The sequence below is a fragment of the Lissotriton vulgaris genome, chromosome 5 (assembly GCF_964263255.1).
Source record: "Lissotriton vulgaris chromosome 5, aLisVul1.2, whole genome shotgun sequence".
NCBI classification, from domain to species: domain Eukaryota; kingdom Metazoa; phylum Chordata; class Amphibia; order Caudata; family Salamandridae; genus Lissotriton; species Lissotriton vulgaris.
The window spans coordinates 1,772,009,194-1,772,151,777 of NC_141693.1; the positions used below are offsets into that span (position 1 = coordinate 1,772,009,194).

Here is a 142,584-nt window from a genome sequence, read left to right on the forward strand (position 1 = left end):
TAAGAACAAAATCCACCTTCGTTCCCCCACCCCACACTATTCCAGTGGAAATAAATGCATTTGAACAGGCAGTGTTCAACGACATAGAATCTACTGTTGCCCCCACCCGATTCCAAAACATCAGCAGAGCTGAGAGAAAGGCCCTATCAGACCTGAAGGAAGATGAAACCATCATCATAAAGCCAGCGGATAAGGGAGGTGGCCTAGTAGTCATGGACCAGACAGACTACCAACATGAATGTAAACGACTACTAGAAGACCGTAATAACTACCTTCCTCTCACCGACGACCCCACAGACGACTTGAGAAGAGAAATAGTGGATCTAGTGGAAGAAGCTGAACACTTAGGAGACATCTCAAAACAAGAAGCGGACTACCTCACCAAAACGGAGGCAAAAACACCTTACTTCTATGTTGTCCCTAAGATGCACAAGAACAGGACACCGCCCCCAGGGCGACCGATAGTATCAGGTATTGGCTCATTACTAGAACCACTGTCCAGATTCTGCGACTATTTTCTGAAACCAATAGTCCAAGGTACCAGCACTTACCTAAAAGACACTAAGAGTCTCCTAACACTCCTGGAAACCATCAAAATGGAAGAGGATATGATCTTGGTCAGCTTCGATATAGAAAGCCTCTATACCAATATTCCCCAGGATGCCACCATCAACGTTCTAAAAGAAACTCTAGAACAAACCAATTGGGAACACAGAACACCCAGAGAATTCCTAATCAAATGTGCAACCTTGGCACTTAAAAGAAATTTCTTTGAGTTCGAAGGGTCCCTGTATCTGCAGATAGGCGGCACGACTATGGGCAGTGTTTTTGCGCCCAGCGTAGCGGGATTGTATGTGTATGACTTCGAGAGAAAATACATCCTCTCACCCACCAACCCATACCTGGAAAACATCAAGTTCTGGCGCAGATATATTGATGATGTGCTAACAATATGGAAGGGCCCACAAGAAATTCTGACACAATTTATCACCTGGCTCAACACCTGTGACCAACACCTTCACTTTACCCACAATGTGAGCAAAAACGAAATGATTTTTCTTGACATTGAGATCAAGAGAGAACAGGAAGGTCTGTCTACCAAAACCCACTTCAAACCAACTGCAAAAAATAACTTGTTGAGATTTGATAGCTTTCATCCCCGTCCACTTAGGGAAAACCTCCCCTATGGCCAATACTTAAGACTACGCAGGAACTGCAGCAAACTTAATGACTATAAAGAACAGGCTGAAGACCTGACGGGGAAACTCTCTCAACGAGGCTACCCAACTAAGATCACCAAGAAGTGCCAGAAACGAGCAAGAAACCAACCGCGCCAAGCTCTGTTGGAAGAAGTCACAAAAGACAACGACAACACACCCCTCACATGTGTTACAACATACAATGCGATCTCCAACATGGTTAGCAAAAGCATTAGGAAACATTGGACAATAGTCAACTCTGGATCCTTCAATTGGGAGAAACCTCTCTTCTCATATAAAAAAGCGCAGAGTCTGAAAAACACTCTGGTTAACACGAGACCCAGACAAAACAAAAACAACAGTAACCCCACCTTGACACAGATATGGGGTCTTCCACCAGTCACTGGTCATTCACGGTGTGGAGACTGCAGTGTCTGTCACCTGACAGAAAACACGAAGACCATAGTTTTGGAACCAGGAAAAATCTGGGAGCAAAGAACGCAGACTAACTGCAACAGCAGTAATGTCATCTATCTTATCACTTGCACTTGTGGTAAACCATACGTGGGCATGACGACACGTAAAATTAAACAACGCATCTGTGAACACAGAAGCACAATCAGATGCAAAAAGAACATGACAAGACTAACTGATCATTTTCTAACTGCCCATCACACTACCAATGATATGAGGTGGACAGTCATAGAACAGCTGACATCAGGGCCCAACATCCAAGCCCGTCTATTCGAGAAAGAACAGAGGTGGATATACAGACTTTCCACTCACAAACGGGGTCTCAATGACAATATACTGTGGAATTCTGTATTCAAACAATAGCCCGACCCTCTGATATCTGCCAGCGTTCATATACCCAGATGAAGCGTTTATATACCCAAATGAAGTATAAGTCTGTTTCTACAACCACTTCACTGACTGTGCCACCCTTTGCTTTTTGGGTCTATATAATCAGCACCAGCATGTGGGCACAGTCACCCTTTCACTGGGTCCGCCTTTCCCCATATCTGTAGCGGTCCCCTAGTCTCCAGTGATCTCCCTACACCTGCAACCCGAGTGTTCGTGTTTAGCCCTCCCCATGCCATTGCTCACTTCCTAATGTGGTTACGTAGCATCGCCCTTGGTTAGTAAAGCGCATATCGAACTTTCCTAGCCGCGAACAGGCGCATGCGCAGCCCTCAAGTCACCACGCATGCGCAGCGTCCCACCATCACCTAGCCAACCAACCCGCCCACGGGCCTCCGTAGTGTCCACGTGACCTACCCCGGAAGCGGGATTCTCAGAGATATCTACTCCGCGCTCGCCCACTCATTCTAACCGAGCGGCGGAAGGTAGATGTAGGCTATCAGCCTTCCCTCTTCACTACGAACTGTAAGTAAACCCCCCCCCCCGGGGCAGATCTCAACTCTTGAACGCCCAAGCCCACAACCACGAAAGCTTCCTCTGTCGATATTAATCTTATTCATACCTCTCTATATAGAATATGTTGACAGGAGTGAAGCGCCTACCCCGTGCTCGATGAAGTCCATCACGAGTACTACTCGAGTAAGCCCTGACTCTGTCGAGTCCTGCTCCGTGTCTCTTTCACTGTTATATGTTTGTGTGAGTCTTGTATGTCTGGATATACATCACGAATCCTCATTTGGATATTTTTGAGCCCATTAATGTATGGCATTACTTAGGCGTAGTACAATTCACGCTGTTAAAAGATATGAGCACAGCTCTATATTCTTCTATGTTATAGCATGCTGACCCAGGCACACACCTAGGATACCTGTTTTTCATCTGTAGATTCTTCCCTAGGTATTCCATGCCGCAGCGCTCACTCTCACAAAATGAGCACGCTTCCACCCCATAAGTAGACACGCCCTCTACTTCAGAAGGCACCTTTTCCATTCACCACCGTGGAACGAAAGAACTGCACGACGTTATTTCACCTAATCACTGCGCTTCGTAACAGGATAGTAATTACTTCCTTTACCTCTTTCCTTCCCTAGGTTTTTTTGCTCATCTCCTAAACCTTAGGAGTGACTTCCCAGAGATACAGTTTTATCTTCTGGAAGACCAAGGATTTAGGACAGGGTGTGTCTTTTAGGGGACACACACCTCCCACTTCCTTGTTTTGGTCCTGAGGAATACCGGGGATTACCCCTTATGGTAGAAACATGTCGACCAACACATAGCAGAGATACACTGGTCGTAACTCCCCTGTTGGTATCTCACCATATGTTTTAATTTTGCCCAGTTACCTTTTTATTAAAGTTAATATTGAAGTACTAACCAGGACAATTTTAACACTCACACTGTTTTTTTGCACCCCACACTTCACTACCTGCTCCACTGTAACCCAGGTGTTGAAGCACACCCAAGTGACGCTAGGCCACTTGGGTGGGCCCCGATGATGAAGCAAGTCACCACTAGGTGGTGAGTGAGGGGTTTACTAACAAAGGAACAGTGTTTCCTTGTCAGGAAAAGAGCCTTCACTTCCCTCATCGGGTGGTACTCCTCCATTTGTTTTATTATGAATCCTTGATCAGGGGATCAGGAGTATTCCCCGTCCAGCTTTATTGGACGAAATTCCTTACTCTCTATTTTGTTCTAGATAATAAAAAAGATTGTCCACCCATCCCCATAATAATGGACACAAGCCAAAACTAAATTGCAATGCAACATTATTAAATTGAGCATTTAAAAAAGAACAATATAAATGATTAAATAAATAACATATTAATCATTTAACAATAATAAATATATATTTTTTAAGTATTACCCACCCAATCCTGTGCAAACCCAATAAGTTGAAAAAAGTTACATTACTTTAGCATATCTTAAAAGAATTGAGAAATCCATTTTACAATCACCTTTGCAATAAAATAAAAATATAATACAATAAATCATCATAATAGAAAACAATGTTAAAATAAATGATGTATTAAACTTTGATATTATAGTAAAATACAAAAAAAGATATACTTATCTATATTTTGGTCCATGTATTTTGAGCCACAATTTTCGTGTTTTCACAATATTTTGACCGCAATAGAATGGCCAGATCAATAGTTTTGAGTCAATATTTAGGTGGAATACCGTCATGTCACACCAGGCCTTTGAAAAACCAAAGGGGATGATGGACGGAGCGTTGACAATACAAACACTCACCCCCAGTCATCTGATCTGGGTTTATTCCATCACCGTTCTTTAGCTCACTCGGCCACCCCAGTTCAGACATGGCCATATGCACATCAGTCTGACCCTGTGCCTCATGGGAACAGTCCAGCCCAAACTGCCAAGCCATGTCTTCCCTGGACCGGAATCAAGCTTCCCAGGACCGGTTTCTGGCATTACAGCCGTCTTCAGCCGGGCTTGCTTGAATCCAGTGGCAAAGTGAGCAAGGGACTCACGTCTGAGCATACCCTGCCAATTTAGGGCGAACAAAGAAAAACCAAAGGGGATGATGGACGGGGCGTTGACAATACAAACACTCACCCCCAGTCATCTGATCTGGGTTTAATCCATCACCGTTCTTTAGCTCACTCGGCCACCCCAGTTCAGACATGGCCATATGCAAATCAGTCTGACCCTGTGCCTCATGGGAACAGTCCAGCCCGAACTGCCAAGCCATGTCTTCCCTGGACCGGAATCAAGCTTCCCAGGACCGTTTTCTGGCATTACAGCTGTCTTCAGCCGGGCTTGCTTGAATCCAGTGGCAAAGTGAGCAAGGGACTCACGTCTGAGCATACCCTGCCAACTTAGGGTGAACAAAGAAAAACAAAAGGGGATGATGAACGGAGCGTTGACAATACAAACACTCACCCCCGCCTTTGCCCTACACCACTCACTACCACCTCCTTCGCCTCCACCCATATCCATATTCCTATCACTGGTTTCCCTGTGAGACACCTTTCCACCCTCACTCTGGCCAAATACTTCTTTTACAGCAAATTACCCACTGATGTACCCTCCAGCTCCTTTAAAAACATAATTTCTTCCCCCTCCTTTTCCTCCTACCCCTATAGCTTCCTTGTTCCCTCTTCTCAGTACAACTATCTCAGTCTTCCATCAGAGGGGTTTGTCTTCATCCCTAATCACCCCTCTTCCTTCAGTCTTACTCTTAATGTCTCATGGACACCTCACAACTTCACTGCTTTGCTACTGCCCACCATTTGTTGGTCCACATCAAACATTGCAGCTGGAGGTATGACTAGTGCACAGGCTGTGAATAACCCCATGCCTCAGCTCAGTCCATAAGTAACCTGCTGCCCTGCTGCCCACCAAGGACTCCCACATTCACAAGTAAGTGTTGGCACATTCCTTCCTGACACAAGTAGTTCAGGGATTAACACAGCCAGCCATAGCCATGCCCACGAACCACTGACCAGTATGGCAATACAGCCCATGTTTGGTTCCTTTCAGACCCTGATTGGTCAGCCACAGGGCAAAGAGGGGCTACTTGGCCCAATCGTCGTTGTTTAAGTCAATTGCCACTGGTATGCTGAAGTACATCTTACTATGGCTCTACAATTTTACTCACCTAGGGGATATCAATTTCCATTTTGAAATAATAGATGGTTTTGAATCAGTATTATGCCTTAGAAACAAATTGTTTGCCAGGGAACCCCTTTGTACTTGCATGTAATAGATCTTTATTAATAAGCTCATTGAAAAATGTAGATCTTCCTCAGATGGTTTCTTCTCCTACCTATAAGGCCAGTCATATACTTGATCCCATCTTTAATAACACTAATAGCAACCTTATTATGGCTTCACCCATTCTTCTTTTGTGGGCGGACCATTTCGCCATTCCTTTTTTCATATTAGTTTTTTTCTCGCTCTTGGCCTTTAGTGTCCTAACAGAACATTTGCACCAGAGAGGCCTGGTCTAGAGTAACCAATGCTTCTTTTCCCAGAGCCCTGTCCAGTCTATTCCCAGCAGTCTCATCTTAGAAAGACGTTTCTGACATAACACTAGTTGCAGAATACTATGATCATTGAGTTTCCTCTGCCTTAGATCACATTGCTCCCATCAGACCCTTCAGCGGAGCAGAAAATCTCCTTAAAATAATGTTATCTAACCAACTTATGGTAGTAAAGAAGGATTGAAAAACTGGAGAGGGTGTGGAGAAAGAACTACTGATCAGAGGATAAAGTAATTTATATGAATTATTTGAAAGACAATCATGAATCTATCTGGCAGTCCTGCACCATATACAACCATCTAAAACCGTACAGGCTAAAAATTCAACTACAGAAATCGTTTTTATTGTTAAGCCTATACCCAGACCAGAATCATGTAATATGTCTGTTAAGAGCTCTTAAGTGCTCTGTAACAACAACTCTTCTGTTGTCCATGACAAAATCAGACCTCTAGAGCTGAACATTGACATTCAACCTTCTCTGGACTCTGTCAACACACATCTTATTTCAAGAAAAGACTCCTGCATAAGGAATTAAATACCGGATGACCCTTGCGACCTGTGAGATGAATACTTTGATTAAAGAGGTGAGCATACCCATAGTGGAAGAAATAATGGTTGATTTCCTTTATTAATGCCTGTGTAATACTATCCTGGGATGGAGATGATTAATTCTCATTCTCCTCCTCACAGATCATAGACTGGTTTTGAAGGTTTCCATACCAGCATTTGAGAACCTTGGGAATAACCTGAGAGCATATTACAATGCAGAATGGCTTCCTTTAGTAACTGAGGTGAGTTCTCTTAACCACCTTCCATTAGTCATGAGAAGGACATGGAAAATGAAATAGTAATGTAACGCCCGTTCTTTTCCTTTAGAACCACCGAATGAAGGGAAATACGTGTACCCCCAGCAACAGCATTGAAAGTGAAACTTCTCGTGCTAGCTCTGGTGAGCCCAACTGGGCCTGTTTAGGTGAGTCTCCACCGTTGTAAGGGCTACAATAACGATTTGGCAGTTCTTGCTTCCCAATCCAAACCTGACCCCTACACTTTGACTTAACAGGCTGTTAACCCACTACCCTAGTCCTGATGAAAACCCGCATTGACCCACCAACTGTGCAGATACAGGGTTGAAATGTCGACACAACATTACTTGGAGCAGCTAGGCCATTCTGTGAAGAGACTCATTCATTCAGTCCACAGAATTTCTTGATAAATTCTGCATTTCTGGACAACTCTTTCTCCCCCTCCACCCATTAACTTTTGTATATATTACACCTTCACAATATCATCGAGCACTAAAAATCACCTTCTTCACATATTATATGTCACCACGTGCCTTTACCTGCCATAAAAACATGGAAACATGGTATATATAAATGATATCATTTATATATAAAGAAGACTTTTGCAAGACCATAGATGGTTTGGATTGGGTTTACTGTTGATTAATCTGCCTGTATTTGAATACGTGTTTGAATATCCCTAATAATTTAAAGAAATATCACGCACATGACAGAACCAATTGTATACTACTTTCATGACTGCCCAGGTTCTGAGGGATACTGGGTTACCCCATTGCAACTTAAGCCAGATTTGCTATGAATCACAGAAAGTAGGTTAACCTTGGAATCTACACCTGACATACCAGCTGCACTACCAAGCAATTATCATTTGATGCAGGCCTCCTGGGAAAAGAGGAGGTGGAGTTGCAGCAGTCATTAAAAAAGATCTCTCAGTACTTCTATCGCCTCCTTTGGAGTGGCTTCAGTGGATAGGCTTACAACAAAATTAATCTTTCCAAAATCCACATTGGTGTGCATACTGATCTATAGACCCCCCTCTGTAATAGGAGAAATCACCACTGAAGTGGCTAACTACTTGACCCCATTAACCATAGACTATACTAAAATTCTGTTAATTGGAAACCTGAATTGTTGGTTCACAGAGGAAGGGGGGAGTCGGGGCTCTAAGGAGCTCACAGACTTATTAAATAACTTGAATTTAGAAGGACATATAACGGAACCCCCACAAATTAAAGGGCATGCATTAGACCAACTATGGTCCTCCAGCCTCTTGGTCCACAACTTAACGCCTAAGCCTTGCGCGTGCTCAGACCACAACCTTATACACTTTGCAATAAGTGGCCTATCCCTAGCTAAATCTATGATTGGCACGAAAATACTGACTAGAAATTGGAACCGTGTTCGATTGTCAGAGTTCCTTAATACCCTAAAATCTACACTTCCGCCTAGAATGAATAACGCTAACAAGCGGGAGAGAGCCATCTCCAACTGGCAATTAAGTGCATGTAAGATTCACGCCCCACTAAAAAGGAAAGAGAGGGGTTCCAGGCGGCATGTACCACAGAATTAAAAATAGTAAAACTTAAAACCCATCAGGCAGAACTGAAATGGCGGAGAAGCTACTCCCCCGCGGAAAGGAAAAGGTATGAAAAGCACTAACTGATTATAAAGTTGCCATCGTGGAGGCTAAAAAAGCCTTCTACACAAACAGGGTTCTTAGCTTCGATAATAAATCCAAAGACATCTTCAAGATAGTCAGAGAACTTTCCTGTCCAGACTGCGTCACATTGGCCATTACTCCCTCCCAAACCTTATGTGATGACCTGAATACTTTCTTTGTTGATAAAATCAAGGTCATTCAGAACTCCATCTCTTCTAGCTCTCAAGATTGGAAATCATATAAGCAATGTACAAACCCCGAAACTATGTCTAGTTTTCAAAACTTTACCTAAGATCAGTTCGCATAACTAAGAAGAAAACAAGTTACTTACCTGTAACTTCAGTTATCCAGTATTGGTATCTTTCATAGATTCACATGCCTGAATCATTCCCCATCGTCGAGGCGGGAGTCCCACGGTAAATAAAAAAGCAGTGCCAAAAGCACTTTGCAGTAGTAGGCCCTAGAAAAAGGCCTGAGGCCTATGTTATAGTAGCCTATCTACCTCATTATGCTAAAAGACCCAAAGTCTTTGCTCCAACCAATCAGCTCACAGCACCCTCTAGAACCTTCCCTGCAGAGCCAGCTCTCCTCAGATTTTCGTAGCACAAGTGGGAACAAGTATCCCAAACTTAGAGAACTGACTCTCCGGGGAGGAGGGTGGGTGCATGTGAATCTATGAAAGATACCAATACTGGATAACTGAAGTTACAGGTAAGTAACTTGTTTTCTTATCCAGTATTGGGGTATCTTTCATAGATTCACATGCCTGAATCAGAATAGCAAGCAGTAAGCCAGGCAAAGTCGGTTGCGGATGGTGGGAGACTTATTGCAGTGCACCCCCATGAATGTATCGTCAACAACCAACAAACGCCTAGAGATTGAATTATTAATAAATCATGTTCAAGTTTAACATTGAAATTATGCATTTTCTTTCTGGACAGAAATCTTAAGCATCATACAAAAATACACAACATATTAGCATGTGTTTGCCTATTTAAAAACAATCTATTAAATTGCATGTACTTTATATGAAATAAGTGAACATGAGTACCTGAACCTACTCCTTATGGAAACAGGTGACGTAAAACAGCTTGGCCCACTGCCGCATCGTCCTGATTTGCTGATTGCAGGCAGTAATGTCTTGTAAACGTGTGGACATTCTTCCATGTCGCAGCACGGCAAATATTCTCAAGCGTCACTCCTGCAAACAAAGCCGCAGACGCTGCTACAGCTCTTGTGGAGTGAGATCGAACAGATCTTGTCAATGGTCGATTAGCCTTGACGTGGCAGAATTGAATCGCGGATGCGATCCATCTTGAAATTGTGGCTTTAGTGACCGCTTTCCCCAATGTATTCTGGCCATAAGCTACAAACAGTTGATCTGATTTTCTCAAAGTCTTGGTTCTCTGAAGATAGAATTTTAAGCATTGTTTAATGTCTAAAGAATGCATAGTCCTTTCAGCCGGGGTTGACGGGTTTGGAAAGAAAACTTTCAGCTTGACAGGTTCATTTAAATGAAACTGGGAAGGCACTTTCGGTATGAACGTTGGATTCGTTCGTAAAGTGACATAGTCCTGGGAGATATGTAAAAAGGGCTCCTTTATAGTGAAAGCTTGAATTTCTCCCACTCTTCTTGCGGAAGTTAGCGCCAATAATAAAGCAATCTTCCATGTCAAGAACTTTAGGTCGGCTCTATGGATAGGCTCGAACGGATGCTTCATCAGTTGTGATAGAATCGTGTTGAGCTCCCATTCCGGTGGTGAGGGTTTGACTGGGGGATAAGCCCGGAACAGACCCCTCATAAATTGCTTGATTAGCGATGAAGAGCAGAGTGACTGAGAGTTGGTCATCTTTCTGTACCTGGATAAGGCCGCTAAGTGGACCTTTATTGATGAAAAAGAAAGGCCAGATTGCGCTAAATGTAACAAATAGGGCAATATCTTTTCTGCCGGTGCCTCTATAGGGTGTAAAGCCCTAGAGATGCACCATGCGCAAAAACGTTTCCACTTGAGACGATAAGTCTTTAATGTACTCTGGGCTCTTGCCTTCTCTAAAATGTCCCGGCATTCCTGAGGAATTTGAAGATGCTCGAATTCTAAGAAGTTAGGAGCCATGCATGCAATTTCAGTGATTGAGGATCTGGGTGAAGTACCTGCCCCTCGTTTCGTGACAGTAGCTTCGGAGTTACCCGCAGCTTGATCGGTGGCTCCTGAGAAAGAAGCATGAGTTCCTGAAACCAATACTGGCGAGGCCACTTGGGAGCAATGAGGAGAAGGCGACAACTCTCCACTTTCATTTTGCGCACCACTCGTGGAATCAGAGAGATCGGAGGAAAAGCGTATGCATAGGTCCCTGACCATCGCATCGAAAGGGCATTCCCCCTTGACCCCTGTTGAGGATATCTGCTGGCGTAGTACCGGCATTTCTTGTTCTGTTGGGTCGCAAATAGGTCCAACCTGGGTTTGCCCCATCTCTGAAACACATAGTTCAACTGGCCGTTGTCCAGTTCCCACTCGTGGCAATCTGACAATGTTCTGCTCAGTTTGTCTGCCAAAGTGTTGTAGAGACCTCCGACGTGCTCCACTTTGAGGGTTATGTTGTGAACTGTTAACCATTTCCATAACTCTTGGGCTTGTTTGGATAACGTTGCCGATCTCGTTCCTCCCTGCTTGTTGATATAAAACATGCTTGTGGTGTTGTCCGTTCTGACTAGAACCGAGGATCCCACTATCCTGGGGAGGAACGCTTGAAGAGACAGACAAATGGCTTTCAACTCTAGGCTGTTGATGTGGCATTTCTTGTGTTGCTGAGACCATTTTCCCTGCACTTGCAGTTCCTGGAGATGACCACCCCAACCCTCCATGGACGCATCCGTTGTCAGAATAAAATCCGGAGGATTCTGCAAGAATGAAAGCCCCTGTTCCAGATTGCTGATCTGAGACCACCATTGGAGTGCGTGCACCATCCTGTTGGTGATTGTGATGGTGTCCTCGAATGATCCTGTCGCTTGATGCCATTGACAGTTTAGCTCCTCTTGTAGTGGTCGCATCTTTAGACGCGCCAATGGAATGAGGTTGATAGCTGAAGAACACATCCCCAGAAGTGATGCAAATAGGCGAACTGAAAGTGACCTTCTTCTTGCCAGTTTTCTGGCCAACGCCTGCAGACGGAGTTGTCTCTCTCGAGATAAGGATGCCTTGCATTCCACCGTGTCCAAGCAAGCTCCTAGGAACAACAGGCTTTATTCTGGATGCATCTGAGATTTGGTTTTGTTGATTGTGAGGCCTAGCGATGCGAAGAGATTGCAGCATGCCGTAATGTCGGCTCTCACTTTGGCTTCTGATGGACCTTTGACTAGCCAGTCGTCCAAATACGGGAAGACCTGCACTTTTGCTGCCCGAAGAGCTGCTGCCACAGGGGCCAGGCACTTCGTGAAAATCCTTGGGGCCGACTTGAGGCCAAATGGGAGAACTTTGAATTGATAATGGGCGCCGGCCACAGTGAAACGGAGGTACTTCCGATGGTTTGGGTGGATTGGGATATGGAAGTATGCGTCTTCCATGTCCAAGGAAGCCATGTAATCTCCCTCGTTGAGGCAACTGAGAATGTCCGAGAGGGTGACCATTCGAAATCCCTGCTTCTTGAGATATTTGTTCAGATTGCGCAGGTCTAGGATCGGTCGCCATTCCCCTGTTTTCTTTTTTATGAGGAAAAAACGGGAATAGAAACCTGTCCCTCTCTGATGGATTGGAACCTTCTCTACTGCGTTCTTGAGTAGCATAGCTTGAACCTCCTTGAACAATAAGTGAAGACGAGGGGGAGGGGGGCCCCTGGGCGGAGTTGGTGGAGGTTTGGTGATGAACTCTAGGGTGTGACCATGTTGGATCAAGTCTAACACCCACCGATCCGATGTTATATTCTGCCATTGCTGGTGAAAAGCAGATATTTTCGCGCCCACGGGAAGGTAAGGGGTTGGAGGTGGCGCCTAATTGCTCTCACTGTTTCTTGTGACTGTCTCGTCCTTGGTTGTTTGCGCGCCTTCTTCCTCCTTGACGAGAGAAACCAGCTGATCCAGATTGTCTGTAAGAAGACTGGTAGTTTTGACGGTATTGTGGTTGGTACTGTCTGCCTTGCTGGTAACAACTTCCTCTGGAAGAATAACCTCGTCCTCTAGCTCCTCTGAACGAACCTCTTTTATATTGCAAGGATCCTAGCGACTTTGCAGTATCCGTGTCAGTTTTAATCGTCTGGAGAGCCTCATCGACATGTTTTCCAAAGAGAGACTCTCCGTCATAAGCCATGTCCAGTATTTTCAACTTAACCTCCGGACGAAACGTAGTGGCTTTTAACCACCCTTGACGTCTCAGGACAGCTGCCCCAGCCAACTGCCTGAAATTCGTATTCGCCATATCTAGAGCGCAGTCGATGGATTCTTCCACTGCCCGCTCTCCTTCCATTAAAACTTTCCTGGCTTCTTGTCTTGAGTCCTCTGGCAATAGCTCTATGAATCTAGCCATCTCCGACCACATTTGGCGATCGTAGCGTCCAATAATCGCCATTGAATTTGCTATCCTGATGGATGCTGCAGCCATAGTGGAAAACTTCTTCCCAATAAGGTCTAATCGTCGCCCCTCTTTATCTGGTGGAGTAGAAATAGGGGTAGCTGGGTTCTTTGACCTTTGCTGCGCCGCCTGAGAGATTACCGAATCCGGGCGTGGATGGCCAATAAGGCACGCCGGACTAGAGAGCGGAGCACGATATTTCTTTTCTATTCTGGGCAACACAGCAGGCACAGATGCAGGGTTTTTCATTATCTTTATGCCTTCCTTCCAAATAAAATCAATCATGGGAATGGCTCTAGATATCTTCCTTGTTTCCTCTTTAAAGTCATGGAGAAAACACTCCGTTTGCTCCACTGTAACCGGGAGCTTAAACCTGGTTGATGCCCTCTGCATCAGGTTGTGAAAACCACCTACATCTTCAGGCGGTGAATCTGAAGGCTGTGGAGTCGGAGGGGACGGCATGGGTATAACATATTCATCCCATGGGTCCGATGAAGGTATGTTAGGCAACTCTCCATCTTCTACCTCCTCTTCTGATGATGAATCCGGAGTTTGTGGAGGCAAGACCGGTTGCGGAGCTTCCACAATTGGAGAAACCGGTGGCTGTTGCCGAGGAGGAGCTACCGTATCAGATTGAGGTACCTGCGGAGGAAAACGCTGTTTGTAATCCGCCAGCATAGCCTGTAAATCCTGTATCAAATTAGGCGGCAACTGAGAGACTTCCGGGACTCTAGGCCTTCTCTGATGATCCAATGAATGAGGCATTATGATATCCTCTTGGTAATAGTGCTCAGCGTATGAATCCTCTTCATCATCATCTTGGCACTTGATGACAAGCTCGGATGGATGACGTGCCACACCAAAAGCACCCTCATCATCATCATCTTCAAAGTCATCTTCTTCATCATCCGCATAAGTTTCCAGAAGATGAGAAGGCATAAGTGGAGATATATATGAACCCTGTTGTCTCTTATAAGACACTAGTTGAAAGTTCTTTGTCGCTATTGGCGTACAAAAGGCTTGATTCCCAGTGGTAGGTCTTAGTAAAGCTGGCCCCATCGACCTTGATGACCCCGGAGACCAAGGCGCATCTACTTGCTGAAAAGATGCCGTCGTCGACGGATTTATCGTCGACGAGATCGACGACGAGGGCATCGTCGACGATAGACTTGCAGTCGACGGGGCTGTCGTCGACGGGCTTGACGTCGACGGGACAGTCGTCGATGGACTCGTCGTCGATGGAGCCACCGTCGACGGGACGGTCGTCGACGGGGTAACCAAGGACGGGCTCGTCGTCGACGGGATAGACGTCGATGCTTTCTTCGTCGACGAGGCAGTCGTCGACGGCGGCGTGGCCGACTTCGTCGACGGGCTCTTCTTAGATGACAAATTTTTTGATGACGACGGCGTCTTCGTCGACGAGTCGTCCACGAGAGTTCTTTTTGTCACGATACTAATTTTAGTAGACACAATCGGAGTAGTGATAGATGTAGTGGATATCATATCCATAGAAGAAGAGGTTGAAGTGGATACAGTGGTCACTGGAGAGGAGACAGTAGAAGTCTTACTCACGGTTTTCTTTGCCGGATCGTTGGTGGCTGAGGCTCCAGAGACAGAATGTTTGGATCTCTGTGAAGAGCCTGAAGTAGAGTGGGAGGTCTTAACATGCTTTCTCCCCTCACTTATCTTATCCTCTTGAGACCTCGCCCTCTTGCTAGAGGTAGAGGCTCTGTCGTCATCATCCTTGGAAGAGGATTTAAGCCACAAAAGGACTCTGGCCTCCCTATCCCTTAAGGTCTTGGCAGGGAAGGTAATGCAGATCTTACAGGTTTTTGCCTCATGCTTGGGATACAGGCAATAAATGCAGTCCTTGTGTAAGTCATCCACATGGACCCTCTTCTTCTTGCATGTTCTGCAGGGTCTGAACAAGGCCTTCTTGTCAGACATCTTGAAGCTCTTGAAGAAAAAACTGAGTCAAGACTCAGGGAGACTCCCTTCCACACGACGTGCGGTGAAAATCTGAGGAGAGCTGGCTCTGCAGGGAAGGTTCTAGAGGGTGCTGTGAGCTGATTGGTTGGAGCAAAGACTTTGGGTCTTTTAGCATAATGAGGTAGATAGGCTACTATAACATAGGCCTCAGGCCTTTTTCTAGGGCCTACTACTGCAAAGTGCTTTTGGCACTGCTTTTTTATTTACCGTGGCACTCCCGCCTCGACGACGGGGAAAGATTCAGGCATGTGAATCTATGAAAGATACCCCAATACTGGATAAATAAGATACGATCCGGTTCCCTTAACAACCCATGTCTCGCTAGGAAACAAAAAGACCTTCTTGCACAATTCTCTCTCTTTTCAACCTTTCTTTAGAGCAAGGGTGGTCCCACGTGCTTTTAAAGAGGCAGTGCTGGTCTCATGTGTAAAGAAAGCTGGGGCAGACCCCAGCCATCTAAGTAATTACAGACAAATATCGCTCCTTCCATATCCCCAAAAAATACTGGAAGCACACGTACCAAACTCCTCTGTGCATTCATCGAAGAAACTCATTTCCTGGACTCCCACCAGGCAGGCTACAGACCATCACACTCCACTGAATCAGTTATCTTAAGTGTAGTGGATGATCTGAAGGAGGGAGAAGTCAGGGGGTGCACACAGGCTTTGGTATTGCTTGACCTGTCCGCTGTGTTCGATACCGTTGATCACACCATATTAGAGGACAAAATGGCAGCGGCAGGCCTGAGAGATACAGCCCTGGATTGGATGATCTCATTCTTAGGGGAATGTATCCAGTCCCTTAGGCTGGTACCCTTCACCTCGGCCAGGGGCAATACCACTTGTGGTGTACCTCAGGGTTGATCCCTCTCCCCTCATCTGTTCAATATCTATATCTGTCCCCTGATCCACTTCCTCCAAAACAGGGAAGTGAAGGTGTATAACTATACAGATGATATACAGCTGATTTTCCCGATTGACTAGACGGAGGAGTCCAAGGATTTTTGCCAACATACCACACTCTTCTTTAAAGAATGGATGAGTCACAACTATCTTAAATTAAACTCTGATAAAACAGAGATAGTTATTTCCAATAACAGACTCGATCAGTGGACACGCCAGCACTTTTGCCAGCTTCATCGGGCACTCCACCTATCCCTAAAAACTTGGTCAAAAGTCTGGGGATCAAAATTAATGCCAATCTATCCATGCATGACCAGATCAACCTGGTTACTTCATCCTGCATCTACCATTTGAGGACCTTCAAGAAAATCAGGAGTTTTTTTTACAAGGAAGGCAAGCATGGTAATCATGCTGGCCTTGATCATGTCCAGTCTGGACTATGCCAACACTATCTATTTAGGGCTCCCTGCCAATCAAACCCATAGGTTGCAGCTGATTCAAAATCAAGCGACTAGGCTAGTCTTTCAGCAACCAAGACATTATCACACCAAGCCACTTTTGACACAGCTTCACTGGCTCCCTGTAACTCAGCGGTCCATGTTTAAGACAGGCTGAATGATTTTTAACACACTCTACAAGACGGGCCCCAAATTCATATCCGCAAAGATCTCACAGTACTTTCCCAAACGGAATTTAGGATCAGCCTCAATGAATATGCTGTCTATTCCCAGATTTAAGCACAAGAGAACAGGCGGCTCTCGCTTTTCAGTACTTGGCTCAATATTTTGAAATTCTCTGCCGATAGACATCAGATTAACATCGGAGTACATCAGCTTTAGGAAAAAACTGGAAACTTGGCTGTTCACCATAGCCTACAGTTAGAGTTCATCAGGAAGGCTCTCCTATCTCCGATAGCTCCAAGAGACCTTTTGGTAAATGAGCGCTTAATAAAACCCCCAAACATAAACATAAACATAAACTAAGTATTAAACGATTCAGTTGGTTAGCGTATACATGGTTGTTCTGGTTTGCCCGTAAGAGCTAAAAGCTGCTTCTCATGTTCTCTCCTTATTTTGGTAACCTTAATATTTATTGTCCCCCTGTTCTCTATGGGCAGAGGCATGAATAGGTGCAGCTGCATATTACACAGGAAACCATCCAATAGTTTTTATATTTAATAATGGTTGTATGTATGAAATTATGCATATGCTATAATGCTGAGTATTTTTATCATTTATGTATAACTATGTATCGATTTTATCAAATAATATGTTTTGTATGAAGAATTAAATTGTATCCCAACGTGTAAAAACAGTAGTTGATTATCATTATTTTTGTGTGCCAAAAGCCATTTCTCATGTGCTAGTAGGTATTAGAAATTTGCCTGGGTACTCTATTCACATACATCCTGGCATAGAAGCATCACGTCTTTGGCAGTTGTTGTGCTACTGAACAAGTGAAGACAGTTCTTTTGGTGTTCCTCCGACCAGGTACATGCTGGCCTTCTCCTCCGGGACAGTCTCTCTCCTTTAGGAGGGCCAGGCACATTCTGTCCCTCTTTCAGGAGGCACGTAGGCTTCAAGGTACGAGGTAGACTCTCCGTTCCTGCAGCAGAATGTTAAGATTTCAGGTATTATCCTTTCAACTCGAGGAGACTGGCCATCAGGCAGACACTAGCCTTGGTCATGTAGCAATCCTTCAGATAACCTGTGGAATGCTCTCTTCCTTTTTCTTGAATAAAGTGGAAGTGGGCAAACACAGGGAGATGATGGACGGAGCACTGATACATTTCAGACACTCACCCCCAGTCACAGATCTGGTTGAATCTATCATCGTTCTTTAGCTCACTGCGCCATCAGTCTTGACCCTGTTCCTCATGGGAACAGTACAGCCCGAATTGCCAAGCCATGTCTTCCCTGTACCAGAAATAAGCATCCTGGGACTGGAATGATGTGGTATGCAACAAAACTATGGATTTAACCGAGATCTGTGACTGGGGGTGAGTGTTTGATTAATTCAGCATTCCGTCCATCATCATTGCATTTATCGCCCTAGTAGGAACGGTATGCCCAGACGTGGGTCCGGGGCTCGCCTGCCACCAGAATCAAACTAGCCTGGCTAAGTAGGGGGGTTACCCCGAAACCGGTCCAAGGGCGCTTGTTTCTGATACAGGGAAGACCAGGCCTGGAAATTTGGGCTGGACTATTCCCATGGGGAATAGGGTCAAGACTAATTTGCATATGGCTGGGTCTAAACTGGAATGGCGGGAGTGCAAAAAAACAATGGATTTAACCCAGATCTATGAATCCGGGTAAATATTTGATTAATTTAGTATTCCATCCTTCATCTGTTCTTTTTGAAAGTGGAAGTGGAGCAAAGTTGGTTGGATTGGATTTTACTTTTATACAAATTTTCCAGACCAGGGCAGTGAAAACGTTATGTTGTGCTTTAGAGCTGGTTTGGGTTGTTATCCTTTCATTTGTCTTTTCCAGGCTGTTCTGTAGACACAACCTTTGGATGAAATCAGATCTTTGACATCAGGTATCCCTGGGGCTGGCTCCAAGCAAAGCAAACCCCAAGCCATGGGCACACTCAAGTGTGAGATTTCTGCACCTGGCTGTCATCTGCTTTCCGATGCATTAATCAAGGACAGCCAAAAGGCCAGAGTGACTTAGAAACTTCCTCACCATGAACAACAGAAACTGCAGTCCCATCCCTCGCCCCTACCATCTACCAAATGACAGTGCTCAGAAAGGACCAATCAGCAGCCTCTTGCTAACAAAGTCATTCTTAAATGTCTACAGGTAGCCTTTTCTCCATCCTCCCTCACTTCGGTGTCTCAATCCCCCTCTCCAGCCACAAGAATGCAGACAATACACTTCGACTAGGGAAGCTATCCCCTCCCTCCATCATGTACCATGCTAAACCATTCAGTGTTCAGATTCTGAACTCAGCCTCACACACACAGCCCTACTACCATACATGAGTCTGTAGCTCACTGTGTAAACATGCACACTTGAAATACACATGGGATGTCAGCGCCAGGTTCTGGATCTCTCATAACATTGAAACTTTACAGGAGAGGGGTCAGTAGACTGCGCTCAATCTGTCATTGACAAACAGGGCTGGTCATGCTGTAAATGATAAAACACGACATGCTGCCATCACAGGCTTTACATGATAAACCCAGGCTAGGGACAGCAGTCCACTGTCTATTATGAAGGCTGGCTTGGTGTGCTCCTGCAGGTCCAAGCACATGTCCTAGACCTCTCTTTGTCATTGATAGGCCTAGGACACTGTGTTTCCCTAGATTATCTTGACAACCGGTCCATAATAAAAGTCGAGATACAAGTTTCACTTGCAGTCAGGCACTCAGGGCAGGGCAAGGTACACACCTGTTTGCCATGCAGGGGCAGTGTAGAAGCACAGGTGCCATGGGTCCTGGCGCAAGAAGGAAAATGTACCCACTATCCCTGGATAAATCTAGTAAAAGCCAGCCACAATTAAGGAGCAGAGGTCCCCTCTCTTTACTGGGCCACAGTGCGATTGCACTGATTATAGAAATACCTCCTGCCAGAAAGCTTATACCTAGATCTGTAATATTGATTTATTACTTGATTAAGTCCAATCAAAAGTAGCATCACCTTCACTCAGATATCTTTCTCTTCAATTTTCATAAACATCAAAGCATCCGGGACCGCTGCACGTAAAAAGCGGTGAGGCGGTGGGGCCGGCTGAGGGGGGATTTCAAGAGACGACCACGAAGGAAATTTAATTAACTAGTCCGTTTCCCTCGTGGTCGTTTCTTGAAATACCCCCCACCCGACCCCGCTGCCCCACCTACCTGCAGCGGCTGCATCAGACTTTTCTAGGTTTAGACTCCATGCTCTTTCCCTCTTGTGTTTCTCTTCTATGACTCTCAACACACCCTGTTTTGGTCCCTAACTAAGCTTTCTGGCAAGAGGTGTAGTTATAATTAGTGCAATCCCCCTGAGCCTCAGTAGTGTGAGAGGTCTCATGCTCCTCAACTGTGGCTGTCTTGCACCAGCTTCAGAGCTTCAGGTTTGTCCTTGGGTCTCACTCTCAAATCAAATCTACATTTTAAAATGTGTGTGTATATGCAACTTACCCTTTTCTTCTTAAAGGAATGCTTCCGCTGAAGGTGAGAGGACATCTTTTCCTATTGTTGGAGAGGCAGTGGGGAAGAGGTTGCAGGCTAATTGTCCACGTGCTCCTGCTCCTTATATCCCAATTTGAGAAATCTCTCAAAGTCCCTCCACACCACATTGAACGGTTTCTGATCTTGAGTTTCACCGGACTCACACACGGGTAAGATCTTGTTGTTGACATCAAAAAGGTTCCATAAAAAGCATCGAGCTGTCCCTGAGTGAAGTTCAGAGCACAGACTATCTACTTTTCAGACAGAAGCGTGCACACACACACACACACACACACAAACACACCCACGCACGCACACACACACACATGCATTATCCCACAAGGTTATCTGGTTAATCCTCTGACCACAGCAGCTGTCCAAACCTTCGGCACTGTCTCCTTGGCATGGACGCCTGATACCTGCATGTGACACGGTGCCTATGGTGTGTGGTGCTCAACTCACCAGGGTTTCACCAGCATTTCACAAGCTCTTTTTGCCACACACAGAGACGTTAATGCTCATGTTGATTTGAAGGGCTTCTTCTGGCTCACTTTATCGGAAGTTAATCTGCTTCTATGTGATTTTTTTTTATTGTATGTATTATGGCATGTTGTACTTTTATGGTTTTATATTTCAAAAGCTGAATAAAATTTATATTGATTGAAGTGCTTCAAAAGTATTGTTGACTTTTAAGAATGTCGTCATTCCACAAGTGCCCTTAATACCCCTAAACCCTTCACAACCCCAATAGCCCATGGTCTCCTCCTCCTTGGACCCCAACCACCTCCACCCATTGCAGCATCTTTTTCAACGGGTGTTAGTTGGAAAAACCCAGGCTCACCTTTTTCCTCAGTCCCGTTGACTAAGACACACTTCTGGACAAGGGATCGGGTGGAAGTAGCAGGACGAGAATGAGAAGGTGGAGATGGGAGCAAGAAAGTAAAGTCAAGATGTGAGGACTGGGAAAAGGGTACAGGAAATAAAGTTTTGTAAGTGCCAATATGTTCCAGCGGGTGACTCGAGAGGTGAGAGTGCAGATTTGAGTGCGATTAGGAGCGGGCAATGAAAGCAAAACATATTTTTCCACCAAGCTAATAAAAGGTGTTTTGAAGCATATACTGGTGACAAAGGTGGGTAGGGTGTTGAAATATTGATTACAAAAACATAGTTGACATAAATATAGTTGTAAAAATATCGTTTACAAAAATATCGACACCCTATACTTAAACAGGAAAGTACATAAATATCTACTCAAAAATATTGTTGTAATAAATTTAGATGTAAAAAATATCGACTTTTTAAATTAATTAAAATTACATTAAATAATAAATAAATATAAGTACTAATAACAAAATACATTACATTACTTTTATTTTTTAACTATTTAAAACAAATTAACTAAACTTTTTCATTATAAACTTAATAAATGTGTACATATACATATATTTAACACATTACTTTATATAACAACAATAATACATACATATAATTAAAATATACAATATATTATTAGTTAAAACATTTGATAGTGTAGGTGTAAAAATTACTATTCCCACTCTTGATGGTGCAACAGTAGGGAAAGCGTTGGATAGCGTAGGGGTAAAAATTACTATTCCCACTCCAGAGGGTGCAACAGTAATGAAAGCGTTGGATAGCGGAGGGGTAAAAATTACTATTCCCACTCCAGAGGGTGCAACAGTAGGGAAAGCGTTGGATAGCGTAGGGGTAAAAATTACTATTCCCACTCCAGAGGGTGCAACAGTAGGGAAAGCGTTGGATAGCGTAGGGGAAAAAAATTACTACTCCCACTCCAGAGGGTGCAACAGTAAGGAAAGCGTTGGATAGCGTAGGGGTAAAAATTACTATTCCCACTCCAGAGGGTGCAACAGTAGGGAAAGCGTTGGATAGCTTAGGAGTAAAAATTACTATTCCCACTCCAGAAGGTGCAACAGTAGGGAAAGCGTTGGATAGAGTAGGGGTAAAAATTACTTTTCCCACTCCAGAGGGTGCAACAGTAGGGAAAGCGTTGGATAGCGTAGGGGTAAAAATTACTATTCCCACTCCAGAGGGTGCAACAGTAGGGAAAGCTTTGGATAGCGTAGGGGTAAAAATTACTATTCCCACTCCAGAGGGTGCAACAGTACGGAAAGCGTTGGATAGCATAGGGGTAAAAATTATTATTCCCACTCCAGAGGGTGCAACAGTAGGGAAAGTGTTGGATAGCGTAGGGGTAAAAATTACTATTCCCACTCCAGAGGGTGCAACAGTAGGGAAAGCATTGGATAGCGTAGGGGTAAAAATTACTATTCCCACTCCAAAAGGTGCAACAGTAGGGAAAGCGTTGGATAGTGTAGGTGTAAAATTACTACATTTATTTACTCATTTATAAAATAACAAATCTTTATTTTTATTTAATTAATAATTAATTAAATAATTATTCAATTAAAATGTAATTAATTGACTACATTTTCACTAAAAAATTCCAGTACACACACCTAAAATTAATTAAACAATTAACATAACTAATTACATAATTAATAATCAATTAACTAATTGAAATGTATTAACTATTATTTATTACACTATTTATAATCATTTAAAACTTTAATTAATCTATTATTTTATTATATTTAAATTACTTCACACCCTACTCCCCTATAAACCCACAACCCGCTACAGAACTATTAACACTAAATTCAACATAAAATACATTATTAACTAATAAAATACTACAAAAAATACTACTTTGACAACAAATACTCATTAAAAACACTACATTACTTATAATTATTTAAAAAACGATATTTTTGTAAACTATGTTTTTGTAAACGATATTTATTACAACTATATTAATGTTATCGATATTACTTACCTGTCTGCCGATATTCTGGTCAAACTATATTTTTGTCATCGATATTTCTTCCTGTAGATATTTTTACGGCGATATTTAGGTTAGTCGATATTTTTACGACGATATTCCCGCTCTGTACCACAAAGGTGTGAGCAATAAACGTTCACAAGGCACACCGAGAACTTACTATCTGCATAGCATGCACTATCTATTATAACATGTTATAAACATGATGTAAAGAACAAGGCGGAGTTTTGAACTATTTCCTTTTTCATTCTCAGTAAACAACAATTATATACATTATTACAAAAAAAACTGTGTGGCAGTTATATAAAGCAGTATATTATAATATTAATGTTAGAACAGATGGAATATGAGGGCTAAGTTGTAAGTTTATTTAACTTCGTATTTTATTTATATAATTTGTAATGAATTTAATTTGTAATTTAATAATAAATTGCAAAACCAAGGATTCGCTTCCAAGAGCTCCCTGTATATGCAGCAGTCCAGAAACACAACCTAAAGAAACAATACGAAAACAAGAAACAAGACAAGTCACTTGGATAAGATATGGTTTATGGAGGATACATATAACTAAATACAGGCTGCATATGTAATAAGAAACAAGCAGTGTAAAAGCAAATGGGTCTTGCAAAGGCAAGAGCTATTAGACTTTGCAATGTGTTTTAGCCGTAATGTACACAAGCATGGCTGCTATTCAGCATGCCTAAAAGTTAAGTGTAGAGGAAAGTGGCATGGAGTGGAGTGGCGTAGAGTGGATTAGAGAAGCGTAGAGTGAAGTAAAGTTGTGTAGAGTGGAGTGGCATAGAGTGTTGTGGACTGCAGTAGAGTGGACTTGAAAGGCATAAAGCAGAGTGGAGTGGCGTAGAGTAAAATAAAGTGTCGTGGAGTGGCGCTGAAGAACTGGGCTTTTAGAACCCAGCGGCGCCAGGGGCACGCCCAAAGTCTTCGGATTCACCTGTCTTTGTTTACAGAGACACGGAATTCTTCTGGGTGGCGTCAAAGACCAAATTTATTAGCTGCAGCCAGTAACAGTGATCCTAAAAATACAGCATGGAGGTATTTCAGGAGACTGCTCAAAATTCGTAGAGCAAGACATCTCCTTTTATACACAATATTCACATTTACAAGCATACACTCCCACTGCGCAAAAATTTAACCAATGAGGTACATTCTCAAACAAAGTATCATATGACGAAAAGCTCAGTTTGCAACATCCCAACCCAAAGTTAATCATTGGGAATGTCCCAAATCCAATTTCCCCAAACAGGACAAACCCATAATTGAAAAGCGCAATTCATATAATAAAGAACATAGAAAAGGAAACAATGTCTGATAGTGAGCAAGATAAGGCATGTGTAAGGAGACTAAAAGTTAAAGATGTCATGAACAATGATTGGTAATCTCAGGCAACGATCAAACCAGGGAAATTGACTCGGCAGGGTAAGTTTCAGGTGAAGGAATCAGATCCTTGCAATTCACCTCGAAGTCAAGAAAGACCCTGTTAATGTATACCAATACGTGAAGGCCAGGCCGCTTCGTTCGTTCGACCATATTCGTCGGCCTGCAAGACAAAATGGAGGCTTAAACAAAATGGAACCCATGTTCAAAACTAAATCTCCAAATACATGGTGAACTTGCTAGCTAACGTGACGAATTCACTCCATATTGGCCGCATTCGCTAAATACGGTTTGACATCAGCAAAATCGTGACGGAACCATGACCTTACGTGACAAAGCCCGTTTTCACAGAACCATAGACCCTCCTTTTGTCATTACGTAGGCAATAACCTAAACTCACGTTAATCTGAATCTAGGTCTATCATCATCAGACCATCTAGGTGTTGTTGGAGCATCATCCTATTACTCTCTACTTCTCTCAAAACAGGTCTCCGCACACACGTAGTAGCACAAAGACCACAAACGGCGGGAGCACACTGGATGCAAAGACAACAAGAGAAGAGAATAGCTAAAGCCATACCAAGGAAAATTAGAACTTTCCATCCCCATTTGGACAACAGTCCCCCAAACCATCCAATCAACGACCAGTTTCCTTCGTCTACATGAATAGACTCAAAAACCTTATGCAATCTGGAAATGGCTTGGTACACTGTCTGGGCATTATCTGGTATGTAAATACAGCAACAAGATTGGATAAATTTGCATACCCCTCCTCTATCTGCAAGTATGACATCTAACGCAATACGATTCTGCAATGTCATAACACGATCAGCATGTAGCTCCACTGTAATATTGCTGAGAGCACCTGCAGTTTCATTTATAGTGGCCTCAACCACTCTCGTAAGCTGTCGTATGTTCCTACTATTGGCCATAGGACCCCAAAAGGGAGGAAACCCTTAAAAAAAATCTCCTACTTCCTGTGCTGCTGTATCTTCCTGATCGAAGACACCTCTAACATATCTTGTTCTGTGATAATCCATAGCAGCCGTGTATGTAGGGGGAAGCAAAAACGCCACATAACATGTGCCTGAAAAATCAGGTGGCAACTATGTGTAGGCTCTGTCATGATATACAAAATATGTACCTTTAGCTGGCACAAACGGAGGAGAAGTCTGGGATGCAAAAACGTAGGTTTGAGCACACACACTCTCACCTAACTGAGCTCTCGGATTTCGACCATTACCACGTAAACAAAAGTGGCCTCGATGGGGTACGATCCAAATCGGGGGAGACCTCTTTTGTCTCTCCTTCTCTGTATAACTAGTGTTATACCCAGTGACATTCCAACCAATATATGCTTGTGCCTCATCTTTAGGGATAGCATTGTATGCATTGATATCTCGGATCATATCTACTATTCCGTTTATCAAGTCACTATTGCTCGGGTTGTCTCTCATGGAACGCATAGGGTGTACCTCATTCGCATAGATGAATATAGTCTGCAAAGCCCATATAGACCCATTGGAAGAAAAAGGCAAAACCAGATATGGTATACCTCTGTCTGTCGTATGAGGCATAAGACCACATACCCAGCAATTTGTAGTATTGACTACCAACTGATGCTGATGCAACAGCTGCATAAATGAGTTGTTTACAAATTCCGATCTTCTTGTCTGTTCATGTTCAGGCAACGTATAGAATTGGTGCAAAGAAACAGTAGTAGAAGAAAACATAGGTTGGGTAGTGGGTGCAGAAATTAATGGTGTAGCATATACAATCCAACCCACACAAGCCAATGTGATACTTAAAAACACAAAAGAACACAATATAATAAAACATTTGTTACGGACCAATGTACACAATCTCATCTTAAAATTAATTTTCTCAACAACTCTATCCATTACAAAAGACTCCATCCTCTACCGTGCTGCTCACGGCAATTTTCCCTCTTCACTTAAGTGTGCGTCCAGGCGTCCTAGACATTCCCAGAACCGCAGACCTTGTGTCAATACGCAGGTCACCACTTAAGATCTTATACCGTGACCCTGCAGCCGAACCCGGATGGTGGTTCGAAAAAAAGAAAAAGACAAAAAAAAAGAAAGTCTCTTGTCTGACAGAGTATAATGCACCAAAAACACCAAAAACTCGCAATCTTTATTTGTCCTTTTTACTTCACAAATTATAGTGTTCTTTACTAGAGACAGTCTGATCCTGAAAAAGGATCTCTGGATTGGTAGTCTCAAGTCTCAAACGGGACGGCACATCTTCTTGTAAAACTTCATCATCCTCACGTTCCGACTAAGTCCATTTCAAATGCGCATCACTAAAGGGGACAAACTCCCCAACTCTCTCGCTTTCTGAATCAGCAACACCATCAGCAATGCATTGGTCATACGGCAAAGGAAGTGGATGCTTTTTGGCGTGGGTGGCATGCACCCAAATTTTTCTTACCGGAAACATTGACGGCCGTTCGAGTCACCAAAAGGACTTGGAATGGGCCGATCCACCTGGGCTCGAGATTCTTTGTCCTCTGAAAATTCCGGACCAGGACCCAATTCCCAGGTTGAATCGTGTGACCTGCATCCACAGAAGCTGAAGGCAAGGTATTGTGCACCTGTTGGTGAAGAACACACAATTTAGCAGTCAAATCATGTAAATAGTCAACCAACATAGGGTACTCGATGTCACTACACTTAATTGGCCTCGGCACACCCCAAACATTCGCCGGGCGACCAAAAACAATCTCGTATGGGCTAAGTCCCACACGAGAATGCACTGTCGTCCTCGTTGACAAAAGTGGCAACGGGAACGCAACGGGCCATGCTAGGCCAGAGCTCGCTTGTATCTTAGCCAACTTCAGCTTAAGGGTGCCATTTTAGCATTCAACTAAACCAGCTGACTGGGGGTGATTCGAACCATGAAATTTCTGCCTTATTCCCAAACCTGCACATACTTTCTTCATAATCTGACCCACAAATTCACTTCCGTTGTCACTCCATACCATTCTCGGCAAACCAAATCTAGGGAAAAACTCCTTCAATAAAACCTTAGCAGTATTATCCTTAAGAGGATAAGCCTCTATCCATCTTGAAAAGGCGCAAACAACCACTAGGACATATTTCAGGTTGTTGCATCTCCCCATATGAATAAAGTCCAACTGTAGAACCTCAAACAGATACGTCGGAGGAGCAAAATGACCTGCTGGAGTTGGAGTTCCCTTACCAGGATTATGCATCAAGCAAACCATGCAATTTTTCACCAGATTCTTGGCACATTTAGGAATTCCAGCATTCTGCCATACTGGAGCCAACAACTTACATATCCCTTTCGAACTGATGTGTGCCAAACCATGTGCCATCGTATCCACTGGAAGCACATACGCATCAGGCAACAACCATCGCTGGTGTTCTGACAACTCAATCCAACAACCAGTCAAATCCAACATTCCTGTAGTCTCTCTCCACACACTCAATTCTTTCTCAGTAGCTTCAGCCTGAATCAATCTCACACTCTCCATTGTATCCTCACGCATTGTTCCTTCCGGAACCCATCTAGCAGGACCTGCAACATACATTCGACTCGTCACATCCTTTGCCGTTTCTCTCGCTACTTCATCCGCAAGCGCATAACCACGACCAACATCATCCGTAACCTTCTTATGTGCACTACATTTCACAATCGCAACTTGTGTCGGCAAAGTAAGCGACTCAAGAAGTTCATTCACCAACTGTCCATGCTGAATCTTCGTGCCATGGGAAGTAAGAAATCCTCTCTCTCTCTACAAACGTCCAAAGCTATGAGCAACACCAAACGCATATTGGCTATCAGTATACACAATCACTCTCTTTCCTTTCGACAACACACACGCTCTCATCAGTGCAATCAACTCTGCTGCTTGAGCTGAATTCTGTAGAATATGTGCAGCTTCAACAATCGTATGCAAAGTCGTAACCGGTAACCGCATACGCTGCAGTCGTATCGCCATTCGGAAGCTTAAAGCATGAACCGTCTACCCATAAGGTACCATCAGAATTCGAAAGAGGAGTATCTTTCAGATCAATTCTACCCTTCGTTTCTTCCTCTGTCCGAAGAAAACAATCATGCTGTTCCTGAACATCTGTTTCTCCACAAATCGGCAACAACGTAGCTGGATTCAACGTGTTGCATCGTTTTATATGCACATGACTCGCCAAAAGCGTCAACTCATAACCTGACAAACGTGCACTAGTAAGGTGCTGAGTCGTCGTTTTATTCAATAAGGTATCAACTGCATGTGGGACCATCACAATCAACGTATTATCTAACACCAGACCAGCAGACTGTCGGATAGAAACAGCCGCTGCCGCTGTAGCTCTCAGACAACTCGGCAACGCCTTAGCTACCGGATCTAAAGTAGCCGAGAAATACGCGCATGGGCGTTGCTTGTCTCCAAACTGTTGTGTCAACATTGACAACGCACATCCTTCTCACTCGTGCACGTAAAGCGTAAAAGGCTTACTATAGTCGGGGGTACCCAACACCGGAGCCGAACACAACGCATCAGGCAATTCAGAAAAACTTTTCTGACATTCGTCAGAGCAAGGAAAAGGATTCGGGGTATCCTTAAGAGTAAGTGCCAACAGAGGTTTCGCCAGCAAGGAAAAATTCGGAATCCACTGTCTACAATACAAAGTAATACCCAAGAAAGCACGCACTTCTTTCTGTGTGGATGGTACAGTCATTTGTGCAATCGCTTGTATACGCTCTGGAGTCAATCGTCTTCCCTCCTTCGACAAGAGATGACCTAAGTAGGTGACAATATTGCAACTTCGAAAGCGACACTTTATGATGGAGGTCAGACAAATGCCGTAACAAAGAAAGCGTAGCTTCTTTACAAATCTCTTCATCATCTTCAGCGGATAACAGATCATCCACGTACTGGATAAGAGTCGCACCAGAAGGTAAAACAAAAGTATCAAGCTGAGTCTTCAAAGCTTGACTATAGATGGATGGACTCTCACAATAACCTTGAGGAGCACGCTTAAACCGGAAGCTTCGGCCTCCTAAAGAGAAGCCAAAAATATCTCTACTCTCTTCAGCGATAGGAATACTAAAGAAAGCATTCTTCAGGTCAATCACAGAGAACCAGGCAGCCGAAGCAGGGATCATAGTCAGTAAAGCAGTAATGTCCAGGACTGCAGAACAACAATCTTATTGACTTCTCGAAGGTCGATCACAAACCGATACACAGGTGGCTGGGAAGAGTCAGTATGCTTAAGAACAGGCAAAACTGGACTGTTACACACATTACCTCTCGTTTCTTCAATCACATCTTTCTCAACCAAATCATAGATAATCGCTAAAAGAGCTCTCTCGCCATCACTAGAGATTCGGTATTGCGGAATGCGAGGTAACTTAGCATTCGACTTGAGGGTAACAACGTATGGTGGAATCTGCAAAAGGCCAACATCATTTAGACTCGTAGCCCAAAGAGTATCTGGGAGAGAACACAATTCCAGTGGAAGCCGATCTTTAGACAAATACATCGGAGAAATCACTTTCTCACCCAATGTAAGATGTACTCCCGAAGGAGAACAATACAATGTTGCATGCAATCTTTTCAACAAATCCAAACACAACAGATTCTCACCACAACCTGTTGTAACAATTAGCGGTGCTTCCAATTCACAAGGCCCAACAGAAAGAGACAAAGGACAAGAAACCGGGTTACGAACTGGGGCGCCAGAAAATCCTACCGAAACATTCGTCAAGCCAGACAAAAGGCGCGCCAGGGAGTTTAGAGTGCATGTTAGAACACTTTGCCGCATCAGTATCCAAAAGAAAAGGTTCTGACACACCTGATGTAATCACTTCAACATAAGGTCCACTCTGGTGTACTGGAACTGACACTACTCCCTCTCTTTGTCTATGGCTGTCCTAACTATCATTAAAATCAACATTCTCACTTTCAACATAATAATCATCAGCATAATATTGAACCGACTGACCAGACACAACATTCTGTTGATCAAAACAATCCATAGAATTCTGTGGGGGAAAGGAACGTCCACTCTGGGGGAACACACCACGTCCTCTACCCCATGGCACTTGCTGAACACCACGACCTCTCACACCAGACATTCCATTCACACGTTGTAGCAGAATCGGACAACTATGCTTGAAGTGACCTTCCTCTCTACAATAAGCGCACTGATTAGGGCCTGCTGGAAGTCACTGAGGGAAAGACTCGGGCTTCTGCAACACTCTCTGAAACTGTGGAGGTGGCTGAAACTCACGCTGATTAAGGCGAGGCGGACACGCCTGCTGCAAAAGAAACTTCGTCTTTAATACTTTAGTCTTTTTCTCTTCTTTATCTTTCTCATCTTTATCTCTATTCTCGTAATATTGTGCAGAAGCCAATATCTGGGCCGAAGAAGAAACAGACCATGAACTCTCAGAGTCCTTCAACTTCTTACACAGCTCGAGGAGCAAATGATAGACAAACTTATCCACAAACAACCTTTGGCCACCTTCCGTACTCATATCTTGACCACTATGATCGATGAATGTCTCTTCAAACCTAGTGAAGAAATCAGACACACTTTCATCTTTCTTCTGCTTGCATGCTGCTAACTTACCCAATTCACTCGCATAGGAGGCATCAAAGTCTTCATTAAATTAATAATCCTACCTGGTAGATCCTCAACTAAAGGCTCAGGTTTAGCCCCTCCTACCTGTCGACCATCTGCAGCAACAATATTAACCCACGTATCTCCTAACTCTACTGCATGATCCTCATGACAGATCTTCGCCCACAAAGGTTGAGGGACTACATTCCCCAGCAACATATCTACATCAGCTAAATTCATCACACACGCATCAACTGTCTGGGACAACTCTTTATAATATCCTACAGGGTTTTTACGGGGTTCAGGTAGAGTCTGCTTAAGAGCCAAGACTTCAGCTCTCTTCCAAGGAACATGTACCCAAACACGCTGCAAATGAGCCGGTACTCCCTGAATACCCTGATTAACATTAGCCACAACTTCCTCTCTCCATACAGGAGGAACCTCTCTCATCGGATATTGCTTCACTTTTCTCCTAACAGAAGGACCAGGTTCAAACAACGACTGAGAAGGAAGTCTACACCTAAACGCAAGAAGCGTCTCTACCGCTTCCTCAACATCGGGACCCACTATCGTCCCTTTAGCAAAGTCGGACTGAACATTAAGTAACTCCGATGGAATCGGACCCAACTCAGCATTGTCCCATTCCTCACCGAGGAAAGTACACATAACATCAAAAACAAACCTTTGTTTTGGCGCATCCCACTGTAGGAAAACATCCATAACCGCTTGCAGATCATACCTGGAGGCATTCAAAACCCATCTACGAGCAAGGAGATCTAACACTGTCCGCTCCTCGGAACTAGGGAGCTGACTACGCGTTTGTTTCCGTACAGAAACTGGGGTCATATTTAGTGACCCAAAAAGAGGAGACAAAAGGCTAGTTACAGTCTCAGTCATTTGTTGTCAAACAGAAGGAGAAGAAGTCGACATAAGGACAGGAGATAAAGTGTTTTGAGGCGACAGAGACATAGGGTCAGTAGAAAAAGAAGTTAAAGGCAAAGGAGTAGAAGGCAAAGGAGTTTGAGGCAAAGCTGTAGAAGGCAAAGCTGGCGGCCCTAGAGAAGGCTGCGGGTGGGAGACCAACTGTGGAAGAACTGGTGGCTGAACAACAGCAGGAGGTTGAACAACTGGGGGTTGCAGAGGTGCCATAGCACTCTGCACATAAGGGGGTGGTGATCTCAACAAATGCGACATCAAAGGATCCTTTTCAGGGTCCTTAGTCACACTCGGGACAAGAGGTGGCAAAGCCGGATAACATTTATCAATGGCCATGCAATGTTGTCTATCTGACACCTCAATCGCACGATCTTCTTCATCTTCTTTAAACTGCCTAGCAGCTTGCATTATCGACATATTCTTATCTTTCCTATCTCGTTTAGCTTGCTTAATTTCTCGCTGTTTGGCTTCCTTACGCCAGAGGCGGAAAGAGTCAAACATCGCCGGCCGGGTTTTCTTCCTAAATAGCACAACTTCCAAATTATCTAAAACATCTCATTCGAAACTACCATGTTGTGGCCATCTTAAGACACAATCTTTTTGTGTATAGCGGACCCATATACGTAATGGGACCCACACCATGCTTTGAATAGAGCTCATAAGTCAGAGTTTCAACCGGAGGTATCGGACACGAGTCCTCCAATCAGGAATCCCTGTTGCAACTACAACAAAACAAATTCCTAAGACTGCTAACACCAGGCATCTTCGCTCACTAATCTATCTTCAAACTTCAAGGGGTTATCTAACACGATATACTCGTAAACGTAAATGTACGAGCCCCTCGTTTTTGGTATTTGCAAAAACCAAATCAAAGAACCCAAGAAACAAAACCAAGTCGTGGGAGCGACCCACTTATACTTAACCAAAATGTCTGTCACGCCACCAGAAGACCGTCTATTGTCTCGCTTTACAAAGGATCACAAAAGGGTCCAAGACAGGGCGACAGTCAGGGCAGCAGTCCTTCGTAGCTGTCGGAAAGGGGAAGCCTCGCAGCAAAAACCTTCAGTCCAAATTCGACATGGGTCGATGAAGTGGGGGCCCTCTTCCAGAATTTCCTCACAAAGCTCCTCACGATCTTTGGGCTTGGACCGGTACCACTGAAGTCGCCCCACGTTGGGCGTCAACTGAAGAACTGGGCTTTTAGAACCCAGCGGCTCCAGGGGCACACCCAAAGTCTTCGGATTCACCTGTCTTGGTTTACAGAGACACGGAATACTTCTGGGTGGCGTCAAAGACCACATTTATTAGCTGCAGCCAGTAACAGTGATCCTAAAAATACAGCTTGGAGGTATTTCAGGAGACTGCTCAAATTCGTAGAGCAAGACATCTCCTTTTATACGCAATATTCACATTTACAAGCATACACTCCCACTGCTCAAAAATTTAACCAATGAGGTACATTCTCAAACAAAGTATCACATGACGAAAAGCTCAATTTGCAACATCCCAACCCAAAGTTAATCATTGGGAATGCCCCAATCCAATTTCCACAATCAGGACAAACCCATAATTGAAAAGCACAATGCAAATAATAAAGAACATAGAAAAGGAAACAATGTCTGATAGTAAGCAAGATAAGGCATGTGTAAGGAGACTAAAAGTTAATGATGTCCTGAACAATGATTGGCAATCTCAGACAACGATCAAACCAGGGAAATTGACTTGGCAGGGTAAGTTTCAGGTGAAGGAATCAGATCCTTGCAATTTACCTCGAGGTCAAGAAAGACCCTGTTAATGTATACCAATACGTGAAGGCCAGGCCGCTTCGTTCGTTCATATTCGTGGGCCTGCGTGATGGCAAGACAAAATGGAGGCTTAAACAAAATGGAACCCATGTTCGAAACGAAATCTCCAAATACATCGTGAACTCGCTTGTTAACGTGACGAATTCACTCCATATTAGCCGCATTCGCTAAATACGGCCTGACATCACCAAAATAGTGACGGAACCATGACCTTACGTGACAAGGCCCGTTTTCACAGAACCACAGCGCAGAGTGTCGTGGAGTGTCGTAGAGTATCATAGAGTGTCGTGGAGTAGAATTAAGTAGAGTGGAGTGCAATGATATAGATTGGAGGGGCAGGATGGTGTATAGTGGAGGGGCATAGAATGAGAGGGCATAGAGTGGTGGGAGATAGAGTGGAGTAGAGTGTTGTGACATAGAGTGGCGTAGAGTGTTGATAATTGGTGGGCATGAAAAGGAGTAGACTGTCATAGAGTGGAGTGGTGTACAGTAGAGTGTTGCAGAGTAAAGTGTCGTACAGTGGCGTGTCGTAGAGTGGGCGTTTGTAGAATGGAGTGTTGTGGAGTGGCGTAGCACAGAGTAAAGTGTCGTAGAGTAAAGTGTTGTGGAGTGAGGTTTCATGGAGGGTTGTAGAGTGGAGTGTCATAGACTGGGGGGTCGTGAAGTGGCGTAGAGTGGATTAGAGTGGCATCGAGTGGAAGAGCATAGAGTGGAGGGGCTCAGAGTGGAGTGGCATAGAGTGTTCTCGATTGGAGAGGAGTAGTGTCAAGTGTCACAGAGTGGAGTTAAATTGAATGGCATAGAATGGAATAGAGTGTTGTAGATTGGGGTGCCACAGGGTGGAGTAGAGGCTCACAGAGAGAAGGGCCAAAGAGTGACATAGCGTAGGGTGGAGTAAAGTATCATCAAGTGGAGTAAAGGGTCATAGAGTGGAGTAAAGTGGAGTGTTTTAGTGTGGAGTAAAGTGACTTATAGTGCAGTGGAGTAGAGTGGAGTAAAGTGGCATAGAATGTTGTGGATTTGCTTAGAGTGGCATAGAGTGTTGTAGAGTGGAGTATTGTAGAGTGGAGTGGTGTAGACTATCATGGGGTGTTGTAGACTGCAGTGCCATAGGATAGAGTGGAATAGAGTGGCCTAGAATGGACTGAAGTAGAGTTTCATAGAGTGGAGGGTTGTAGAGCAGTGTGTTGTAGAGTGGAGTGGCAAAGAGTGGCGTGGTGTAGAGTGGAAAAGAGTGGCCTAGAGTGAAGGGGCATAGAGTGGAGTGAAATGAAGTAGAATGGAGTGGAGTAGAGTTCAGTGGAGCAGAGTATCGTAGAGTGAAGTACAGTGGAGTGGCACACAGTGGAGTGACATAGAGTGGGGTGGAGTAAAGTAGCATACAGTGGAGTATGTTAGAGTGTAGTAGAGTGGCATAGAATTGGAGTAAATTAGAGTGGTGTACAGTGTTGTGGAGTGGCATGGAGTGGCAGTGCTTAGCGTAGAGTGGCATAGAGTGGAGTGGCATAGAGGGGAGTAGAGTGGAGTGGCACAGAGTGGAGTAGAGTGTTGTCGAGTGGAGTAGAGTGTTGTAGAGTAGAATGTCATAGAGTGGAGTAAATTGGTGTGGTGTAGAGTGGCATAGAGTACAGTGTTGAGTAAACTGTCATGGGTGGAGTGGAAGGTCGTAGAGTGGAGGGCCATAGAGTGGAGCACAGTGGAGTACAGTGTCTAAAGTGGAGTTGCCTAGAGAGGCCTAGAGTGGCGTGATGTAAAGTGGAGTGGTGTGGAGTGTTGTAGAGTTGAGTGGTATAGAGTGGAGTGGTGTAGAGTGAAATAGAGTGATAGGACTAACGCCAGTTCAGAGGTTTCTGGCAGAGGCAGCAAAGTTCGGGAAGTCAGGAGTTGATTGGATAAGGTAATATTAAGACCTCCGTCTTGACTAGAGATATGGTAATGCCAGGGAATTGGTGAACAGCCTGGTCTGGTGGCTCAGAGCTCTAATGCATCCACTGCAGGGATCTGTGTTTGACCTCATAGTCACTGATGCAAAGTTATTTGGCTATCTGGGCAGAGAAACAAACTGCAGGCTAGAAGCTTGCGAAATTAGAATTTTGCCTGAAAATTTTTCGAACTTCACATTGCAGCTGGAAAGGTTCCCCCAAAAATATTTTTGCCGCAGGAATTTTCTGTGCTAAGAGCTTTTTCCATTACATGGAGATTTAGCTCAAATCAGTTGTTTTCCAAAACTTCCATACCTTTCGAAAACTTCACGAGGATTATAAAGTTTTAAAGAATACTTTATCAGGTTTTCAGTGGAAACTCATCCTAACTTTGGTCACCTGTGCACAGACTTCCTTTCCTCGGCACCATGTGATCGATAACATGCACTGGGAGACCAAGGCCTGTGTATGGCAGGTGCTTTTACAGGTTATTTCTGAATCAATAAAAATGCCTTTCAGGTGAAACCCGAGAGACAAGGGGTTACTGCGCCACCGGTGCAGTGAGTGGCGAGCAGGGTGTTTTTTTCACACAAGGTCGTCTTCGTACGTGTGCGCCACCTACGTCGATGTTCCAGCCTTTGGCTGTTTTCTTCATTCTGTTGAAAGTGTTTTTGGGTCCAAAGATCATTGGCCGTGACATCACTGAATGGCAAACAAGAGGTCTGTATGGTATAAAGGGAGCAGCAGAGCAGAGCAGGAGCAGTGCAGGGTCAGCAGAGGCGACAGAGAGATATTGAGAGAGCCCCCACCAGCCCGAAAGGTCTATTTATAGCGCTAACATGGAGACCAGCATGGACCTCCTCCACGACTCCGGCGCCCAGATGGTGCAGTACCTCCAGGTGAACTACAAGAGTTCCCAGGACTGGTTCATGTTCGTCTCCTTCGCCGCCGACCTCCGCAACACCTTCTTCGTCTTCTTCCCCATCTGGTTCCACCTGTGCGAGGCGGTGGGCATCAAGCTCATCTGGGTGGCCGTCATCGGCGACTGGCTCAACCTTGTCTTCAAATGGTGAGTACTGGGTCCGCGGGATCATGGCGCTGTTAACTCATCCCAGTTCAGGGCTGGTAGAAGATGTTGGCTTCGTAGACTGTTTGACATTCCCCCCCTTCTTGCCTCATTGCCAGGATTGCCTGGCACCCCCAGATGAGTGATTTCCTTCATTTCTAGGTGTGGTTGGCCCATCACAACTCTAATTAGGGACAGAACCCACTGAAAATATTTCATTCATAAAAGGGTTCAAAATGTATTATATTATGGAGCTTATAGATATCTCAATCAGATACAGAGAATATTTGTGGTTTTATATTTTGAAATATCAACTACAGAAACATCATACTACTAAAATATTGTGGCCAAAATAAAGAAGATAAAAATATAGCGTATAGATATAGATTTATTATTCTTAACTCCACATCTATGGACCTTGATGCATATATCTTCATGGTACACAGATGTGGAGTTAAGTAAAATAAACCTAAAACTACTAAATATGCATGTCTTTTGGTCCTTGTCATTTTGACCATAATATTCAAGCATCATGATATCTTGAAATTAACATTATGGTGGCATTCCATTTTGTGTCATTTTCCGTTGTTTCATACCACGTCACCATTAACAAAAGGCTGTCTACCTACTACTGATTCTGACCCGACATCTACCTGAAATACGTTAACAGAGACCCAGTGATAGGGAAAATTGGTAGAATCAATACCAACCTGAAAGACTGAACATTTTGAGAATAATATGCATTGTGGATAATATTCCACCACAGTCTCAGGACTCGGCTTCATGCTATGAATTTGGAAATGTAAGCTCTGCGAAAAACATGTATGCCCAGTCGCGGGCAGCCATGACCAATCCTTAAGTCCAGATCTAGGAGTGTTTTGTGGGTTCATTTGTGATTGCTTTTATCAATATTTTTTGCTTACAGTAGTCATTGCTCAAAGATTGTGCATTGTGATTGGGAAAGCAAAAGATTATCCTAGATTCCATGTTAATCGCGAGATTTGTGTCTTGAGTTTAGCCTCTACTTCCAGAGAAGAGACATTTTCACTTTTCTTCAACAAAGGCAAGGTTTCAAGAACTAAATTAACCTACAATGGGAGAAGCTTGCATCAGGCCCCAAGTCCATGCTTTTCTAATTCAACGCAAGAAAGTATCGCAGTCGGACTTCAGGGAGTACTAGAGGTACCAGCATACATTGTCACAGAAGGATAACTGACTGGAGTGAGGGACTCACATCCTGTAGCCAGGATAATGGGGAGGAATCCTGAATATGGCACCCGAATTTCCCACAACTCATAATGCACCACAAGTTACTTAAATGCAAAAACAGCAATGGGTTAAAATGTAAAACATATTTGTAGGTATTTACTTGCATGATAGAGAATTACTTTTGTACTCACCTAAGATATCATTTCACACCCACTGTGAACGATAGGAAGTAAATTACTCCCATTTTAAACCCCTGAGACTCCGGAGGTATTATACGTTTTCACTAGACTTTTACAGCAGTTTAAAAATGACATTATTGGGGCTTTAGAGTTTTTAGTGGCTCCATGTGCATTGTTGAATATTGTACAGCTGTGTTTGTGTAATGTAAATGGATGTGAATCATTGGCAACTGCAAGTAATCTAATGATCTTATTACACGATAAAGCAACAACTAACTGGTGCAATTGACCAGACTTTGATACTAGGTGATGGGACCATCATTCTTTAAGAGATTGCCATCTGATTGGATGTTAAATGCTGGTTTTTAAGTAGAAATGTTTCTATAAATCCATCTTCAAAGAAGCAATTGTCCCATGAGGACATTAGAATATTTCTATTCTGAGGCATTTAAAGATCTGTACCGGAGTCCAAATTCAGCCCTTGGTTTAGAATTTTGCAAGATAAGCTTGCTTGCTCCATCAAAAAACAGGTTATTGCTTTCTACATTTTTGAAAGATTGAAATCAATGAAATCGTTACCCGAAAGTCCTTTGAAGTAAAACAGAAAATAGACCACTTTTGAAATATCATATTGTTATTTTTCAAAATGTAAGGGACTTTAGTCATCTCTCTGTCTAGAATAAAAGTTGATCAAGACAATGCAACATACACCTAGGTTCACAGGGAAGAAATGATACAGAGAAAGCAGTACCTTGTTCACTGCTTTATTTAAACCTTAGGGGTACTGCAAACAACATATTGTGAAGGTTTTTCATTGCATCCAGGTTGGAGCTGACTTGCATTTTATGCTCTCGCAACAAGCCTTAAGCTGTTGGTCATTGAAAGTGAAAAATTGGAAAAATATGAAAATAGCCCAAAGTGTCTCTTGACCATGTGCACGGATCATCGATGAAAACAAAAAATGTGCATCCATCCTGCACAAATGTAACTTGTGGTGGGTATTTTTAGCATCTCGAATTACTACACTACTATAAAGTAGTTTTCAAAGTGTAGTTGTGACCCATCCCTTTATGGATTAGAGTAGGCTGCAAAATGACCAGTTTATATGGGTCCAGAATCCCTTGAATCAGCCCAGTGGCACAAGTCACTGTAAAGGTTTAATTGACCTCACAGCTTGATCAGAACGTCGACTTACATCTGGTTCACCTCATTGTTTCTGTAAATAGAAGTGTCCCTGTGAATAAATCAAGCCTCTCTCCAGTGCATTATGACAGCAGGATTGGCGGCTCCGCGCTTCTTCCCTTTGTGTCTTTGTTGGTGTACTTCTGACTTCTGTGAAAAGGTTCTTTCCTTTTAGTGCTTCAATCTCAGCCTTTTACACTGAGCCCTGCTCATATGCAAGATAGAAATCTCTGCTTGCTTGGACCAGGATTCCCATGTGTCATGGGCGCTGTAGGACAGAGCTATTACTGTCTCACTGTATCACTGTCCGTCTCCTGCAAACAGCTTCTGTTTAATGGGAGCTTCTGGAAGTCAGTGGGTGCTCAAAGGTGGAGCAAGAAAAACAAGCATTAGAAATGCAATCGGGCTCGGATTTATTTGAGTTTGAGCTAATGGCATTGTAAATGCCAATGTATTGTTGCTATGTGTTATGGAGTGTGTTCATGTGGTGTGTACTGCCAGTGATCTCCTTGTGAGTGTGAGAATATTGCAACACTTGCCTGTGATGTCCTTCTTGTGAGTGTGAGAAACTTGCACCTCTGCTGCCTGTGGTCTCCTTGTGAGTGTAAGAAGCTTGCACAGCTGCTGCCTGTGATGTCCTACTCACTACTCTACTCTACTCACTACTCTACTCACTACTCTGCACTCACTACTCACTACTCTACTCACTACTCTACTCACTACTCTGCACTCACTACTCACTACTCTACTCACTACTCACTACTCTACTCACTACTCTACTCACTGCTCTACTCACTACTCACTACTCTACTTTCTACTCACTACTCTACTCACTACTCACTACTCTACTCACTACTCTACTCACTACTCTGCACTTACTACTCTACTCATTACTCACTACTCTACTTTCTACTCACTACTCTACTCACTACGCTACTCACTACTCACTACTCTACTCACTACTCACTACTCTCCACTCCCTACTCTACTCACTACTCACTACTCTACTTTCTACTCACTACTCTACTCACTACTCACTACTCTACTCACTACGCACTACTCTACTCACTACTCACTTCTCTACTCACTACTTTACTCACTACTCTACTCATCTCACTACTCTATTCACTACTCACTACACTACTCTACTCACTACTCACTTCTCTACTCACTACTCTGCACTCACTACTTTACTCACTACTCTACTCTACTCACCTCACTACTCTACTCACTACTCTACTCACTTGAAGAAGGAATTAAAATATTTAATAAATTCACTGTCATTTCACAGAAAAAAATTGTCAAAGGGGGTTGCTGAAATCTTTAAGAAAACTGGTTCTAAAGTGCTTTCCATTGAAATCTGTAAAGCGACTTTTTAGTTGTAAAATTACTCATTTCCCTTTTTAAAGAGCGGTCAGTAGATGAAAAATTGTGTCAAATGTATTATAACTTGTTTGTTTTATTTGTTATCAAGTTTCACCAATCACTTTGGATTTTTCTGGTGGCCCTAAGCATCGTTCTGTCGCACTGTTTGAAGTGTTAGCCCATCCTCCAATGGTTGGTAAATTTACACCTCCAAACATGCTCCGTTTTCTTTTTGTTTCCAGTTTTATCCAGTGCAAAATCAACCCTAGGTTATTGGAGTGCTTTACATTAGCATATACATTACACAAGGACACATTCATTTTTGGTAGGCACAGGGAGATTAAGTGATTTGCCCAAGATTAAAGGATGTTGAGTCGACGCCGAGATTCAAGCCAGGTTCCCAATCTCCAAAATTCGTCAGATGTGGGCGCTGCGCCACATCCTCCATCCAAAAAGTCACTTAGAAATGCATATCCTATAATCGTGTGCCCTGACCCCTCGACCCCACGCACACACTGTGGCACTCACGACTATCTGCAGACAACACACAGCATACGGTCACAAGCTCCCAAATAAATGTAATCCTACAAAACAGAGGGTTTGATCCCGTGCGCAGCATGGGGACGCTAAGGCCAGGCGGCTGCTGAGGAAAGACAGTTGACAAGGATAATGTCCAGACGGCGCCCTCAGCAGCCGGCGGGCCTGTAACTCAAACCCAAGGCCTGCCTAGGGTGAGCTCATCTTCCAGATTTAGCCGGGGGGGGGGGGCACGTGGCCTCACAGGCTTCCTTCAAAAGGAAAAATGGGAGGGCAGACTGCCAGGGAAACTGCGGGCACGCATCTGTAACGTGTGTCTTGCCTTTTGCAGTTAGTATTTCTTGCAGCTGGGCTATGCACTGGCAGCGGAACAGGACAGCCATTCGACACAGTCTACGATTTTACAAAGACCCCTCGCGCCTGGAAAAAAATGCCCCGTACAGCGCCTGCACAGACGGTGTCCCTACTGTACCAGTTTCCCGTATGTAGAAGAACGTGGGAAGAAGCCTACACTGCATAGTCGTTACTGTACCAGTTCTTTATGCGTGAACACAGCTGTCACCATCGCTGTCCATACAGACCATGCGATATCTGTGAGCGTGAGGGCAGCTAGCACAGTAGCGCCTGTGCCTCGTGTTGTGTGTGTGCCTAGCAAAGCTCACCTGCCGCAGGACTGTGCTGATTCTGCAAGCGTCATAGCGATACTGAAATAAAAGACCTCATGTTATCTCCTACAACGCACTTCTGCCATTTTTTTTCACATACTGCCTAAAATCTCTGTCCAGCCAGGAATAGTGATCACAGATATACCGTCGGTCGGCCAGGGGTCCCAGGCTGGGAGACAGCAGCCCATTAAACTTGCTGGAATGCCAAGAGATTTCATCAAACTCAGCTGGGGCAGGAAGCAGCGCCTGGGGCTGCAAACAGGGAATACGGCGTCTGCCTCTACAGCACTGGGGGATCCCTTAGAACTCAGAGCACAAAAGTGCTCAACATGTGTCCTTAAAGTGCCGGACTGGCCCTCCGTGCTGCCTACGACCATGTGCTGATGTCACGCATTGCTTGACGCGCGCCCGACAAACGCACTGCTAGATGGTGAACGCGCGCACAACATCTGGATTGCATTACACGGGCACTCTGACAGCTCCTAATTAAGATTAATCACTCTCCATGCTCGTTCGCGCACAGAATATGCCAAATCGGGCATGCATACATTACATAGAGCCTATCACGTCAACGCTACTAAATACACAGCACAGCGAAGACGAATCACTAGGCAGATGCCATAAAAAACTAAGGAATGTGCCAGCCGGAGCCCTTTCTGAATTTTTTTTTCTAAATACTAAAGAGCTCGCAAGCTCCGCCCCCACTTCGTGGTGGGCGAGGCCCGAGCCCTAAAAATCACTGTATGGGAATCTCAACCGATTTAGTTATCTTATTAGCTAATACCTGTGTGCATGACAGCTGAAACTCTTGTGGTTTGACTTTAGTGTCTGTCTCCCATTAATCCCTCAATTTAAATCTGCAGGATCCTGTCTGGGCAGAGACCGTACTGGTGGGTCCACGACACCGATTATTACAACAACACGTCAGCACCGGTCATCGAGCAGTACCCGGTCACCTGCGAGACCGGTCCAGGTGAGCACCTGAGTTCCTATGAAATAAAGTATGATTTGTATGTAGTCTCTAATCTTTTAGATAACCACTGATCTACAGAGAAAAGGAACCAGGCTTTTGGAAAATATTAATTTGAAAAATTGTTAGGGCTGGACTAGACTACTTTATGTAACAAGAGACCCCCACTTGCTTATAAATTTTGATTTTTTTTCACACAGATAGCAGTGTTCACATGTATTATTTAGTTATCATCCATTATAATTGAATACATATGTTGCAACTACTTTGTTAAATGTCAACTAAACGTCCTGAAACACTTGCACGAAATGACAGTATGGTTTGATAAATAGGGCAGGTTTGTTGAGGCACTGAACAGTAAAATTCAGAAAAAATGTTATGTTAGCCGTAGGAAAAACTGTGGTACATTTACATATAATAATTTTCAGGGATGATTATTGGCAGATCTGCTGGTCACTTTAAAGACTGCATTAGATTTTACTAATCCTTGTCTGGGTAAGCCCAGTCCCATTTATAAATCAAGATAGAAACTGGAGCACCTAGTACGGGTAGCAAAGGAAAAGAAGTATGCATACTCAAAGCAGGAGCATCAGCCAAGAGAGATCTGGCTTTAAGCTTGACCAGCTGATGGTGGGGTTCCAGCCTCTCATCGTTTCCCGTAAATTAATGAAGGAACTTGAGTGTAGCTCCTGTGTGACATATGTCAGAGTTTAGTGGTCCTGTGATGATCCTGGTTCACAATGATCACATCACCACCCAATGGACATGGTATTTATAGCACATCCTGTTTCATTTCCACAGGAAGTCCCTCTGGCCACGCCATGGGAGCCGCTGGAGTTTACTACGTGATGGTGACCTCGCTTCTGTCCATCATGCTGAAGAAGAACCCACCCACGTTCAAGAACTGGTGAGTGATGAAAAGCGAGGTGGCAAGTTGAGCATCTTAAGGGGGTACTTTGTGGCTGCAGAGTACAATAGGGTGACAAAGAGCAGCTAAAGAGATACCACACTGACCATGTCCAAGTCTTGTCTTTATCTTCAGTTTAGATGCCTCCTACAGAGCAAACAATTTTAGGACTAAAATTCTCTTTATGCGTTCTCAAATTCAGGCCCCAATCACTCGCTTTGGGGCCATTTTAATCTAGAGCCATTCATCACCACCAGTAACATAAGTCAATCATTGATTTTCTTTCTCATTACCTGCGTTTTCCCATCCTGTGTAGGCAGAATATCTCTTATTTAGCTTATTGGTCGGTGGAATATCTGTTCTCTTGATTGAACAAGAGAAGACCTACTGTTTTCAGAGGTGTCCTGCCCATTACAAGTGGAGACATTGTCTTGTAGACCAGTAGATGACAACAAGAGTGGACAACTTCTTGAACAGAGAGGCAGAGAGAAAGGGAGACCATCATTTGGCTGACTGAGCGAGCCATGCGGTCTGATGTTAGCAAAGACCCTTTGATGTTATTCACATTTTCTTTCTTCCCACTACAGCATATAGCGTGGGACAGTAGTTAAGCACACTTCAGGCAACGGCTATGAGTGACCACATTCTTCCCTTTTACAAGAAGTAGTAACGCACCAAAAGTAGTTTCTTTCAATATCAGGTATACTATAACACGGTGTATGTTTTAAACTCCCCCCCCCCCAAAAATACAAAACAAGCAATTACTAATTCAAAGGAAAGCAGCCAGCACCTGAGCTAATGACTTTGCCAGTGTGTATTCTTTATTACCTCCCCCTAAAGTACAAGTTACTTGTACTTAGGCAAAGATAAGTCCTTTTCTTAAAAGTAAACAGTTCATATGCTTGTGTGTACAGGACATTAGAGTAAAGCCTGGATTTCTGCAGAGATTGCTCACTCTGAGGATAAAAACACAGAGTCACATAGAATGTTGCTACAGGGATTGTCCTACCCTGTGGTATATGTTTTCCTGGGCGTATTCCCTGTTGATACCCCAAATACACTTGTAATGAGGTTCTCAACAGCTGCTGGCAAACATGGACATGAGAGGCTTCTCCTGCTGCCTTTGCAAACCTTAATGCACGTGTTGAACCTTCCTTACCCCAACTACCCATGTGCTAGTTTATATTCTGCTTGTAACATTCTGATTACTGCATTGCCTAGTTCCCTTTAACTTAATGTTTCGCCCTTCTTGTGTTCCAGGTGTCTCCGCAGTGCGGTCTGGACAGGATTCTGGGTGGTTCAGATCTGTGTTTGTTTGTCCAGGATATTCCTTGCGGCTCACTTTCCTCACCAAGTGATCACCGGAGTCATTTCAGGTTAGTTTTATGAATGTTCCTCTTCTGCCTTACCTTTGTATACTGGGGTACCAGTAATCAGCGTAAGCAGGAGCAAGCGAACAGTGAACAGTTTCGCTTGGAATAGCAAACACTATTCCGAAATGCCTTTAGAGACCATAATAATAATCAGGCTGAAATGTGTTGGCAAGATGGGACAGTTGTGGCCAGGCACAAAGCAAGAGATCTATGATATCCAAGTGCAAACTCTTTGGTGTAACTTATTGTGTTGCTCAATAGTCTTATACAGTCTGATTTTTATGATTCTTGGGGTTCATTCTGGTCTTTGTGCTAATGCTATTTTTGCTTATGTTGAGCAAGTGTCCTTCTCTGAGTCTTGGCATTTTCCTAGATATTGTTAAAAATATTCATACCATTTGTCCTTTTCTTTTGCGTTGACAGGGATGGCCGTTGCCGAAGCTTTCCACCACATCCCTTCCATCTACAAGACAAGCTTGAAGAAATACCTCTCCACCACCCTCTTCCTCTTCGTCTTCGCCCTGGGATTCTACCTCATTCTAAAAGCCCTGGGAGTAGACCTTCTATGGACACTGGAGAAAGCCAAGCGCTGGTGTTCCAAGCCCGAGTGGATCCACATCGACACCACCCCCTTCGCTGGACTGCTCCGGAACCTGGGGATCTTCTGCGGCCTGGGGCTGGCTCTCAACTCACGCATGTACCAGGAGAGCTGCCAAGGGAAGCAAGGGGCACAGGTCACTTTCCGTCTCTACTGCGTCGTCTCCTCCCTCATCGTCCTCCACCTCTTCGACTCCTTCAAACCACCAACGAAGGTGGAGCTGCTGTTCTACATGTTGTCGTTCTGTAAGAGTGCAGCTGTGCCACTTGTTGTCGTTGGGATCATTCATTACTGTGTGTCACAGGCTCTGAGCCACCAGGACAAAAAAGCTTTTTAGGAGGACGTATGAAATGTCCATTGTGTTGGACAAGGTGTATCACTCCAGCTTAGGTTCAACACTCTGGTACTCACCAGTACAGGGAAGAAATCCTCTCCTTAGTGCCTGGGTCCAGTGTGTGCTGCAGGTCGTAGAGATTGTTGCGTGCTGTCCGGCCCTGGGGCCTTTCTCAGACAGTGCCAGAAAGAGCTGGAAGCACAGAATGTCTACACTTCACATCATGAGGATGAAATTTCAAAAGCTGCTGAAGTTTGAAAAAGTGCCAAAGATACAGACAAAGGTTTGGCAAGATTGAAGAATTCAGCCTGAGGACATGCAATATAAACAAATTAATCTTCTCCATAAAGCTGTCACCATTCATACAATATACAGACTAATGAGGTGGTGAAAATCCAGCAGCCCCTAGTGAGGAGAGATAGAAACATTATAACATTGAACTTATGAGGAAATGCTACCCAATGAAGCATGGCCCCCACTTCCTGCTTCATGGAGGCGTATAGATCATATTCAGCTGAGCGCAGAATCCCAGAATGACATCTGATTGGAAGGAAAGATTGGCAAAAGAAGACTGTCCAATGAGCAAACGAACAAATCTGTCAAGCAGGCCTAAACCACGAGTTAAATCCTAGCTCCAGAGGTTGTTGGGGAGGTGGTCCAAACATTCCCTTACATGGGCACCTGCTTGACTGAGTGGGATGTTGTTCAAGTCAGAGATACTACAATTACCCCCCACTGGTGGAACTCGGCAACTGTTTGGTGATTTGAGGAGGGAATTTGCTTTATTGTAGGCACATTTCTGAATAGACTTACGGACTAGATACATTTTAGACTGTATTTTTTCAAATATTTATTTTGCCTTATAAAGGATATGGACTGTGAACATTGTGAATCTGTGAAACCACAATGGATTTTGTACAGAAGGTGCTGTATTTACAGCATTTGAATTACATTATCAAGGCATGATATTTTTTTAATAAAAACATGAAAATCATAGCGTCTCTCTTATTAAAATGATCGACGTGAAATATAAAATGTGTTATCCCTCCGTTCCTTAACTACTCAAGTCTCAACATGGAAGTTAGTTCTGACTGGCCAACAGGCACATTTACATGAATCTGATTCGTTGTAATAGCCGTGATGTGATTGGTTGAGAGGTAAAAAGTGTTGTGAACATTTTTCATCATGAGTCAGCCTAAGTCACCCTCTTTAAATACACATCCTTTGTTTTTTCTCAAATTGTATTTTGTGGTTTGCAGCTGATGTGTCCGATTCCCTTCATTTCTTGCTTGAGCACAGCGTTCATTAGTTTATGTCTTTCAATTCCTTATAAATAAATAAAATATAACAGATCCAAATGAAGAAGTTCAAGAGTATAGCTAGAGAAAATTAGCAGAAAGTTGTAGAAGGAGGAGGAGAGAGCTGGACAAAGATTCCCAGGACAGGTGTACAGGCTAAGCGGCAAAACAATGTTGTGTAATGAAACCAGACATAAGAACAGGAGGGAGTCATTTATGGTCATTAGTGGCAGCATTTCTGACTTTTATAGTCTTCCAGGTATTCCTATGCCTGCCTCCTATGCCACTGAGACTGACAGATTTCTGATGCAGGAGGAGAGAGTGTGAACATTGGCCAGGGTTCATGCTGTGCATGAATGTCACAGTGCAGTGTCCCGACAAGGCACTCAGGAGTGCAGCGGTGATGTGCATGGGTTAGGTCTGTTGTGAGTGGCTATATTTACTGATCTCTACCTGGTTCATTGCTTGCGGAGAAGTAACAGTGTATGGACTAGAAGATGATGTTCCAGGAAGTGACATGCTCTGCTTTGGCCCTCTAACTTTACTCCCCTTCCTGTAGAGATTGAGTAATTCATATATGAGGGTTCTTGCAGGTTGGGATGGGTCTTCATGGTCAATGGGACAGGACGTGTCTATGAAGCCCCCGGCGAGGCAGCACTTGAACAAACAAAATTACCAATGAGCAGATTCCCTAGGATTCCTGGGTCTCCTATTGTTGAGGAAGCATTGGATGAATGCTGGGGATAAGATGGGGTCCTGCGGGACCTGGATAGAGAGACTCAGTGTGTGATGTATGGCAAATCACCACCATAGTGCTACTAACCCAGGAGCGTGGGAAAAGGCACAGGTGTGACCTCGCTTCATGGTGAATGGTGACGTGAATCCTGCTCACAGACAGGTACCAAAAAGCAGTCTCCTGTCCAGGAATACAAGGTACGCCTGACAATTACTATGGCAACAGGAGGGTTAGACCCTCACATGATTCCATCACTGTTTCACCGTTTTACGAGTCATCCCCTGGTGAAGTAAGAACTCCCCTAAGTGCCACGAAGGTTGAGGTGCTCGAGGCCCAAAGTGACAAAACTATCAGGATGGTGGCGCCCGTCAAACCAGGGCTGACGCATACCTAACGGTTACAGAGATGCAAATTGAGAATGTATCCTGTCCTGAATGAGTGAGATGGCCATACTGACCCTCTGAATAACTACGTTGGGTGAGTGGTTTTACTGATGCAACTCTTGATAGCTCCCTCTGTATCAAGGACTATTGTAATGAAAACATGAGTGTGGCCACTGTATGGAAGATGTCTAAGTGAATAGCGGTTTCCTCATAAGTTACCTGGGTCAGGCAAAAGAGGCGGAGGAACCAATGACTTCAACAGTTTTAACAGTGACTTATAATATTGGTGTGGGATGAAGAAACACAAACCACCATCACCTAGAGATGGCATAAATTACAACAGACGCCTCAGTGGAGTTGAAAGGCTATTTTAAGAAGACAGGCATGCACTAGTAAAAGCAGTTTCTTGTATTGCATTAAAGGATAAAACACAGCCATATTACAAATATATTACAAATACCCAACAGGCAACCCACCCTTCGCCATCCCATTCGTAATCTCCAATATCCTTCAGCTTCTATGCCTCCTTTGTCATCGCCCCTTTATTCTTTAAGTGCCCCAATTCCATTTCCCCCTTTCCAGTTTCCCTCATATCTCTTACCAGAGCCTCACAGCTCCACAGCACCCAAATGTACCTCACCTCACACTGGCATGTCTGATCAATAGTGAAGCCAGTCCTCATTTGACCGCTCTAAAAGACTCCAACATGCATCCAGGTAAAACCCTCCCTCAATGAGTTTACCTTGCTCACACTAGGATACAGCTCCCCAGTACTCTGTGGTACAAGCCATTTCACCTGGTAGTACCATCCCTCTCTCCTAACACCAGACCACCACATCCCACAGCTCCATAAGATAACATGCTATATCCAAGGACAAAATATGGCTTCTGTAGTCACCATATCCCTCAAATTGATTTTCTTTCCTCTTAATTCTTTGAGAAACCCCTGCTGGGCAGAACCTTCCCATCTCTATATGCAGCTTTCTGTGTGCCCTGTCAATCACTGATGCGTTTATCACTTCACTCCAAATTTTCCTGTGAAGTAGTTGGGTCAAAACAACACCTCTTCCCATAACCCCTCAAGTGCCCTCAAATCTGCCTTCCTTTTTTCAAAGATTTCAAAGCCATCATATGCAACTGATTATTTTTCTCTATAAGAATCACTAACGTGTCTGGGATGCATTGACACTCGGGTAATTCTGTTGCTACCTAAGCCTCATTGTCAACATTGAAACAAACCTTCTTATTTGCAAATGCATTCCTTCTGAACTCCACCGCCACCACCAGAAGGAAAGAGTAAAACAATCAATGATTTTGCAATCCTCCAATTGCCGTCCCGGTGTTGAGAGCACCACTTGAACTACTAAAATAGACCAAAGGCATCTGCCTCCCAAGATGTAAAACATTTGTCTGGTCCACTCCATTTTGTCTCCCAAAGACCACGTGGTCACTTGTTTTCTCAAGGACTCTGGCAGCCTTCCTTCCCCGCTGCTTTGTGCCTCCCCACTGCAAATCCTAGCCACTTACGTGATGTCTGGCCTGTCCGCACCACTCGACATGTAAAGCTTAAGTGCCTCCATTTTCCTCAGGTCTTGTTTGAATTCTCTGTAGCCTCTTCAACAAATTGAAGCATAATGTCTTTATATTAAGGCAATTTTGCTTCCATCTTCTCCGAATCCATTTCCACACCTAAAAAGATCAGCTGTATCCATAGTCTTCTGACTTTTCCAACCTGTTATACTAACAGCAAAGTATCTCTGCCCCTTGCCCACAAGGTCTCACACATCTAATTGCATCACTCACATTAGAATGTTGCAGTGAGAAGGTCTCCTCTGTATGGAATGTCACAGAGTGATCCTCCTATAAAGACCAGAGATGGATCAGCTGACACTTCTTCAGTACTGTTCTGAATGGCGATATAATAAAGTTATCAAGTAGTTACTAATCAAAAGGACCTACAACCTTCCGTTTCCCATACTTTCTTCTCTAATTTGCTCCTCCCCACCTGTAGCATCGCCTAAGCCTATTTCACACTCTCCAATTATCCCAAGTAAACTCACCTAAACACTTCACTGAACCCCATTACGAACACACGTTGTGGATCTATGTGGATAAAATTAAAACCAGGGCCTCCATATATCTAAATTAAATTACATATGCGCCCCATTTCAAAATAGCCGTGTATTCCTTCCTTCTAGCTAAATGGCCCTCATTACTTCCTCCAACTTACCAAAAGCATTGAGTAACTGGGTATTTGGTCCAACTATTTGCACACTTTGAATTTAGAAAATCATCTTATGAAGGACCAAAAAGCTTCCCCGTCTTAAATTGCCCCTGGCTACTGTCTCACCCCAGAGGGGTTGGAACATCCAAAAAAGAACCAGTTATGAACAGGTACCAATTGGCATTTTATAAGTCACAGTCATAGGTCTAATCAGCACAATCCATGTCAACCATAAATGTATGACCTACTATTCCCATTTTACATCGGTATCCTTCTCCGTGTTTGCCTTTAATTTTTCACCATATCTAACCCTGACAGACTGCCAAAATTAACCAAATGACATAAATGTACTTGAAGAGTGTGGTGCACAGTTCTTGGTTGCGTTCACAATAAACACTTGCATATATTAGAAAAGCCATGGTCTATTCTTCTAGTGTAAATAGCACTGTCGGCTCATTGCCACCTCCTATTCTTATTTTGTCCCTGTTCCTTGCACTTCGCGTCTTATGTTATAATTTAAACATGGCCTTATTAAAAATTCCCACAATTTGTTTGGTAATTCCAATGCTTGGCAATTTCTTCAGTTTACTCACTTCAGACCCAGGCCAGTCTTCTACCTCTTCCACTTAGCATTTTGTTCCATTCAGTTTACTCCACTTACTTATCAGCCCTTGAGTTTCCTCCTTCAACCTTACCTTCTTGTGATAATTTGTGCCTATTCACTTATCCGCCCAACCTTTAGCCTGTTATTTATTTCATTTTACCTCTTGTACTTTCTCTTTTTTACTTATCCTCTACACACTTTGCTCACCTCCCTTCCTTTACCAGTGCCATGAAACCTTTCCAAATAATGTTACAGTTCTCTTTTAGCTAAATGTTAAAGACAGCACTTTCCAATGGTGACTCTGGCTTTCTCTTGGCGACTCAGCCTTTTCTTTTATCCTGTTCTTCAATAGAATTTGCATGCTTTTGTTCCACTCCTGGGTCTACAAAACACTAGACTAGCCCCCCAGTTAAGCTATTAATTTATATCAGATAATAAAGTACAATATAAATATTTATAATAATTAATATTCTTTATCACAACTTAAAATAAATTGATGTGAAAGAATATATACACATATATTTTTACATTTTAAAATGTATTCATGTATAATACATTTCCAATTAAGCATGAATAGTTAATACATTAATCAAATAATATATAAACAATCTATAAACAATGCATCACAAAATTAAAACTTAAAAAGTAGTTATAAAAAAGCAAACATTAGACAAATGAATAACAATTAACAAAATATTTAACATATTCTTCAATTAACTGACAACAATTAATGTATAATAAAAAAGAATACCCACCCAATCCCATAATAATGGCCACAAGCCAAAACTTAATTGTAATGCAAAATTATGAAATTGAGCATTTAAAAAATATAACAGTATACATGTATTAAATAATTAACATATTAATCAATTAACATTGAGATAAAATAAAAATATAATACAATAAATCATCATAATATAAAACAATGCTAAAAGAAACTGTGTATTAAAATTTGATATTAGAGTAAAATACAAAAGAGATATGAGTGTATCAAGCCTTCATTTAATTTTCTTAAACTACTGCTAAAGCATTGTTTTCAGGCACTCTGCCACTTAATGTTTATCTTGCACTGCTTTTTACTTACTTGAATTGCTTTTGTGTGTCGGTGTCTCTGACCTGCGGTGCACATAAGTAAGAGCGGGTCCGCTATTAGGAGATCGGCGAGCTAGCTGTTTCCCACATAGGGAGGCATAAAACTCCATGCTAACGCGACCTTGCAGCGTGTATCGAGCAGTCATTTAATTTACTTAAGCTACTGCTGAAGCATTGTTTTTAGACACTCTGCCACTTAGTGTTTTAACTTGCACTGCTTTTTACTTATTTGAAACGCATTTGTGCATCCGTGTCTCTGACCTGCAGGGCTCGTAAGTGAGAGCTGGTTCGCCATTAGGAGGTCAGCGTGCAAGTTGTTTTGCACACAGGGAGACATAAAATCCATGCCACTGGCATGTCAAAGGCAAGCCCGTCTGCGCCCGTGTGTGCCCCTCTGTGCCTGTCAGCGCCTGGCATGTGCCATGGGCCAGGACCCCTGGGCCTGGTCGTTTCCCCCCGCTGCTACTTGAGGGAACAGCTACTTGCGCTAAACAATGGTAAGTGCTGGAACTCCCCCTTATGGGACGGTGAGGACAACACTCCTTACTGCTGTAAACTATGCAATTTTTCCCCTCGGGTAACCCCATAATGGCTAACTCATCAAGAACTATACCAGGAGATAACAACTGCCCCAAAGCTACCAATAACTCGCTAACTTGTACCCTTGATCAAGCACAAATACGAATTTTATTGCTTGATTCAGACTTCTAACCGGATCTAGCCTTTTTAACTGAAACTTGGGCCAACAAAACACCTGAGCCCGACTGGATTGCAGCGTTAGCGACAGGATACGAATTGGCAAGGGTAGACACAGAAGGAAAAAGGGGAGGAGGTATAGCGATTATTTATCGCTCCAGCTTTAAGGCCATGTTTGACCCTAAGCAGGATCTAGGAGTAGAGGCACTGACATTCAACTTCAAATTCAGTGATACCCTGTCCTTCCCCGGACTACTACTGTATCAGGCGCCGGGGCCCAGGGCCCCCTTTACACAATCTCTTCAAACTTCATGGAATTATGCATAGACTTTCACAATACTTGGTGATTTTAATTTCCATCTCAAATTCAAAAATAATGTGGAGACCTCCCTTCTGGTAGATAGTGTGGCAGGTTATAGACTGACCTATTCAGTACAGAGCCCACACATAAGGCCTGACACACATTAGATGAGTTTTTCACTAATATTTCCAACATTATTTTGGAAAAAACACTACCACTAACCTGGCCCGGTCACAGGGCCATCTTTTTCAAACTTCTTCTGGAGAATATAGTGCCTTATCACAACACATTGCCTATTACTAAGACCTGACAGTGGCACAAAATTTAAAAAACTGATTTAGAAGATGCCTTGGATAGACACCTTCCCTTACTAGACCTAGACAGCAATAAGGCAGCTGATTAGGATGACTGCTGGGTTAGCCACTAAGAAGGGGTCCCCTGAAGACAAATGATAGGCAGGTTGGACAGGGAAAAACAACCAAAATAGTACTAAATAGATCAACCTGCCTATATATAGGATAAACTGTGCCCACTAGGGTCACTAAATAATCAACAACGCTGGGCTAACATATAGAGATTTCGCAAGATAAGAATCCAAAGAATAAATTTTACAATTTTTTTTCATTATTGACATTCATATAAATTATCAAAATTAGCAGAACAAGGATAGAGGCATATATATAATAATACACACCAGACATGTATACCATGCAACTTTAGATCAGAAGGGCTGCTGTGCCTACCTAGACAGACTGAAGCTGCCCAAGATATCTACAGAGGAGACGCATTCACTAGGACAAGAAATTAAAGCTAAGGAGAGCCCTTTGGCTGTCAATTCACTGAAAGACAACAAAGCTCCAGGGCCAGATGGCTACACAGCATCCTTCTATAAAGCGTTCCAAAATAACCTAATCCCAATTATGAAGAAAGTTTTCAACCATTGCGAGAAGGAGGGGGAGGTAACGGACTCCATGACAAAAGCAAACCTATAGTCTTCCCCAAGGAGGGCAAAAACACGCAGCGCCCCCAAAACTACTGACCCATCTCACTCATCAACATAGATATACACCAAAATCCTAGCCACCACAAGGCTAAACAACCTGCTCCCAAAGCTGATTAAGAATACACAAGTAGGCTATCTGAAAACACGTATGTCCCACGACAACACTAGGCTCCTCTGCCATGTAATCGAACACTCAAACAAATCAGATAGACCAGCGGTAGCAATAACACTAGCCGCAGAGAAACCCTTTGACAGTGTGTCCTGGAAATTTCTGGAACAATGCATGCTAACATACAACCTGGGTGAAAGTTTTATGAGGAAGGTAATGGCACTATATAAATCCCCCAAAACACAGATAGCAATAAATGGATCAACATCACAACCGCTCAACCTACAGCGAGGTACAAGACAAGGCTGCCCATTATCCCCAACGCTGTTCCTATTAGCTCTCGAACCCTTAATCACTGTCATCATGGCTAACAATAAAATGAAGGGAGTATCCATCAACAACACCACATCCAAACTAGCGGCCTACGCGGATGACATATTAATAATTACTGAAGACCCGGAAACGTCCATCACAGCACTCATGGACACCATAAGTGCATACTCTACCAACTCGGGATACAAGCTAAACAGTGACAAATCGGAGTGTATGCCACTCAACATGCACACAACCAAAGAGGTTATAGCTGCCTCCGGGCTAGCATGGCAACCCGGGTTTATCAAATACCTAGGGCTCCATTTCGGGAAAAACCTGCAATCCAGTCTAGAGCATAACGAGAAACTAACCTTATGGAAGATTAAAATGCTCCTGGAATCCTGGTCACCCAAATTCATAACGTGGTGGGGGAGAATAGACACTATAAAGATGATGATAACTCCACTAGTGAACTACCTGGCAGGGATGCTCCCTCTCACACTCGCAGACGATTTCCATTGCAAGGTAGACCAAATGATAAACAAATTCACATGGCACGAAAAAAAAACTGAATAGGTCTCCCGAAACTAAGGCTATCGAAGAGGCTAGGTTAGCTGAACTTAGCAGACTTTAGAACATTTCAGACAGCCTTCATAGCAAGACAAGGAAAGTACTATACTACCAGACCCGAAATGCATACCGACGTGGCTCTCCATTGAGAAGGCCATTCTAAACAACACCAGCCCTACGACTCTCCTCACCGCTAACAAGCAGGCACTGTAGAACAACTCCATACTTAAAAACACAAAAAAGACAGGCGTTTCTTAAGGTAGACAGGAAACTTGAGCACAGCATAAAAAACTCACTCTGGGAATCCCTAGGGGTGAACCCCAAGATCAAATACAGAGGGAAAACCCTAGACAAAGAATTGTGGAAAAGGCTAGGGTTCTCCTTCCCGGCACACCTAGAAGATGATGATGGTAAACCACACTCCTACAACAACCTAAAAACACAACATAACCTCAAGTACATAGAACTCTATAACTTCCAGATAATCAAAACTGCTGTATCGAAAGCTAAACTAACAAAACACAAGCCCACGATCATTCAGTATATGGAGAACCTAAACCAGGTGTCCCACTTATACAAACTCCTCCGCCCCAGCACCTCAAAACTCAACAGCAAGAACACCAAATATTGGGAAGACCAACTGGACACCAAACTCACAGAGCAAGAGCTACACACCCTCTGGGCGTCCCCAGCGAAAAACATGATCTCCCCAGTGCTAGCGCAAATAAAATTCTGGCTATTGCACCGAACATACTGGACCCCAGCGCGCCTAGCGACGCTGGGACTCAGAGAAACTGACTGCTGCTGGAACTGTGGCTCAGAAAAGGGAGCGCTGGTGCACCTCATATTCCACTGTCCGAAGGTTAGAAAGTTCTGGAAGGAAGTCTTCACATTCGCAAACAGGGCTCTAGGATGCACACTAAAAGAAGAATTTGCCCCAATCACTACCGCACTCTTAGATGTGGACACAATAACACAACAGGACAGAAGCCTCCTTGACTTTCTCCTAACATCGGCAGCCAAAACTGTGCTCGCCAATTGGAAGGACACAACCAAGGCCACATTCAAGGGGTGGATGAACTGGGTGACATTCCTCAGAGGTGCAGACAACACGGCACTAAGATACGCCCCATGGAAGAATCCCAACAGAGTGATGTGGACTACCCTAGACAGGTTTTTCAACCCTTACGAACCCCCATGAGTGAAGGAAGGGCAAAACGAAGTAAAGTCAGAACCAATAGAGAATATAGGAGCACTAGGACGGTCAACCACTGCACCCACACCAGCACCTGCATGTTCTATGTTCTGTGTAGAAACGACTAGGAGAACTACCGCAATTACCCCGATGTTTTATGTTAAATGTTTACGAAGCTGTGGGGCAACCATTCATCGATAAGTAATGCAGTAGAAACCCCCTTCGTAAATATCCGCAAACTGTCCTTTCATGTTATCTGTGTTATATACTGTACTGTAAAATACCAATAAAAATATTTTTCAAAAATAAATAAAATACATGCACCCTCAAGCAAACAGATCCATGAGATTACAAGACAATGGGGGATCCTATTCAGCGCTGAATAACCTTGTGCGTCCGGATCTGGCTACAACTTTCAGCAAAGAGAATGCCCGAGAGCCTCTCATATTATCACCAATTGGCTATATAGTATCCCCCATTGTCTTGGGGCGCTCAACATTCTGTGTTTCTGGGCAAATCACTTAATATCCCCATGCCTAACAGATATGAATATGTCCATCTGTAAAGTAACTGGTGCTCATGTAACGCGCTTTGATACCTTCCGGTCTATATAAAACTTCACCAAAAAAAACATGCCTCAGCTCAGGCACTATGTAACCCACTGACCACCAATGACTCCCACACTCATAAGTAAGTGTTGGCACATTCCTTCCTTACACAAGTAGTTCAGGGATCACCACTGCCAGCCATAGCCTGGTCACCCAAGTCCGTGGACCACTGTCCGGTAAGTCATTACAGCCCATGTTTGGTCCCTTTCAGACCCTGATTGGTAGGCCAAAGGGCAAAGAGGGGCTACTTGGCCCCAATGTCGTTTTTGAATTCAAATGCCACTGGTATCCTGAAGTACATCTTACTATGGCTCTGCAGTGTCACTCACCTAGGGGACCATAATTCTCATTTTGAAATAATGGATGGTTGTGATTCGATATTATGCCTTAGGAACTAATTGTTTGAAGGGGAACCCCTTTGTACTTGCTTGAGATTCATTGTGACTAATAGGCTTATTGAAAATGTTAGATCTTTCCCAGATGGTTTCTTCTCCTACCTATAAGGCCGGTCATATATTTGATCCCACCTTTGATAACACTAACAGCAGCCTTATTATGGCTTCGCCCTTTTTTCTCTTGTGGTCGGACCATTTCGCCATTCCTTTTTTCCTATTAGTTTTTTCCTCACTCTTGTCCTTCAGTGTCCTTACAGACCATTTACATCAGGGGGCCTGGTCTAGGGTAACTCATGCTCCTTTTTCCAGAGCCCTGTCCAGCCTATGCCCAGCAGTCTCATCTTATAAAGACTTTTCAGACATAACACTAGTTGCAGAATACTATGATCATTGAATTTCCTCTGCCTTAGATCAAATTGCTCCCATTAGAACCTTTAGCAGAGCAGGAAATCCTCTTCCAAAACCTAGTTCTCTAACGAACTTATGATAGTAAAGAAACAATTGTAAAACTGGAGAGGGTGTGCAGAAAGAACTACAGCCTAGAAGATAAAGTCATTTGTAAGAAGCATAAATCTATCTTGCAGTCCTGCACCTTATACAACCATCTACAAGTGAACAGGCTAAAAATTCAACGACAGAAATTGTTTTTAGGTCTCACGCCTAGCGATGCACTGCGCAGCAGTGCACGCGTAGCGAGAGTCCTTTTGTCCGAGGTTCCGAAATGGACCCTGGAATTATACACGGCTGTGCATGTGTTTTTAGTTAGCTCTTTTGTGATAGGGCTTTCAGTGTGTGTATTTTTTAAACAGAGCACGCAATAGGCCAAAGGGGGCGCATTGCTCCGCCCACGGCCTATTGGTGTCTGTTACGTGCACCAAAGCCCATATGTTTTCAATTATCGTACCCGGACACTGGCGCTATAACGGAAAACATATGCCTCGCAGTGGCCCGCACACCACTCGCGGGCGTTTTTTTTTTTTACTATAGTGATCGCTTTTGCAATCACTTTCAGTGCAGATTGTTTAGACTAGGGACTCGCGCAGTTTATATTTGATCTGCAGCGGATCTCCCGCGTGGTAAATTCCGGGCCCGGTACAATACAGCCTCTGATCCGCAGCGCTGCCGGCTCACCCTTGGCCCTGCAACCGCAGCCTACAGCAAGATTACGTCTCTGTCCGCCGTGAGCCATGCTCACCTACCGGGCTGCAAGCACACTGATGCTTCCAGTCATTCCCACAGGCCAGTCGAACATCCCTCGGTGCCGCCCTCCAGCTGCAGAGCACAGCCTCACAGGCTCTGACCGGCTTCACAGAGTGCCCGCCTGCACAGGAGCAGCTCACAGCCAGCGGTCTCCCACATTGTATGCGCGGCGGTCCTTGCAGCCTCCATCTAGGCCGCGCGACCACGCCTGCTTCACATGTACGGTGGCAAGCTGATTTTGTGTGCTCAACCCCTACGGAGCACAGGTCGGCTTCTCTAAATTCTCATATTGCTGTTCATTAGGTAGCAGCCGAAGGAGCTTGCCTAGAGCGCAGCCTTCTTCGCGCAAGGCTAGCTCCATCTCTCTGCGTCTGCATATTTACAATAAAATACAAAATAGCCCTTCCCTGCCTTCAGTGTTGCTTCAGCCCTTCTCTGCCCTCCGTGTTCCTTCCACCCTTTCCTGCCCTCCGTGCTGCTCCTGCCCTTCCCTACCCTCCATCTTGCTTCCACCCTTCCCAGCCCTCCGTGCTGCTTTTGCCATTCCCTGCCCTCTGTGCTGCTTCAGGCCTTCTTGGCCCTCTGTGTTCCTTCCGGCCTTCCCTGCCCTCCATGCTGCTGCAGCGCTTCCCTGCCCTGCCCTCCATTCTGCTTCAGCCCTTCCCTGCCCCGTGTTGCTTCTGCCCTTCCCTGCCCTCCGTGTTGCTTCTGCCCTTCCCTGCCCTCTGTGTTGCTTCTGCCCTTCCCTGCCCTCCGTGTTGTTTCCGCCTCTCCCTGCCCTCCGTGTTGCTTCTGCCCTTCCCTGCCCTCCGTGTTGCTTCCGCCCTTCCCTGCCCTCTATGTTGAACCACCCTTGTTGAGGGCAACTTTAAATTTTTTGCGTGATGGGCACAGTGGGGTCCACTTTATCCATGCTGCAGAGCCTCGCTAAACACCATTGGTAATCCAATAAGTCCCAAGGGTGAGACGAGTCTGCTTTGCCAATACTTGTTGCTACTCGATGTGTGTTCTCCATCACACCCTGCATACAGTGGCTCCCATACCCAGACTTTCTCCTGTTGGAGACAGGAGAACCTACCTACTATGACAATATCATGGCAGATAACACTGTGAACTTAGGGTAATGCATACAAGACCTCAAGATAAGATCCAGGGTGCATGTGGTAAAAGGTGAACATTTATATTCAGCGAACAAGCATTCCACTAATGAGTCATTGAAGCAAAACAAACATTTCTGTGCTAAAGTCACATCCCCATTACCAACGGAATATCCAAAATATATAACGCCCCTCTTGGTCATCCTCAAATTTACATGGACATGCATTGCTTGACTCTCCAAAGTCCTTGACCGCTCCAGGTCCCTGTGGTGTGGCCAGGGTGCCATGGGCTCTGCACGCAAGGAAAGCCGCTCTACCTTTAGTCCATTATGAGAGTAAGAAACAAGACGTGATCTGGCAGCAGTTGACACTGCCAAATCACTGCAGGTGATCAGACATTCAAGCATCCTGCAGCAGCCAATTGACCCACTAGGCAAGGAACTGAGCAAGTAACTGAAAACAAGCATTCACAATGCAATGGTCTCGGCAATATTATAGGTAGAGCTATTGGCATTACTCATCATTTTTGTATTTTTTTTATCCCTAAATTAATGGCATTGTGATTTCTATTGGCAATAGCTGAATTGTTTGCAAATGTGAGACCTATTGCATTAGCAGAAAGAGAGTGAGGTAGTGAAATAGAGAGAGAGAGTTAGGTATTGAAATTGAGAGAGAGTGAGGTAGTGAGAGAGAGAGTGAGGTAGATAGAGAGTGAGGTAGTGAGATAGAGAGAGTGAGGTAGTGAAAGAGTGAGGAAGTGAGGGAGAGGGATGTTGTGAGGTATTGAGATATAAACAGAGAGTGATGTTGTGAGGTAGTATGATAGAGATAGAGTGAGGTAGTGAAAGAGAGAGTGAAAGGGAGTTAGTGAGATAGAAAGAGAGCGAGTGAGTGAGGTGAGGTAGTGAGATAGAGAGTGAGTGAGGTAGTGGGTTAGAGAGAGAGAGTGAAGTTGTAATGTAGTGACTTGCAATATCCTTATAAAATATGGCAGGGGTCTTTTATCACATATATATATTACAAAAATCTAAAATATGTTAGTGGGAAAGAGAAAAACATGTCTGCCATATTCGGACGACAGGTGGAAGTCTACCAGCAATCTCAAAGAGATTGATGAAGTGAATGGGGGCTACCAACCAACTCTTAAAAGCCATTGAAGTCGATGTATGCCTGTCGGCTGTCCTCACAGACCAATTGAAAGGCTGGCCAGAGGACCCAAAGTGTTTGTGAAGAAGATTGAATCAGAACTGCTAAATCAGAATATTTGGTCAGGTCAATGTAGTTCGCCAACCAGACGCAATGAGTTGCCAGGTCGGTAGAAGCCACTCAATCACCTCCAGGGGGATGGCAACAAGTATGCATGTCATCCAGCAATAGGTCTTCAAGTAATCAGTGAAATTAGGGTAAGGGAAATACCAACAGAGAAAGACAAAGGATTATGGTATGTACAAACGATACTACTGTTCCAATTGGTACAGGTAAGTTGGAAGAAATTAATTACAATAACCATTTAATTTTCAAACCAGCAGAAAAAGTGTAGGTTGTATTACCACCCATCTCCACTGGTAATGAGATAAATGGAAGACTACCAGTCTCCAGGAGACTAGTCAAGTTGATGAAGCACTACAAGCAGTGTCAAAAGGATTCTGGAATATAATAAGGCCGGCTAGAAAGAAGTGGTTCATTTGCCAGAAATCTCTAATTGGGTTTTCTAAGTGTGGTAACCTAAAAGAGTTGAAGTGATTAAAACAAGTCACAATCTGCAAGACCTGTAGATTAGAAAAGGCACTAAGAGCCTACTGTACTTGGTGGAGGAAATGGAGGTGTAATAACTATACCGCAGTGTTTTGGATATGGATGAAAACATACCTGCTCTAACCTAACAATTCCACAATCAAGCTCTTGACAAAGTAGATGGAGGACCAAGGCTGTATGCAGTGGATTGGTGAGGTAGGTGGCAGCTCTCCCGCAATTTGCAAGGGTCTGAGGGGGGTGGCAGTCGGAAAACCACCCCAAAGAGTTACGTCAACTCATGAAAATAATAAATCCTATCTTTCAGAAGTTGGCACATGATCGGCGTCCTCCTATTAACAGGGTTGGAATACATCTTTTGGAGTATTGCCAACGGGGTGGTGCTATGAAAGAAGGCCTAGCACTCAGAAGTTAGACCCCATTGTTGGTCATGAAGATGGGTGATCATCAGCCACTTCTTATGGAGTTTACCAAACCCCTCTGTAATTGTTGAAAGGCGGAGAGCTGTATAACAACTGTGTTCATGTGTTTGGCAGATCTGCGGAGGCCTAGAACAGTGCTGGACAGCAATATAACACTACTGCTTCAAAAAATGAAGCTTCTACTACAAATGTGAATGAATATTTGCTTGTATACACCAAAAGCAATCGAGCAACGAAATGAATCATTAACTTCTCAATCCCGGAGTAGTCTCCTTGGGGTCCTGAACTACATCCCACTGCCTAAAGTAATTACGTTGCTACTGGACAGCCAAGCATACCTCCACCATCCCAGGCCTAGTGCCTATTTCGCACTAAAAACAAAGCTGATCAGAACGTATTAGTGGGGACAGCATTTGTCAGTACATTAAGCATAACATTTCACCACGCTGATAAGCAGTACAATGAAGGTGGCTCAGTACAACACACAATTTCGAACGAGTTATAAACTATTAAAAATATACATATGACCCAATACAATAGTGAAGTGTTTTAAGAGGCAGTTCCGAGTAACCGGTTTCCTCTCTTCAGTAATACTGATTTTTGCTCAACTCGCGCACCATGGCAATGCGTCCTCAAAGAGGAACGAACGAGAATTGAGCACGACATATTGCACTAAAAGAATCTAGAGGATAAAACATCACCATACCTGGTGCAAAAGGGTCAGGTTATCTCCATGTCAGCACACCAAGTATTTAAATAAAATCGAAGAAAACAAACATACATAGTTCGTGTGTCAGAATATATACACAGGACGCCAAACGCTGCAAATACTGGCACACCTCCAGAATAGTCCAGAAACACTTTCTTTTACTGCCAATGGGAGAGAGAAGCTTACACAACGCTGCAGCAATCGAGCAACGAAATGAATCATTAACTTCTCAATCCCGGAGTAGTCTCCTTGGGGTCCTGAACTACATCCCACTGCCTAAAGTAATTACGTTGCTACTGGACAGCCAAGTATACCTCCACCATCCCAGGCCTAGTGCCTATTTCGCACTAAAAACAACGCTGATAAGAACGTATTAGTGGGGACAGCATTTGTCAGTAAATTAAGCATAACACGACAGAGGCTGATGGAGCGTGGGCATTTTCGTCGTTTTTGTTGTTGCCACAATAACACTGTGTGACTTGCGTCGCACAGGATGAGTTCCACGTGTCAGCCACCTTTACACAGCGTGTTTGGTGCGTGCTGCAGGGATCAGCTGGCTCCTGTGCATTAGAAGCAGTGGGTGCCGCAGGTCAGGGCGAGGCAGCGACCGCAGCATTTCAGGACTAAGATGCATTGTCAGAGCTGAGGGCGAGTCCCGTTACTGGGGGTGCAGGGTGCAGCGGATCAGTGTTGGAGCTGGGAAGAAGGGGCAGAGGGAGTATTAGCCAGGACTGAGGTGCATTGGTGTAATGTGGCAGGGTACTGGGCCTGCCTGGTGGACTGGTCGCTTGCGCAGGGGTGGCAGCGCGCAGCAAGGAGCCAGTCACGTACACTTGGTGACAGTCGGAAGTGACGTGCCCGAGCGCACGCCTTCCCTTTATTCAGCCCCGCAGGCCATGCCTGGCCTGCGGATGTATGAGTGCGTGTAAACGTGTATCAACTAGAGTGCTAACAGTACAATGAAGGTGGCTCAGTACAACACACAATTTCGAACGAGTTATAAACTATTAAAAATATACATATGACCCAATACAATAGTGAAGTGTTTTAAGAGGCAGTTCCGAGTCTCCGGTTTTCTCTCTTCAGTAATACTGATTTTTGCTCAACTCGCGCACCATGGCAATGCGGATGTATGAGTGCGTGTAAACGTGCATCAACTAGAGTGCTAACAGCACTACATCTCTATCCAACTTCATAAACTTTTGAGAACGTCCAGATCATAAATGTTCATCACAGTATAACAGTTTTTAATGAAATGCTCTGTACTTGCGTGTCCCTTGGATGACGGTTTCAGGGTCTCAGCTGACAGGCATAGTCCTTTAATCTCTGACTTGGGTGAGGATTGGGCCTCAGATTGTATCGTGGGATGTGGTCCGGCCCTTGCTCTCGGCTGCGGGATGAATTCCTGATGGGTGTGGATGCAAGTGGGGGTCTCCCTTCAGACTCCGGAACTGTTCCTCGGGGGTCGACTGGTGAGTTGTCTCCACCTTCTTGTGGCGCGGTTCTAGGTGGTTAATTGACTCTATCCGCGTCTTCTGTGCTCGCTCTCGGCCCAGGGGGGACCGCTTTGAACCATGATGTATTCCTTGACACTTTCTCCCCCTCTCTCCTGGCGGTTACCATGGTCCCTTTCGTGGCAGTGACAGTCCACGGTCCTGGTTCGTAGAATGTCTGGAACTTCCCTCCAGGGCGTCTGTTCCTGATAACTACCCGATCTCCTCGGCATAGTCGTCGTGGTGTTGCTCTACGCCGCTGGCTCGCTCGCTGATTATTCTGGCGTCGACGTCTTTGAGTCTCACTCATGTTATCCGTGACCGGCGCTGACTTCGGAGCTGTAGGGAGGAGGTCTCGACGTCGTCCCTGGAACATGAGGGACCACGGGCTCTTCTGGGTTGTGCAGTGGGGGGTTCCTCGATATTCCCTTAGAAATTCATGTAGCCTTTGTTCAGGGTCGGCCTCTTCTACCACCGCTATCCTAAACATCTTGTTTAAAGTTCGCATAAATCTTTCTGCCTCCCCGTTGGCTTGCGGCCATTGGGGTGTGATGCGCAGGTGGATAATCCCTCTGCTTTTCAAGAATGTGGCGAACTCCGCTCCCTGGAACGGTGGGCCATTGTCGCTTTTTATCTCCTCAGGGTAGCCAAACATGGAAAACAGTCTTTCTAGTGCCGGCCCCACGTGGGTGAATGCCGTGGATTGCACCCTCTCGACCAGGGGGTATTTGGAATACGAGTCAATGGCTACCAATGTGTGTCCATCCCCCGGGAAACTCCCGAAATCTAGACTGATTTTGGTCCATGGGGTCGTGCATACCTCCTCAGTGATTATCAGGGCCGGTCTTTCAGAGTCGCTCGTCAGTTGACACGACATACAGTTTCTCACGTAGTCCTCCACCATCGTTTCCAACTCCGGGAACCACACCTTTTCACGCATGCGTGCCTTCATTTTCGTGGCGCCCTGGTGGCCGCCATGAGCCAGTTGTGTGGCCCGGTGTCTGAGGCGTTTTGGTATCACCAGGCGTGTCCCTCTCAACAGCACCCCTTCTTCCGTGGCGCTGAGTTCGTGTCGGACGTGCCAGAACTTCGCGGGGGCTTCCTTGTCTGATGCTGTCCACGCGTCAGGCAGGTGTAGATAGTTAGTCCAGGATCCTTCCTGCACAGCTTGTAGCGTTCTCATGTATGAGTTGTCGTCCACTGGCAGGACGTGAGGGCTATCCACTGGGCATATTCCTCGCAGTCATCATCAGTAGGTACTGGTTCTTGAGGTAGTGGGTGGCGCGACAAATAGTCAGCCGGGTTTTTGGCTCCCGGTCTGTACACTACTTCCATGCCGTACGTCTGGAGCTGAATCACCCACCTCTCAATGCGTGGTGGCGATTGGGGGGCGGTGCCCTTGAAGAGAGGTACCAAGGGCTGATGGTCGGTTACCATCACAAACGGATGTCCCTGGAGGTAGAGGTGAAAGTGGCTACAGGCCCACTTGATTGCCAGGGCCTCTCGCTCGATTTGAGCATATCTGGTTTCGGTCGCGGTCAACGCCTTACTAGCAAAAGCCAGGGCTGTCCATTGTCCAGGCTCGTGTTCTTGGGTTAGAACTGCCCCTAGGCCCACCGGGCTGGCGTCCACAATTACTTCGGTTCGTTTGGCAGGGTCGAAGTATGACAACGTTGCGTTTTCAAGGAGGGCATCCTTTATCCCCTGGAAGGCTTCATTTTCTTTCTTGCCCCATTGCCATTTGGCGTCTGTTTTCGTTAGTGCACGGAGGGGTTCGCTATGGGTTGCCAGACCTGGTATGAACCGGCCACAGTACGTGGCCATCCCGAGGAAGCTTCTCACCTCCGTTGGGGATTTTGGAGCTGGGGCATCTTTTATGGACTTGGATTTTCTGGGGTCAATTTGAACTCCTTCTTGGTTAAAAACGTAACCAAAAAACTCAATTGAGGATTGGAAAAATTGGCATTTGTCCCTGTGAAGTGTTGCTCCGTGTGTGCTCAGTCTTTTTAAGACGTCTCGCAGATGTTTGTAATGTTCAGATGCGGTGGCCGAATGAATTAAAATGTCGTCGCTGACATTAATTACCCCCGGCAAACCTGACAATAGCTCCCTGATGGTATTCTGGAATACCTCCGCTGCCGATGATATTCCGAAGTTAAGGCGCTTATATCACCGTAGGCCAAGGTGAGTACTGAATGTCGTGATGAAACGGCTTTCCTCGGCGAGGGGCAGTTGATGGTAGCCTGCATTGAGGTCGATTTTAGAGAACCATCTCGAGCCGTTCACGTCGGCCACTATGTCGTCCATAGTGGGCGTCAAGTGTCTTTCCCTTCTGATAGCGGTGTTTGGCAGCCGCATATCGATGCATAGGCGGATCTCACCTGGTTGCTTGGGCTTCTCGACTATGACCATGGGAGAGATCCATGGGGTGGGTCCTGTTACTTTTTCGATAACTCCCAGATTGTCAAGTTTCTCAAGTTCTTTTTCCACTAACGGCCGAAGGTGGAATGGTATCCTCCTGTGGCGCAAGGCAGTGGGAGAGACGGACTTGTCGATATGGAGTTTAATGGGGTCGTACTTGATACAGCCTAGTCCTTTAAACAATTCAGGGAAACGCTCCAGCAGCTCGTCCACTTGGTGGGCTCTGATGCGGTTAGCAAATGCAATCAACTTCAGGTCCTCAGCAGTGTGGCTGCTTAGTAGGGTGAAAATTACAAAAAACAATTTGATGGACAGAATGTAGATCAATGTCTTACATTCACCCCAGTACAAGGATCTGGGCCTAAATCCATCGTTTTTTGCACTCCACACCACCCTGGGTCAGATAATGGCTTTATGCAAATCAGCTCTGACCCTGTGCCCCATGGGAACAGTCCAGTCCGAACTACAACAGCCATATCTTTCCCAGACCGGAATCAAGCATCCGAGGACCGGACCGGTTTCGAGGTAACACCTCTCATCAGCCCGGCTAGCTTGACTCCAGTGGTGTGGAGGCTCTGGGACCCACGTCTGAGCTACCCCAGTACACTCACAGAGAAAATTTGAAAAAACTATTTGATGGACAGAATGTAGATCAATGTCTTACATTCACCCCAGTACAAGGATCCGGGCCTAAATCCATCGTTTTTTGCACTCCACACCACCCTGGGTCAGATAATGGCTTTATGCAAATCAGCTCTGACCCTGTGCCCCATGGGAACAGTCCAGTCTGAACTACAACAGCCATATCTTTCCCAGACCGGAATCAAGCATCCGAGGACCGGACCGGTTTCGAGGTAACACCTCTCATCAGCCCGGCTAGCTTGACTCCAGTGGTGTGGAGGCTCTGGGACCCACGTCTGAGCTACCCCAGTACACTCAGGGAGAAAATTACAAAAAACAATTTGATGGACAGAATGTAGATCAATGTCTTACATTCACCCCAGTACAAGGATATGGGCCTAAATCCATCGTTTTTTGCACTCCACACCACCCTGGGTCAGATAATGGCTTTATGCAAATCAGCTCTGACCCTGTGCCCCATGGGAACAGTCCAGTCCGAACTAGTGAAGTAGTGTGGCTCACTGGTTAGAGGCGGCAGACCCGAGAGCAGAGGACGTCCCGGGACCAGGGTTCGATTCCCGGCGCGGCAGGTTTCTGGACCAGGGTCAGCGGACTCGATAATTCTTTCGCCTCGGTGCCCACTCTGATCAGCGATCACACTTGGCAACTCTGGGCATTAGCTTGCCTCATCTTCACTAACGGCCCCACCAGACCGCCGGGGATGCCTGGTCTCACCCTGGAGATACCCATTAAGAGACCATCTCTCAGGGAAGCCAGGAAGGGTTTCGCAGCGGTCGAAGCGCCTTGGGACCCTACGGGTAAGTAGTGCGCTATATAAATGCCAATACATTTACATATCTTTCCCAGACCGGAATCAAGCATCCGAGGACCGGACCGGTTTCGAGGTAACACCTCTCATCAGCCCGGCTAGCTTGACTCCAGTGGTGTGGAGGCTCTGGGACCCACGTCTGAGCTACCCCAGTACACTCAGGGAGAAAATTACAAAAAACAATTTGATGGACAGAATGTAGATCAATGTCTTACATTCACCCCAGTACAAGGATCTGGGCCTAAATCCATTGTTTTTTGCACTCCACACCACCCTGGGTCAGATAATGGCTTTATGCAAATCAGCTCTGACCCGGTGCCCCATGGGAACAGTCCAGTCCAAACTACAACAGCCATATCTTTCCCAGACCGGAATCAAGCATCCGAGGACTGGACCGGTTTCGAGGTAACACCTCTCATCAGCCCGGCTAGCTTGACTCCAGTGGTGTGGAGGCTCTGGGACCCACGTCTGAGCTACCCCAGTACACTCAGGGAGAAAATTACAAAAAACAATTTGATGGACAGAATGTAGATCAATGTCTTACATTCACCCCAGTACAAGGATCTGGGCATAAATCCATCGTTTTTTGCACTCCACACCACCACCCTGGGTCAGATAATGGCTTTATGCAAATCAGCTCTGACCCTGTGCCCCATGGGAACAGTCCAGTCCGAACTACAACAGCCATATCTTTCCCAGACAGGAATCAAGCATCCGAGGACCGGACCGGTTCAGCCCGGCTAGCTTGACTCCAGTGGTGTGGAGGCTCTGGGACCCACGTCTGAGCTACCCCAGTACACTCAGGGAGAAAATTACAAAAAACAATTTGATGGACAGAATGTAGATCAATGTCTTACATTCACCCCAGTAAAAGGATCTGGGCCTAAATCCATCGTTTTTTGCACTCCACACCACCCTGGGTCAGATAATGGCTTTATGCAAATCAGCTCTGACCCTGTGCCCCATGGGAACAGTCCAGTCCGAACTACAACAGCCATATCTTTCCCAGACCGGAATCAAGCATCCGAGGACCGGACCGGTTTCGAGGTAACACCTCTCATCAGCCCGGCTAGCTTGACTCCAGTGGTGTGGAGGCTCTGGAACCCACGTCTGAGCTACCCCAGTACACTCAGGGAGAAAATTACAAAAAACAATTTGATGGACAGAATGTAGATCAATGTCTTACATTCACCCCAGTACAAGGATCTGGGCCTAAATCCATTGTTTTTTGCACTCCACACCACCCTGGGTCAGATAATGGCTTTATGCAAATCAGCTCTGACCCTGTTCCCCATGGGAACAGTCCAGTCCGAACTACAACAGCCATATCTTTCCCAGACCGGAATCAAGCATCCGAGGACCGGACCGGTTTCGAGGTAACACCTCTCATCAGCCCGGCTAGCTTGACTCCAGTGGTGTGGAGGCTCTGGGACCCACGTCTGAGCTACCCCAGTACACTCAGGGAGAAAATTACAAAAAACAATTTGATGGACAGAATGTAGATCAATGTCTTACATTCACCCCAGTACAAGGATCTGGGCCTAAATCCATCGTTTTTTGCACTCCACACCACCCTGGGTCAGATAATGGCTTTATGCAAATCAGCTCTGACCCTGTGCCCCATGGGAACAGTCCAGTCCGAACTACAACAGCCATATCTTTCCCAGACCGGAATCAAGCATCCGAGAACCGGACCGGTTTCGAGGTAACACCTCTCATCAGCCCGGCTAGCTTGACTCCAGTGGTGTGGAGGCTCTGGGACCCACGTCTGAGCTACGCCAGTACACTCAGGGAGAAAATTACAAAAAACTATTTGATGGACAGAATGTAGATCAATGTCTTACATTCACCCCAGTACAAGGATCTGGGCCTAAATCCATCGTTTTTTGCACTCCACACCACCCTGGGTCAGATAATGGCTTTAAGCAAATCAGCTCTGACCCTGTGCCCCATGGGAACAGTCCAGTCCGAACTACAACAGCCATATCTTTCCCAGACCGGAATCAAGCATCCGAGGACCGGACCGGTTTTGAGGTAACAGCTTCCCGCTCGATTATGTGTACTGTCGCTGTTACCTCTGTTTCATCTGCCCGGATGGGTATCACGATCTTTCCTTTTAGCGGCAGTGGGGAGTCCGCTCCGTAGGCGAAAATCCTCGTCTTTGAGGGTAGGACCTCGGGCCGTGGACGTAGCTTGTTAAATTGTTGCAGCCCCATGACGTTGACAGTGGCACCTGTGTCGATGATGGCTTTTATTTCATTCTCCCCATGCGTACCACGCATGTCGATTGTGGCCGTCGTCTCTGCTTCAGCTCCCGGGCAAACGAGATCACATATGCTTCCTCATCTTCCGAATCCGAATCATCGTAGATGGTGGGCAGGTGTTTGTCAGCCCTCTCTGTGGGTGGATCCGTTAGTGATAGCTGGCGGACGGCTTTTGTGGGCGTCCAATGCTTCTTGGGACTCCTGGGTTGGTTCTTCCTGCGGCATACTGACGCAAAGTGATTTGGGATTCCGCAGTTTCCACAGGTTTGTCCTTGAGCTGGGCAGTCTTTGGCCGCATGGGGTTCATGCCCACAGTATCCGCAGCGGGCTTGAGGTGTGTCCCTCCGGTATCCCTTCTGTGTCTGGCCACGTGTCCGTGGTCGTACCGCATCAGCCCGTTCTACTTTGATGGTCTCGGTTTTGGCGGGAGTTTTGTGTAAGGCCTGTTCCATGGCCGTCGCTCTGGCATCCGACAGTTCGTGGGCTCTGGCTAGGATGAGGATATCTTCCAGGGAAATCCCCGGTTTGCGCAGGATGTGGCCCCTTAGCGTTTTATCTCGGCACCCCTGGATTAGTTGGCGTTGTATGGCCCTTGGCTGGTCCTCATCCGTGGAGCTGGCCAGCTCCCTCACTCGTGTGCGGAATTGGTCCATGGATTCCCCATCCCGCTGGCGGGCTTGGCCTAACTTGAAGACTTCAAAGTCTAAGTTCAATTGGGGGTCGAAATGGTTGTTGAGGGCGGTGACTGCGGTGGCGTAGGTGGTTAACGCACCAGGGTTAGGGAGGTGTTTGAAGAGTCTGAAGACCTCTGCACCTGCATAGTGAAGGAGTAGGGATCTTTTCCCTGCGTCATCCGTTTCCCTTGTAACCACAAAATAGTTCTCCAACCTTTCCAGCCAAATTTTCCATCGGGGCGAGGCCGTGGACGGGTCACTCGCCTCACTGAAGAGTGGCAGCACCCCAGCAGCAGAGTGCTGGAATGGGATGTTAATGACGGGCGCCACAGCATCACCATCCCCCATGGCAGCGACTCCCACGAACGGCCAGGGCAAAAGTACCTGTGTAGGGCTGAGGCAGTGTGCGTTCCTTAGAAGGCCGCCATTCCGTCTGTCCTCCTGCGGCAGTGCTTGCCGCCAAAGGTTGCGTGCCACGTGGTTGGCAGGTGAGCGTCCAACTCTGGGCCTCCGGCGTCCGCTGCGTCCACTCCGGGCAACACCAGGCTGTCTCAGGCCTCAGCAGGCCAGAAGAAGAGAGTGTGCAGGGCTAGTGGCAGTCCAGGCGCCTGCACGTGCACCTCACCCCAGATGTGTGAGGAATAGCAGGGTTCGGCGGGTCCGCGTTGCACGCGAGATGCGTGAGAGACGGCACTCGGCCGCAGCGGGAACCACGATGGTGTAGCGGCAGGCAGCGGTGGTATGTGCCCTCAGCCTAGGGCAGCAGGATGGACAGCAGGCACCTTCCAGCAGACGGGAGCACGACGGAGAGGAGCGCGCCGGCTCCTGGGGCGTCGTCGTGGCCGCCGGGTCACACGCGGTAAGCACCGCGGGAGCGAGCAGAGAGCTCCGATCGGGCAGAGGTGTACGGGCAAGGGTTGGGCCCCCTCCGCTCCTCGCCAATGTAATGTGGCAGGGTACTGGGCCTGCCTGGTGGACTGGTCGCTTGCGCAGGGGTGGCAGCGCGCAGCAAGGAGCCAGTCACGTACACTTGGTGCCAGTCGGAAGTGACGTGCCCGAGCGCACGCCTTCCCTTTATTCAGCCCCGCAGGCCACGCCTGGCCTGCGGATGTATGAGTGCGTGTAAACGTGCATCAACTAGAGTGCTAACAGCACTACATCTGGCAGAGCTGAGGGCGAGTCCCGTTACTGGGGGTGCAGGGTGCAGCGGATCAGTGTTGGAGCTAGGAAGGAGGGGCAGAGGGAGTATTAGCCAGGACTGAGGTGCATTGGCAGAGCTGAGGGCGAGTCCCATTACTGGGGGTGCAGGGTGCAGCGGATCGGTGTTGGAGCTGGGAAGGAGGGGCAGAGGGAGTATTAGCCAGGACTAAGGTGCATTGGCACAGCTGAGGGCGAGTCCCATTACTGGGGGTGCAGGGTGCAGCGGATCAGTGTTGGAGCTGGGAAGGAGGGGCAGAGGGAGTATTAGCCAGGACTAAGGTGCATTGGCAGAGCTGAGGTCGAGTCCCATTACTGGGGGTGCAGGGTGCAGCGGATCAGTGTTGGAGCTGGGAAGGAGGGGCAGAGGGAGTAATAGCCAGGACTGAGGGGCATTGGCAGAGCTGAGGGTGATTCGGAGTCTCATTACTGGGGTGCAGCGGATCAGGGTTGGAGCTGTGAAGGAGGGGCAGAGGGAGTATTAGCCAGAACTGAGGGGAATTGTCAGAGCTGAGGGCGAGTCCCATTACTGGAGGAGCTGGGAAGGAGGGGCAGAGGGAGTATTAGCCAGAACTGAGGTGCATTGGCAGAGCTGAGGGCGAGTCCCATTACTGGAGGCGCAGGGTGCAGCGGATCAGGGTTGAGCTGGGGAGGAGGGGCATAGGGAGTATTAGCCAGGACTGAGGGGCATTGGCAGAGCTGAGGGCGGGTCCCATTACTGGAGGCGCAGGGTGCAGCAGATCAGGATTGGCGCTGGGGGGGGAGGAGGGGCAGAGGGAGTATTAGAATAGCAGGGGATGCTGCCAGGACTGAGGGGCATTGGGAGAGCTGTTGTGAATCGTCGGGTGGACGTGCACTGGCCTGCGATCCTAATTAACACCAAAAAACTGGGGTCTGAGGGGGTGGGGGTGTGAGGGGGCATGTCTTACCTCGCAGAGCATCGGAGAAGCATCCAGGTGCTAGCCAGTCGCTGACCTCAAGCTGCTCGGGGTGGAGGGTCCTCTCGGGCCTGCCAGATGCAGACCCTCTGATGCTCGGAGTGGGCGAGCTCTCAGATGCCAGCTAGGGGCAGCCTTCCTCTGCTAGGACAGAAGCAGATAACATCAGGGCCGCTGTGGGTTGTATTTGATGCCCCGTGGGTGTGTGGGGGGTAGGTGGGCTGTCAGGCCCCCGTCGGTGTCACCCCTCTAGTCCCCTGCTGCACTCTCGGCACGGGGTGATGCGGGATGCTGAGGCCATCGCAGAAATGTTTAGGAAAAGTGAAGGAGCGGGGAAAAGCGTTCCCTGTGTGTGTATGTACTTCGAAATGCCGAGTCGGGCGGAGCTGGGCACTACGCAGGGCAGTTTGCATGAGCCTGGGAGCCGAACATGTCATCAGGATCTACAGCTAGTGCCATTAGACAATACCAGACATGACAGAGGCAGATGGAGCGGACTGCAACAAGAACAAGGCACAGAGACAAGACGGGGTGATGGACGAGCACGGAGCATTCAGGAGGGGGCGGGGAGGAGAAAGCTAAAGATGCAGTACGTAGAGGGGAGGGGAACAAGCAGAGAGGGGGCTGATACTGTGGGGGCAGCATAAGAGATAGAGAGCATCAAACAGGGGTGCAGGAGCACTAAAAAAACGGCATAAACTGGGGCAGAGGCAGTGCTCGATGCTCACCTTCACTGCGGTGAAAAAAATGGCGGCCGCAAGCTTCTGAATTTTTCGGAATCGGGGGCGTGGTTTTGTGGTTCTGAGTGACAGACAACGTCACTGTCTAAAGAACAGCAAAACTTACGCCAACAAATCCGAAAAAGACGGGGCTAAATTGGAGTGACGCATCTCTCCTCCAATGGCTGGCCTCCGTTTAGGAAGCCAGCCAATGGAGGAGAGACGAAAAGAGAGGCGGGATAAAGCAGCCATTCTAAGAAACAATAATTCTCCGGACTTCCGGCTTGGCCTATGGCCAAGCCTACGGTCCCTCAACCTAAACAAGGCCCATTGAAAAATCAGCACTGGCCCCCAATTCGGAAACAGGTACTATTTAGAGCTCAGTATATTGTGTCTCATGCTCTAAATAAGACTGATCCTCTCTATCTGAGATGTACATTTTCCTTTTACCAACCAAAAAGCACTCTTAGATCTGTAGTGGCCAACCTGGGGGCTCTGTTGCGGTTCACGAGATCCTTCATCTACCTGACCACGATATTGTGGAACTTCCTTCCGTCGGATTTAAAATCTCCTAAGTTCCTATTTACCAATCAGAATAGGGTTAAAACTTGGCTTTTTCAACTTCTCTATTTCCAGGCTTATTAGTATTCTGACCCTGTGCAGCTCTGAGACACCTTTTATTGGGTAGCAGAGCGCTTTAAGCTAAATACATAACTGGTACAAGGACTCTCAGGGTAACATGAGCAATCAGTCTCACACTTCTCATGGATGGAATGTGGTGGGGAAGCAAGAGCTGAGAACTCAACAATAAATCAAAAGACACAACACCGCAGAACCAAGTACTACACAATTCAGCTGATTAGCGAATACGTGGTTGTGTTTCTGGTTCTCCAGTAAAAGCTACAAGTCGCTTCTCTTGTTCTCTCCCTACCTTGGTGACCTTAATATTTATAGTCATCTGGTTCTCTATTGCCGGAGGCATGAATAGGTGCAGATGCATATTACTTCCCTTTGACGCCCACATGTTTGTTTGTGCAACTCAGTCCAGCTGTTCTGGATGCAGGCTCAGCCCCGGGCTGCATTGCCTGTTCAATGGTGTTTTGTAGCTTGTGTGCTGTGACTTTTGCGGTGGTGGCTTCAAAACAGGAATCGCTTTCAGCATGGCACATCCTGGCATAGAAGCATAAAGTCTTTGGCAGTTGTTGTGCTACTGAACAAGTGAAGACAGTCCTGTTTGTGTTCCTCAGACCAGGTACACATTGGGCTTCTCCTTCTGGACAGTCACTTTCCTCCTGCATGGCCAGGCATATTTTATCCCTCTTTCAGGAGGCACACAGGCTTCTAGGTGCTAGGTAGATTCTCAGTTCCTGCAGCAGAGAGTTCAGATTTTAGGTGATATCCACTCACCTCGAGGAGACTGGTTATCAGGCAGACACTAGCCCCGGTCACGTAGCACTCCGCTAGATACCCTGCGGAACGCTCTCTTCCTTTGTCTTGAAGAAAGTGGAAGTGGAAGTGGGGCAAAGCGGGTTGGATTGGATTCTGCTTTTATGCAAATGTTCCTGACATGGGGCAGTGAATACTCTGTATTATGCTTTAGAACTGGTTTGGGTTTTTTCCCTTTCAATTGTCTTTTCCAGGCTGTTCTGTAGACACAACCTTTGTATAAAATCAGGCCTTTCACATCAAATATCACTGGGACTGGCTCCAAGCAAGGCACACCCAAGCCATAGGCACACTCAAGTATGAGATTTCTGCACCTGGCTGTCATTGGCCTTCCGATTCATTAATGAATGACAGAAAGCCAGGCTGGCTAAGAAGCTTCCTCACCTTGAACAACAGAAACTGTAGACCCATCCCTTACCCTACCATATATCACAAGCCAGTGCTTAGAAAGAACTGATCAGCAGGCTCTTGCTAGCAAAGACATTATGGAATTGTTAAAGGTAACCTTGTCTCCATCCCCCTCACTTCAGTGTCTCAAGCCCCCTCTCCAGCCACATGAAAGCATACAATACACTTCCACTCTCCAGGGAACCTATCCCCACCCTCCATTATGTGCCATGCTAAACTATTCAGTACTCTGATTCAGTGCTCAGCCTCACACGCACAGTCCTACTACCATACATGAGACAGTAGCTCGCTGTGTAAAGAAGCACACTTGAAATGCACATGGGATGTGAGATTCTGGATCTCTCGTACCATTGAAACTTTACATGAGAGGGGTCAGTAGACTGCGCTCCATCTGTCATAGAGAAACAGGCCTGGTAATGCTGCAAATGATAAAACAAGGCCCTCTGCCATCACAGGCTTTACATGATAAACCCAGGATAGAGACAGTAATCCACTGTTTATTATGAAGGCTCACTTGGTGTGCTCCTGCAGGTCACAGCACATGTCCTAGACCTCTCTTTGTCATTGATAGGCCTAGGATACTGTGTTTACCCTAGATTATCTTGACAATAGGTCCATATATCATTTGAGGCACAAGTTTCACGTGCAGTGAGGCACTCAGGTCAGGGTACACACCTGTTTGCCATGCAGGGGCCGTGGCGTAGCACAAGTGCCATGGGCCCGGGTGCAAGCAAGGAAAATGCGCCAAAGTACCCCTGGATTAATTTACTAAAAGACAGCCACAGTTAAGGAGCAGCGGGCCCCTCACATTAATGGGCCACAGTGCAATTGCACTAATTATAGAAATACCCCATGCCTGAAAACTAACACCTATATCTGTAATATTGATTGATTACTTGCTTAAGTCCAATAAAATGTATCATCACCTTCACACAGATATTCTTCTGTTAATTTTTCTTAAACACCAGGCTCTTCCAGCTTGAGACTCCATGCACTTTCTCTCTCGCGCTTCTCTTCCATGACTCTCGAGACACCAAGCTGTGGTCCCTAACTAAGATTTCTGGCAAGAGGTGTAGCTATGATTAGTGAAATCGCACTGTGCCCCAGTAGTGAGAGGGGCCCCAAGCTCCTGAACTGTGGTTGTCTTGTACCAGCTTTAGAGCTACGCTCTCAGGTTTGGCCTTGGGTCTCACTCTCAAATCAAATCAAATCTATGAGGCATATTAGCAAGAACCTCGTTAAAATGATTGCCATTGCCGCTAAAACGGCGATAATGGGCTTGCTAATATGCGTTATAGAATTCCAATAGACACCCAGCTTAGATGTGCAGGACATCTAAGCTGGGCTTCTATTGAAATTCTATAACTTATTAGCAAGCCCATTATCGCCTCTTTAGAGGCAGTTTCCTGCCGCTAAAACGGCGATAATTTTAACGAGGTTCTTGCTAATATGCCCCTATATTTCAAAATGTGTATGGTATGTACATACAATTTACCTTTTACTTTTAAAAGAAACCCAACTGCTGAAGGTAAGAGGGCACCTTTTCCTGTTGTTGGAGAGACAGTGGGACGAGGCCGCAGGCTAATTGTCCACGTGCTCCTGCTTCCTATATCCAAGTCTGAGAAATGTCTCAAAAGCCCATCCACACCACATTCAACTGTCTCTAATCTTGAGTTTACCGAACTCACATAAGTGTAAGATGTTGTTGCCGACATCAAAAAGGCTCCCCCTAAATCGCCCGCTGTTCCTGAGTTAGGTTCAGAGCACAGCCATTCTATTTTTCAGAGCAGAAGCGAGCGCGCACACACTCACACACACACTCGCACGCACGCACACACACACACACACATGCATTATGAACCCAGAAGGTTATCTGGTTGGCTTCAGATTCCTCTGACCACTGCAGCTGTCCCAACCTTCTGCGCTGTCTCCTTGGCATGGATGCCTAACACCCGCAGGTGACACGGTGCCCATGGCGTGTGCTCAACTCCCCGGGGTTTCACCAGCATTTCTCACGCTCTTTTGTGCAACACACAAAGATGTTAATGCGCAGGTGGATTTGAAGGGCTTCTTCTGGCTCTTTTTATTGGTATTAATCTGCTTTCATGTGATTTTTAAATTACTGTGTATATTATGGCTTGTTGAACTTTTATGTTTTTTATCTCAAAAGCTGAATAAAGTTTATATTGATGATCGATTAAAGGGTTTCAAAACTATTGTTTATTTCTCAGAATATTGTCCTTCCTCAAGTACCAATAATCCCCCTAAGCCCTCCACACCACCTGTACCCCATGGTCTCCACCTCCTTGGACCGAAACCAACTCCACCCATTGCAGCATCTTTTTCAATGGGGTGTTGGTTGGAAGATCTCACGCTCACCCTGTTCCCCAGTCTCCTTGACTAAGACACACTCCTGGACAAGGGATGGGGTGGAAGTCAGAACTGGACGAGAATGAGAAGGTGGCGATGGAAGGAAGAAACTGAACTAAAGATGTGGGTAACGGGAGTAGGGCACGGGAAATAACGTTTTGTAAGTGCCAATATGTTGCATTGGGGACTCGAGAGGTGAGAGTGCACCAAGATGTGCGGGGTAGGGGCGGTCAATGAAAGCAAAACATATTTTCTACGAAGCCAATAAAAGGTGTTTTGAAGCATGTGCTGGTGACAAAGGTGTGAGCAATAAACATTAACCAGGCACACCAAGGACTTACTATATGCATAGCATGCACTATCTATGACAACACGTTATAAATATGACATAAAGAACAAGGCTGGGGTTTTAACTATTTCCTTTTTCATGCTCAACATTGTATTATAATATAAATATTAGAACAGATTGAATATGAGGGCTAAATTGTGAGTTTAATCAATTTCATCTTTTATTTATATAATTTGTAATGAAGTTAATTTGTAATTTAAAAATAAATTACCAAACCAAGCATTCGCTTTCAAGAGCTCCTTTTATATGCAGCAGTCCGGAAACACAACCTAAATAAACAATACCAAAACAGGAAACAATATAAGTCACCTGGATAACATATGTTTTATAGAGGATACATATAACTAAATACAGGCTGTATATGTAATAAGAAACAAGCAGTGTAAAAGCCAATAGGTCTTGCTAATGCAAGAGCTATTGGCTTTGCAATGTGTTTTAGCCGTAACGTACACGAGCATGGCTGCTATTCAGCATGCCTAAAAGTTAAGTGTAGAGGAAAGTGGCATGGAGTGGAGTGGTGTAGAGTGTATGAGTGGTGTAGAGTGTATTAGAAAGGCGTAGACTGAAGTAAAGAGGCCTAGAGTGGAATGGAGTGGAGTAGAGTGGACTTTAGTGACGTACAGTGGAGTGGAGTGGCGTAGAGTGGATTAGAGAGGCGTAGACTGAAGTAAAGTGGCGTAGAGTGGAATGGAGTGGAGTAGAGTGGACTTGTGTGGCGGACAGAGGAGTGGAGTGGCATAGAGTGGAATAAAGTGTTGTGAAGTGGCGCAGAGTGTCGTGAAGTGTCGTAGAGTATCATAGAGTGTCGTGGAGTAGAATTAAGTAAAGTGGAGTAGAATTGAATGATGTAGATTGGAGGGGCAAAATTGCATAGAGTAGAGGGGCATAGAGTGGGGAGGTGTAGAGCGGAGGGAGATAGAGTGGAGTAGTGTGTTCTGGCATAGAGTGGAGTAGTGTATTGTAGACTAGGTGGCATGAAGTGGAGTAGAGTAGAGTGGAGTAGAGTAGGGTAGAGTGTCATAGAGTGTTGTCTTGTAGAGTGGAGTGTCATAGAGTGCCATAGAGTAGTTTGGCGTACAGCAAAGTGTTGCAGAGTAAAGTGTCATAGAGTGGAGTGGAGTGTGATAGAGTGGGGAGTCGTACAGTGGAGTGCCGTGGCGTGGAGTGGAGTGGCGTGGCGCAGAGTAACGTGTTGTAATCTAAAGTGTCATGGAGTGGAGTTTCATGGAGTGTCGTAGAGTGGAGTGTCATAGAGCAGACGGTCGTGAAGTGGCATAGAGTGTGTGGTAGCGTGGCGTCTAGTGGGAGGGCATAGATTGGAGAGACGTAGAGAGGAGAGGGATAGTGTTGTGGAGTAAAGTGGCGGGGAATAGTGAGAAGATGCAGAGAGTTCTGTGGAATGGAATGGATTGGAGTGTGGTGTCATAGAGTGGGGTGGCATAGAATGGCATACAATGGAATAGTGTTGTAGAGTGGGGTGAGATAGAGTGGAGTAAATGGTCACAGGGGCATAGAGTGACGTAGCATAGGGTGGAGTAAAGTATTGTAGAGTGGAGTAAAGGGCCATAGACTGGAGTAAAGTGGAGTGTTGTAGAGTGGAGTAAAGTCACATAAAATGTTATGGAGTGGCATAGAGTGGCATAGATTGGTGTAGAGTGGAGTATTGTAGAGTTGAGTGGTGTAGAGTGTCATGGAGTGTCTTAGACTGCAGTGTCATAGGATGGATTGGCATAGAGTGGAATAGAGTGGCCTAGAGTGAAGTGGCATAGAGTAGCCTAGAGTTGTATACAGTGTCATAGAGTGGAGTTGAGTAGAGTGTTGTAGAGTGGAGTGGCAAAGAGTGGAGTGAACTGAAGTAGAATGGTGTGAAGTATTGCTTATTTGGATAGAGTGTCGTATAGTAGAGGACAGTGGAGTGGCACAGAGTGGAGTGGCATAGAGTGGAGTGGAGAGAAGTAGAATGGAGTGGAGTAGTGCTTAGTAGGATAGAGTGTCGTATAGTACAGTGGAGTGGCATAGAGTGGAGTGGAGTAAATTGGCATACAGTGAAGTAGCTTAGAGTGTAGTAGAGTGGCGTACAAGTGGAGTAAAGTAGGGTGGCGTAGAGTGGAGCAGAGGGGAGTAGAGTGCTGTGGAATGGCATGGAATGGAATACAGTGATAGGACTAACGCCAGCTCAGAGGTTTCTGGCAGAGGTGGTAAAGGACAGGACGTCAGGTGTTGATTGGATAAGGTAATATTAAGACCTCTGTCTTGAATAGATATATGGTAATGCCAGAGAATTGGTTAACAGCCTGGTTGGGTGGCTAACAGCTCTGATGCATCCATTGCAGTGATCTGTGTTTAACCCTATAGTTTCAGGTACAAATCCCAGAAGGTCTACTTAGACTTTCATCTTTCCAATGCCGATAAAATGAGTACCATTGAGTTGGCTAATGGAAACACAAGTAAACAGAAGATGCTTTCTGGGTGAATGTGCGCTTTACAAATGCACATGCTAGGTTATGTTAGCTGTGAGACAATCCTACATCCCTGACTAGAAGGCTGAGAAAGCTGAAAAAGAGAAAAAAGTTTTCATCCACTCAAAATTGTAGAAAAGTCCAAAAGATGAGCATTCAAGAGAAGTAATTTACATAGCGTACATTCAACCATGACCACCCTTGCAACATGTAGCAGATAGGTAAGAGAGCAGAGGATTCAACATTCACATGAGCTGATGTAATGACTTTGTTTACATTTCTGAGTCCCATTTCTGTACAGCGAAGGGCATGAAAGGCTGATTGGAGGTGATCTAGCACGTTACAGAACGAGAAATACAAATTAATGAGTTTCAAAAAGGGCATACTAGTTTTTTAAAGATGCGTCCTGCGTGACTGTTTGCATAGGAGTGATGAATGATATGGATATAGGGTCACCTTTCGTGAAAATTACATGTAAATCAGGGACTGACTACAACTGGTAGGGTAACAATAGGCCCTGTAGAAAACTGGCGGCCCAGGACCTGGACCTAGACCAGACCTTGGTTACCCAAGGTCCGGTTGAAACGTGTCGAATGAAGAATGGGAACCATTGACAATTCCTACATTCAACACACGGGTTGTAACCTGGCTGAAGGAGACCCCCATTAACATTATATAGGGTAGCTGTAAGGCAATTTTAACAGATAACATACCCTGCACAACAAAAAAGACGTCTGAAAGTGCTTCTGAATTTATATAGACGCCCTTTCAAAGTAGCATGCATGGAGTTTGAACCAGGAGCAGTCTGATGATGAAGGAGCCTCCTAGGTTAGGGGGTGATGGCTTGCGTCCTCTTTTAGGGGACACTTTGTTGCTTGTCACTATGCTGCATAGGATTCAGCGAAGGATGCCATATTACCCACAGCTGTCTGGGATCATGGGATGGACTAAAGTGCCAGCCAGGAGTCCACCCCTAATGCCAAGACTGGCGGGTCTTCAAAGAAAAAATATTTTGCAACAGATTTGGGACTAACTATGGCCTTGATGCGATGCAGAAAGACACCGGCTCGATGAAGAAATCAGTGTTATTGTGAGAAACCAATTGCTGCTGATGCAAAGTTCTTAGGATATTCGGGCAGGAAAAGAAACTGCAGGCTCGAAGTGTGCGGAATTATCATTTTGCCTGAAAATTCTGATTAGGGGACAAACTGCACAACTTTATGAAGTTCACATTGCAGCTGGAAAACGTCTCCAAAAAATGTGTTTGCCGCCGGAATTTTCTGTGCTAAGAGTTTCTTTTCCATTACATAGGGGACTTTCCTCAAGTCAATTGTTTTTCAAAACTTCCATACATTTTGAAGACCTTCACGAGTACTACAAGGTTTTGACGAATACTTCACAAAGTTTTCAGTGGAAACTCATCCTAACTTTGGTCACCTGTGCACAGACTCCCTTTCCTCGGCACCCTGTGATCGATAACATGCACTGGGAGACAAAAGCCTGTTTATGGCAGGTGCTTTTACAGGTTATTTCAGAATCAATAAAAATGCCCTTCACGTGAAACCCGAGAGACAAGGGGTTACTGCGCCACAGGTGCAGTGAGTGGTGAGCAGGTGTTTTTTTCACACAAGGTCGTCTTCGTACGTGTGCGCCACCTACGTCGATGTTCCAGCCTTTGGCTGTTTTCTTCATTCTGTTGAAAGTGTTTTTGGGTCCAAAGATCATTGGCCGTGACATCACTGAACGGCAAACAAGAGGTCTGGATGGTATAAAGGGAGCAGCAGAGCAGGAGCAGGAGCAGTGCTGGGTCAGCGGAGGCGACAGAGAGACATCGACAGAGCCCACATCAGCCCGAAAGGTCTAACTATAGCGCTAACATGGAGACCAGCATGGACCTCCTCCACGACTCCGGCGCCCAGATGGTGCAGTACCTCCAGGTGAACTACAAGAGCTCCCAGGACTGGTTCATGTTCGTCTCCTTCGCCGCCGACCTCCGCAACACCTTCTTCGTCTTTTTCCCCATCTGGTTCCACCTGTGCGAGGCGGTGGGCATCAAGCTCATCTGGGTGGCCGTCATCGGCGACTGGCTCAACCTCGTCTTCAAATGGTGAGTACTCTGTCCGCGGGATCATGGCGCTGTTAACTCATCCCAGTTCAGGGCTGGTAGAAGATGTTGGCTTCATAGATGGTTTGACATTCCCCCCTTCTTCCCTCATTGCCAGGATTGCCTGGCACCCCCAGATGAGTGGTTTCCTTCATTCATAGGTGTGGTTGGCCCTGCCCAACTCTAATTAGGGACAGAACCCACTGAAAATATTTCATTCATAAAGGGCTCAAAATGTATTATATTATGGAGTTTATAGATATCTCAATCAGAAACAGAGAATATTTTTGGTTTTATATTTTGAAATATCAACTACAGAAACATCATACTATCAAAATATCGTGGCCAAAATAAAGAAGATAAAAATATAGCGTATAGCTATAGATTTATTATTCTTAACTCCACATCTACGTACCTTGATGCATAATATCGCCAAGGTGCACAGATGTGGAGTTAAGTAAAGTAAACCTAAAACTACTATATATGCCTGTCTTGTTGATTTTTTGGTCCTCGCCATTTTGGCCATAATATTCAAGCATCATGATATCTTGAAATTAACATTATGGTGGCCTCCCATTTTGTGTCATTTTCCGTTGTTTCATACCACGTCACCATGAACAAAAGGCAGTCTACCTGCTACCGATCCTGACCCGACATCTACCTGAAATACGTTAACCGAGCCCCGGCGACGGGAAAATTTGGTAGAATCAATACCAATCTAAAAGACTAGGGTCCAGGGGCCCGATGTAGGTACCAAATACCGGTCGGAAACGGCCGATTTCGGCCGTTTCCGACCGGTATTTGGCCTACTGATATGTAGGGGACCTTTTTTTGTCCGATTCGGTATTTTACCGATTCGGTAAAATTACCGAATCGCAAAAATACCGAATCGGTAATTTTACCGATTTTTTAAATCTGGGATGTAGGTGGGACTACTTTCAGTCCCACAGGCCCTTCAGATTCGGTATATTAACACCCAATCCAATTGGGTGTTAAAATACCGAATCCAGGTGTGCATGCACATCTGTGCATGCACACCTATGCCATGTGACAGACAGACATGCCCTTAGGGCATGTCTGTGTGCCACATGGCTCACATGCCTTTTTTTGGGGTGCTGGAAGGTGTCAAAGTGACACCCCCTGCACCCTTGCACAAATCGGTAATTACCGAATCGGTAATTACCGATTCGGTAATGCCCATTGATTCCTATGGGCTTCAAGGCCCATAGGAAGCAATGGGGGATAACGAATCGGTATTTACAGAATCGGTATATACCGAATCTTACAGATTCGGTATTTACCGAATCTGAAATACCTACATCTCCCCCCCTCTAATTTACCACTTCATAAATACCGATTCGGTATGATTCGGTATTTATGAAGTGGTAAATGTAGATTTACCTACATCGGGCCCCTAATCTGTATTTCCCATTGATTACTATGGGCCTTGAAGCCCATAGGAATCAATGGGAAATACAGATTCGGTATTTACAGAATCGGTAAATACCGAATCCTGCAAGGGTGCAGGGGGTGTCACTTTGACACCCTCTAGCACCCCAATTCCGGACTTGTGTGCCATGTGGCACACAGACATGCCCTAAGGGCATGTCTGTGTGTCACATTGCACAGGTGTGCATGCACAGATGTGCATGCACACCTGAATTCGGTATTTTACCACCCAATAGGATTGGGTGGTAAAATACCAATTTTTAAGGGCCTGTGGCACTCTTAGGAGTGCCACCTACATGTGGTTTTTCCGAATCGGTAAATATACCGATTCGGTATTTTACCGATTCTGTAAATTTACCGATTCGGTAACTTTACAGAATCAGTAAAATATAGGCCCCCTTCATCTGTAAACCCTAATACCGGTCGGTAACCGCCGAATTCGGCCGTTACCGACCGGTATTAGGCCCATAGTATTTTGAGAATGAGATGCATTGTGGAGAATAATTCACTACAGTCTCGGGACTGCCTATTATACCCTCTGGGCTTCATGCTAGGAATTTAGAAACGTAAGCTCCGTGAAATACATGCATGCGCACTCGCTGGGCAGCCATGACCAATCCTTAAATCTGGATCTATGTTTGTTTTGTGGGTTCATGTGATTTGCTGTATCATTATTTTTTGCTTACAGTAGTCATTGCTCAAAGATTGTGCATTTTGTTTCATGGTTCACGCACCATGGTGCGTGAAAGCAAAAGATTATCCCAGGCTGCATGGTATTGCGAGATTTGGGTCTTGACCCTCGCCCTTTTTACTTCCAGAGAAGAGATTTTTTCACTTTTCTTCTACAAATGCAATGTCCCAAGAGTACAACTGGCCTACAATGCTTGCATCAGTCCTGTAGTCCATGTTTTTTTAATTCAACGCAAGAAAGTATTGCAGTTGGACTTCAGGGAGTACTAGAGGTACCAGCATTCACAGGCACAGAAGGGTAACTGACTGGAGTGAGACTGTCCCATCCTGTAGCCAGGATGATGGGGAGAAGTGAGTGGGGCCTTAAACCACTGAATGTACATCCTAAGTACGGCTTATTTTAAGTTTAAGAGACTTTGTAGAAACATGTCGAACTGCAGTGTACATTTGTTGAGTAAGGATACAAGGGTTTCTGGTTCTGGGCCCTTTTGAGAAGGCTATGGCCTTGGGCAAAGAGTTTTTCCTGTGTATCATCTGTAATCAGTAAGTGTATCTGTATCGGACACCATACTGACATGAGTATATGCAGCTGGTATGTGCTTTGTGCTACCAGTGCTTTGGAATCAAGCCCTGGGCCATTGCACTAAAGGAGTCTCCTGACCAGATCTAATTTCTTTGTGGTCCGTTCTTTTTCTTAAGTTTCTTGTACTGGGGGTATTATAGACATTTGACGCTAGGTGTGAGGGCCATGCTCCTGTTCTGGAGGTAAGACTTCCTGAAGGCCACGCTGCCTCTTTTATTTATTGTTGTAAGACTTCCTGAAGGCCACGCTGCCTCTTTTATTTATTGTTGTGAGGCTTCCTGAAGGCCACGCTGCCTCTTTTATTTATTGTTGTGAGGCTTCCTGAAGGCCACGCTGCCTCTTTTATTTATTGTTGTGAGGATTCCTGAAGGCCACGCTGCCTCTTTTATTTATTGTTGTGAGGCTTCCTAAAGGCCACGCTGCCTCTTTTATTTATTGTTGTGAGGCTTCCTGAAGGCCACACTGCCTCTTATTTATTGTTGTAAGGCTTCCTGAAGGCCACGCTGCCTCTTTTATTTATTGTTGTAAGGCTTCCTGAAGGCCACGCTGCCTCTTTTATTTATTGTTGTAAGGCTTCCTGAAGGCCACGCTGCCTCTTATTTATTGTTGTAAGGCTTCCTGAAGGCCACTCTGCCTCTTTTATTTATTGTTGTGAGGCTTCCTGAAGGCCACGCTGCCTCTTTTATTTATTGTTGTGAGGCTTCCTGAAGGCCACGCTGCCTCTTTTATTTATTGTTGTAAGGCTTCCTGAAGGCCACTCTGCCTCTTTTATTTATTGTTGTGAGGCTTCCTGAAAGCCACGCTGCCTCTTTTATTTATTGTTGTGAGGCTTCCTGAAAGCCACGCTGCCTCTTATTTATTGTTGTAAGGCTTCCTGAAGGCCACTCTGCCTCTTTTATTTATTGTTGTGAGGCTTCTTGAAAGCCACGCTGCCTCTTATTTATTGTTGTAAGGCTTCCTAAAGGCCACGCTGCCTCTTTTATTTATTGTTGTGAGGCTTCCTGAAGGCCAGGCTGCCTCTTTTATTTATTGTTGTGAGGCTTCCTGAAGGCCACTCTGCCTCTTTTATTTATTGTTGTGAGGCTTCCTGAAGGCCACGCTGCCTCTTTTATTTATTGTTGTAAGGCTTCCTAAAGGCCACGCTGCCTCTTTTATTTATTGTTGTGAGGCTTCCTGAAGGCCACGCTGCCTCTTATTTATTGTTGTAAGGCTTCCTGAAGGCCACGCTGCCTCTTTTATTTATTGTTGTAAGGCTTCCTGAAGGCCACGCTGCCTCTTATTTATTGTTGTAAGGCGTCCTGAAGGCCACGCTGCCTCTTATTTATTGTTGTAAGGCTTCCTGAAGGCCACTCTGCCTCTTTTATTTATTGTTGTGAGGCTTCCTGAAGGCCACGCTGCCTCTTTTATTTATTGTTGTAAGGCTTCCTAAAGGCCATGCTGCCTCTTTTATTTATTGTTGTGAGGCTTCCTGAAGGCCAGGCTGCCTCTTTTATTTATTGTTGTGAGGCTTCCTGAAGGCCACGCTGCCTCTTTTATTTATTGTTGTAAGGCTTCCTAAAGGCCACGCTGCCTCTTTTATTTATTGTTGTGAGGCTTCCTGAAGGCCACGCTGCCTCTTATTTATTGTTGTAAGGCTTCCTGAAGGCCACGCTGCCTCTTTTATTTATTGTTGTAAGGCTTCCTGAAGGCCACGCTGCCTCTTATTTATTGTTGTAAGGCGTCCTGAAGGCCACGCTGCCTCTTATTTATTGTTGTAAGGCTTCCTGAAGGCCACTCTGCCTCTTTTATTTATTGTTGTGAGGCTTCCTGAAGGCCACGTTGCCTCTTATTTATTGTTGTAAGGCTTCCTGAAGGCCACGCTGCCTCTTTTATTTATTGTTGTAAGGCTTCCTAAAGGCCACGCTGCCTCTTTTATTTATTGTTGTAAGGCTTCCTAAAGGCCACGCTGCCTCTTTTATTTATTGTTGTACGGCTTCCTGAAGGCCACGCTGCCTCTTATTTATTGTTGTAAGGCTTCCTGAAGGCCACTCTGCCTCTTTTATTTATTGTTGTGAGGCTTCCTGAAAGCCACTCTGCCTCTTTTATTTATTGTTGTGAGGCTTCCTAAAGGCCACGCTGCCTCTTTTATTTATTGTTGTGAGGCTTCCTGAAGGCCACGCTGCCTCTTTTATTTATTGTTGTAAGGCTTCCTAAAGGCCACGCTGCCTCTTTTATTTATTGTTGTAAGGCTTCCTGAAGGCCACGCTGCCTCTTATTTATTGTTGTAAGGCTTCCTGAAGGCCACGCTGCCTCTTATTTATTGTTGTAGGGCTTCCTGAAGGCCACGCTGCCTCTTATTTATTGTTGTAAGGCTTCCTGAAGGCCACTCTGCCTCTTTTATTTATTTTTGTGAGGCTTCCTGAAGGCCACGCTGCCTCTTTTATTTATTGTTGTAAGACTTCCTGAAGGCCACGCTGCCTCTTTTATTTATTGTTGTGAGGCTTCCCGAAGACCACTCTGCCTCTTTTATTTATTGTTGTAAGGCTTCCTGAAGGCCACTCTGCCTCTTTTATTTGTTGTTGTTGGTGCTTCAGTCATGGTAATTTGCCTGAAACAAATGCCCAAATCTCCCAACAAAATCAAGTGTGGGTATTCTGGCCAAAGTTTCTTGTCAATTTTGTTTGCACGGCAGTGTCTATGTAGGGGTGTTACCTGCCCACCAGTTAGGAGGTGTACTGGTCTGTTTTACTCCTTATGGGGCAGGTATTCGGAACAGACAAAACAGGAAGAAACAGATACACAGAACACTGCCGCCTCCACCGACACCGCTCTAGTGATAAGACCAGCTGAGTGACATACGCGGCCACAAAAGGGTGCTCTACCTTTGTTGCTGCTGATCTGAAAAGGGGTGTTAAGGTGCAAAATACACCTTTTATTGCACCCGAATTTCCCACAACTAATAATGCACAAAAAGTTCCTTAAGTGCAAAAACAGCAATGGGTTAAAATGTAAAACATATTTGTAGGTTTTTACTTGCAGGATAGAGAGTTGCTTTTGTCATTTCACACCCAATGTGAAAGAGAAGAAGTAAATTACTCCAATTTTAAACCCTTGTGTGACTCCAGAGGTATTATATATTTTCAGTAGAGTTTTTCAGCTGTTTAAAAATGACATTATTGGGGAATTGTAGTTTTTAGTGGCTCCTTGTGCATTGTCGAATATTGTACTGGCGTGTTAACGTAATGTAAATGGATGTGAAACATTGGCAACTGCAAGTAATCTAATGATGTTACTGTGCGGCAAAGTAACAACTAACTGGTGCAATTGACCAGACTTTGATACTAGGTGATGGGACCATCATATTTCAACTGACTGCCATTTGATTGGATGATACAGCTGGCGTGTAATTAGCACATTTTCAATAAGTCCATCTTAGAAGAAGCAATTGTCCTGAAAGGATATTAGTATCTTTCCATTCTGGGGCTGTTACAGATCTGTGCTGACGTCCAAGTTCAGCCCTTGGTTTAGAATTGTGCGGGATCAGCTTGTTTGCTCCATCAAGAAACAGGTTATTGCTTCCTAAATTTTTGAAAAAGGGAAATCAATAAACTCGACACCCGAAAGCCTTTGAAGTAAAACAGAAAAAAGATCGCATGTGAAATATAACAATTGAAAGTCATATTTCTATTTTTCCTAAATGCAGGGGAATTATGTCACCTCTATGTCGTCTTTATCAAAAGTTGTTCAAGACAATGCAGCATACAACTAGGTTCACGGGGAGAAATAGTACAGCACAAGAAGTACTTCGCTCACCGCTTCATTTAAATAGTTGTTGTAACACCAGTTAAATTGTAGTGTAAACAACATATTATGGTGAAGTTTTTTTGCACTGCGTCCAACTTGGAGCTGACTTGCGTTTTATGCTCTCGCAACAAGCCTCAAGCTGTTGGTCAGTGAAAGAGAAAAAATGGAAAAATATGAAAATAACCCATTGGATCGTTGTTGAAACCAAAAAAAATAGCATCCATCCGGCACATATGTCATTTGTGGCGGGTATTTGTAGCATCTCGAATTACTACACTACGATCAAGTAGTATCCAAAGTGTAGTTGTTGATTTAGAATAGGCTGCAAATTGGCCAGTTTATATGGGTCCAGGAGCCCTTGAATGGGCCCAGCTGACACAAGTCACTCAATAGGTTTTATTGACCTCACAGTTTCACTGGAATGTTGTCTTATAACTGGTTCACCTCATTGTTTCTGTAAACAGGACATGAGGACTGCCCCTGTGAATACATCAAACCTCTCTCCCGAGCGTTATGAGAGCAGGCTTGGTGGCTCAGGGCTTTTCCCGTTGAGTCTTTGTTGGTGTACCTGCCATGGCCAGGCTGACGTCTGTGAAAAGGTTCTTTCCTTTCAGTGCTGCAATCCCAGCCTTTTATTCACAGCCCTGCACATATGCAAGGACATTTGAGTGCAGAAATCTCTGCTTGCTTGGACCAGGGATCCCATGTGGCATGGCCGTTGTAGGACAGAGCTATTCCTGTCTCACTGTATCACTGTCCGTCTCCTGCAAACAGCTTCTGTTCAATGGGAGCTGCAGGAAGTCAGTGGGTGTTCTAAGGTGGAGCAAGAAAAAAAAATCACTGTATGGGAATCTCAACCTATGGAGTTATCTCATTAGCTAATAACTGTGTGCATGACAGCTGAAACTGTTCTTGATTTACTTTAGTCTCTGTCTGCCATTAATCCCTCAATTTAAATTTCAGGATCCTGTTTGGGCAGAGACCGTACTGGTGGGTCCACGACACCGATTATTACAACAACACGTCAGCACCGGTCATCGAGCAGTACCCGGTCACCTGCGAGACCGGTCCAGGTGAGCACCTGAGTTCTTATTACAAAAAATATGGTTTGTACGTGGTCTCTAATCTCCTTTTAGGTTTCCACAGATCTACAGAGAAAAGGAGCCAGGCTTTTGGAAAATATTTATTTGAAAAATTGTTTTAGTCCCATATATTATTTAGTTATCATGCATTATAATTGAATACATATGCTGCAACTACTTCGTCAAATGTCTCCTCATGAAAAGTCAACAAAACATCCTCAAACACTTGCACAATTGCTTATTCACTTGAGTCAAAGATTAAGTATTCGTTACCCGAAACACAGCCTGAGGTGTGGGACTTCAATAAATAAATTCGGCCACACAAGAAAATGATGATAGTGACGTAGCCTAGGGATCCTCTATTTCCAAAAATGTACTGTCCAACTCCAAAGTGCAACTATAATCCTTAACCACCACTTGTGGACCAATATCCCTGGGATTGAATCTCAGAAATATCTACTCCTCCAGCCCCTTCCAGACCGCTAAGTCACTCATTAACGCGGTGGTCATGACTATGCATGACTACTATAAATTCCTGCTAGCCAGCTTCTCACAGTAGTCAAAGTCTCCTAACAATCAACTTTCCTGTCCTCAAACTGGGTAAATACACACACACACACCACTCCCTAACTGGCTGGTTGACTGCGTATAAAAACTCCCTACTTCGGTTATCCACAAGACTGTCCCTCAGTAACTCGCTTAACACCTTACCATCTCTACTCCCCAGAGCACCATTTTCCACCATTTTCCAGCCGAACCATGGCCATCTTGTGCTTCTTACTGATTTGTATCCATCAGTCCAGACTGGGCCTTCCTCTGGCATGCATTCTCTGGTAATGAGCGTGTAGTCTTCACCTTCCTGAGTTCTAGAGTGCCCGCAAAGCTCACCTGCTCTCTCTTAAGTGGCTTAAATATGGCTGACAACCAGCTGTCCAAAAACACAACCCATGCCTGGTACCTTCGATCCCTAAAAGCCATGCTTTTCAATATAAATGTGGGTTATATGTAATATTTATCTGTTGGCCAATTAGATGTTGTTGTTGTTGCGGTCTCCAAATCCACCTATCATGGCTCTAAAATACACTAAAATGCACCCACCTAAGCTGCTGATGTCTTTAGTCACAACATAAGTTGTTCTGTGCAACGTTTGGGTTAGAAACGGGAAAACCCTTAATAAATACTCAAATTCTGTAGAATGAGTGGGAGCCTTGTTTCACAGCGTTATTACGTCAGTCGGAGATTAGGGCAAAAAAACATTTAATTTTACCACTATGCCCTGATTAATTGTGTCCCTGAAGAGATTGCGCGGCGTGTGGGCACCCTCATAAAGAATGCACAGGAGACCCAATTTAAGCACAATGAGCATATTTCTGTCAGAATCTACCTGCAATTATTGGGTGATGGGTACAATTAAAGTATGGTTTGATAGATAGGGCAGGTTTGTTGAGACACTGAACAGTCAAATTCAGTACAATTTTTATGATAGCCGTAGGACAAACGGTCTGAATTGTGGTACATTTACATATAATGATTTTCAGGGATGATTATTGGCAGATCTGCTGGTCACTCTAAAGATTGCACTGGATTTTACTAATCCAGGTCTGGGTAAGCCACTCATTGTGCCCCCCGTAAACTAATGAAGGAATTTCAGTGTAGCTCCTGTGTGACCTATGTCAGAGTTTAGTGGTCCTGTGATGATCCTGGTTCACAATGATCACATCACCACCCAATGGACATAGTATTTATAGCATCTCCTGTTTCATTTCCACAGGAAGTCCCTCTGGCCACGCCATGGGAGCTGCTGGAGTTTACTACGTGATGGTGACATCGCTTCTGTCCATCTTGCTGAAGAAGAACCCACCCACGTTCAAGAACTGGTGAGTGATGAAGAGCAAGCGAGGTGGCACGTGGAGCATCTAAAGGGGGTACTTTGTGACTGCAGAGTTCATTGGGGCGACAAAGAGCAGAGAAAGAGATATCACACTGACCATGCCCAAGTCTTGTCTTTATCTTTAGTCTAGACGCCTTCTACAGAGCAAACAATTTTAGGACTAAAATTCTCTAAATGCTTTCTCAAATTCAGGCCCCAATCACTTGCTTTGGGGCCATTTTAATCTAGAGCCATTCATCACCACGAGTAACATAAGTCAATCATTGATTTTCTTTCTCATTACCTGCGTTCTTCCCATCCTGTGTAGGCAGAATATCTCTTATTTAGCTTATTGGTCGGTGGAATATCTGTTCTCTTGATTGAACAAGAGAAGACCTACTGTTTTCAGAGGTGTCCTTCCCATTACAAGTGGAGATATTGTCTTGTAGACCAGTAGATGACAACAAGAGTGGACAACTTCTTGAACAGAGAGGCAGAGAGAAAGGGAGACCACCATTTGGCTGACTGAGCGAGCCATGCGGTCTGATGTTAGCAAAGACCCTTTGATGTTATTAAAATTATATACATATATATAATATACTAACTCTTGGGAACTTTTCATCAGCCTTCTTAATGGAGTGGTCTGTTTCTAAGTCATTCACATTTTTCTTCCTCCCACTACAACATACAGCATGGGGCAGTGGTTAAGCCCACTTCAGGCAATGGCTATGAGTGACGACAATCCGCCCTTTTACAAGAATTAGTAACGCACCATAAGTAGTTCCTTTCAATGTCAGGGCTACTATGACACATTGTATGTTTTAAAACCCCCTTCCCCCCAAAAAACAAGCTATTACTAAGTCAAAAGAAAGCAGCCAGCACCTGAGCTAATGGCTTTGCCAGTGTTTATTATTTATTACCTCCCCCTAAAGTACTGACAATCGAGTTGCTTGTGCTTAGGCAAAGATAAGTCCTTTTCTTAAATGTAAACAATTCATATGCTTGTGTGTACATGACTTTAGAGCAAAGCCCGGATTCCTGCAGAGATTGCTCACTCTGTAGGTGGAAACCCAGATTCCCATGGAATTTCGCTACAGTTATTGTCCTACACTGTGGTATATCTTTTTCCTGGGGCTATTCTTTGTTGGTATTCCAAATACACCTAAAATGAGGTTCTCAACAGCTGCTGGCAAACATGGACATGAGGGGCTTCTCCTGCTGCCTTTGCAAACCTTAATGCACGTGTTGAACCTTCCTTGCCCCAACTACCCCTGTGCTAGTTGATATTCTGTTTGTAAAATTCTGATTACTACATTGCCTAGTTCCCATTAACTTAATGTTACGCCCTCTCTCGTGTTCCAGGTGTCTCCGCAGCGCGGTCTGGACAGGATTCTGGGTGGTTCAGATCTGTGTTTGCTTGTCCAGGATATTCCTCGCGGCTCACTTTCCTCACCAAGTGATCACTGGAGTCATTTCAGGTTAGTATTATGAATGTTCCTATTCCGCCTTACCTTTGTACTGGGGTACCAATATTCAGCGTAAGCAGGAGCAAGCAGTGGTGTGAATAGTTTCTTTTGGAAAAGCAAACACTATTCCGAAATGCCTTTAGAGATCATAATAATAATTAGGCTGAGATGTGTTTGTAAGATGGGACAGTTGTGGCCAGGCACAAAGCAGAAAAGATCCATGATATTCTAGTGCAAACTCTTTGGTGTAACTTATTGGGTTACTCAATAGTCTTATGAAGTCTGATTTTTATGATCCTTGGGATTCATTCTGGTCTAATGTTATTTTTGCTTTTGGTTATGTTGCACATGTGTCCTTCTCTGAGTCTTGGCATTTTACAAATTATTGTTGAAAATATTTATGCCATTTGTTCTTTTCTTTTGTGTTTACAGGGATGGCCGTTGCCGAAGCTTTTCACCACATCCCTTACATCTACAAGACAAGCTTGAAGAAATACCTCTCCACCACCCTCTTCCTCTTCATCTTTGCCCTGGGATTCTACCTCATTCTGAAAGCCCTGGGAGTAGACCTTCTCTGGACACTGGACAAAGCCAAGCGCTGGTGCTCCAAGCCCGAGTGGATCCACATCGACACCACCCCCTTCGCTGGCCTGCTCAGGAACCTGGGGATCTTCTGTGGCCTGGGGCTGGCTCTCAACTCACGTATGTACCAGGAGAGCTGTCAAGGGAAGCAAGGGGCACAGGTCACTTTCCGTCTGTACTGCATCGTCTCCTCCCTTATCGTCCTCCACCTCTTCGACTCCTTCAAGCCACCAACGAAGGTGGAGTTGCTGTTCTACGTGTTGTCGTTCTGTAAGAGTGCAGCTGTGCCACTTGCTGTCGTTGGGATCATCCCTTACTGTGTGTCACAGGCTCTGAGCCACCAGGACAAGAAAGCTTTATAGGAGGATGTCTGAAATGTCTACTGTGTAAAGACAATGCGTATCACTGCAGCTGAGGTCCAACACTCTGGGACTCACCGGTACAGGGAAGAAATCCTCTCCTTTGTGCCCGAATGCAGCGTGTACTGCAGGTAGTTGAGAATGTTTGGTGTTGTGTGCTGTCCAGCACTGGGGCCTTTCCCAGGCAGTGGCAATAAGAGCTGGGATCAGGGACTCTGTACACTTCACAACATGAGGATGACATTTCAAAAGCTGCTGAAGTTTGAAAAAGTGTCGAAACTACAGACGCAAAGATTGGGAAGATTGAAGAATTCAGCAAATTAATTTTCTCCATAAAGCTGACACCATTCATACAATATACAGACTGATGAGGTGGTGAAAATCCAGCAGCCCCTAGTGAGGAGAGAGAGAAACATTATAACATTGAGTTTATGAGGAAGTGCTACCCAATGAAGCATGGCCCCCACTTCCTGCTTCATGGAGGCGCATTGATCATATTCAGCTGAGCGCAGAATCTCAGAATGACATCTGATTGGAAGGAAAGATTGGCAAAAGAGGACTATCCAATGAGCAAACGAACAAATCTGTCAACCAGGTCATAACCACTAGTTAAATACTAGCTCCATCGATTGTTGGTGACGTGGTCCAAATGTTACCACTTACATGGGCACCTGCTGGGCTGAGTGGGATGTTGTTCAAATCAGAGATAGTACAAATACCCCCCACTGGTGGAACTCGGCAACTGTTTGGTGATTTGAGGGGGGAATTTGCTTCCTTGAAGGCAAATTTCTGAATAGGATTATGGATTAGGTTAAATTTAGGTTGTATTTTTTCAAATATTTATTTTGCCTTATAAAGGATGTGGACTGTGAACATTGTGAATCTGTGAAGCCACAATGGATATTGTACAGAAGGTGCTGTATTTACAGCATTTCAATTAATTTATCTAGGCATATTATTTTTTCTAATAAAAACATGAAAATCATAACGTCTCTCTTATTAAAATGACCGACGTGAAATATAAAATGTGTTATACCTCCATTCCTTAATTACTCAAGTCTCATCATGGAAGTTAGTTAAGACTGGCCAACAGTCACATTTACAAGAATCTGATTTGTTGTAATAGCCGTGATATGATTGGTTGAGAGGTAAAAAGTGTTGTGAACATATTTCATCATCAGTCTCCCTAAGTCCCCCTCTTTAAATACACATCTTTTGTTTTTTCTCAAAATATATTTTGTGGTTTGCAGCTGATGTGTCCGACTCCCTTCATTTCTTGCTTGGGCCCAGGGTTCATTAGTTAATGTGTTGCAATTCCTTATAAATAAATAAAATACAATAGATCTATATATGGAGAAGTTCAAGAGTATAGCTAGAGAAAATTAGCAGAAGGTTGTAGAAGGAGGAGGAGAGAGCTGGATAAAAATTCCCAGGACAGCAGCCCAAGCTAAGCGGCAAACATTTTTTTGTGTAATGAAATCAGACAAATAGACAGGAGGTAGTCATTTATGGTCATTAGTCATTAGTGGCAGTATGTATGACTTTTATTGTCTTCCCAGTTAGTCCTAGTCCTATGCCTGCCACCTATGCCACTGACAATGACAGATTTCTGATGCAGGCTCTTTGTGAAAGGACGTCTTCCACAGAGGAGAGAGTGTGAAAATGGACCAGGGTTCATGTTGTGCACGATTGTCACAATGCAGTGTCCCCGCAAGGCACTCAGGAGTGCAGTGGGTGATGATCATGTGTTAGGTCTGTTGTGAGTGGCTGTATTTACCGATTTCTACCTGGTTCATTGCTTGCGGAGAAGTGACAGTGTAGGGATCAGGAGAGAATGTTCCAGGAAGTGACATGCTCTGCTTTGGCCCTCTACCTTTACTCCTCTTCCTGTAGAGATGGAGTAATTCATATATGAGGGTTCTTGCAGCTTGGGATGGGTCTTCATGATCAATGGGACAGAACTCGTCTATGAAGCCCCCGGCGAGGCACCACTTGAACAAACAAAATTACCAATGAGCAGATTCCCTAGGATTCCTGGGTCTCCTATTATTGAGGGAGCATTTGGTGGATGCTGGGGATAAGATGGGGTACTGTGGGACCCGGATAGAGAGACTCAGGGCATTAAGTGTGTGATGTACGGCAAATCACCACCATAGTGCTACTAATCCAGGAGTGATGGAAAGGGCAGAGATGTGACCTCGCTTCATTGTTAATGGTGGCCTGAATCCTGCTCACAGACAGGTACCAAAATGAAGTCTCCTGTCCAGGAATACAAGGTATTCCTGACAATTGCTACGGCCACAGGAGGGTTAGACCCTCAGACTGGCTCACATGATTCCATCACTGCTTCACCGTTTTATGAGTCATCCCCTGGAAAAATAAGAACTCCCCTAAATGTCAAGTAAGAAGGTCGAGGTGCTCGAAGCCCAAAATGACAGAACCATCAGGAAGGTGGTGCCCCTCAAGCCAGGGCTGACGCATACTTAATGGTTATAAAGGATGCAAATCGAGAATGTATCCTGTCCTGTGAGATGGCCATACTGACCCTCTGAATAACTAAGTTGGGTGAGTGGTTTTACTGATGCAACTCTTGATAGCTCCCTCTGCATATAGGACTATTGTAATGAAAACACGAGTGTGGCCACTGCATTTTTTTTTCTGAATTTTTATTGACAGCACAAGCAAACGTACATTTAAAAAATAAAGCATTTTTCAACAAGAGAGAAAAAAAAATTATAGTACATACCATTCCTTGAAAACTTAATCAAATAGAAAATAGGCAAAAAAGATTTACAGTATATTAAAGAAAAATACATCAGTTTCATCTGCATCAAGTAGGCTCTAACTATGAAGGAAATAGAAACTATTCACAAATCTAGTACTGCAAAGATAAAGTAGTTCATTCGAGAATAGGGAACAAATTACCCCAAATTTTATCAACTTTCTTCAAAGAACGAATCCCTCGAATTTTGGCAGATGAAAATTCCATATCGTGTATTTCGTTTACCAGAAGCCACCATTCGGTTACCGTTGGTGGTTTGTCTGAGATCCAAGCCCTAGAGATTATCAGTCTTGCACAAGAAGTTAAAATAAACATTAGGTCCTTGTAAGAAGCAGTATTTGGTTGTATTCCCAAAAGTATCATCTCGGCAGAAAGTTTACCAAAGAACATTTTATTCAATTTCAGCATTTTTTCTATTTCATCCCAAAACGTTTGCAGAGCCGGGCATGAAAAAATTATATGTACTATATCTGCTGCTAGTAGGTAGCATTTTGGGCATTTTGTACGTTCGGATAAGGCATTGTTCCCTGACCACTTAAAGAAGTGAAGCGACGTGTAGTATAGCTGGCATACAGTCTTGTAAGATTGAAGTTTTAAGCTAGAAGAGTTAGTTAAAGAGTTACTGTTATGAAGAAAAGTAGAAATGTTATTTGGAGAGATGGGCATTCCTAAAGTAGTAGTCCATTTCTGTGCGATTTTAATGCAATCATCAGGTTTAGATTGACAAAGACATTTGTACCCCAGGCTAATTATATCACTATTTGTTTCCCCGTAAATGCAGATCCATATTTCTGAGTCTAAGATTTCCCTCAGTTTCATTTTATTCAGGAAGAAATCACGTATCTGTGTGTACTTGAATAGCGCATTTACCGGTAGTTTATATATATTCTTAAGGTATCAAATGTTAAAAAGCCTGATGATCCGTATAAGTCAGAAAGTTGGTTTATACCGAGATTAGCCCATGTTCTACCTATTGGATCGCTAAAAAACTTGGGTAAACCCGGATTATTCCACATGCTTAGCTTTGGGTGAAAGAACATAGTTTTATTGATAGCCATGATGGTATACCATATATGGACCGCGTCTTTAGCGGTCTTAAACTTTACTCGTTTGAAGTAGTTCGGGTCATTGCTCCAGGCATAAGTTGGTGATAAAAATAAGGGTAGTTAGAAGAAAAAAGGCTGCGTATCCGACCCAGAAAAGAAGCGTAAAAGTAAAATTTTAAGTCGAGGCCACCCTTATTAACTGTTAGTTTGAGAAGAGAAAGAGCTCTACGATTTTTTTTGTAGCCCCAGATATAGCTCCGTGGAATACCATCCAGTTTTAAAAAAAACTAAGTTGTTAACAAAGAGCGGGATGGACCTAAACAAATACAAAAATTTTGGCAGGATGTTCATTTTTATAAGGGTGATTCGTCCAATTAAATTTAAGGGAACCTTATGCCATTTTTTAAGGGTCCCTGTTGTCTCCTTCAATAAAGTATCGTAGTTTAGAGCCATAATTTCTTTTAAGTTAGATGTTATTTTGATACCCAAATAATTCGCAGTGTGACAAACCCCCAAAATGGGGCCGGAAGCTTATAGTTAACAACGATTTGCGTTTTGTTTAGATTTAGATTGTATCCCGAAACCGAGCCGAATTCATCAGCTTCCTTAATGATCCCAGCTATAGCTTTCGGTACATCGGTTGTATAAATTGCCAGATCGTCTGCATAAGCAGTAATTTTGAGGGAGTTATTACCATGCATAAATGGGATAATACATTCTTGGGTCAGTATTGAATTGATAAAAGGCTCCATTGCGAGAGAAAACAAAAGGGGTGACAGGGGGCACCCTTGACGTGTGCCTCTTAAAACCGGGAAACTATTAGAAATTAAATTAGCATATCCTATTTTTGCATTGGGTGAATCATACAGTGCTTGAATCCTGGTTAGAAACTGTTTCCCAAAGCCCATCCTCCTTAATAAAGCCCAAAGATAATCCCACCCCAGTTGGTCGAAAGCTTTTTCTGCATCTAATAACACCATACAGAGTGGGGAGGAATTAGTATTGGCAACGTCAAATGCAGTAATAGCAGTGTTAACATGTGCTGTCGTGTCTCTGCCCATCACAAAACCGTGCTGGTGTTGACTAACTAATTTAGGCATTAGCGGGGATAATCTCATGGCTAGTAACTTTGAATAAACCTTAGCATCAGTATTTATCAAGGATATGGGCCGATAGGACCCACACTCCACAGGTGATTTATCCTTCTTTAAAAATAAGATTATTTTAGCAGTTTTCCAGGAGTTAGGGGTTTTGCCTGTGTTTCCAATTTGATTGATCACTGAGCAAAGTGTAGGTAGCAGTTCCTCGCTACAGCATTTATAAATTTCCATTGGAAGTGTATCATCACCAGCGGATTTCCTCTGTGGGAGAGAAGAAATAGCCATTTGTATTTCGGATAGTGAAAAATGTCTTTCAAGTGGTTCCATTAAGTCAGGTTCCCTATCTAATGACCAATTCTTGGTTAAGTATCTTTGCATATTCTCTTCAGTAGGGGTAGTTTCAGGTGTGTAGAGGTTACTATAGTATGTTACAAATTGTTGAAGTATCTGTTCTGGTTGGTTGTAGCTAATCCCGTCCGCCCCTTTAATGTTTTTTATCATAGAATTGGCCCTGTCTTCGGCAACCTTATAAGCAAGAATTTTGCCGACTCTGTCACCACTTTCATATTGAGACTGTTTGTATTTATGCAGTTTCGAGCTAGCTTTTTCTCTTAAAAAAGTTTTAGTTTTAGACCGAAGGGTAGTCAGTTTTTAGTTCCAGTAAAGGTTTATTTTTCGAAATTCGTCCCCCTAAGTTCTCTTGTATGATAGCCTCAGCCAGATGTTCTTCCAGTGCCCGTATTCTAGAAGTCATTTCCAAGATCTCATCTTTTCGTTCTTTGTTTTGTCTCATAATAAATTGCTGTGCAAACCCTCTGATGCTCCCTTTACATGCATACCATCCATACATAAATGAGGTGTGTTGAGTCCAAGTTAAGTTCTAGGAATTCTTTAATATGTTTCTTTAATTGAGAAACAAAAAAAATATCTATTAACAAGTACCTTGGAAAAGAAAATAACCTAGCAGCAGGTTTAGGAGATAATATATTGAACCGTAGTATGATGGGATTATGGTCCGAAGTTACTTTTGGACAGATCTCCATTTTACTGCCCTCTAAAACCCGATCTGTCGTCCAGGCCATATCAATGCGGGAGCACATTTGGTGGGGGACAGAGTAGTATGTATAACCTGCAAGTGTTGTGTATAGGTTCCTCCAAGCGTCTTTTAAATTATGAATGCGCGATAGCTCTAAAATTGCTGCCCTGGTTTTACGCATACGCTGTGATGGGTTCGTCTTGGTCGTGTCCCTTGTGTAGTTCATAACGCAATTGAAGTCCCCCATCATTATTAAGTCTCCTTCCCAGTCCAAAAATTCAATATTGAGATGATCAAAAACCCCCGCATCATCAATGTTTGATCTGTACAAGGAACATAGTACATATTTTGAATTCATTAAGTTAAATTGTGCTAATGCCCATCTACCAGCTTTGTCTGCAGCAGTTTTAAGTACCTCTATCTTGAAAGTTTTCTTCTTAAGTATAGCGACACCCCTAATTGGTACATTCAAAGAGGTGCAAGTAATCAGTTCATATCCCCCTTGCTCCATGATCTTACGATCCTGAAATCTAATATGAGTCTCATTCAAAAGGGCAAAGTGAGGGTTATACATTTTCAGTTCTTCGAATACTAACGGTCTTTTAATTCTATTGTTGAGACCAGAGACGTTCCATGCTAGACAATTTATTTGATACATTCGTTCAATTTTAGCCTCTGTAAGCAGTGCTTATTGCATTTATTCTTTAATTCATTAATCAGGTCTGTACATGTGCTTATGCTTGTGCTGTCGCTTTCCCCCATGTTACCCCTACCCCTTCCCCCCTCTTCCCTCTCCCCTTGAGCTTTTCCCCCTGCTCTAGAGGCCCCACCCCAAGTACCTACCCGGAAGCCTCTCACTTTCTTCGGCTGCCGTTGAAAGGGCAGCTGACCAGAGAGGTCTCCCCACAGTCTCCCCCTCCATATTAAACTCGTATACAAGATCCCAACCCATCCCGACCCAAAAGAAAAGTGTTTTTTTTTCCCCTCCCCCCTTTTTTTTTTTAGTTAGTGAAAATAAAGAACAAAGTGGTTGTTCGCAACTTTCAGATTCTAGGTTTCTGTAGGGCTAACTACCTAGATTTAAGTGTCCATTTTTGCCAAAAGTTGCTCTGCATCTTTAACATCGTTAAAAAAATAAGTGTGCCCTGCATTTATAACTTTAAGACGCGCAGGTTCTTGGAGATATGCTGTAGCCCACCTAGACTTGAAAGAGTCTATCAGTTTCCGCAGCCCCATCTTTTGTCCATAGTAGCCTTACTGAGGTCTGATTTAGCAAAGAAAGTTATATTATCACAAGTCACCGGTGTATTCGGTCGAGCTTTCATTGAAATTGCCTGTCTTAGCAGATAGTTGCCGAAGTAAGCCAGAATTGGTCGAGGGTATTTGCTCTCTTTATTCTTGGAAATGATCGGTAGTCTATGTACCCGTTGGAGTTGGCAATCCCAGTGTCAATCACCCAGGTCTGGGAATGCATTTTGAAATAGTCGGATCAGGTAGGCACTTGCGTCGGAGCCTTCAGTCCCTTCGGGGATTCCAAAAATTCTTAGATTCTGGCGCCTCTGTCGGTTTTCAAGATCCTCGACTTTGTTCTTCAAGGTCTCTATGTCTTCCTTATGTTCTACTGTAGAGGCAGTAGTAGTGGCCAGTGTTTCCTCGACTTCAACTACTCTCTGCTGTAGTTCTTCAATATCTTTAGTGAGTCCACTTAACCTCTTCGCCGCTAATGACAAGGGTAACTCGTCATGGAGTTTCCATTGATTTCAATGGAAATTACATTGATATGCAGGCACCACCCTTAGCATCCAAGTGGTTAACTTGTTAGTGACTTCCTGTAGACAGTTATGTATCTTACAATTGGCCACTGTATTGAAGTCTAAAGTGGCTGAGGAACCAATGACTTTAACAGTTTTAACAGTGACTTATAATATTATTGTGGGATGAAGAAACACAAATCACTATCACCAAGAGATGGCATAAATTACAATAGTTGCCACAGTGGAGTTGCAAGGCTATTTTAAGAAGACAGGCATGGACTAGCAAAAGCAATTTCTTGCAGTGCCTTAAAGGCTAAACACAGCCATATTACAAATATAGTACAAATACCTAACAGGCATCCCACCCTTTGCCATCCCATTCGTAATCTCCAATATTTTTAAGTTTCTGTGCCTTCTTTGTCTCTGCCCCTTTATTCTTTAAGTGCCCCAATTCCATTTCCCCCAGCCCCTTTCCAGTTTCCCTCACGTCTCTTTCCAGAGCCTCACAGCTCAACTGCACCCAAATGTCTCCCACCTCCTACTGACTTGTCTGATCAATATTGAAGCCAGAACTCATTTGCCCCTCTAAAAAGTCTCCAACATGCAGCCAGGTAAAACCCTCCCACAATGAGTTTACCTTGCTTACACTAGGTTACAGCTCCCCCGTACTCAGTGGTACAATCCATTTCACCTGGTAGTACCATTCCTCTCTCCTAACACCATACCACCACATCCTACAGCGCCACAAGTTAAAATGCTATATCGAAGGACAAAATATGCCTTCCATAGTCAACCATATCCCTCAAATTGATTTTCTTTCCTCTTAATTCTTTGATAACCCTCTGCAGGGCAGAACACTCCCATCTCTATCTTTCTCTGTGCCCTGTCAAACACTGATGCGTTTATCACTTCACTCCATACTTTCCTGTGAAGTAGTTAGGTCAATACAACCCTTCTTTCCATAACCCCTCAAGTGCCCTCAAATCTGTCTTTGTTTCTTTCAAAGGTATCAAAGCAATCATATGCAACTGATTATTTTTCTCTGTAAGATTCACTAACATGTCTGGGAGCCTCAAAACTCTAGTAATTGTGTTGCTGCCAAAGCCTCATTGTCAACATTGAAACAAACCTTCTTATTTGCAAATGCATTCCTTCCCAGCTCCACCACCACCACCAGGAGGAAAGAATAAAAAGATCAATACTTCTGCACTGCTCCACTGCTGTACCAGTCAGTGTTGAGAGCACCACTTGTCCGCCTAGAACAGACCAAAGGCATCTGCCTCCCAACATGTAAAACATTTGTCTGGTTCACTCTATTTTGTTCCTCGAAGACCATGTGGTCACTTGTTTTCCCAAGGACTCTGGCCATCCGTCCTTCGCCTCTGCTGGGCACCTCCCAACTGCAAATCCAAACCATTTACAGAATGTTTGGCCTGTCCGCACCACTCAACATGTAAAGCTTAAGTGCCTCCATTTTCCTCAGGTCTTGTTTGAATTCGCTGTAGCCTCTTCAACAAATTGAAGCATTACGTCTTTATATTAAGGCAATTTTGCTTCCATCTTCTCAGAATCCATTCCCACCCCTAAAAAGATCACTTGTATCCATAGTCTTCTGATTTTTCTAACCTGTTATCCTAACAGCAAAGTATCTCTGCCCCCTGCCCACAAAGCCTCACACATCTACTTACATTACTCACATTAGAAGAATATCGCAGTGAGAAGGTCTCCTCTGTATGAAATCTGTCATAGATTGATCCTCCTATAAAGACCAGAGATGTATCAGCTGACACTTCTTCAGTACTAATATTAAAAACAATAGGGCGACCTGGTGTCCCTTAGAACCTGGGTATTAGTATTAAACAAAAACAGTTGGTTCTGTCGGGATGTTTACAATTGCTTAGAATACTGTTTTTAAATGCAGATAGCAATTACTTATTTACAACGCATAGAACAATAATTCATGATAGAAAAAGGAAAACACACACCAAAATAAGATTCAGTAGTATATTCAAAATGAGTCACAATTACAAATTCAATTGCAGCAAGGAACAATAAGTGACTGTGGTGAAAATAGTGACATGTAGTGATTTAGTGATATAGACAGTACACTATATACAAGACGAATATATGTGGGATAAAAGAGGTGGGGGGACATGTTTCTATTTCTAATACGTTTTTTGTCTTGTTTATTTTTGTACATGTGCTGGAAGATTTAATGATGAGTTAAATCGTGATCATGAGGGCTGTGCGGACATATATGGCATGTCGACGTTTCGACCATGAGAGTAGCGCATATGTAAAGTGCATCAGAGCGGGTCTTCTTCAGGACTTTGGAAGGATGGGTGAATAGCCTATGAAATTAATTACAAAGGATGATTAGGTGCTTGCGTAAACAGATGTTAAATATAACTGTTTTGTAGCCAGGGAGAAGCTTACCAATGTGCAGAAGCCCCTGTAGATGAAATCTGCAAATACCAAGAGCCCCTATTAGGATACCAGAATGCGGTGATTAGACTGCACCGATCAGCGACCGCGCCTCCGACGTGCCTAACGCAAGTCCGTCTGCGCCTGTCTGTGCCCGTAAGTGCCCGGAATGCGCCATGGGCTTGGACCATGACCCCGGGCCTGGTCGTTTCCCCCCTCTTCTATTTGAGAGAACAGCTACTTGCACTAAACAATGGTAAGTGCTTTATGGGATTGTGAGACGGACAAAACTCTTTCCAGCTGCAAACTATGCGCTTTTTTCCCTCGGTTAACCGCATAACAGCTAACTTGTCAAGAATTATACCAGGGATTAATAACTCCCCCAATGCTACAAATAACTTGCTAACTTGTACCCTTGATCAAGCACAAATACAAATTTGATTGCTTGATGGAGACTTCTAACTCGGATCTGGTCTTTTTAACTGAATCTTTAACCAGCAAAACATCTGAGCCTGACTGGATTGCAGTATTACCAGCAGAATACAAATTGGCAAGGGTAGACAGGGAAGGGAAAACCAGAGGAGGTATAGCGATTATTTGTCACTCCAGCTTTAAGGCCACGTTTGACCCTATGCAGGACCTAAGAGTAGAGGCGCTGACGTTCAACTTCAAATTCAGTAATACCCTGTCCTTCCCTGGACTACCGCTGTCCCAGGCGCTGGAGCCCAGGGCCCCGTTCACACAATCTCTGCAAACTTTCCTGGAATCGTGCCTAGACTTCGCCCCTTTCACGATACTTGGTGATTTTAATTTCCATCTTGAGTGCAAAACTAATGCGGAGACCTCTCTTCTGGTAGATAGTATGGCAGGTTATGGCGGGCCCATATTATTACAGAGCTCACACATGAGGCCTGTCACCCATTAGACAGGATTTTCACTAATAATTCCCAAATTGTTTTGGGAAAAAAACTACCACCATCCTGGACCGATCACAGGGCCATCTTTTTCAAACTCCTTCTTCTGGAGAAAAGAATGCCCTACCACAATAAATTGCGTATTACTAAGGTCCCGACAGTGGTACAAAATTAATAAAACTGACTTAAAATAGGCCCTGGATAGACACCTTCCCTCGCTAGACCTTTCAATCATAGCATTTATAGAGCGCACTACATACCTGTGAGGGTCTCAAGGTGCTAGGGGGGTGAGCTGCTACTGTTCGAAGAGCCAGGACTTGAAAAGTTTCCTGAAGGTTAGGAGGTCCTCGGTCTGCCGCAGGCGGATGGGATGGGTGTTCCATGTCTTGGTGGCGAGGTGAGAGAATGATCTGCCGCCGGCGGTCACTCTTCAGATGCGGGGGACAGTGGCGAGGACTCGGTCTGTGGAGCGGAGCTGGCGGGTGGTGGTGTAGAGGCTGAGTCGGCTGTTGAGGTATGCTGGTCCAGTGTTGTGGAGTGCCTTGTGTGTGTGGGTGAGGAATTTGAAGGTTACCTCTTGTTGATTGGGAGCCAGTGCAGGTCTCTCAAGTGGGTTGTGGCTGCGGCGAGGGATGTCGAGGATCAGGCGTGCGGAGGTGTTCTGGATGCGTTGGATCCGTTTCAGGAGTTTGGCCAGTATTCCTGCGTAGAGTGTGTTTCCATAGTCCAGTCTACAGCTGACGAGGGCCTGGGTGACCGTCCTTCTTGTCTCGGTAGGGATCCACTTGAAGATCCTGCGGATCATGCGGAGGGTGTTGAAGCAGGAGGAGGAGACCACGTTGACCTGCTTCGTCATGGACAGGGTGGAGTCGAGGATGACCCCAAGATTGCGTGCGTGGTCGGTGGGTGTAGGGGGTGCTCCTAGTGCAGTCGGCCACCAGGAGTAGTCCCAGGCTGAGGGGGTGAATCTGAGGATGAAGACCTCCGTCTTGTCCGAGTTCAGCTTGAGTCGGCTCTTTCTCATCCAGTTGGAGACGGCCTTCATTCCTTCGTGGAGGTTGGTTTTGGCGGTGTGGGGGTCTTTGGTGAGGGAGAGGATCAGCTAGGTGTCGTTGGCATAGGAGATGATGTTGAGGTCGTGCCGACGTGCGACGTGGGCAAGCGGTGCCATGTAGATGTTGAACAACATTGGGCTGAGGGATGAGCCTTGAGATACGCCACAGATGATCTCAGTGGCTTTGGAGCGGAAGGGGGGGAGGCAGACGCTCTGTGTTCTGCCGGAGAGGAAGGAGGTGGTCCAGTCCAGGGCCTTCTCTTGGATTCCGGCGTCGTGGAAGCGTGTTCAAAGTGTGCATTGGCAGACCGTGTGGAAGGCGGCTGACAGGTCCAGCAGGATGATGGCCGCGGTTTTTCCGTTGTCAAGCAGGGTCCTGATGTCGTCGGTGGCGGCGATGAGGGCAGTTTCGGTGCTGTGGTTGTGGCGGAACCCGGACTGGGATAGGTCCAGGATGCTGTTCTTCTTGAGGAAGCTGGTCAGTTGTTTGTTGACGGCCTTTTCGATGACCTTCGCCGGGAATGGGAGCAGGGAGATGGGTTGGAAGTTCTTGAGGTCTTTGGGGTCCGTCTTGGGTTTCTTGAGTAAGGCATTGATCTCTGCGTGCTTCCAGCACTCTGGAAAGGTCGCTGTCTTGAAGGAGATGCTGATGGTTTTCCGGAGATGGAGTGCGATGGTGCTGCTGGCTTTTTTGAAGATGTGGTGTGGGCAAGGGTCTTCCGGGGATCTGGAGTGGATGGTGTTTATGATCTTGATGGTGTCGTCGTAGTTAATGTTGTTCCAGGTGAGCAGGCGGTTAGTGCGGTGGTGGTCGGGCAGCGGGGGTCTCATTGGTTGCTGGGGTGGTGACGGCGATGAGGCTGACGTGGATGTCTGCGATCTTGCGCTGGAAGAAGGTGGCCCGCAAGTCTTGTGACGGTGGGATATCGTTGGTATTGGAGCTGGGGTTGGAGAGTTCCTGCACGATGTTGAAGAGCTCTTTGCTGTTGTGTGCGTTGTTGTCTAGTCGGTCTTTGAAGGAGGTCCTTTCAGCGGTTCTGTTGAGGTGGAGGTGTCTCCATGTAGTGTTCTTGTGGGCTGTGTAGCTGCCAGTGTTCGTTCCTGGATCCAGTTTTTTTTCGAGTTTTTGGCAGGTTCCCTTGGAGGCCTGGAGGTCTTCTTTGAACCAGCTGGCTCTCTTGCTGGTGTGGGTGTTGGAGGGCTTCTTGAGCGGGACAAGGGTGTTGTCGCAGCCGTTGATCCATTGTCTGAGGCTACGGGCTGCGGCGTAGGGTTCGGTCGGGTCTGCTGGTGGGCTCTGAGCCAGGGCGGTGGTTAGCTGGTCCTTGGTGACTTTGCTCCAGCGGCGGTGAGGCGGTGTGTCGTGGGTTTCTGGAAGGTGACGCGGATGCAGTGGTGGTTGGTCCAGTGGAGTTCGGGGGTGTGGTTGAAGAAGATGTGGGAGCTTGCTGAGAAGATGGGGTCGAGCATGTGGCCGGCGGAGTGGGTGGGTGTTGTGACAAGTTGTCTCAGTCCAAGTTTGGCGAGGCTGTCGATCAGGGTGGATGAGTTGGAGTCGTTGTTGTTCTCGACGTGGAAGTTCAGGTCCCCAACGAGGATGTAGTCCTAGGAGGCGAGGGTGTGTGTGCTGATGAGATCGGGATGGGGTCGCTGAACTGTGGTGGTGGTCCGGGGGGGTCTGCAGATGACGTTACCTCTGAGGGTGGTGTTGAGGTCAGTGTGGATCTGGAAATGCAGGTGTTTAGGGGTGCTGAGGGTGTCGTCGGTGTCTGTTGAGATTTTGAGAGTGTTTCTGTGGACGTTGGCAATTCCTCCTCCTACTCCATTGGTGCGGTTCTTGTGGCTGATCTTGTAGCCTTTCGGGATGGCTATGGCGATGTTTGGTGCCGAAGAGGGGTTAAGCCAGACCTCTGTCAGGAAGGCGATGTCTGGGGTGTTGGTGTTGAGTAGATCCCAGAGTTTGACGGCGTGTTTGCGGGCGGGCGGAGCGGGTGTTGAGCAGGATGTAAATGTAGAAGTTGGGTTCTTTGGTTGGTGGGTTGGTGGGCCGGATGCTGGTGAAGCTGCATTTTCGGCATGAGAAGGGTCCTTGGGTGTGCCTCGGGGCGGCCAGGCAAAAACCACAGGTGATGGATAAAATGCAGAACAATGTTATACATTCACCCCAATACAGAGATCTGGGCCTAAATCCATCATTTTCTTGCACTCCACACCACCCCAGTTCAGACATGGCCATATGCAAATCAGTCTGACCCTGTGCCTCATGGGAACAGTCCAGCCCGAACTGCCAAGCCATGCCTTCCCTGGACCGGAAACAAGCTTCTGAGGACCGGTTTCTGGCATTCCAGCCGTCTTCAGCCCGGCTTGCTTGAATCTAGTGGTGTGGAGTGCATGGGACTCACGTCTGAGCATACCCATCCCACTTGGGGTGACAAATGCAAAAACCACAGGTGATGGACAGAATGCAGAACAATGTCATACATTCCCCCCAGTACAGAGATCTGGGCCTAATTCCATCGTTTTTTTGTAGTCCACACCACCCCAGTTCAGACATGGCTATATGCAAATCAGTCTGACCCTGTGCCTTATGGGAACAGTCCAACCCGAACTGCCAAGTCATGCCTTCACTGGACCGGAAACAAGCTTCCGAGGACCGGTTTCTGGCATTCCAGCCGTCTTCAGCCCAGCTTGCTTGAATCCAGTGGTGTGGAGTGCATGGGACTCACGTCTGAGCATACCTATCCCACTTGGGGTGACAAATGCAACAAGCACTAGCGTTGCCAATAGGTCTCGCAGTAGGAAAGTTGGAGCTATTACAATTGCAAACAGCAATGCCTTTTATTTTTGTTTTCATTTTAAAAACATAAAAGGCTTTGTCATTTACAAAACCAATAGCTCCAACTTTCCTACTGCGAGACCTATTGTGCACTGCACAGTGTGGGTTAAAGTGGCACTGCGTGGGTGCGAGTGCCTTTGGGTGAGTGGCGTTGCATGTGTGATTGTTGTTGCGTGGGTGAGTGGCGTTGCGTGGGTGAGTGGCGTTGCGTGGGTGAGTGGCGTTGCGTGGGTGAGTGGCGTTGCGTGGGTGAGTGAGGTTGCGTGGGTGAGTGGCGTTGCGTGTGTGAGTGGCGTTGCGTTGCTGAGTGGCGTTGCGTGGATGAGTGGGGTTGCGTGGATGAGTGGGGTTGCGTGGATGAGTTGCGTTGCTCGTGTGAGTGGGGTTGCGTGGGTGAGTTGCGTTGTGTGTGTGAGTGGCGTTGCATGTGTGAGTGGCGTTGCATGTGTGAGTGGCGTTGCATGTGTGAGTGGCGTTGCTAGTAAGCTTGTTGACCTTTCCTTTTTTCTCATTTTTGACTGATGAGTCTGACCTCGGAGTTTAATGTCCCAGGATAAGAAGAAAAGATTGTTGCCTTCTCTCAAGAATCCCTTGATCAAAGCCGACCAGCAGAAGGATTGCCAAACGGGCTGTACAAACGCTTTCAAATGTGTTTTCCTAGGCTCTGCAAGTAAAAATAAATGCACGCACGGAGACAAAGTGAAAAAAAAATGAGTTCGAGTATTGGAAAAAGGCTCTGCAAGTAAAAATAAATGCACGCACGGAGACAAAGTGAAAATAAAGAATGGCAGCCGAAGCAAATACAAACAAGCAGCAATTGGCCACGGCCGCTTTCAAATGTGTTTTCCTACTGTTCCTCAGTGCTGTCGGCTTGTAAGCCAGCTGTGTTTACTGGCAACGAACACCTCCAAAATGATCACACGAGTTCAAGTATTGGAAAAAGGCTCTGCAAGTAAAAATAAATGCACGCACAGAGACAAAGTGAAAAAAAAATGAGTTCGAGTATTGGAAAAAGGCTCTGCAAGTAAAAATAAATGCACGCACGGAGACAAAGTGAAAATAAAGAATGGCAGCCGAAGTAAATACAAACAAGCAGCAATTGGCCACGGCCGCTTTCAAATGTGTTTTCCTACTCTTCCTCGGTGCTCTCGGCTTGTAAGCCAGCTGTGTTTACTGGCAACGAACACCTCCAAAATGATCACACGAGTTCAAGTATTAGAAAAAGGCTCTGCAAGTAAAAATAAATGCACGCACGGAGACAAAGTGAAAAAAAAATGAGTTCGAGTATTGGAAAAAGGCTCTGCAAGTAAAAATAAATGCGCGCACGGAGACAAAGTGAAAATAAAGAATGGCAGCCGAAGCAAATACAAACAAGCAGCAATTGGCCACGGCCGCTTTCAAATGTGTTTTCCTACTGTTCCTCGGTGCTCTCGGCTTGTAAGCCAGCTGTGTTTACTGGCAACGAACACAAGGAAAACAAGTAGCAGTACTCGAGGAACTGCTGAGACCCACATCCCGTCGCCACAAACAATGTGTGATCCTCCCACCTCCAAAATGATCACACGAGTTCAAGTATTGGAAAAAGGTTCTGCAAGTAAAAATAAATGCACGCACGGAGACAAAGTGAAAAAAAAATGAGTTTGAGTATTGGAAAAAGGCTCTGCAAGTAAAAATAAATGCACGCACGGAGACAAAGTGAAAACAAGTAAAAATAAATGCACGCACGGAGATAAAGTGAAAATAAAGAATGGCAGCCGAAGCAAATACAAACAAGCAGCAATTGGCCACGGCCTGCCTGCGAGGCTCAAAGTGTTAGAAGGCAGGTCTTGGGCAGAGGCAGAGTACTGACTTAGGAATGACTGTGAGGTGCATTGGTGTGAAGCACATCAAAGGGCTTCTCCTCCCCTAATTAGGTGAGGAGAAGCCCTTTGATGTGCTGGGCTGGCCCTGAATGCGCGTGCATGTTTAATTACGTGGTTCACGTGAACTACATGAAAACCGCTGGACTGAAAGTCCTTTGGTTTGAAGATGTTTTCGCCACTTGAATTCTCGCTCCGCTCGATGCGCTTGCGCACATCGATAGGTCGCGAGACCTAAAACCACAGGTGATAGACAGAATGCAGAACATTGTCATACATTCACCCCAGTACAGAGATCTGTTCCTAAATCCATCGTTCAGGCAGCAGGTGCGTGATCTCCCGGGATTGAGTGTGAGGAGGGTGCTGGAGGGTGCAGAGGCGGGCGTTGAGGTGCTCGCGGGGGCCAGGGGTCCTGGCGATGGGCGCGGTCCAGGCATGGACGGGCGCAGACGGGCACAGACAGGCTTGCCTTAGGAGCGCCTTCAACACGCCAGCGACGTTGCCTCCATATAAGGGTAGGTGGGAGGGAAGAGCAGCTGGGAGGTGGGAGCTGGTTGGAGAATGGGAGAGTGGGGGCGGGGCCGCAGGGATGCAGCGGCGGGAAACGGGCGAGGGGCACAAAAAAGGCAAAAGTACAATTAACAGCAAGATGGCACAGAGTAGAAAGATGGGTGCAGCAGGCAGTCAGAGGGAGGCACAGAAGAGTACAAGTACAAGTACCAAATACCAAAATTACAATACCAGCAGAGATGGCACAGAGGAGGAAGATGGGCACAACAAGCAGTCACAGGGAGGCACAAGGCAGAACAATGCGGGCAGCAAGGTGGAGAACCGGGCCTTATGGGCCTGGCGGTGCAGGGCACGCCTTAAATCCCCGGGTTCACCTGCCTTGTCGGATAGAGACACGAGACACTCTGTTGGGTGTAGAAAACCAGGTTTATTAGCTGCAGCTCAGCACAGTTGTCCCAGAAGTACAGTGTATGTTCTCAGGAGACTGCCACTTCATTCCATGGCGTACAATCTTTTATAGCACACATATTTACAACGTATACTCCCAATACATACAAAGTAAGCCAATAAGAAAAGTTGGAAAACAAACTATCAAGTGTCCCAAATACGCCCCACTTGAAACCCTGTGTGTTACCCCTCCCCACAAATTAATCAGTGCTAGTGCCAACAATCCAATTTGCAGGTGGCAGGACGTATTTGTGTGCCTCAAAGGATAGTTGTGTAACAAGAGAGTACAAGGAGAGAATAGCGAAGGCCAGTCGGATAAGATAATGTAAGGAAAGAATGGGAGAAGCCAAATAGTCAGTCGAGACAGGGATCAATCAACCCAGACATGGATTAGTGAACTCGGCCAGACCCTGACATTGGTTTCATAAACATGGGCAGGGGGTTACTTTTTAACAAAAGAGACACGTAGCAGCTGAGAAAAGCAAAAACACTCCGTTCGCCGTGCTTGCTGAGCGAGGGCAACACAAAATGGCGACGAGACACAAAATGGCAGCTAAATACGGAAACCGAAGAACCTCAGAGGCGAGGCAGGCACAGGTGGAGCCATGCAGCGGCATGGGGAGCGACCTGCCTGGGAGCAGGGTCAGAGACAACAATAAGGCTGCTGATAAGGTTGACTGCTGGATTAGATCAGCAATTGATCTCCTGGCCCCAGGGAAATTGATTAAATACCGCAGGAACCAACCTTCAGCCCCGTGGTACAATGCAGAACCTAAAAATATAAAATCTAAGTGTAGACGTTTAGAACGTACCTGGAGGCTAGACTACAATGAGCAGGGAAAACTAAACTACATACTAGCTCTAGTAGAAAATGGAGAAGCAATCATAACAGCTAAAATCATGCCTTTTGCAATAAAGTGGCCATCGTTTTCCAGACTAAAGTACAAAGAGACCTACCAGGAGCTCTCAGGGCATGCTCCAAACACTGCCAACAATGTGCTGATAGAGGACATTGCCTCTGGAATCCCAACTACATGTCAACTGCTAAGCTACTCCTCTCTAATCCCCAAAAGAGTAAATGATTTATTATCATCCATCAAGTATGGCGCATCGTCGGATCCATGTCCTCCCTCAACACTTCATATGACTTTGGATAGGATTAGTACACATTTGGCCCCGCTCCTGAAAAACATTCTTGTGTCAGGAATTTTCCCGGTCTTGTGGAAGAAAGCTTGCATATGGCCTATTCTAAAAAAACCCTCACTAGATCCCTCCGAAGTCAAAAATTACTGGCCCATATTATGCCTACCTCTCCCGTCCAAAAACCTGGAAATCATGAGCTGGCATGCTACCTTGAAGCACTATTCAAAAAAAGGGGGGAGGTAGAGGAAAACAATAGCTAGGTTCGCCCTCCACAGCACTTAGTTTACAGAAAAGATCTGAGACATTCAGATCCAGAGAACCTAGCTAGCTATTGGGACATTACACCATTGGGTCTGTCTTAGAAAAACAAAAAACACATTAAGACAGGGAAAGAAAAGTTTTTGTTTATAGTCCCTTCACTCACCGGAGTTTCCTCACGGTGACATGCTTCATCATAGGGGCTTCCCAACCCGCTGCGGGTTGAGGCGTGCTACAACTATCGCGATTGCATAGGAGCACTTTTTGTGAGAACTATGTGTGGTGTGATGTGAAAAAGGGATAAGTGAAGTGGAGTGATAAAGGTTAAAAATATCCTACTAGTGGGCTAAACTAACTTTATTCAGGCTCCTAGCGGATACATTAAAAGTGGGGTGGTTACCGGGTACGCTGGTTCTATTATGAAACACAGTGCCCTAGTAAAAAGTCAACTAGTTTCGAGCTGTACCCCTCAGCTCTTCTTCAGGACTGCACAGGGTCCCGCCCTGTGAGTACCACTCCAAAAACAAAAAGAATTGTAAAAGTATGCCTACATTAATTGTTGGATATACATACTTATTTTCTGCAAATCGTTGGCATATCTGTGAAGAGAAAGCATATTACCAAAGTTACGTGTTCAACAAATAAAATAATTGCTGGATTCTCAATGATTTTTCTTAATGTGGCAAGGTAGTGTCTAAATATTTACAGAAAAATTACTTAACCCTTCACCCGATTTTGTACACACACTCCAAAGACGAGTGATCCCAAAGTGAAGGAACACCCTCTGTGATTTATCTATGACACGATATGTACATTGACTTTAGAAAACATAAATGCGGCGCTGTACTAGGTTCAACACAGGACATCACGGACATACAACTGAACGGAGAGAAAAGAAAAAAGAAAAACATACTTTTTCAGAGGCTTAACTGAGCCTCAAGGTCAATCGCGGGAAGATTATGTCCCCGTAAACATCTAAATGGTAAAATAATCAGAGTTTGGTACAGATCGTAAATACCTTGGTATCGATACAATACGTACTTCGTAAACGAGTGGACCTTACCACTGTCAAAACAGATCTTACTTGTTACGGGGTTCTTTTGTTGCGGAAAACCTAATCGGCTTCCCTTGAGACCGGCGGACCTTGTCTCACTCTCGCTGGATGAATAATAAACTATCCTAATCCTGGTCTTGCTTCCGGGTGGGTAGCTAGACCGCGTATGTTATGAAAAAATGGCCACTCGTGTTGGGACTAAACGGGAGCCATCTTTGAATTCTCGGGAAAATTCTTTGGAGTGTGTGTACAAAATCGGGTGAAGGGTTAAGTCATTTTTCTGTAAATATTTAGACACTACATTGCCACATTAAGAACAATCATTGAGAATCCAGCAATTATTTTATTTGTTGAACACGTAACTTTGGTAATATGCTTTCTCTTCACAGATATGCCAACGATTTGCAGAAAATAAGTATGTATATCCAACAATTAATGTAGGCATACTTTTACAATTCTTTTTGTTTTTGGAGTGGTACTCACAGGGCGGGACCCTGTGCAGTCCTGAAGAAGAGCTGAGGGGTACAGCTCGAAACTAGTTGACTTTTTACTAGGGCACTGTGTTTCATAATAGAACCAGCGTACCCAGTAACCACCCCACTTTTAATGTATCCGCTAGGAGCCTGAATAAAGTTAGTTTAGCCCACTAGTAGGATATTTTTAACCTTTATCACTCCACTTCACTCCCCCCCTTTTTCACATCACACCACACATAGTTCTCACAAAAAGTGCTCCTACGCAATCGCGATAGTTGTAGCACGCCTCAACCCGCAGCGGGTTGGGAAGCCCCTATGATGAAGCATGTCACCGTGAGGAAACTCCGGTGAGTGAGGGGACTATAAAGAAAAACTTTTCTTTCCCTGTCTTAATGTGTTTTTTGTTTTTCTAAGACAGACCCAATGGTGTAATGTCCCAATAGCTAGCTAGGTTCTCTGGATCTGAATGTCTCAATGCTACCTTGAAGCCAAGATCTCCTGGACCCTACCCACATGGCTTCAGACCTAACCACTCAACAGAATCATCCTTACTCATGGCCACCGTGGAATTACGTAAACAGCTTGACAGTGGCGGAAAGGCGGTCCTCATCCTGCTTGACCTCGTAGCAGCATTTGATACTATTAACCATATGGCATTAACGCAAAAGCTGGAGGCAAACTGAATCAAAGAGACGGCCCTAACCCTTTCTTTACATCGAGAGAACAGAAATTGTACTGGGATAATCTGATGCCTTTTCACTTCTCTGCAGAGTTCCTCAAGGCTCAGCACTGTCACCTACACTGTTCAAAATCTATGTCACCCCTCTCGCTAAGCTTGTTAAAGCACACAGGTTCTTGTTGGTTTCCTACGCTAACGACACGCAGATAGTCATATCCATATCATCTGGTGCAGAAATAGTGGCTGGGAGGTTCCACAACTGTTTGAAGCACATCATTGGGTGGATGCATCAGAATTATCTTAACACAGATGAAATGGAGGTGGTTGAGTTCGGAAAGGGACCATCACTCTGGAATCATATGTGGTGCCAGCAGAGGCAGGACGTTGGCCTGATCCCATTGATAAGATCAGAAACTTAGGAGTTTTGTTCGATGATCAGCTTAATTTTTCAAGCCAGATCATTCTCCTAACCTCCTCATGCTTCTTTCTTCTAAAAACCCTGCGCAAAATGTTTCCTTTCATTTCACAAGTACTGGGAAAAAACGTAATAGTCGCCTTCATTCTTTCCATAATTGACTATTGCAATGCTCTCTTCTTTGGCATTGACAAACGGCAACTATCAAAACTCCAGTCCTTACAGAATGCTGCACACGGGTGATGCTAAATATCCCTACATTTCATCCCATTTCCAATAGTATTAGGGACCTCCACTGGCTACCGGTCCAGCAAAGAATTCAATTTAAGGCTCTTTGCCTGGTGCATAAAGCACTTTATGGTGGAGGGCCTCGGACCTACTGAAACATTTTTCCTGGCATGTCCAGCGGCGGGACCTGACATCAGACAGCAGAGGGATGGTTAAGATCCCTAGAATTTGAAGGGCAAGATGGGGGGGAAGAAGTCTCTCCCATCGGACAGCTAAGCTTTGGAATACGCTGCCGGTTGTTACAATCAATTAGACTCTTGTTCAGGAAGATGCTTAGGACTTGGTTATTCTCATCCAAGTAATTAGTAACTACTCCCTTCTTAGGTGAAGCACACGTCTTCTGAAAACCCTGGGCAAAATGTTCCCTTTCATTCCACAAGTACTGGGAAAAACCGTAATAGTCGCTTTCATTCTTTCCATAATTGACTATTGCAATGCTCTCTTCCTTGGCATTGACAAACGCCAACTATCAAAACTCCAGTCCCTACAGAATGCTGCACATGGGTGCTGCTAAATATCTCTGAATTTCATCCCATTTCCAATAGTATTAGGGACCTCCACTAGTTACCGGTCCAGCAAAGAATTCAATTTAGGGCTCTTTGCCTGGTGCATAAAGTACTATACGGAAGAATTGTTTTTCCTGGCATGTCCAGCAGCAGGACCTAAGATCAGGCAGCAGAGGGATGGTTCAGATTCCTAGCATTTGAAGGGCAAGATGGGGGGGGAGGGGAGAAGTCTCTCCCATTGGGCAACAAAGCTTTGGAATACGCTGCCGGTTGTTACAATCAAATAGACTCTAGTTCAGGAAGATGCTTAAGACTTAGTTATTCCTGTCCAAGTAATTAGTAACTATTCTCCCTCTAAGGTGAAGCACACGTTACTTTTAGCGCCAAGAAGCCTCTGCCTTCATTGCGCTTTCCAAATAATTACTTACTTTCATACTTATCATCTATATTTTGGTCCATGGATTTTAAGCTACAATATTTTTGTAGTCACAGTATTTTTACCACAATATTATGGCCAGGGAGATAGTTTTGAGTCAATATTTAGGTTGAATACCTTCATGTCGTACTAGGCCTTTGCCCTACACCGCACTCTGCCACCTCCATATCACCTTCACCCACATCCATCTTTCTATCACTTATTTATTTTATTTATTTATTTATTTATGGAATTTGTTGAGCGCGAACAATTGCCCAAGGGCGTCTCGGCGCTATGGATGAGGCAAAAAGAAAGGAAAGGGATTGATTTATTGATCAAAGAGCCATGTTTTAATTTTTCTTCTGAAAATGATGAGAGTAGGAGCTGACCTGGTCTCTAGATCAAGAGAATTCCAAAGTTTAGCGGTTGCAATGTGGAAGCTGCGATCTCCCCAAGCAACTGTTCTGGTGCGAGGGACTGTCATGGTGAAGTTATTCATGGAGCGAAGTGAACGATTGGGGACATGAAACGTGAATGGATCAATGAGAAAGCGCGGGCCTTGTTTGTGCGTGGCTTTATAGGCTACACAGAGTGCTTTGAATTTTATCCTGTTGTTGACTGTGAGCCAGTGATAGTTTTTTATAGTGTTGGCAATGGATTTGAATTTGGGGGTGCCAGAAAGTAGTCTGGCCGCGGCGTTTTGTATAGATTGTAACCTTTTAATGACCTTCTTTTGGGCATTCATTAAAAGTCTGTGACAATAGTCCACTGAGGACATAACAAATGAGGTGACCAGGGTTTTACCAGAGTTGGGGGGAAGAAAAGGAGGAATCTTTTTTATAGTTTTCAGTTTAAAGAAAGAAGATGACACAGTAGTATTGACATGAGCTGAATAGGAGAGTGTATGATCTAAGGTTATACCAAGGTTTTTAACCTTGGTGACAGGGGGAGGGGGAGGACCCAATTCAGTAGGCCACCATGCATCTGACCATGAAGGAGTGAGTTTGCCAAAAATCATTACCTCTGTTTTGTTAGAGTTTAATTTAAGACAGTTAGCTGACATCCAATGACTGATGGCTAGCATGCCTTGTTGGAAACTGGCAGCTATTTTTCCTCCATCTTCCTTGATGGTGAGAACCAGCTGGGTGTCGTCAGCATAGGATGTTAGGCTCATCCCCCAGTCCTTAATTACCCTTGCCAGATCAGTGACGTAGATATTAAATAGGGTTGGACTAAGGGACGAGCCTTGAGGAGCACCACAGGGTAAGGTCAGTTGTTCTGATGAAAATGTGTCTAGCTGAACTGTCTGAGTACGGCCTGTTAGGAAGGATCTTATGAGATCTTTAGCTTTGGCTTGGATGGCAATGGCATTGACACGGTCGATCAAGATGTTGTGATCGACCGTGTCAAACGCCGCGGTGAGATCCAACAAAATGAGGACCGCCGCTCCTCCTTGATCAAGTGCTTTCCTAATCTCATCGGTAGATTTGATGAGTGCAGTCTCAGTACTATGAAATTTACGGAAGCCAAATTGACTATCGTCCAATAGAGAGTATTGTTCTATGTATTGTGACAGTTGGGAATTCATCAATTTTTCGACTGCTTTTGCTGGAAATGGCAGACTGGCTATTGAACGATAGTTATTGGTGTCCTCCGGGTCAAGATGGGATTTTTTGAGAAGGGGTTTGAGAATAGTATCCTTCCAGATTGCGGGGTAGACTCCAGTGCTAAACATGATGTTGAACATGTTAGTAAGTTGGAGTGCAATGTGATCTGAAATGGGAAGGAGAATGGAGACTGGACATGGGTCCTTGGCTGATCCTGATTTGATGCTTTTCATGGTTTCGACGACTTGAATAGGGTTGACTTTGTGAAATTGTGAAAAGGTGGGGTGATTAATGGGGGCGGGGTTAGGACAGGGGTCTGACTGAGTTTCTTGTGAAAATTTGGCATAGATGTTATTTAACTTGTCTCACTGTGATACTCCTTTCCACCCTTACACTGGCCAAATGCTTCTTATACAGCAAATTACCCACTAATAAACCCTCCAGCTCCTTTAAAAATATCATTCTTCCCCTTCATCCTCTAGCTTTCATCTTCTCTCTTCTCAGTACAATTATCCCAGTCATTCATCATAAATATTGGCCTTCATCCCTCATCACCCCTCTTCCTTCTCTCTTACTCCTTGACCGTTCATAGCCTTCCCACAACTTCACTGCTTTGCTGCTGGCCACCATTTGTTGGTCCACAGCTGGCATCACACCTGGAGGCACGACTAGTGCACAGGCTGTCAATAATCGGGGGGAAAAGTGGCCTAATGGCTAGGGTGGTCGACTTCGGAGATGGTGAACCGGGTTCGAGTCTCGACAGGGACGCTCAACATTCTGCAATTCTGGGCAAAGTACTTAATCACCCTGTGCCTAACAAAAATGAATGTGTCCACCTGTCATGTAACTGGTGCTCAGGTAAAGCAGACTGATACCTTCCGGTCTTGTTCACGCTATATAAAATTCTAACCCTGGGCGGAGTTCGGGGAGTTGCGCTACGCAGAGCTCCGCAGGCGACGGGTTTCCATACAAAAATGCTGTTCGCGATCATTGCACAGTGTGGATGCTTGTCCGCACTGTGCAATCATCGCGAACGGCACCTTGTACTGTGTAAGCGGTCCCTTCTTTCTCTTTTCTGCCGCTCATGTAGATTTTTACTGGAGTGGCAGCTTTCTCAATGCGAACAAGCAGTGTGAGAAGTTGGCCTGATATGTAGTGTTTCCAATTCTGGAACCACTTGGTATCAGTCCAAACAAACCCCAGAGATGTCAGGTTGTAAGTCAACCTTGTTAGACAAGCTATCCTAGTGGTAGCATGGACTAAGCAGCCTTAAAGGCTTAACTTAAGAGGTCGTGTTAAGCGAGCTGTTTTACCACATACAATCCTGTAATCAAATGAAAGGACACCACACAAGTATATATTATAAAAATATATGTATTTATTTCTAAATTACTCCCCAGTACTCTTTATGAGGAAAGGGGCACAAGCGTTAAATCAAAAGCACAGTATAACATACAAAGTTGCACAATTTTGGATGAGGGCCGGTGGCCACTTAAACCATATACTAAAAAAGTGGTATAAGAGATACCAATCAAACAGTGGTTAGGCCTAGGGCCTAGAGATTCGCTGGGAGCAGTCAGGACTAGCAATGCTGAAGTCGGGAGTAGCCCACGGAACTCGGTGCAGCACGGAAAGTGCGGCTTGCACCAATGCAATGTCAATGGTGCGTAAAAGTTACACTAAGTGAGTTAAAAGATACTTCCGCTGAACCTAGAGGAACAAAACTTTAGACACAGACCCTAGAGGTGTGTACCAGTGTGGGAACACCGGCGTTGCAATGTTACCTCACCCACAGGCCGTGGGTGCACAGGGTCGAAGTGGCGTCGGGTTTTGACACGCAGGCTCTTGGTGCTTGGAGCTGTAGAAGCTGCAGGCGATGTGAAGCAGAAGTGTCCGGTGTGATCCAAGGGTGGATCGAAGTCGAAAAGTACCTGAAAGCAGAGGGGACAGAGTCTGGGTCACTCAGCAGTGACCAGGGTGGAACCAGGACGGAACCAGGCAATGTCGGGCGCAATCAGGTGGTTGTCGATAGGCTTCTCTCTGTTGTCACGTGGGCTCTGGGGCATCTGCGACGTCCAGGAGCAGGTCACGATCTGTCCCACGTAGGCTCTCGCCGTCAGCACCGTCAGCTTCAAGATTGCAGCAAACAGCACTTGGCAAAAGCAATCCACGCGGAACCGGGAGATTGCTTATCACTCGAACCAGGAGGGTCAGAGTGGGGGCTCCTTTTTACAGGAGCTGGTGCAGATCTGGAGCAACCAGAAAAGCGAGTTCTATTCAAGTTTTCGTCGGCACAGGGGCCACAAGCCAGCTGGCAAGTGACCGGGCACACGCGTCAAGCCAAAACAAGCAGAAGGGCCCCACGCAGCACTCGTCGAGTGTGGAGGGGGTAGCTTTGGTGCAAGTGTAGCTCGGGGTGGGGGCTTCTCAAACCCCGGTGTACAGCTTCGAGGGTCACTCGTGGGCTGCACGGTCAGCGTCTCGTGGCCTTTTCAAGATGGCGTGACCCACGCTTCCGGTCACCTCCACTGGTCTCAGCTCTGCAGGGACTGTGGATCGGACTGGGAGAAGGCAGGCAAGCTTGATCTCGTCGATCTCTGTCGCTCGAGTTCCGGCGGGAACTGCAACAAAGCAAGGGTCGAGGGCTGGATGGTGCCTGTTTGCACAGGGTGGTCACTCCTTGACCACAAGGGAGATTCTTCCGTCTTCTATGTTGAATAGAATGTCGAAGGGTCCAGAATTCGTTTCTTATGTTTCTTCAGGATGATCTGAGTTGCATTGGCACTGCTCCCACTCTTATTCGAATCTGGTGGGCTGGACATCCTGCTAGGTCCCCTCCTATGGGTGGGACCCAGGAAGGGGGTGGTTACACCCCTTTCCTTTGATCCAGGCTGCGCTGGGACTGGGGCTGGAAGGCCCCAGAACCGGTTTGGCCGGATTATGCAAGGGGCAGCCTTGTGCTCCCCAGGCAGTGTCTGGTTTCTTTGAAACCTCCCTACTCCAATCCACTATCTCCTGTCTGGGGTGGTTTGACACCGCCCTGCGACAGGAAACCCTTTGTCCAGGCCACCATTTGCTGAGTTTCGGTCAGCAGCAGGAGGCCAGACCCGTGTCTGTGGCAGGGGCATCCATTTTGTGGATCTGAGGCTCATTTTAAATCAACCGCGTTTTAGTAAAGTAACATGTCTTAACCCTCTAGAAGGGTGGAATGCTACCCCCGTCACCAGAACTGGCAAGGGGGTAGTATTCCAATTCGTATGACACCTTACACGACATGTTTTGATAAAGCCACACCAAAGTTGCTATATAACCGCGGGGATTATAAGGCGCTTAAGAGTATATGGTATGGTATTATCCCGGATCAGCTTAGGGAGTTGTTCCCGACAGCTGCAGACAGGCTCAGCTCATGCCAGAGCTCCATCTCACATAAAACCACGCACTCTGCCTCCAGGATTGATGAGGCCTTCCATAGGAGTGGCTCACAGGTTTATATGTGTCCAGATATAGGTTTAGATATAGGTATACTATATCTAAGCAAGGGGTGATTACACCCACTTGCCCCCAGCTGAGTGATCAGCTAGTTGTGTCAATTTAAGAACCAGCCAGGGGTGGCAAAAGATATGCTGCAGCCCCTGGTAGGCCTTGGATGCACCTATGCCCTGGGCACCTATAGTGCTCTGTACAGGGGCTGATAAGGTGACCCAAGCCAATCTAGTTATGCACCTAGGGTACATGGAATCCATTTTACAGAGAGAGCAGATAGCCTGGGGCCCTGATTAGCAGGGAACCAGGCCAACTAAGTCGAAAACCAGCTAAACACAAGGCAAAAAATCTGGGGTAACCATAGTCAGGTAGCCACCTTCCTACACAACCCCCCCCCCCCCAAACGAAAGGAGATAAGGCTATCCTTGGCCAGGTAAGCCTATATTGCCTGAGTGGCCATATAAGGAAGTACCTGCACTAGCATGGGTACCCCCTGTCTCATGGTCCACTAAGCAGTCCCTCACCCTTGGGGTATCAGAGGGTCTCCACCATAGGGAATCACTACCTTGGGTGTGTCTTTGCGAGTTAGAAGGCTGGTTTGGATATGGAGTTTTGAAGTGAGGCTCCACTAATTTAGGACTCAGCTTCCTCCAATTATCTTCCACCATGTGTCACCACCTTCTCTCTTCAACTGAGTTGCACTGTGCTCTCAGGGTCAGCATCTGGCTACCTAAAGCTGGAGGCTGGGTCCCTCTGTTTGGCTTGCTGGAGGGACAGTTCAGGTTTGGGCCCTTTGGGCCCCAGGTTTGGCTGTGCCCAACAGAATCCATCTGTGGGAGGTCCCTAACTACTTTTAAGGGGGCTCCCTCAGGAGTTTTTAAAGTTTTCACCTTACAAGGGCTACTAGTTTTGGTGCCCCTAATCTGTTGATGGGGGTGCTTTATTTGACTGGGGGCCCTCTGGGTCTCACTGTCCTTCTTGTCCTCTGCAGCCCTGGGCTGACTAAGGCAAGGTAGAGAGGGGCAGGTTACCTGCTCCAGACTGGGTCCCACCTGAGAAGGGTCCACTGCCATCAGAGGCTCTGTCAGGCCAGGCCTAACAACCTCTGGGGCAGTTCCTTCATCAGGGGTAAGATCAGTTCCCTGAGGAGGCTGATCCTGTCCTAATGTCTGGTGAGGGGGAGATTTCTCTTCCTCCTCCATGCTCTCAGTTTGGGTGGGGTGATCCATCATTTCAGGCTTCACAACACACATATCTGTTTGAGTTTGGGCTGTGGCCATCACAGCCCCACCAACCTTTTCAGGAGGAGACTCAGTTTGGGTTTCTGCTGTTATCATAACAGCTTTGCTATTCTGTTTTGGAAGAGCTTCTGTTAAAGATGGGGCAGAGAGTTGATCAGTCCTACCAACCTTTTCAGGAAGGACATCTTGGGTTGGGGCTGTAGCTATTACAACCCCACTAACCTTTCCATTGGAGTTTACCATTCTAGAATGGATTTCCTGTTCAACCTCAGCCCAGGCTGAGATTTCTAAATCATTACCCAGTAGACAGTCTACAGGCAAGTTTGGTGACACTGCCACTCTCTTTGGGCCAATGACACCTCCCCAGCTGAGACTTACTACTGCCATGGGATGATTTGTTTGGATGCCATCAATGTTTGTTACCTGGTAAGTGGCACCAGGTAAAAGTTGCTTAGAGGGGACTATACAGTCAGCCACCATGGTGATGCTAGCCCCTGTGTCTCTAAAGGCTTCAACTTTCAAACCATTGATGATGGGTTCTTGTCTATATTTGCTCAAGGTATTTGGGCAATCAGAGAAGTTGGCAAACCCCATGCCAGTCTCATAAACAAGATCATTTGGGGATGGGGACCTGGATAGGCCAGGGTCCTCCTGGGCTCTAAAAGTAAACCCACCTAGATTCCTGGGTGTGCTCCCACTTCCTGGGGGATTACTGCTGACAGTAACAGGAGGTGTTGGAGCTGGCTTTGGAGGTATGTTCTCTTTATTGCCATTCTTGGGACAACAGTTGTCTGTTTTGTAATGCCCAACCTGTTTACAGGCATGACAATAAGGCTTTTTCTCTGTTGAAGAAGTGTCGCGGGCCCACCCATTTCCTTGGAATTTTGGGGCCCTGTGGAAGTCTTTTCTTTACTTTTATCCCCACCCTTATCTTGAGGCTTGGTAGACTCCTTCTTCTGGTTATTGTCCTGATTCTTAGGCCTAATCCTGGTTCTGACCCATTTATCTGCCCTCTTTCCCAATTCTTGGGGAGAGGTCAAATCTGAGTCCACCAGGTGCTGGTGTAAGAGCTGGTTCTGACAATTACTTAGGATCTGCTCCCTCATAATCAAATTATACAATCCTGTGAAGTCATGTACTTTACTGCCATTTAGCCAACCCTCCAGAGCCTTAGTTGCACAATCAACAAAATCAGTCCAGTCCTGAGTCTGTGTCGTCTGGGTGTCTCTGAACTTTAACCTGTACTGTTCAGTGGTTAAGCCAAACCCATCTATTAGAACACTCTTCAGGACTTTGTAATTGTTGGCATCCTCATGTCTGACAGTGAGGAGCCTATCCCTCCCTTTCTCTGAAAAGGAGTACCATAAGATTGCTGCCCACTGTTCCTCAGGAACCTGCTGTACCATGCAGGCTCTCTCCAGAGCAGTCATCCATTTGTGGATGTCATCCCCTTCCTTGTAGGGGGGCACAATCTTTGTCAGGTTTCTACTATCATAGGACCTGGGTTTCTCTTTAGGAATATTGCTGCCACCAGTGGAATGTAATCCACACATTTTTCTTTCTCTTGCTAAAGCAAGTTTAGCTTGAGCCAAGGCTATCTCATCCCTCTCTATCTGGAGTTGGACAGCCCTCATTCTGGCCCTATGCTCTTTCCTCTGGGCTGAAGTCATTCCCCTTTGAGATTCTCTTGAGACACTAGAAACATGAGAGTCCCCTGATGGAGATCTCACCCTTCTGTTGCCTGGGAGAATTAGGTTATGGGATCTGGGGAGGTGCTGGCCCTCTCCATTCCCTAGTAGGTCCAAGTTGGCTTGGCTAAGCCTCCCCACTGGGACCTGGTTACCCCTCTGACTCTGAGCAGGCTCATCTACCTCTGAGCCTTCTTCCTCCTCTTCCTCCTCTCCTTCTTCCTCTTCTGGAGTTATCTCATGCTCAAGGGGGTTCACTCCATCTCCTAAATCTAAGGGAGCCTGACTCGCCTTATCTAAGTCATCCTTTTCCAGGATGGCTATCAGGGAAGGAATGGTAGGGCCTCTGCCCTTTTTTAGCCCTCTTGCAGTGCACAAGGCACACACGTCTTTGTGGCTAAGGTTGTCATATCTGGAAGTTGCCTTGGTAGGGTCAACTATCACAGGGGCAGAGCCTGAAGCTCTTCCTGTGTCAGACATGGCTGCTAGTGAGGTGTAAATGATGCACTTACCTACACTAAGTGTTTTCCTATTGTACCTTGCTAGTGAGTTGTAGTCAGGGTGTGCTAATCCCTTTAATCTACAACTACTAAGTTCAGTAGAACTTAATATGCTAAGCTTTTGATTTATATGTACCTAAGGTACTTGATGTGATCTTTCAATTTGATATAAAGATTGCAATGGTAAAACAAACAGCAAGCTCAAATCCGCACCGCTGCACACCAATGTGAGAAGTTGGCCTGATATGTAGTGTTTCCAATTCTGGAACCACTTGATATCAGTCCAAACAAACCCCAGAGATGTCAGGTTGTAAGTCAACCTTGTTAGACAAGCTATCCTAGTGGTAGCATGGACTAAGCAGCCTTAAAGGCTTAACTTAAGAGGTCGTGTTAAGCGAGCTGTTTTACCACATACAATCCTGTAATCAAATGAAAGGACACCACACAAGTATATATTATAAAAATATATGTATTTATTTCTAAATTACTCCCCAGTACTCTTTATGAGGAAAGGGGCACAAGCGTTAAATCAAAAGCACAGTATAACATACAAAGTTGCACAATTTTGGATGAGGGCCGGTGGCCACTTAAACCATATACTAAAAAAGTGGTATAAGAGATACCAATCGAACAGTGGTTAGGCCTAGGGCCTAGAGATTCGCTGGGAGCAGTCAGGACTAGCAATGCTGAAGTCGGGAGTAGCCCACGGAACTCGGGTGCAGCACGGAAAGTGCGGCTTGCACCAATGCAATGTCAATGGTGCGTAAAAGTTACACAAAGTGAGTTAAAAGATACTTCCGCTGAACCTAGAGGAACAAAACTTTAGACACAGACCCTAGAGGTGTGTACCAGTGTGGGAACACCGGCGTTGCAATGTTACGTCACCCACAGGCCGTGGGTGCACAGGGTCGAAATGGCGTCGGGTTTTGACACGCAGGCTCTTGATGCTTGGAGCTGTAGAAGCTGCAGGCGATGTGAAGCAGAAGTGTCCGGTGTGATCCAAGGGTGGATCGAAGTCGAAAAGTACCTGAAAGCAGAGGGGACAGAGTCTGGGTCACTCAGCAGTGACCAGGGTGGAACCAGGACGGAACCAGGCAATGTCGGGCGCAATCAGGTGGTTGTTGATAGGCTTCTCTCCGTTGTCACGTGGACTCTGGGGCATCTGCGACGTCCAGGAGCAGGTAACGATCTGTCCCACGTAGGCTCTCGCCGTCAGCACCGTCGGCTTCAAGATTGCAGCAAACAGCACTTGGCAAAAGCAATCCACGCGGAACCGGGAGATTGCTTATCACTCAAACCAGGAGGGTCAAAGTGGGGGCTCCTTTTTACAGGAGCTGGTGCAGATCTGGAGCAACCAGAAAAGCGAGTCGTATTCAAGTTTTCGTCGGCACAGGGGCCACAAGCCAGCTGGCAAGTGACCGGGCCAACGCATCAAGCCAAAACAAGCAGAAGGGCCCCACGCAGCACTCGTCGAGTGTGGAGGGGGTAGCTTTGGTGCAAGTGTAGCTCGGGGTGGGGGCTTCTCAAACCCGGTGTACAGCTTCGAGGGTCACTCGTGGGCTGCACGGTCAGCGTCTCGTGGCCTTTTCAAGATGGCGTGCCCCACGCTCCCGGTCGCCTCCACTGGTCTCAGCTCTGCAGGGACTGTGGATCGGGCTGGGAGAAGGCAGGCAAGCTTGATCTCGTTGATCTCTGTTGCTCGAGTTCCGGCGGGAACTGCAACAAAGCAAGGGTCGAGGGCTGGATGGTGCCTGTTTGCACAGGGTGGTCACTCCTTGACCACAAGGGAGATTCTTCTGTCTTCTATGTTGAATAGAATGTCGAAGGGTCCAGAATTCGTTTCTTATGTTTCTTCAGGATGATCTGAGTTGCATTGGCACTGCTCCCACTCTTATTCGAATCTGGTGGGCTGGACATCCTGCTAGGTCCCCTCCTATGGGTGGGACCCAGGAAGGGGGTGGTTACACCCCTTTCCTTTGATCCAGGCCACGCTGGGACTGGGGCTGGAAGGCCCCAGAACCGGTTTGGCCGGATTATGCAAGGGGCAGCCTTGTGCTCCCCAGGCAGTGTCTGGTTTCTTTGAAACCTCCCTACTCCAATCCACTATCTCCTGTCTGGGGTGGTTTGACACCGCCCTGCGACAGGAAACCCTCTGTCCAGCAGGAGGCCAGACCCGTGTCTGTGGCAGGGGCATCCATTTTGTGGATCTGAGGCTCATTTTAAATCAACCGCGTTTTAGTAAAGTAACATGTCTTAACCCTCTAGAAGGGTGGAATGCTACCCCCGTCGCCAGAACTGGCGAGGGGGTAGTATTCCAATTCGTATGACACCTTACACGACATGTTTTGATAAAGCCACACCAAAGTTGCTATATAACCGCGAGGATTATAAGGCGCTTAAGAGTATATGGTATGGCATTATCCCGGATCAGCTTATGGAGTTGTTCCCGACAGCTGCAGACAGGCTCAGCTCATGCCAGAGCTCCATCTCACATAAAACCACGCACTCTGCCTCCAGGATTGATGAGGCCTTCCATAGGAGTGGCTCACAGGTTTATATGTGTCCAGATATAGGTTTAGATATAGGTATACTATATCTAAGCAAGGGGTGATTACACCCACTTGCCCCCAGCTGAGTGATCAGCTAGTTGTGTCAATTTAAGAACCAGCCAGGGGTGGCAAAAGATATGCTGCAGCCCCTGGTAGGCCTTGGATGCACCTATGCCCTGGGCACCTATAGTGCTCTGTACAGGGGCTGATAAGGTGACCCAAGCTAATCTAGTTATGCACCTAGGGTACATGGAATCCATTTTACAGAGAGAGCAGATAGCCTGTGGCCCTGATTAGCAGGGAACCAGGCCAACTAAGTCGAAAACCAGCTAAACACAAGGCAAAAAATCTGGGGTAACCATAGTCAGGTAGCCACCTTCCTACAAGCAGTGTCTCATCACGAGTGGTCGCGAGCATATGCGACCACTCGCAATGAGAAACCTGACCACCCGCGTTGAGAAATCTCGCCAGGATGTTTATTTTCCACGGTTGCACTCGCCAACGTGATGTTGACGATCGAGAACAAGGAAAAATGTCGCCGGGAGATTGATTTTCCTCACTCGCGGTTGACAACTTGACGTTGACGATCGAGAGCGAGGAAAAAAACTCTGCTCCACCGCGCGAAGCGGAGTTTTTTGGAACTCTGCAAGCTACACGTAATGCGGAGTGCGGTAACTCCGCAAACTCCACAAGCGGAGCGTAGTTCACCACCCAGGGTTATAAAATTCCACAAAAAAAACATGCCTAGCCATGGCCTGCCTCTTCAGCTCAGTCACTATGTAACCTGCTGCCCACCAATGACTCCCACACTCATAAGTAAGTGTTGGCACATTCCTTACTGACACAAGTAGTTCAGGGATAAACACAGCCAGCCATAGCCTGGTCACGCATGTCCATGGCCCACTGTCTGGTGTGGAGTTACAGCCCATGTTTTGTCCCTTTCAGACCCTGATTGGTCAGCCACAGGGCAAAGAGGGGCTACTTGGCTCCAATGTCGTTGCTGAAGTCAATTGCCACTGGTATCCTGAAGTACATCTTACTATAGCTCTGCAATTTCACTCACCCAGGGGACCTTAATTTCCATTTTGAAATAATAAATGGTTGTGATTCATTATTATGCCTTAGAAACTAACTGTTTGCAGGGGAACCCCTTTGTACTTTCATGAGGTTCATTATTATTAGTAGGATCATGGAAATGTTAGATCTTTCCGAGATGGCCTCTTCTCCTACCTATAGGTCCTATCATATACTTGATCCCATCTTTGATAACACCAATAGCAGCCTTTTTATTATGGCTGCACCCATTTTTCTCTTGTGGTCGGACCATTTCGCCATTCCTTTTTTCATATTAGTTTTCAAGGTTCCTTACAGACCATTTACATCAGTGGGGCCTGGTCTAGGGTAACTCATGCTCCTTTTTTCCAGAGCCCTGGACTGTCTATTCCCAGCAATCTCATCTTATGAAGACATTTCTGACATAACACTACTTGCAGAATACTATGATCATTGAATTTCCTCTTCATTAGATCAAATTGCTCCCATTAGAACCTTTAGCAGATCAGGAAATCTCCTACAAAACCTAGTCCTAACTTAGGATAGTAAAAACAAATTGTTAAACGGCAGAGGGCAGAAAGAACTACTTCCCAGAAGATAAAGTCATTTGTGAGAATTATTTGAAAGACAATCATAAATCTATCTGGTAGTCCTGCACCTTATACAACCATCTAAAATTGAACAGGCTAAAAATTCAACTACAGAAATCGTTTTTATGTTTAGGCCTATACTCAAGCCAGAATCCTGTAATGTTTGTTAAGACCTCTTAGCACTCTTTAACAACATTTCTTCTGTTTTCCATGACAAAATCGGACCTCTAGAGCTGAACTTTGACATTCAATCTTCTCTGGACTCTGTCAACACACATCTTCTTTCAAGAACAGATTCTAGTCCTTGCATCACACCTTTGCTCCTATCACGTCTTTGACAATCTCATCTATTCTTCATTGTTTTCTACCAAATCTGTGTCACTGCTGAATCCTTGCCCACCTCATGTTCTGAAATGTGTCTCAGAATTAAACACACCATTGCGGTCTGATTTGCTTAACCTCTTTCCTTCCTTTACGGAGTTTCCAGCTAGCAGTAACCATGCTCAAGTTCTCCCTTTTCTTAAGAAACCAGACTCTGACTCCAAAGTCTTGAGCAACTATTGCCTTATTTCCTTGTTACCTCTTTCTTCCAAGATCATGGAAAAGGAGATCAATATCCAACTTTCTTGTTTTGTTGAAACTCTTTCTCTGCTAGACGCCTCTCAGACAGGCTTTGGAGCTTTACACAGCACTGAGTTAGTGGCACTGGATGTGAAGGACGATCTTCGCATCATCTTAGATAAAGAAAGCTCTGCCACTTTGATCCTTAGATCTCCCAGTAGCATTTAACTATCTCACACTACAATGTAATGTAATTAGTCTGCTATTTTAAATTGGCATCTGATACCCAGCTCTGAGCTGGTTGAAATCTTTCCTTAACAACTTACCTCAATCCACTATGATGCCTTCATACTGCTCCATAATGACATTGTGCATGGAGTCTCCTAGGGCTTCTCACTGGGCCCTACCCTGTTTAAATCATGGTTCTCCTCTGTCTACGCTGATTAGATGCTTTGAGTTCGAGGCAATGTCATATGCAGATGACACGCAAATTGCGATGCCGTTCTCTGACGACAAATACCCAGGAGCGTTTCTGCTCTTTAATGTCAGCAATTGTGAGTGGATGTGTTTCAACTGTTCAAAACTTAATGGGGACACAAATGAAGTTCTGCTTTTTCTACGTTTTGGTGGCCAAGCTTCTGTCTGGTCTGTAGTTAGGCCACTTGCTCAAATAGACCCCTCTCCGCTGACTTCCACTCAGACGAAGAACTTCAGGATTGTTTTGGTCTGTTTCCACCCAAGTTAATCAGACAGGTGCCACCTGTTTTTCCAGCTCCAAAAGGCTTAGGGAATTTGTCTTCCCTCTCCTTGAGTCATCCAGAACAACATTTATCCAGTCTTTAATCATCTCAGTATGGTTTGGTTTTGGAAACTGTCTATGGGGGGTTGCCTGACATTCTCATTAAAGATGTTCAGTGTGTTTCTGCATGCACTTTTCTCACGCTTCCTCCGCATTCATCAGTGGCTTCCCTCTTGAAACATCTGCACTGGCCTCCAAAACAGAGACATGTACTATTTAAAGCTCAGTGTATGGCCTTTCACACTCTGAAAAAGACTGGTCCTCTCTATCTGATATGTACATTTTTCTTTTTACAATTCGAAACACACTCTTAGATTTGCATGTTCCAACCTGGTGGCTCTGTTGTGGTTCAAGAGATCCTTCACCTATCTGACCGCGACAATGTGGATCTTCTGTCCGAGTTAAACTCTTCTGAGTTCCTATCCACCTTCAGAAAAGGGTTAAAACCTGTTTTTTTCAACTTACCAAATTTTCAGGCTTATTAGTGTTTTGTTCCGGTGCAGCTCAGAGACACCTTAAATTGGGTAGCAGAGCGCTTTAAACAGTTTTAAATAATGAAATAGCCAGTACAATGCTTTCCACACTTGACTCTTCGGTTAGCAAGGGCAATCAGTCTCACACTACTCATGGAGGGAATGTGGTTGGGTAAGAGCTGAGAACTCAAAAATAAATGAAAAGACTCAATAGCTCAATGACAAGTCTAGTCTTTAGGTAAAAAGCAAGTACTGTATTCACACAGTAGAACCAAGTATTACACAATTCAGTTGATTAGCGAATACATAGTTGTGTTTCTGATTCTCCAGCAAGAGCTACAAGTCGCTTCTCATGTTCTCTCCCTCCCTTGGTGACCTTAATATTTATAGTCCTCCTGTTCTCTATGGGCAGAGGCATGAATAGGTGCAGATTCAGATTACTCCATTTTGACACCCACATGTTTATTTGTGCAACTCAGTCCAGCTGTTCTGGCTGCAGGCTCAGCCCCGCATTACCCGTTATATGGTGTTTTGTAGCTTGTGTGGTGTGACCTTTGCAGTGGTGGCTTCAAAACAGGAATCACTTTCAGCGTTGCACATCCTGGCATAAAAGCAACACGTCTTTGGCAGTTGTTGTGCTACTGAACAAGTGAAGACAGTTCTCTTGCTATTCCCGAGACCAAATAAATGCTGGGTTTCTCCTCCTGGGCAGTCTTTCTCCTCCTGCAGGACCAGGCACATTCTATCCCTCTTTGAGGAGGCACGCAGGCTTCTAGATGCTAGGTAGATTCTTAGTTCCTGCAGCAGAAAGCTAAGATTTCAGGTGATAGCCCTTCCCCTCGAGGAGACTGGCCATCAGGCAGACACTAGCCCTGGTCACGTAGCACTCCGTCAAATCCCCAGCAGAGCACTCTCTTCCTTTGTCTTGAAGAAAGTGGGAGTGGAGCAAAGTTGGTTGGATTGGATTGTACTTTTATACAAATGTTCCAAATCGAGGCAGTGAATACACTGTGTTATGCTTTAGAACCAGTTTGGGTTGATTCCTTTTCAATTGCCTTTTATAGGCTGTTCTGTAGACACAAACTTTGTATGAAATCAGGCCTTTCACATCAGATAGTACTGGGGCAGGCTCCAAGCAAGGCACACGGACACACTCAAGTATGAGATTTCTGCACCTGGCTGTCATTGGCTTTCGGATGCATTAATCAAGGACAGACAAAAGACCAGTAACTGCAGCCCAATCCCTCACCCCTACCATCTACCAAATGACAGTGCTCAGAAATAACTAATCAGCAGCGTCTTGCTAACAAAGTCATTCTTAAATGTCTACAGGTAGCCTTTTCTCCATCCTCCCTCACTTCGGTGTCTCAATCCCCCTCTCCAGCCACAAGAATGCAGACAATACGCTTACACTGTCTGGGGAAGCTATCCCCACCCTCCATCATGTACCATGCTAAACCATTCAGTGTTCAGATTCTGAACTCAGCCTCACACGCACAGCCCTCCTACCATACATGAGTCTGTAGCTCACTGTGTAAACATGCACACTTGAAATACACATGGGATGTCAGAACCAGGTTCTGGATCTCTCATAACTTTGAAACTTTACAGGAGAGGGGTCAGTAGACTGCGCTCAATCTGTCACTGAGAAACAGGGCTGGTCATGCTGTAAATGATAAAACACGGCACGCTGCCATCACAGGCTTTACATGATAAACCCAGGCTGGGGACAGCAGTCCACTGTCTATTATGAAGGCTCGCTTGGTGTGCTCCTGCAGGTCCCAGCACATGTCCTAGACCTCTCTGTGTCCTTGATAAGCCCAGGACACTGTGCTTCCCTAGATTATCTTGATAACCGGTCCATAATCTCTCTCTCTCTCTCTCTCTCTCTCTCTCTCTCTCTCTCTCTCTCTCTCTCTCTCTCTCTCTCTCTGATATCACAGGCCAAATAAAGTTTATATTAATTGATTGATTGATTGAAGGGCTTCAAAAGTATTGTCGACTGTTCACAATACCATCCTTCCACCACTGCCCTTAATTCCCCCAAGCCCTCCACAGCCCCAATAGCCCATGGTCTCCTCCTCCTTGGACCGCACCCACCTCCACTCATTGTAGCATCTTTTTCAACGGGGTGTTGGTTGGAAAATCTCAGGTTCACCTTTTTCCTCAGTCTCGTTGACTAAGACACACCTGGGTACAAGGGATGAGGTGGAAGTAAGAACTGGACGAGAATGAGAAGGAAGTAAAGTGAAGATGCGGATAATGGGAGAAGGGTACAGGAAAGAAAGTTTTGTATAGCGCCAACATTTTGCTTTGAGTGACTCGAGAGGTGAAAGTGCACGATGAGTGCAGGGTAGGAGGAGTCAATGAAGGCAAAATATTTTTTCTACCATGCCAACAAAAGGTTTTTGAAGCATATACTGGATACAAAGGTATCAACAATAAATATTAACAAGGCACACCGAGGACTTACTATCTGCATAGCATGCACTATCTATGACAACACGTCATAAACATGATGTAAAGAACAAGACTGAGCTTTGAACTATTTCTTTTTTCATGGTCAGTAAACAACAATTATTTACACTATTATAAAAGAAACTATCATTTAAATGCAACGAGAAAAGTGTATTATAAATAATATAAACGACAGAACAGATTGAATATGAGGGCTGATTTGTAAGTTTATTCAATTTTATCTTTTAGTTATATAATTTGTAATGAATTTAATTTGTAATTTAATAATAAACTACCAAACCAAACATTCGCTTTCGAGAGCTCACTGAGTATGCAGCAGCCTGGAAACACAACTTAAATAAAAAATATCAAAACAGGAAACAGCACTTGGATAATGGATGGTTTATGGTGGATTCATATAACTAAAAACAACAATCAAAAGGGCTGTGTATGTAACAAGAAAGAAGCATTGGCAAATCCAATAGGTCTTGCTAATGCAAGGGCTATTGACTTTGTCAATGGGTTTTAGCTATGTTGTGCAACAGCGTGGCTGCAGTTCATTATTGGTAAAAGGTAATGCTGTAGAGGAGAGTAGCATGGAGTGGAGTGGCGTAGAGTGGATTAAAGAGGCATAGAGTGAAGTAAAGTGGCTTAGAGTGGAGTGGCATAGCTTGTTGTGGAGTTGAGTAGCGTGGACTTGAGTGGCGTACAGTGGAGTAGAGTGACGTAGAGTGGTATAGAGCATCGTGGAGTGGCACAGAGTGTCAGGGGTGTCGTGGAGTGTCATAGAGTGTCGTGGAGCAGAGTGAAGTGGAGTGGAATTATTTAGATTGGAGGGGCAGAATAGCGTCGAGTGGAGGGGTGTAGATTGGAGGGGTGTAGAGTGGAGAGGCATAGAGTGAAGTACAGTGCCATGACATAGGGTGTAGTACAGTGTTGAGAGGGGGGGCTTGGAGTGGAGTAAAGTATTGTAAAGTGGAGTGGCATAGAGTGGACTAGAGTAAAATGTTGTAGAGTGGGGTAGAGTAGAGTGTCATAGAGTGGAGTACCGTAGCGTGGAGTGTCGTAGAGAGGAGTGGAGTGTTGTAGAGTGAAATGTCATAGAGTGGCGTTCCATCGACTGGAGGGTCACAGGGTGGAGGGTCGTAGAGTGGTGTGGCATAGAGTAAAATGTCATAGAACAAAGTGTTGTGGAGTGGAGTTTCATGGAGGGTTGTTTACAGAATTCCAGTACTGGTGGAAGAAACAGTAAATCAGTGGATCCAGAGCTGTGCTAATCTGCATCCCTCAAACCTTCCAGTCTTTATCATCCTTCCCTTGTTTTCTTGGATGTGCCCTGGATTTTTGTCAACACTTGGCCTAGGTTTTGCCAATTGAATTTAAGCCGCCTGCGCCCGCCCCCACCCGAGAGCCATGCCGGCCACTTCTGGCCACTTGACATGAGAAAAGCCAGCGGCGGTTCCTTCGTGAATGCGGAGGAGCGTCGAGCCCCAACACTGCTGGAAACGGAGTGTGACTACAGGACGAGCCAGTGCGTCACTGCTGCCAATGACTGACGGCAGTGAGGAGTGGCCACTACATTTTGGATTGCGCATGTTGGTTTGGCCGGCTACCTTGCTACGGCCAAACCAACATGCATAATTCAAGCCTCTCCAACGGTTGGAGAGCAGGCATTGCAGCCCTAGAACATCAAGTGAAGCTTACTCTCAGTGAAGGAACCCACAAATCCATACAAAAGAACTCGCAGCCTTCGGAATTCGTGGAGTTCAGCCCAGTAAAAGTAGAAGAAATAACAAAGCTACTGTTAAGAACTAAATCAGGCTCACCCCACGATCCCTGTCCAGCTGCTGTGGCTCAACTTGCAGCCACTCCCATCTCAGTTATGCTAACTGAGGTCTTTAACACAATGTTTAAAGGGGGAGAATATCCATTGTGTTGGAAGCAAGTCCCCATCGCACCTTTGCTTAAAAAATCAACTTTGGACATTTCAGACCCCAATAGTTACCGGCCCATAGCTAGACTTCCATTGCCGGCCAAGCTTATTGAGAGGGCCATGAATGCTCAGCTCTGTGATTTCCTCAGATCCTCTCAAGGGCTTGACATGGCGCAACACGGATTTAGGGAAGGCCACAGCACTGAGACTGCCCTTATTAAGTCCACAGAAGAAATCAGGAAGGTGTTGGACGCGGGCGGACGGGCAGTCCTGGTGCTTCTTGATTTGTCCGCGGCCTTTGATACGGTCCACCATAGTATTTTGGTGGACCGCCTTGAGGGGTGCGGAGTGCGAGGAGTCGCGCTGAGCTTGTTGAGATCTTTCCTCTCGGACAGGGTTCAGGTGGTAGCCCTGGGAGATTTCGAATCCACTCCTTTTACACTCCCAGGAGGGGTTCCTCAGGGCTCCTCCCTGAGCCCTACCCTTTTTAATATATACATTTCCTCCCTCGCCCCGGTGATTCGGTCATTTGGCTTTGAATTGACATCATATGCAGATGATACACAAATTGTGGTATCTCTGCTCCCGGGTCGAGAGGAAGGAACAGCAGCAAGATTTCAGGACTGTATGATTGCAGTAAGTTCATGGATGGCTAGGAATTGCCTTAAATTGAACTCCTCGAAAACAGAGGTTCTTCTCTTTGGCAATGAGACCAACTTATGGACCCCCAATTGGTGGCCCCAAGAAATGGGAGAATCTCCCATACCTGCCACGACAGTAAAAAATCTGGGGGTACTCATTGACAGACAACTTTCTTTTAAAGCACAAGTCAATGCCCTCTCATCCTCTGTTCACTGGATAATAAAAACAATCAGGAAAATTCTCCCCTTTCTCTCCACCAGCAGCAGGAAAACTGTCGTGACAGCATTAGTGCTGTCACGCCTTGATTACTGCAATAGTCTGTATTTGCAAGCAAAGCAAGGGATCCTGAACAAGCTACAGATGCTGCAAAATGCTGCTGTCCGCTTAATTACGGGTCTACCCAAGTTTGCATCCGTTTCTGGGGAACTGAGCAAATTGCACTGGCTCCCAGTACGGAAACGTTTGATGTTCAAAGCACTGTGCATAGTGTTCAAGGCAGTGAATGGACAAGGTCCGTCTTTCCTTCAACAACACTTCCAGCTGTATCAACCAGGCCGACAGTTAAGATCATCCAACAAATGGCTTGTCAAGACTGATCGTATTAGGAAAGCTCGATGGGGAGGTCGCAGCTTTATTTCCGGAGCAGCCGATATCTGGAATAAAATGCCCCTCCCCCTAAAACAAAGCACTGACCTAATGACATTCAGGAAGAACATTAAAACATGGCTTTTTAATCTATAGGGACTAACATCGTATGGAGAAAGTATATCATTTCAGCGCCAGGACACCTGCCCGGTAACAGTGCGCTTAATAAATGGTAAAAATAAATAAATAAATAAATAGATAAGAGTTGGCTGTGGGATTTGCGCTCAGAGAATGTGAACAACTAGAAAGTACTGCAGAATGAACAAAAGTGTAAGGCAAGTGATCGATTTTTTAATGTGTGTATTTATATTGATGTGTATATTATTGTGTATTTGTTATGTGTATTATGGATATGTGTTATGTATATACGTGTATATTTGTATGTGTACATATGTGTACACGTTATGTGTATATCTTTGCCCCCTCCCTCCATGAGACTTGCCACCAACAACCACTGAGAAAAGCTTCTGAGTTTCACTATACAGCAAAGTGCAGGTAAACAGTTGTGTTGGAAGGACAGTAATTAAAGTTTGTAGCTCTGTTTAAGAGATTTGCTAGCAAAAATTCACTGTGTAAGCTGTAAAAATCACACTCATACTGAGGATGCACCCTAGTAGAAGGGTTTCCTGGCAAGATCTCTTCTTAGACTTTTTAGACCCTTTCTGTGTTGGTTACTGTGGTGCTTGCTTGTCAGAATATTGTTTGCAGACATAGTGCCTGATGTAAATATTACGTGACAGATTGTTTACAAAAACATTGTCTAATTAGACATAGACTTTCTATGATTCTGTAGCTATAATTTATATGAGATATTTAGGACATGACATTTATGTCAGATGACAGCTGACAATGATATTCAGGACCAATATCCCCTGTTATGAGGGGCCAGAGGGTGGGGAGACTATAATGATTTTTTGACCTGATAGTTACAGAATGCTGCAGTTCTGCCATAATACATTGTTTGTTACAGAATGCTGTGGTTCTGCCACTACACCCTGGGTGTTACAGAATGCTGTGGATCTGCCACAATTCCTAGTGTGTTACAGAATGCTGTGGTGCTGCCACCATCCCATGGGTGCTCCAGAATCATGTGGTTCTGTCACCATGCCCTGGGTGTTACAGAATCATGTGGTTCTGTCACCATGCCCTGGGTGTTACAGAATCATGTGGTTCTGCCACCATGCCCTGGGTGCTACAGAATGCTCTGTTTCTAACACATGCCCTTGTTGTTACAGATTGTTGCCATTCTGCCCCTATACTTTGGGTGTTACAGAATGCTGCGGTTATGCCACAATGCCCTGGGTACTGAGAAACATGAGGTTCTGTGACCATGCCCTGGGTGTTACAGAACGCAGTAGTACTGCCACCATGCCCTGGGTGTTACTGAACGCTGTTGTTGTGCCACCATGCCCTGGGTGTTACAGAATTATGTGGTTCTGCCACCTTGCCCTGGGTGTTACAGAATGCTGCGGTTCTGCCACCATGCCCTGTGTATTACAGAATCCTGGGGTTCTGCCATCATTCCTTGGGCGTTACAGAATGCTGTGGTTCTACCACCATGCCCTGGGTGTTACAGAATGCTGTGGTACTGCTGGCCGATCCTGGGCATTTCAGAATGCTGTTGTTCTGCCACCATGCTATGGGTGTTACAGAATGCTTCTCATTTCAAGAGCTGTGCTGGAGAGCTGCAGTGCTGTGTTGTGCCATTGATGTAATTCACATCCATCAAGGACCTCACTTCAGTCATTGCTTTGAATCCAACCGAAAGGTGGACCATACCCTGCAAATCTCCTTTGATTCGGGCTGTCCCTAGGTTTGTCTAGTCCCGAGGAAGACCCGCTGTGCCTACTAGTCAATCACTCACGTTTCTGGGTCGAAACGTTGACGTACTTGTGATAATCCTTACACTACTCTCTCCACCTCACGCGAAATGGAAATTTAAAATCCCAAGTGGTGTGAAGCTTCATGTACCTAGGGATGGATGTCCTCTAAATGACTAATTTCAACAATTCTTTCAGCACTGTATATGTCTTGTTCACATTTAGCACTTTTTTCGCACTTTTTGCACCATATCACTTGCGTCTTTGGAACAAATTGTATGTTTATGAACTTTGACAGCCTTCTAATGTCAGCTCGACACCATAAAATGTAAAAAATATATGTATTTGTCCTTAAATGCAAACTTTGTTTGATTTGTTTTTGGTGTGTTTTTCGTTTTGTGACTCATTTGGTCTTTTCATGTTATTGATTATTGCTGAAATGTTTTGAGTATTGTTGTTTTATTGGTTATTATTCAGTATACCAGGAATCAACTCTGTACCAGACAGAACCCCATTATCCACAGCCATGCTTTGGGTGTTAGAGAATGCTGCGGTTCTGCTGCCATGCTTTGGGTTTTACAGAATGCTGCAGTTCTGCCACATGCTTTGGGCATTACAGAATGCTGGGGGTCTACCACCATGCCCTGGGTGTTACAGAATGCTGCGGTTCTGCCGCCATTCTTTGTGTGTTAGAGAATGCTGTGGTTCTGCTGCCATGCTTTGGGCATTACAGAATGCTGGGGGTCTACCACCATGCCCTGGGTGTTACAGAATGCTGCAGTTCTGCTGCCATGCTTTGGGTGTTAGAGAATGCTGTGTTTCTGCCGCCGTGCTTTGTTGTTTCAGAATGCTGCAGTTCTGCCGCCATGCTTTGGGCGTTACAGAATGCTGGTGGTCTACCACCATGCCCTGGGTGTTACAGAATGCTGCAGTTCTGCCGCCATGCTTTGGGCGTTACAGAATGCTGGGGGTCTACCACCATGCCCTGGGTGTTACAGAATGCTGCAGTTCTGCTGCCATGCTTTGGGTGTTAGAGAATGCTGTGTTTCTGCCGCCGTGCTTTGTTGTTTCAGAATGCTGCAGTTCTGCCGCCATGCTTTGGGCGTTACAGAATGCTGGTGGTCTACCACCATGCCCTGGGTGTTACAGAATGCTGCAGTTCTGCTGCCATGCTTTGTTGTTTCAGAATGCTGTGGTTCTGCCGCCATGCTTTGGGCGTTACAGAATGCTGGGGGTCTACCACCATGCCCTGGGTGTTACAGAATGCTGCAGTTCTGCCGCCATGCTTTGGGTGTTAGAATATGCTGCGGTCGTGCCGCCATGCTTTGGGTGTTAGAAAATGCTGCGGTTTTGCCGCCATGCTTTGTTGTTACAGAATGTTACAGTTTTGCACCATGCTCTGGGCGTTACAGAATGCGGTGGTTCTGCCGCCATGCCCTGGGTGTTAGAGAATGCTGCGGTTCTGCCTCCATGCGTTGGGTGTTACATAATGCTGCAGTTTTGCACCATGCTCTTAGTGTTACTGGATGCTGCGGGTCTACCACCATGCTCTGGGCATTACAGAATGCAGCGGTTCACCTCATTCTTGTATATCCCATTACTTAGTACACTGGCAGCTTTAATGTTTGCCTCTTAAGCAGGGGACATTGTAACGTCTCTGGGGTCTAGGAGACACAGTTTGCAAAGCTGTTTTTTTGCTAGACACCTAGGAGTGACCATAAAGATGTACACAACCTTGGCCCTGTTTGGGGGTGTCCTCAAGCGGAATCAGCCACCCCTCTTGATCACTCTGTACAGATTGCGTCCTTGTTTGTTGGTGGGTAGCAGATTGCACCAAGTGGCACAGGCTATAATCTGGAGCAAGCAAGCAGGGCACAAAAGGCGAGAGCCAACGGGGTATATTGGGCACACTCCTGGCACATTCCTTGCCCAGAACTCTCTTTATTGGAGACAAGTGCACGCCACAGGCTAGCCGCCACTGGAGAGACTGACGGACACACTAGGAAGACAGGAGACTTCCCTACAGCCAGAGCCTCTGAAAGCTTAGTAAAACCGTGCGGAGACAAGTGCCGGACATGTGACGGACGCCCTACTCCTGCCAGACGTTGACAGACACTGATTTGTAATGAGATTACGGATTTGCCCTACAAAACGGCCACCGGCGATGCAACAATTAATAAAGTTGTGTGCTTATTTGGTCAATCTGCACATTAGCGTGTGCAAATGTTTAATTTTGACGCCAAAGTTTTGCTTAGGTGAGAACACGCTCACCTTCAAAAAGTTTACAGTTTATCCCCTTTGCAACACTTAACCTGCAGGTGCAAATTCTTGCAAAAAAAAACAAAAACAGGTTTTAAGCAGGATTTACCTTGGCTTAAAGGTGTTCTTGGAGAGGGTTGTGCATGAATTGGCGGTGGTTCCTCCATGCTTGCTTTATCAAACCTTCGCAATTATTTCGACCTTAAAAAAGATTGCATGATTTGAAAAACACTTTGCACATATTTCATTGAAACCTCGCTAGTTTCGCACACATCCAAGTGCGGACTTC

At 45.4% G+C, this 142,584-nt stretch overlaps 2 protein-coding genes across 2 annotated transcripts; both read left to right on the forward strand.

Annotated features, from left to right (window-relative positions):
• The first annotated feature begins 36,513 nt into the window (after positions 1-36,513).
• On the forward strand, positions 36,514-47,131 carry LOC147717132 (glucose-6-phosphatase catalytic subunit 1-like). Its single transcript, XM_086924071.1, has 5 exons — positions 36,514-36,821; positions 42,819-42,928; positions 43,727-43,832; positions 45,093-45,208; positions 45,629-47,131. The coding sequence occupies exons 1-5, from the start codon at positions 36,592-36,594 to the stop codon at positions 46,138-46,140; spliced, it is 1,074 nt and encodes a 357-aa protein (XP_086780197.1). The 5' UTR covers positions 36,514-36,591; the 3' UTR covers positions 46,141-47,131.
• A 35,703-nt stretch (positions 47,132-82,834) lies between these two features.
• On the forward strand, positions 82,835-96,248 carry LOC147717133 (glucose-6-phosphatase catalytic subunit 1-like). Its single transcript, XM_086924072.1, has 5 exons — positions 82,835-83,138; positions 90,604-90,713; positions 92,494-92,599; positions 93,955-94,070; positions 94,491-96,248. The coding sequence occupies exons 1-5, from the start codon at positions 82,909-82,911 to the stop codon at positions 95,000-95,002; spliced, it is 1,074 nt and encodes a 357-aa protein (XP_086780198.1). The 5' UTR covers positions 82,835-82,908; the 3' UTR covers positions 95,003-96,248.
• The last annotated feature ends 46,336 nt before the right edge of the window (positions 96,249-142,584 follow it).

Bases quoted from the DNA above. Each gene is read 5' to 3' on its own strand.
- LOC147717132 (XM_086924071.1), top strand. From the start codon at position 36,592: ATGGAGACCAGCATGGACCTCCTCCACGACTCCGGCGCCCAGATGGTG. The intron at 42,929-43,726 runs GTGAGCACCTGA...TCATTTCCACAG, and splicing joins CACCTGCGAGACCGGTCCAG to GAAGTCCCTCTGGCCACGCC. The intron at 43,833-45,092 runs GTGAGTGATGAA...CTTGTGTTCCAG, and splicing joins CCACCCACGTTCAAGAACTG to GTGTCTCCGCAGTGCGGTCT.
- LOC147717133 (XM_086924072.1), top strand. From the start codon at position 82,909: ATGGAGACCAGCATGGACCTCCTCCACGACTCCGGCGCCCAGATGGTG. The intron at 90,714-92,493 runs GTGAGCACCTGA...TCATTTCCACAG, and splicing joins CACCTGCGAGACCGGTCCAG to GAAGTCCCTCTGGCCACGCC. The intron at 94,071-94,490 runs GTTAGTATTATG...TTGTGTTTACAG, and splicing joins GATCACTGGAGTCATTTCAG to GGATGGCCGTTGCCGAAGCT.